This window comes from Erithacus rubecula (genome assembly GCF_903797595.1).
Source record: "Erithacus rubecula genome assembly, chromosome: 3".
NCBI classification, from domain to species: Eukaryota; Metazoa; Chordata; class Aves; order Passeriformes; family Muscicapidae; genus Erithacus; species Erithacus rubecula.
The window spans coordinates 11017246-11161424 of record NC_136689.1 but is presented as its reverse complement, the minus strand read 5'-3'; the positions used below and the strand labels follow the sequence as shown (position 1 = coordinate 11161424).

Below are 144179 nucleotides of genomic sequence, written 5' to 3'. Positions count from 1 at the left end.
ACAGCACAGAGCTGCTGCAGTTTGTGTCACCTCACCCCTCACCCAATCCTCCCCTGGGACAGGGGCTGGATTTTTATGTATAAACATTATTATGTACCTAAGGGAAGGTATTTTAAAGCATCTGTTATTCTCTCTCAGAATGAAAAGTCTCTTTAAGGTATTTTTGCTGAGACTCTAAAATTGGAAACATAAGAACTAGCAGGTACTTTCACACATTATTTTAAATAGAAAACACAAGCAAAGCTCAGAGGACAGACCATCCAACGCTACATACTCCTAAAATGCACTCACTTAGTGTTTTTATTTTTCTTCCTCCTTTTTCCCAAATATCCCAGCTTTGTAGAGAAGCAAAATAAATATTAGATATTGTACAGATGTGATCTCAGTATTTTGGAACTGCTTAAAACAGTGGGAGCCCCAGACTGCAATCCTCATGTAGAAATTACCCAAATAAAGCTCCCACTGAGGCCAAGTGTTTTACTGCCATTTATACAATTGTATAAAATGAGCTACATGCTTTACAGAACAAATAAAGAAAAATCACATGATGTCTTTATCTCCTTCCCTAGTTTGTCTTACTCTCACAATTCATTGCATAAGAGAAACAGAGCATAGGAGCAGGAGAGAAAAGACACACCATAAATGGTGATAGAAAACTCTATAAAAACAACAGCTGGATGGGGCAAAAGTTCCTTTGTTGAAGTCAGATGGCTATTTATTTTTAAACATTTGACAAAATATTTTGCTTTTTGATTGACTAGCTGATAAATCCACAGGAGTTTTACCTAAGTGGACACTAAATGAGGACTCATGAATAAACCTGTTATAAACTATTAGATCACTGCTGTGTATTATGGCCTTATTTTTATCCAAAGACTTTTGCTAAAATAGCACAGCTTTCATCTGAGCTCCCTTGTCAGACAGGGCTGTGAGGAACATTTTGGCACTGCTTGCTGCTCCCCCTGATTCCCCAGCCCAGTGGGCTCTGCAGGGATGTGGGGCAGCAGCAGCAGCACTGCCACTCTCCCTCCCACCCTCTGTGTGCCTCACACCTCTGCTCTGGAGGCTTCTCCTCAGAAACCCAGCTCACTGAAAAACAATTCTTCAGAGTTATTGCTGCTGTTGTTGCTATTATTATTATTATTATTATTATTATTATTATTATTATTATTATTATTCAGCAAAGAAATTCACGGTGATTATTTTTATATCTGAACATTCAGATTCAAAGAGTCCCTCCACAAGGAGTTGCTACAAACAAAAATTTTAAAGGGATCCTGCTTTAAAGAGATTTCTGATCTTTTCCTTTCTCTTGGTGACACTGAGATAAAAACAGCACTTTAGTTGACAGGATTATGTTGCAGTGAAATGGAGCTTTGAGTGGGAGTAAAGTGAGGTCCATTGTATGAAACTCCCATTACTAATCATATAATTGGGAAGTAAAAACATTTTCAGATTAGCTTTGGCTTTCATAAGAAAGGACAGGGATCTCTTTTCAAGCATGGAGCATTGGAGCAGAAGGGATTGAGTGGATTGTGATCAGGACACATGGAAGGGTAGCACAGAACCCTGAGCTGGACAAGTAGAGGGACAGGAGGGAAGGAGGATTGGGCTCATGCTGCAGCTGCAGTAAAACTCTATAGTCATGTGTGTATTTAAGTACATTTATGTATTGCAGAAGACTAGGAAGATTTAAATTTTACATAAATAGTTACCTGAAAGAATATGTTCTTCTATGAATATCTCATCTCAAGCTCTTTACAAATATAATGGAAGATAGTAAAAATATTCATAAAGAAATAAAAAAAAAAATTTGATAAATGAGTAGACAATGGATTATGAAATGTCCATATTGATGTACCTGTTTTATAGACTTTCATTGACTTTGAAATCATTGTGAGATTCTAAATGTTCTGCCTAACCTGGCTGCAGTATTTATTTGATGCTGACACATGGCAAGCAGATATATTACTATATTCTGCACCAGTAAGAGTAGCACTTTTCTCTCCATTATGGCTCAGCAACTTTATGACACTGTGGAAATGAAGAGATCGGTATTTAAATATGCCTTACCAAAAAAGAAGCAAAAACCCCTGAAAACCCAAAAATGCCTCTCTCCTCTACTTCAGGCCAGGAAGTCCCTTCTGAAATGGTGTTCACATGCTAACTAAAATTTTGTAAGCCTGTGATGTGGAGATAGGGAAAGCTCCTCACTACTGTTCTTTGATGAAACAAAAGAATTATAGAATCAGACTGTTTTTGTGTGCAAGCCAGGCCAGACCAAAAATGAGCTTTGGGCTTCAATTAATTTTGTAGAGACATCCCTAAGCCAAAAATATCATTCACCATAATGACAATGAACTAATACAATGACTAATACTACACTCACTGTGCATCTGAAAGGAATAGAAATACATTCAGTATGACCTGCTCAGAATAACTAATTAACAGGTATGGAGTTTGGTGCTGACTGAAACTAAAATAAAAGGGAAAAGAGAAAAAAAAAAAAAAAAAAAAAAAAAAAAAAAAAAAAAAAAAAAAAAAGTGGCAAAGATTCTGGTTAAGATTTGTTTGTTTCCATAAAACATTACCAGCTGATTCTAGCACAAGATCTTTACTCACTACTGCAGGGCTCAAAAACAAACCTCTGGGCAGTGGGCAAAAGACAACACAGTGAAGGTGGAAAGGGCTCCACTGGGTATTAAAGGGGCTCAAACCTAATACTGGCAGCATGACAAGAGATAAAGTGATGGACACTGAGGTGTGGGGTCACTCTGCTGGGCCCTCTAAAGCCCTACATTACTCCATGCCATATCCCACTTGCCTCTCTGAGATGCAGAGGAGGTGGGTATAGTCATGTTCTCATGTTCTCTGCTCATATGAGAGATGGCAGAGGTGCAGTGAGAGAATCAATGAATATACTACAGTGAGAGGCACCATGGGTAAGTCAGCATCTCTTTTCTGAACACCAGACTGCTCTTCCTCTCAGTGGAGGGATAGATATAACAGGGTGTTGCTAAAGCCAACAATATTTGAATGTGTAGTCAAAAAAAAAAGAAAAATAGAGCAAATAGTAGAGAAATAACAAAGACACTCCCAGAGAGACTTAAATTCACATCAAACTTTTATGTTCAAAGTTTTCACACATAGATTAGACAATTGCAAATTATCTCCCTGGCAGGTGCCATATAATGAACTCAAGACTTTCAATGCAAAAATAATAAACAGTATCTCTATAAACAGTTCCTTTTGACACCTTCATAAACCATCTTATCAGAGTCAAAAGCCTGGATAATCCTGAGGACTAAGGCCTGGACCCATAAAGGTATTTTAAGGATCTGTGTGTGTAGTGCCTTCTTATGTTTATCACTGATTCTTGCAGTCTCTGAGAAAACTGTACCTCTGACATTTTCTTATCTCTCTGACCACACTCTCTCTGCTGAGCAGGTCTTTAGCCATCACTTGCCTCTTCGGGTAGAGTCAGAAATTTTCCCATTCTCAGCCTGGACATCCAACACAGCCCACACACAGCAAATAAGAGTTAAAGCAAACATCTGATTTTACTCCAGATCTTTAGTCCCATCAGTTCTGGTTCCTTTTGACAAAAGCTTCCTCATATATAGCATCACTTAGCAAGGACAAAGCTGTTTCTGAGGAAAGATATCTTCAGAGCAATGCAACCAACAATTGATTATCTAACTTTTCTCCCATGCCTTTCCTAATTCTGATACAGCTGCACTCTCTACTGCTTTAGTCCCACTTTTTCTCCTGAAGACACACTGCCCTCAAGGAGAGCTGCACCATCTCAGTCCTAGTCATCTTTCCTGTCTCTAAAAGTGGAGTATAGCAGCTTCTTTATTAGCACCAAATAAAGATAGTCAAGCATGAAGTAATTTTTCCTCTGTCATGCACAGCCTGTCATATGTTGTATCAGACAAGTGTTTTCAGTGACCAGGAAAGGGCTTATCTCTACAAATAGCCCATTTTAACTCCAGATAAATATTTTTTGCCTCTTCCATTATCTTTTCTCTCCCATGTCTATTTTCTTTTTACATTTAAAAAAAAAAAAAAGAGACTCATAATCCACTGAAGATATAAGCAGGATTCCTACAGATTCCCTTGACTCTCTCTTCCTCCTCCATAAAATTAGAGAAATTTCTATTAATCGACTGTGTGGTTTTTTTATGATCACTTTCCCCACAGCCTAATTTAAATTAGTTTACTGTTTTCAGACAGAACAACTCTTAGTTCCCTCTATAAACTACAACTGTCTTGCAACCTTTCCTTGTTGATCACAGAAACAATTATCCACAGATGAAAATACAGGAGCTTCATGCCAACTGCATCACAGAGAAGTTTGTTATTCTGTTGTCTCTAATAGACAAATATTGTCTTCATTCTTCAGTGCTTTCATTCCAGCAGCAATTATAGACAGTATTTTGCCTTGGAAAAAGATAATAAAAAAAAAAAATTGAGAGTTCAGTTTCAGAGGATTAGGTATGATGTTGACATCCTCTAGTCTGGAGTTGGAGCAGCAATGAAAAGAAAACAGAACAGAGATAAAAAGAGAGAAAACCAAACAAAAATTTTCACCTTCAAATGAAGTGATGAAGCCAACTCAGGAGGACACATGAAGGCAGACAGGCAACAGCATTCATCATATTTTCTATTTATAAATACAAGAGAATATAAAAGAATCATCACTAATGTTGTCTGTGAGCAATTGTGTTGCCTTGTGTGTAGTTCCAGGTATTATACACCCTTAAAAATCCAAGCTTGAACATCTGATTGTGGAGACTTTGAAAGGTGCTTCTAGGAAAAAGAATGTGCCCAGTCTATCTTAGAAGACTTTAGTGTCCAGAGCTAGGCTTAGGATAAGCTGATTGCCTGTTCCTTCCAGGGAAACCTTATAAACACTGCTTGTGTCTACAGTGGAAAATATTTGGAAGAAGGAAACTGAAGCACAGTGATGTGCACACTATGTGAGTTGGTGATATCTGCCAGAGTGCAAAGAAAGCATCAAAACAGAGTAAACATTGAGGATATATAACAGAGCATGGCAGTATTCCCATGGGATCACTAATCGCATCCACACACTGCCCAAATCTCATGATAGAAAAGGCAAAGCAGAGCAGGTGTTTGCCTGTGCTGTCTGTTTCTCACCACCTTGAGCTGAGGATATCCTTGCAGGAAACAACTCTTTCAGTGTATGCAGACACACGAGGATATTTTCATGGGTTTGGAAGGCAGTGAGTTTTGTTATGCTTGTTTTTTATAGATAAACTACAGAGGAGGCCTGGGCATTTCTCATCACCCTAAAGATTTGTGTTCTGAACCCCTCCAAAGTTCTGTAGTGTGCACATTTAACTTGCACCTGTTAAGTCTGTGGTGGCTGCAGGATCCAAGCACAAAGCAATTAATAAAATCTTGAAGTCATTCATGGGTATTCACTGTGGTCCAGGTCTCACTTCTACTACACATAAAACTTTTCTAATAGCATTTAAATTATGAAGAAAATACAAGAAAAAGTTCATGAAGATATGAAAAGCTATGTTTCAGGTCTCTTGAGCAGTAGCTATAATTAAAACTATTGAATAGTGATTATAGCCTTGAACTATGAATATACTGAGAGAGAATCAGCCAAAATAAAAGTCTTGATTAAACTGGGACTTGATGGGGAAGAGCTCAGAGACTTCAGTAAGGCATAGCCTGTAATAAAAGTCTGAAAGTCACAGATAGAGATTACAACAGAAGAATTAATTTTTAACATCCAGTTATCACTGATTCTTTACTTATCCAGATTACCTTTGATTTTATTCACAGTATAAACTTAGCAATCATCACAGACTTTTGCCAACAGCAGCTTGCAAAAAATGAGCCAAAGTTTCGACCAGGTGACTGCCCATTTAATAATAAGATCTGAGCCCTGGAAAATGGACTAGAAATGCCAGATGAGAAGCTTTTCAATTTCTGATTGCATTGGTATGAATTACTGTAAAGACGGGCTGAGCTTTGGCTTTTCATTTCTTGGGGCAGGGGTAGAAAATGCTGAGACACACAAAAATATAATAAAATGCCAGTGGTTTCTTTGCTAGCCAACTGCATTCATAAACCTACAGGATTGATACGTATGCAGGCCACATATGGACAAATGATTAGCTGGTTTGCTTCTTAGTTAATGGTCTGAATTAATCGGTGTCATGAAGGAGAATGACTTGAATGAAAGTCTTTCTGTGCCAAAAATCTTTTATGTGGGGACATAGCTAAATATGGAACTAATGCAAGATGAGGATAAAAAAATAAAGTTAATTAATTAATATTTAAAATAATAAAAAGGAAAGAAGCCTAAATGCTTTCAAGCCAAAGATCTGGTTTGTGCTGACCTTGCTTTGAACTTCTGAAGGAATGAATGAATTCTGATGAGCCAAACTAGTTTTAATTTTCATACCTGAAAAATGAATGGTATAAATAATGATACTGATTCCTCTCCAACAAGTGGAGTATGATCAGCAAAAGCAGGAGCTGCTGTGCCATAGCTCATCTTGCAATTCCTTCTGAACCTGGAACCTTCTCCTGCTCAATAGGAACAGATCCTCCCACATATTCAAATACTCAAAATACCACACAAAATGGAGGGAGATATTTGAAAACTGAAAACAATGGAAAAGAATGAAGCTGGTGAAAAAGGCTCTTAGGAACAGCTCTTGCTGTGTTCTCCTCACTGTGCAGCCTCTTACTTGGGTGATTACTGCAGCCCATGTGGCAGAGGCAGTGGGTCTCAGGGGATCAGATTTTTTCCTAGCTGCATCTGTGGCTTGCTGGGTAACTCTGGGTAAATCCCATTCCATAGTCTCTGCTCCAATTTTCCAACAGGTTGGGAAAAAAAAAAAAAAAAAAAAAAAAAAAAGGAAAGAAAAATAGTATTTGTATTCGTGTTTCTGGTTTTATTTGCAAAAGGTGTTGGGAGCTTGAACTCTTTTCTTTTCAGCAGCAGCGAGAATTATTTTCCATATAAAGAAACAACCAAGGACAAGTTCAAGCTAGCTGAGGAGACAGCATCTTGTTCTGCCGACCTAGGGAGTCACTACAGCAGTACAGGTGCCAAGTTTTCTCTTTAAGCCAGCAGAAAAGTTAATGTGGGCATGGGGAAATAAAAGGCCAGAGACAGAGGCTGACTGTCTTCTCTCTACATGCTCAGTTCAGCATGCTGCTTGTAGGATCAGAGAACTTTAGGCTCATAGCTTCCAGTCAAGCCAAAAACTGCTGTGATGTGATCTAAATAAAATGTGAGAAGGGAAAAGCAGAATAGGAATTCATGTGGAAAATTTTAACTCTCTGAAAAAACATCAAGAAGAACATTTCAGTGCAGCTGCCTCTCAAGTAGGGTAATGGCACAAATTTTAGCCCAGCACCTCAGTTTCTAGAGCTCAAACATGAAAATAAAAACTGTGGGGTAAACTGAGCTTTGTCTTCCTAAAATCAAATCTTCAAATCTTTGCAGATGTGACCGTAAAAGACATATATTTTTCCTATTTCCTGCACAACATAAAAATTCAGTGTTTCCAGGTTGGGATAAAGCAGAATTACAGCCTAATGCATGTCAAGGTGAGAAAGAGGACAAAGTGAGCATGATATGGTGACATGATAACAATAGTCATGGAAAACAATGATAATAATATCTTGTGCAGGAGAGCAGTTGTCAGGGAACTTTAAAATGCCATACTTCCACTAATCCCTCACCTTTGATTTTGACCACAATGAAATAATATGCAGACTATGACAGGGATAATCTTGAGCTTCACCAAATACCCAGTTATCAGCTCTATGCTGAAAAGCAGGTATGATATTTGCCTATAAGTATAAGTATGTTAAGACAAGTACCTTTTGAGATAAAGTAATACACTAACAACTAAAGCTGTTAGTAAAATAAAATTATTAATTGGATAAAGCCTGAAAGCATTATATCCTCACTTAGTTCTCTATCTGGACCAAATGTAGTCTCCACATCTTCTTTCTGGGCTCCTCAAATCATTCAAAAAGAAAAAATAAATCAGCAAGATGACTTTTAGCTGACATACTGCTACAGCCCAACAAATTGATCTTTAAGATCAAATGTTATGGGCTTACAAGGCAGGATCAACAATTTCTGGATTCATGGTGAAATGACCACTCCAAACCATACCTACTGCTCAATAAGGGATGATAGAAATTCACAATCAGGGCATAGAATTGCAGCCCTGTTTGATTTATTTGAGTAAATTACTTGACATTATCATGTGTGTGTTTGTGTGTGTATTTCTACTGCATCCTTGTCGCCAAGCCAAGAAAATAAATAAAAACTGTACACATAAAAGACAAGACACAAGGGACAAAGAGGAAGGAAGAAGTTGCATTTGTAAAATTTAGCTGTATCAGTTCATTTACTACTCTCAGAGCTCAGTTCTCTGCCTTTCTGATGCTGTCTGTTCACAAGAGCTGATGAGTCATTGAAAACAAGCCTAATTGCCTGTCATAACAAACTGCAAGGAAAAAAGGCTCAAAAGTTTAATCAAATTATCTCAATATTCAGTCAAAAAATTGTATGTCAATTTGAAGGACTTGAGTAAGAATCTAAGGCCACTGAAATAAGAAGAAATATTGAAGGACAAATCCATTTAAATGTTGGTATCAAGGTGTTGCCCTGTATGTGTCACTTGACGACACTCACGATTCCACAGTCTTCCCCTCATCCTCCTTACAGCCCTTCTTATAGATGGACATCACAAACATCAGCCAGCAGGACCTCCCTGGTTGACCAGAACTGCTGGAAAATGTTGGAATGTGGCTCATGTGCATTTCCACAGCACCTTTAGAGCCCTCATATGGACCCCGTCCAGGCCCATGGATTGTGTGTCTTGGTGGAGCAGCAATTCACAGCAATTCCCCCTTGGATTATGGGCTTTATTTCCCTCCTCAGCCCTGTCTTCCAGCCTTGGGTACTCCAAAAATAGCTGACCTTTATTTAAGACTGAGGCAAAGAAGGCATTAAGTCCTTCAGCCTTTTCCTCATCCATTGTCACTGTGTTTCCCCCATTCCATTCAGTAGATGATAGAGATTCTCCATAGACATCCTTTTGTTGCCAATGTGTTTATAGAAACATTTTTATTTTCTTTTACAGCAGCAGACAGATTAAGTTCTAGTTGGACTTTGATGCTTTTAATTTTCTACCTTCAAAACCCCACAATATTTTTGTACTCTTCCTGAGGTGGCTATCCCTCCTTCCAGGTGGGGATCAGCCTCTTCTCCCAACTAAAAAGACAAGTCGAAATGGCCTCAAGTTGTGCCAGGAGAGGTCTAGATTGGAAATTAGATAAAACAAAAAAATTCCCAAGAGGGTTGTCAAGCACTGGCACAGGGAGCCCAGGGAAGTGGTTGGGTCACCAGTCCTGGAGTTATTTAAAAACATTTAATGCACTGGTTTGGGATGTGGTTTAATGCTGGACTTGGAAGTCCTGGGACAGCAGTTGGATTGATGATGTTAAAGTTCTTTTCTTAAATGGTTCTAAACTTCTTTTCCTAAATGGTTATATGATTCAATGATTTTAAATCAAAAGGAGCTGCTTGTTAAGCTCAGTGTCATTTTAAACTTCAGATTCTTTCACTTGATAACAAGCAAGAGTAAAATTTCTATGTATTTGTGAAGTTACTGGTGTTTAAACAGATGTCAGAAGCTTTTTAGGTATAAATGGAAATTGAGTTACAGATTATGATGGTTAGGGATTTGAGTGGTGTTTAATATCAAAAACTGCATCTGAGAAACATTGTACTGTTGAAAATAATGATCTTCAAATTCCTTTACACATCAACTTTTAAGGTTTCTTTAACTAGATTATTTTACAGATGTAATTAACAATGTAATAGACAAATACAATGAACAAAAAAAGTAAAATATTTGACATTTTCTATTTCATTTACCAGTGTATTTTTTCCCCATGGCCTTCCAGAATTTTGTACTTTTTTTGCATTCCTCTTAATTTAAACCCTCCAGAGTGTCTAATGCAATTCCTATATAAACTCAACCTGATACAACATCATCCACAAACTCAGCAGATGAATCATTAGCACCACCAGCTATAAAATGGAAGTCCTACAATCCACCAAAAGTTAAGTTACCTGCTGGTAACCACTCACTTTTTAAAAAAATGTGGAAATAAATTACCTTGATGAGTTGTTTTGGAGGGTAATGCCTTTGGGCCTTTCACTGTCAGGTGTCTAGGAATTAATTTCTATATCACAACTCCTTCCAGGTAATAGAAGTCAGAAAAAATTGCACATTAGGGCAGGAAAGGGAGCACAGGGGTTATACAGTAGGCTGCCACAAGGACAAGGAATTCATCTGCAAGAACTCTTATAATGAATGCTGTGCCATGGCTGGAAACATGCTTTGAAACTTTAACACAGAACTACCTGTATTTTGAAAAGTATCTCAAGCAAGTAGAAAATATCACAGTTGAATTCTTTCCAGCATGCACCTTTACCCATAAAGTTCACTTCAGAAAATTCTGAATATTGCAATAATTTATGCTACATATCACACATTTTCAACATCAGTGGCAGATGAAATCTGTATATAATTGGCAGAAGTAAGGAACTGCTTTTGCATCTACACCCTAGTTTAACACTCTTCTCTGGTAGTCAGAGGACTCAGTCTGATTGATGTTTGCACCATTTGTTTCTAAAAGCTTCAAACTCAATTTATCATTACATCCAAATTAAATAACTTTTCCATCCTCAGACCTAGTTAAATATAATCCTACCAAATGAATACATAACCAAACTTTTCCTCAAATTACTCTAAGAAGCCTAAAATGCCATTAAGTATTTGAGGTTCTATGGAACCTCTTGTTTATCAAGCTGGCATAGAAACCAAGGCATTCCCTGGAACTGAAAGAGAAGTTATTTATCCAGCCCTTTATCCCTGGTTGTGACTGTTTTCAACAGGTCATCTTCAAGAAGTAATTTTTTTTAATCATTCTGAATTCAAATTATCTGAAAAATTCACATCTAAAGACAAAAGTATCCATTATTACTCTTCATTACTATCTAGATATGGGCTGTATAATCTATCTTTCAGCATTTTGTGAAAATGGAATATTCAGACAACAAACACTGCAGGTTTTCCTGTGAATAAGATTATTCCCCTCACAAAGGTACCTTTGAATCTATTTTTGCTGTTTATCTATTTTTGCCTTGGATTTGATGCATGCCTGGATCCTGGGACTTCACAGAGAAAGCTGCATGAGTGTCTCAGTGGAATGCAGCCTTTTGTTTACTTTTACCACAGGCCATATCATTTCTCCAGAATAAGATCTGCTCCTTCACAGCTCTGACTGAGATTTCTGCCTTTTGAATTGTTTCCAAACACATGCTATTAATCTGACATGACTCAGATAAACCTTCTAAGTAAACAGTCTTCCCTTTTAAATGGAAGATTCTGCTTCCAGCACACAGCTATACATGAGTGGGCACACAAAACGTGCCCTGGTTCCATTTTTCTCTGTTGGTGGTCAGAAGCAGATATCCACACAATCCTGCATCCTAGAGGAAGTGCACACTGCTACCTTCCCTGGAGGGCTCTCCTGGCCACCAGTGAGCACAGACATTGGAACTCTTCAGTTTTGTGTCCAGTAGACCTGGATTACTTTACCCTGTTTGCCTATGGTAACTTTCAGCATTCACATCATTCTGTTATCAGGAATTTCACAGCTTAATTGCATCTGCAGGAGGAACAGTCTTCTTTGTTTTGAACCTCATGCATGCTGGTTTCACTACATGCCACCCAGCCCTTGAAGGAAAGAGTAAACAACCAATCTCTGTTCTGTCCATGCTGTACCACAGTCCTTTATCATGCCCACCTCTGTTTGCAGACTGAAGAATCATAAGCAAATAGCCACATCTCATTGGAAAGCCATTTCCCACCTTCAGTGGTTTGTACACCCTTTCTGATGTCCTCCCAGAGACTTTTTGATACCTGCAGGTTCTGTTCCAGACACAGATGGATTCCCATGGTGGCATGTTTTGCCAGCATGCTGAAGTACCTGTGGTTAGACTAAATGCTGCTTCATTGCATTGCTGGGATGGCTCTGAGCTAACAACCAGAATATGCACCCATAATTGAATATAATACCCTTGCAGACAAAATCTGCCTTGGCATGTGGCCTAGCTCAAATCATGTGCTTTAATGTCACAGGAATTCTGACCCAGCCCAATATACCTGCACAGTTATCCAAACACAGAAATATAGACAGAGGCAATCACATTTTGATAGTTTATCTGCCTGGATTTCACACAGTGCCTGTTGGCCCAGTCCTCCAGCCTGTGCAGGTCCCTCTGGATGGCTGCTCTCTTCTCAGGCATGTGGACTCAGTTTGGTGTCATCTGCCAACACAGAGTTGCCACCTTCAGGTCACAGACAGAGCTGTGATACACGACAAATCTCAGCATAAACCCCTTCAATACCCAACTTGCTATGGGCCAACAGCCACACTATAGCTCACTCAGTCAGCTTTTTACCTATGTGGTGCATATATTATGGCACAGCTACATCCTTCATATGTGGAATGGAAGAAGGAAATGGGTGACTGAAGGGAAAGTATGATGTTGAACAAGAGGTGTGATAATTTGAATAGAATCCTGCCATCCTGCTCTTTAAAGCATCAATCCTTGGGAGTTATAGGAAAAATTCAATAAATTTTCAATAGATTTTCAGTTGTCAGGACGGTATGTGATTGTCTATTTTAAACACAATAGCCTTAGCAATATGAGGATCTACTTTCAGCTATTCAACAAAGAAAACATATTTGAAACAGGATTGTGGTCCCAAATCTGCTTTGGTGACACACATTCAACTCTCTTGACATTATTGTACTCATTACAGAATTTAGTTCAATTAATGCATTTTTTTCCTTTAAGCACTCTTTGTGTTTCCAATAGCAGATGTGATCTTCAAGTTGGTAATTTTATGTCAACTAGTGACAAGCCAAGCAAAGGGCTCTCAGCTACTTCTCAGGCACTAAACAGTCATGAAATGCCAGGAAACGCCTGTTCTATCTGTCATTAATACTGAAATAGCAGTGTCTGTTAATAATAGATGAATATCATCTTTTCAGAAGAGGATTGGTCTTTTTGACACTAATGTACTGGACTGAATGAGACTTTTCCTTAACTTAATGTAATAACTTAAAGTCATAAAGAATAGGATCACTTATGTTGGCAAAGACCTCTGAAGGTCACCTCATCTAAAAGCAGAGGCAACTTAAAAATTAGCCTGGGCTTCTCAAAGCCATGTCCAGTTAGGACACAGCAAACGCTCCAGCCCAGGTCCATTGTGGGGACTCTGCTGAAGTCACTCCTACAGGAACACTCTGTTCCTGAGGGGCTTTTCCAAGACTTGTGTAGAGGAAATAAAACATTTTCCTTCAACCTGCTGGCTGTTCTTTCATCAATACACCCATCATATTGTTAGCCTTCATGGCTGCAAGGACTCTACTAATTCATGTCCAGGTGTTTATTTATGAGGGCTTCCATACCTTTGTGGCAGAGCTGCCACCTGGACAGTCATTGTCCAGGTTATTGGGAAGAATGTTAAACAGTGTTATGTGCTATATTGGGAATATATCACAATTTTCTTGTCCAGACTCTGCCTCACCTCCACTCCTAACTGCCCTCACACAATGTCTCAAATAAAAAAGAAAAAAACATTGGCAGTAGAAATTACAGAAACCCCACGTTTCACCTGTGAGCAGCACTATGTGAACTATTATATGGAAACATATATAAGTAAGATAGCTCAGCCACATAAAGATGACCCAAAGTCAACATTAGGTGGGATTACAGCTTTTCATAGATTGATTTTAATTTCTTACTATATTTTTGTACAGTGTTTCTAACAGCAAAAGATGTAGGTGAAACTGTAAAGCCAGTAACAATAATAGAAGGAGAGGAGCTCAGCCAAAAAAGCAAGTTGTCCTTAAAAGGAGGTTAAATTCATAAATACAGACCATGTGTTAAGTGGTAAAACAAATTTAATGCTTACTGAATAGTGTCACTGGTATAAAAATAGAGTATATTGCCTCATGCTTAATGGGCCATATCAGATCAGAAAAAAGTTCTAGATATTTTTGTTAGTTTAAAATAGCCACATGACACAGAACATTTACACTGCCCCATGTTGGTAAACAATCAGCAAAACCAGGCAGCTTTTAGAGAAAACCTGAGAAGTGCAAAGTGCAATAAATGAGATTTTAATATTGGAATGAACTCAGTCCATTTGATCTTCTCTCAAACCATGTGATATGTTCTATGTGGCACAAAGGAAAGTGGTACTTTCCTAGAAAGAACACAGAATCATAGAGCAATCTGGATTGGAAGGGACCTTCAAGATGCTCTGGTTCCAAACCCATGTGCAGGAACACCTTCTGCTATACCAGGTTACTCAGATCCCTCTCCAACCTGACTCTGAACACTTCCAGGAATGGGGCACACACACCATCTCTGGGCACCTTGTGCCCACCACCCTCACAGTAAAGAATTTCTTCCCTATATCTAACCTAACCCTACTCTTTATTTTGAATAGAATCCCTCCTTGTCCAGTCAGTAAATGCCCTTGTGGTGCCCTTAGGTACTGGAAGGTGCTATAAGGTCTTGCTGGAGCCTTCCCCAGGCTGAACAACCCCAACTGTCCCAGCCTATCTTCACAAGAGAGGTGGTCCAATCATTTTTGTGGCTTCCTCTGGACTTGCTCTAACATGTCCATGACCTTCTTATATTGGGAGCACCAGAACTGTAAAAAGCACTGCAGATAGGAGCTCACCAGAGCAGGAAGGGAAAGAAGTGCCTTCCTCAAACTGTCAGCCACACAGCAATGCCAAACACACATTATCCAAACCCCTCTGCTCCAAGAGAGTGTTTAGTGAAAACCCTATGACTCCCAGAAAATACTGCCCTTACAAAGTCTTGTGTAGGGCAATATAGGAAGGATTATTTAGGTGATGGGCAGCATAATAATCCACTGATAGCCTTTGGAGGCTACAGTAATTTACACAAACACTGAAGTTGTCTAAGACTTGCCCACTGATTATTTCTACTCAAGATTTCTCTAAGAAGTTCTTGGGTAGCTTGAATTTGAAAGCCTTTCAGATTGTGAGTGATCATTCTCTAGGGAAAATCAAGGTCCAACAGAAAATCACAGAATATCCTGAGTTGAAAGGGACCCACAAAGATTATTACAGCACAATCTGCCCTGCCCCTGGGACAGCCCCAAGAATCACCCTGTGCCTGAGAGCATTGTCCAAATGCTTCTTGAACTCTGTCAGGCTCGGTGCTGTGACCACTGCCCTGGGGAGCCTGTTCCAGTATCCAACCATCCTCTGGGTGAAATAAATGAATAAATAAATGATCAGAACCACAGAATGTTCAGAGCTGGAAGGGATCCAGAAGGATGCAAGTCCAAATGTAAATGCAATCAGGTGTGAGAGGTATTGGAGACTCAGACTCTGGTTCAGATTTCTCCAATACTAACATTGCCCTGTGGCTGCTAACACCAATGCCAACAAGAAGCAAAGAAAACTTTTCCTTTGTCCTAGGCTTTGAAGGGGATGGTGGAAGAGCATCTACTTGAGCTGTCACAACATCTCGTGGTGTATTTGATGCAAGGAAGAAGGGCTTGATAAAAGCTTTAATCCTGTTAATTCATTGTCAGCTAAATTTCCTTAATTTCCCTTTTGAAATGGATTGTAAATCCTAGATATGTATTCTCGGGGCTCAAAGCAGCTCTGAATTTTCAGCTGAGATTATTTTTTTTCAAGAAACACTAATATACATTGTAACAATTCATCCTGGTTTAGTGCCAGGTAACTTGGCCAATGCATAGAACCAGGAGGTTCCTTTAATCTAATTTGATGCTTTGCCAAGATGGGTCATTTTTATTATTAACCTTCTGCCATGCCTGCTGTACAACAGTCCAGAAACCTCTTGAGTCTTTGGCAGAGCAGCAAGGGAGACTCTCTGGCAAAGGAATGAGAAGGACTCAAAACCAATGGAATTTAAATTATTATGAAGAACAATAAAAAACTAGGTGACTAGATTGCTTAAAAGTGTCTTGAGGACCTTGCTGCATCCAGCAGTGGGAGTTAGTGCTTGCTAACAAAGTCAGGGTGGCCACCCAGAGGAGAATTTGGTGATCAGTTCATACAAAAAACAGATATCTCTGCTGAAACAACTGTGTTCACAGTTATTTTGCATCCTCTTTCTTGATGTTTCAGTAGATGTCAACAACTGACTGAACATAAAATAAATGTGTTTTCATTTAGATGAGAAAGGTCCCAGTCCTCTGAATCAGGAATTTTCTGGCTATCTAGAAATCATGATCTTGCTTTCAAATACTTCTGCTCTGTTTTCACAACAGGAGGGTTGATATTATTATCTACTCCAATTCCTTTTTCTTTTTATTCTTTATTTATGTCTAGCCCCTTCTGCAGTCAATCTCCTCATCTAAAAGACACATAAATAGTTCACAGCTTCAGTCTAAAATGCTGTGATTAATTTGTGACCCACTGCTTTGTTTGGAGTTACATAACAAATACCCCATTTTTTAACCAAAAAATGTTGATGATCTTTTGGATAAAATACAATTCCTTTGAGGAAATTGAGGCAATCAATCTTTTGTAGCAAAGCTTCATGAGGATGCATGCTAGGAGCTTTCTTCTCAAGCATAGCTCTGCAGAAGTAGACAGCTTCCAGTACAGAATTTGCTTTATAGCCTCAAATATTCTTCATGTTGGCTTCCTATCCTTTAAAACAGGTGGCTCTTTTTGGCCTTTGAAACTTTGAAGTCAATAGAATTATATACATGAGAAGATCAGGCTGCATACAGTGTTTCTGAGGCACGGTAATATAATCTCAATAGCACTTTACCTCTTAATAGTCAGGATTCATGTTTTATTTAAATAGAAAAATCAGCACAGGAAGATCTCCAAACTAAAGAAGTGCCTTGGCCCTTGGGAATTCAAGGTCCAGATATTTTTATTTCACATGAACTCTCTAGTAAGATGTATAAAGGGTGAATATTTTAAGAGGTATTAGTCAACTAATGCCAAGTTAGGTATCTCGTTGATTTTTAAAGTATCTCCCTGTTAACTTTTTATAAAAGTACCTTGTCTACCATATTAGGCTTTGTCTGTATTAGGTTATACTTAAAATAAGGAAAATAAAGTGGGAAATGGCTTACTAACAAATCTGAAAGAGTATCTCAAAGTTTAAAAATTCAAAAAGTTAAGGAGAATTCACACAGGATCCCTCTGGTTTTGGTTTTTTGTGTGTGTGTGTATGTGTGCGTTCATGTAGTCTTCCTAATATTTCTGTCAGAAGTCTTTGTAGGAAGTGGTTCCCTCACACACATTTCTCACTCTCATATTCCCTGCAAGATTCAGTCAACCCTTGTAACACCACTTGGCAAATGCACTGACTGACACGACAGCAGATTAAGACCATTAATAAAATCCCCTGCACAACCAACCTTCCAATGAGGCAACCTTCCACTTGCCCTGTGGTAATGGGGAAACTGTCAGTAGTAACTAAAAAGGAACAGCAAATCCACAAAAGGAAACTCATAACCATCTAACCTAAGTAGCCTGCAGTAATGACCTAACTAAAATGATTTAACTAAATAATACAATGTTTAACTTTCCTCGATGAGAAAAGGAAAGAAGAAGAAAGGCAGACATATTAAGGAATTTAATTTTAGGAAGCTTGCTCAAGGGAACATAAATGTTATTGGTATTTATTTTTTATTCTTAGAAATACCTATGTGATTGGTAATTTGCCCTTTAACACTTTTACCATTTCACACATCAAGCTATTTTATCAGAGGGGATAAGAAATAAATAGGGATAGGAATACAGACCTCCTTATTTTTCTATTTGTTTAATAACAGCATGGTCTTCTCATGCTGTGTATGCAGCCAGAACAGATATTTCACCTTCTATCAGGCAGATGGGAATGGAAAGATGGAACCTTTGTGACATTAGTTTCTGTCAGGGTCATTTAATGGACATCAGGATAAGAAAACTTTTAAGGAGAGATTTATAAGAAGAAAGGAGGTTGAACTAGAGAGGAGGAAGCAGAAAGGCTTCTTTCCCATACAGCCCTTATTACATTAGCACTGGAAAGCCTGGACTACAAAAGCTTTGAGCAACCAAAATAAAATCAATAGGACCATTTGTATAAATTAAACTTACATTATGTGGCACAGCTACTGTACACAGCCGTACATTCTTCATGTAAACAATCTCCTTCCTTGGTTTAAATTAATGTCTGAGGAACAAGGGATACTCAGTCACTAGCAAAATGGAGATAGTGGCTATTATTATGGAAAAGAGAGAATGTGGTAGTAGGAAAGAAAAAAGAAGGAAAAGGATCTGGGAAAAAAAACATTATTTTAGATTTCAATTTTCAGTCACAAGACACAGTCTTTTCCCATTGACCTTAACATCAAATCAGGCTGAAGGATGAGGTGGAACAGGGGAGGGGGAAGTGGGCCTCTTTCTCAGAATAATGTTGATTTCTGCACATGGGGTTTTTGACCATCATTATTGTACCTGACTGGAGCAAAGTGAAAGGACCTGGGTAAAACAAGAATTTATTCACTATGATACTCTGTCTTCCTTTTCCTGTGACAAAGGACAGCTCTGTGACAAGCAGAAAGCTCCCTGCACAGAAGGTGTTAACCTTTTGCAGTGACCCAAAATGGAAAATGACTAAGAAAGGCAACAGATCTTCTCAGAAATTATAAATGTCACTATTTAATGCACATAAAGGATTTCCTACTTTACCTTATTTTGCCTTTCATGATCCATTTTAGCAGTGGGCGATACAGAATTTTTTGGAAAGCAAAGGACTCCAGGGAGAAAGATGTAACAGTAAGAAAAACTGCAGATAAGCCTGTGAGTCACATTTTCTGTTGATCTAAATCACTGTCATTCCAGCTGTCTTCATTAGGGATACACTGATTTATTCAGGTTGAGGGCCTTACACTGTATTTCCAGGAATTAACAAACAGTAGATGATTCAAAAATTTGTATTATAGTTCTTTTTACATTATAGCTCTATTCTATTTGCTTAAGAGAAGTAGGAGGATAGTTTTATGTACAGTATATATGTTGATCCATGGTTATCATTAAATCTTCTTTTGGTACATGATACCTCTCTTATTAATAGATGAACTTCCCAGCTGTAAATGACAAGATAAATTGACTGACCAGCTGGTAGTGTGGAGATGCTGCATTTCTCCAAAGTATCCAAAGCTTGAAGTGGGGGAAGGGATTCATTTTGTTTTAATGAGGATTCAGCATTTCTTCATACAAACAGGACTATCAGAACAAATCTGATTAACACATCTAGGCTATAAAGAAAAAAAAGGCATTTTCCTTAAACTGCATTTTCTGACATGCAAAACATTTCCTGTCTCCTCCCCCCAGCACACAGATAGTAGATGTACCTTTGGTTTACTCTGGCATATTTTATGAAAAATGCATGATGGGGAGCAGCAGCGGGCAGCTGCCATCTGCCGGCAATTCCTCAGCCTGGGAGAGGGGCTGTGTGCTGACAGTGATCCAGGCATTCAGAGATTACTACTGCAAATCAAAGTGCATCTGGGAAAACAGAACAATGAATCAAAATTATCAGAATCTAATCTGGTAACAGTCTTTAGGATAGAACCCTATTCAGACTGCAATTCCCTGTCAGACTGACAGTAATCACAGTGATCCTGATCAAAGAACTTTGTTTTCCGAGCAGAAAAACAGAGAAATGAATCTGACACCATGTGCCCCGAACAGGAATTCTTCTAAAAATTGTTTATTTTATTTATTTTTTTTTTCTTTTTCATTTAGAAGCTGGGAGGAGAAGTGGTGGAGGAAGGAGAGAGGCTGCATTTCTGAAATTCTTTCTTTGTGAATCAGCAGATAGTGCTCCTGGAGCTGGGAATGTTTCCTCTTGGACAGACTCCATCTCCTTTTTTGGTCTGCAAACGCTTGAGGTTAATGGTTGGGGTTGAAGAAGTTGAAGCACATGGTAGTGCTTTGAATATGAAAAGAGGAATTTGCACAATATGGGTGCATTAGTCATTTGCAGTTCACTAATTATCTGTTTTATGTTAATGCTAATGCTCCATGTAAGTAAAGTAAATTAACACGATAACATAAAAGAAGCAATTAATGGAATATATAACATTTGTAGCTTTAATAAAACCGATTTCATTCCACACACAGGGAAAGCGGCTATTTAGGTCTCTGAAATAAATGAGGAGCTTGCTGAAACCTTGCTGCTCTAAGTAACACCAAGGACAGACTCACATGACATAATATTGTTGCCATAGTAACAGGGATGTGCACCAGCGGAATCATGCCCATATATCATTAATTTAGTGCTCTGCTAAACACAAAATAATACCTCTACTAATTATATTGTGTCTTTGATTCTCAAGAATGTAACACTATTATTACCTAGAGTCAACAGCAGGACATTCGAGGCACAATGGCTAATAGAACATATAACTTAACCAGAACATATAGCTTGTTGTGCACCTTTTTGGACCAAAAAAAAAAAAAAAAATTCCAAAGAATCCACATCCACAAGTCTCCCATATCCACAAGTCTCCCCTAATTCTCCTATATGTGCCACAGAGGAAGCTAATTGGATGTGTGCCATTTGGCAACATCCCACTTTACAGTCTTCCTGAGGCTCTGTGATATCAACCACTTCCCAAAGCCTGGAGGCTCAGCTTGATTTAGAACCGCATCTGGTGCTTTTGGGAAGCGTGCTTGATATCAGCAATCACACTGCACACACACAGCTTCCCGAATATCACATCCATACCCAGAATGCTCATAGCAGCAGCCAAAAACGGGGGAGGGGAAAAAATACAGCATGAAAAGCTGTGACTAAATTTGCTGAGAAAATGCTGATGTTGGTGAAGCCACAGGATGACTTGAAATGTTAGTAATGTTATTAAGTCACCTTAGAGGAAATCACCCTGCAGGCTAATGTAAAGAAAGGCTGTTTTATGGAACAAAGTGTTTCATTCAGGTGATGAATAGTTTCCAGAGGATCCATGAGTTTCAGGATCTCACACTCCTCTCAATCTTGTTACCTTACTTCTGTCACTCACTCTAATTCAGTCAGGTAATTCAGTGCATGTAGTGAAAACACACCATGTGGTCTTGCTGAAAGCAAGAGCACAACTCATCTCCACCAACTCGTCAGTGTGAAAATGCCTTCCGGATTTGGAGTCACAGTGTTTTATTTTCCTATACCTTGATCCTCAAGCACATCACACTGCTTCCTCCTAAGTGGGCTTGTATGATCAGCTTGCTCATTTTGATTCTCAGCTTCCTTCTGATTTGCAGAAGGCCAAAGAACCCTGCTGAATGATGAGCTAATTTCACATCTCATTTCTCAGGATGGAAGGGAAATCTCCAAGAACCTGCAACTCCCCAAAACCCTTCTCACATTCCAGTCTGCTGACCCATTTTGCAGGACAGACTCAGGTGCATCTCTCCCGTAGCCATCTTCTGATATTCCCCCACAAAGACATATATACTTTGTTCGATTCTCTGCTTCTTCCACCAGGGGAGATGGAAGGATTTTCCCCATTTTCCTCACGAGCCTTCCCCATTCATCTCAAACATCTCCTACTTCAAAAATGTAAAAAAAAAAAAAAAAAAAAAAAAAAAGGAATTATTGTGGGGTGGCAAGGGGGTGGTGTTTAATATTTTTATACATTAATTTAGTTCACAACCTCAGTTAAATGCTTGGTTTTCTTGAGGTGAGGCATAATAACCATGACGTTACTTGTATGCATAGGAATTCTATTTTTAACACATTTTAAAATCATGGGGGATTTTTTTTTTTTTTTTTCCTGAAAAGACAATGCATTTATATGCAGTTTTCCTAGTGATTATTCTGGGGGACATTTTTCTTCAAAGGGTGATTACAGTCCTAACAGGGTTCAATGCCTGCCATTGTCACTCACGGTGTGGATTCTGAGGACCACACTGTCACCTAGTGGAATGCTCCTGCAGCCAGCCTGGCACCACCAGCAGGGCTGCCCAGGAGCTCAAGGCTCTGCTGCTGTGCTGTGCTGGCCTCCATTTACTTAATAAAACCCTCAATATAAATAAACAATTGTTTAAATAAATAAATAAAGTCACAGACAAGCTGAAGAAAGCCACTAAGCAAAGTCTGGGACTATTTGTTACTGTTGTTATCTCTAAGCAACCAAAAGCATCACTTGTATAGCTCTGTTTGGAAAAAAAATATGTTCTCTTACACAGGGACTCGTGTCATTCACAGCACTGTAAATAAGAGCTATATGCATGAATGGGTAGGAGTCTCTCTCTACATCACTAAATGAAAATCCACTGCAGGAAAATGCTAAATAAAATTTAATGTCATCTACTTTCAGTGCCTGCTTCCATTGTACACAGCATAGAAACAGCATGTGACAGAGCTAAGTAACATGCTTTGCTTTCATTCTATTTTAAAAATTTGATTACTCCAGCTTTTATATTGCTGACGCATAGCAGGCACCTGATTTATAATATGATATTAAAAGGGAAATTACTCCTACAAGTAGTCTTAAGTAGCACTTACTTCTAGCCTCTGCTTCTTCCAGAGAGGAGACTTCTGACAGACCCTGGATTACTAGATGGATTTGCCTAAAATAACCTCTGATTTAATATATCAGCAACAAGAATAATCAGAAGCAAATTTAAGACATTAGGACACTGTACTTTGGACCAGACTGTCCAATACCTGGCTAGATCCACTGCTGCCAATGGGTACATGAGGTTCCTTTGTCTAAGAATCTGGTTGAATATTTCTTTATATTAATCTGTGCAATTTTTGGCAAGGGGAGAGCACAGGAACAGACTGCATCTTCATTACCCAAATGCAGGGACTGTACAAGAATCCTACACCTCTTAGTAGAATAGAGATTTGCTTTCCTTGGTGCCCAAAGGGCACAGAATTGCTTTATTCAGTGTTCAGAATGTTCCCAAAACACCCTAAAATGTCCACTAGTGTTCAGCCAGGCTGTAAGACTGTTTGAGCCCAAGCTCTCTCATAAAGTATCCTCTGGAGACCACTTTTGCCTCCTTTAGAGCCCTTTTATACCTTAAGGATGGCAAAGAGAAGCACTATTATGACAGATTATCTGTCCTTTCTCAGACTGTGCTGAGGCCCTTTGGCTGTGACCTGAACAGAAGAGCACTGGGTCACTGTTTTCTGGAGTCTGGTAGGTACAATTCCTGTACAGCAGAGAACTTCAGGCACTGAGGAAGGACAATATATTGCAATCAAAACAAAGTATAGCTCTATAGACTCTTTTTCATGCTTTAGAAATTATTTATTATGTAGTGATTAATAACTGGGTTTATTGTGATTGTTTAGGCAGATGTGGCAGAACTCTTAGCAGCAGCTCAGCCATAACAAGGAGAAGCAGAACATATTATTTTTCCAGAAGAATGAAACTAGACAAAATGAAGGGATACAAAGGGACAAGTTCCATAAATCTAAAAGTCTTTCAATTATGCCAACTTGCAAAAATTTCAGCTTGGTGTGTGCCACAGCCAAACTTTTCCTCTCATTCTTTCAGTATGCAACAACACCCTAATGGAGGGTCATGGGGCAAAGATGTCTTTTATTCTGACATTTAAAATTGCTTTCTGTGAAGTGCCTGGAAGAGAGATTCACCAAGTGAACCTCAGAGCAGACACTGGAGGACATCATCATCCACTTGCAAATATTTCTGTCAACAGAAAGAAAAGCTCTATTTTTCAAATTGCATACCCTCTACAAATTACTCCCACAACTGTAATTAGGAACATGCCCCCAAGTACAAATAAAACACACTGTAAAAGCAGAATTTCTCTCTGAGATTTGACAGGGACACTTTGTGAGGGACTTACTAGGTTTCTTTGTACTTAAACTAAAAAATTGGATCCACATTAATAAGGACTTGCTGTAGCAAATTAGCAACAGAGACCTGAAGGTTTCCTATCATAACCAGCTGATTTACACTATCATACACATCATTCCATATGAAAATTAACAGTCCATCTCACACAACATAGTACAGGTAATTTTATTTCACTCAACCTTTAACCCACCTACACAAAAAGCCATTTAATTGCCATTAAAAACTGAGTATCACCATCTCAAGACTGGTTGTGCATCTCTGCTCTTTTGTGAAACATGACGGTGCTGCATGAATTTGTCTTTATGGCAGTGGTTCTCAAATATTCTTTTTAGGCCAGTGCCAGCATCCTGGAAAATCAGTGGAAGTCCTTCCTTTGATTTCAGTGGGAGCTGGATGAGATCTGTAATTTATAAATTACTAAAGCAGCTGGAATTTGAGACAAGCCTTCAGATTGAAATCTACAAATGTCTGAGATGACTTACAATTACTGTATCTGAGGAAGGGTAACATGGGATTTTATTGCATAGCATTTTCCCTAGGTACTTACAGTGAATTATTGAAATAAGACATATGGTTTTGAACAGCATTACATTCAGCATTGCATATTCTGAACATTTCTGGGTTTCAAATAAAGCAGTGTGACATTAAACAGACATGATGGCTTTTACCAAAGGGTCTTACAATGCTTTAGAACCAGCAATTAAGCTGGCAAGGTATTTAAGTGGTGCTACAGATGGTCACTAAGGCACAAAGACATTTCCAAGGTCACTCAATAAATCAGTGACAGCAACAGAGCTAAACCCCAGGCATCCCTGTCTCCCCAGTGCAGCCACATGTAGGGCCAGCCTGTGCCTCTGTTCCATGGTTTCACTGTTCCCCACACTTCTCTTTTTTTTAATTTCTTGGAGGTTTGTGTGAATGCTGGATGTTTGGTTATATGAATTGAGCAATATAATCTGCAAATGTAAATTGACTGGATTTGATGACTCCTGAGCAATGTATCATGTGCAATGCAGCATTTGCATTTAGTTATAGAGAGAATGATGTGAAATATGACAGTTTGATGCAGTTGTCTCCTGTCATGCTTGGGTTCTGCAGGTCTGATTTAAAAGATGCTGTCACTGACTTTGTTGGAGCTATGGCAGCTGAAACTAACTGAGGATCTGACCCAGTAATCTTCTAAAACCTTTGAAAAATACAGAAGCAGCTAGAATTTCATTCAAGAATGACTGATATATTAGAAATCATAGTTGGGCACTTTATACATTCAACACTAAAAGATTTGGAATACAAATTACAAAAAAAAATTGATATCTTTAGTTTGATATAAATACATAAATAAACAGAAATTGAGACTTGTTGAACTCAAAAAAGTCAGGGGTAAATGAATATTTGCTATTAATGTTAATTTCTGAACAGTAAAAGAACATAGAAACAATTCTTACAATGCCCTGCAATGAGATAATTTTAATTATCCATAATAAATGTTTAGTTTAGATGAGTAGAGAACATTGTCACAGGGGAAACTGAGACTGAGAGTTGATGACCTTGCCTCTGGACACAGAACAGGTCAGAAGTGGAGTAGAGTTTAGATTTTTACCATTTCTCACAACCCTCTCCCATATCCATTCCTCCAGAGCCCTGGCTCCTAATTTAGGAGGCATGTATTTAGCGACACACTGTCAAAACAAGTAATCATTTTTCAGGAAGAGATAATGTGACTGGAATTTACAAGTGCCAGAACCTTTGCCATGTTGGATCATCAGCATAGAAAACTCTCTCTGCCTCCTACTGCCAGATTTCCTCAAACTTGGAACTTTTCCATAAGCATGACTGCACAGCCCAGTAAGTCACCATTTCCTAGGTCAGCTCTTCTGAGGTTAAACCCTCATCCACCTTCCACTTACAAAGAAGAAAGGGAATGTCTGTGGGTTTTTTTGCTATTATTACTCAGACATACATGTCTACATTTAAGATCAAACCAAATAACATATAAAAATTGCTTTAAAAAGAGAAATACTGTGCAAAGATTATGGCTTTTCACATTAGCTATAAAAATACCTTTTTTTTTCTGACTCAGGACCAGCACAAAATGTGGCCATATTCTGAAGGGCAAGAGAGTGTCTGGATGGTAACCAAATGTTATCTCATTCTCTGACTATTTTAAAATATTCATTAACGTGAACCCAAGCTTGTAAAATTGAGTAATTATTTTAGTACTTTTATCATCATTCATAACATAGCAATTGCATACTAATGAGCAAGAAAGAGTCTTATTGCAAGAAAGAACTCCAGTGCTGTAAAATACCTGAGGAAAACTACAGGAAGTTGGAACTAACTCATTTCGATGAAACTGTTCAAGACAGACTGGAAAAAACCAGAAGGCAAGTGATGGTTATATTAAAAACATTCCCTTGTTAAGATTTGTATTATATTAAAGTCATAGTTATGTTCTTAGCTCCTCAGAGAAGAAAGGGTGAGTTCTTCCACTCCAAAGCCCCTCAACCTCATTATGATAGGAAATTGTTTCACGTTAGAAAAACCATAAATATCATTTAACAAATCTGCTTCTAAGTACATGTGAACTTCTGCCATCTATAGCTGTAAGGAAGTAGACTGCAACTAAATCTAGGAGAACATGCAGAGTTAAAAATAAAAAGGTCATCACTAGAACAGAATTATTCTTATGCTTATTACCATTTTACTTGAAATGCATTTGTAGACATGGTAAATTTTCCCAGATATATCTTCTGAAACCAAACACCCCTTTTAAATTTTTTTTAAATTCAGGTTGTTGATTCTAGATGCTGTGGGAAAAGAATTCTTGCAGCGAATTAAGCAAGCACCCAGCACCCATGTAAACATTTATCCTTCTGCAAAGTGTGATGCTATTTTTTAAACATTTCCTTCTCTTTTATGTTCTTTGGTGCTAGGCTGTTCAGTCCCACATGATTTTTCCCATCTTCTCAGAGGCTGCAGTCACTTTTTATTGCAGTCAGCACTTTTATTTGATTTGTAGGACAAACGCTCTGAGCACTTGGGGTATCATTCTTGGTTTTAAATTTCACAAAATGTACACTGAAATAGGCTTATTTCATTGTCTCTGGTGCAGAATTCCCCATAGTCTTAAAGGACATAATCTATTGGAGCTCCAAAACTCCACACTTGGAAGTCTATCTGGATACTTGATCTACAAGAATTGATTAAACAAGGAGTTAATTTGTTTGAATAATTAAGGGAAATTCTCCACTTAAATACCAGAAACAGATCTGAGAGGCTCAGCAAGGATTCTGCATATGCTGAGCATTCCACATATTAGCATGGGAGAAATGAAATGTTTGAAGACTAATTTTGTTATTTGTGACATATATGTCCTTCTGTAGGATGACTGTCATGCTAAAAGGAAGAAGTCTTTTGCTAAGTTCTCAAGTTGAATGTTTGAATTGTTTCTCTTTGGTAGACATTAACAGCTTTTGAAAATCAAGAAAAGCTGAGAAAAATCATGAGCACAGAGAACTGATGAAATATTTAAAATAATAATTATTCTATGTATCACGTCAGACCTGAATTCATCTGCTTGCAGGGCAGTCACACAAAGGAGTAATAAATGACAACTAATCCATACCTATAAAGTGAACTGTGACCAACTGTGTGTTTGAAGAACCTCACATGTGCAGCTTGATACTGGGAATTTTTCACTATGCCATGATAAATGTGAGGCTTGTTTACAATCACTGCTTCCTTTCACTCTATATTGACTTCACTCCACTGGAAGTAAATTTGCATCTGGCACAAGGATTATAATGAATGGTCATTAAACCTTAATTATCATCTGAATCTTAATTATCATCTGTTTATAATAAACGCTTTGGGACAAGGCAGTGCTTAAAGACCAGGATGTGCTGATATTTCAAGTCTGAAGGCTTGGCTAAGATGAACAAGTGGCAGTAAAATCTGCTTAGGAATTCACTGGAACAAAGTGAGTAAAACATTGTGGAATGGAAGTCTGCAGTTCAGTTTTTAGTAAAGAGAAAGGGACTAAGAAGGAGAGATAAAATTTTGAAGAAGAGGCATACATTGAAGTAATTCCTGAGCTCCTGGAAGTCTCTATCTATTGTTTCAAAAGCTTAAAGAAAATTCAGAGTAACAAGGCAAGAAAACGAATTGAAGTATTTCATTGCTCAGAGCACAAGTTATGAATGACAGGTTTGGGAATGGTGCTTGTTCCTAGAGGAGAATTAGAAGACAATGAGCACTTGCCAAAGCTGTCTGTCAAGAAGGTCAATGAGCACAGGAGCAGACTCTGTGGAGTTATGCCTTGTGTCCTCTCCGTGTCAGTATCCAGACTGTTCATGTCCCAGGTACATGTTTACATCTACCCACATGAATCCCATCCAAGGCTTCTGCTGCACGTGAGCCAGGCATGTGAGGCCCAAGCACAGCAGTCAGTCAAGTGCCCAGAGACAAAGGGAGCACTGCCAGGGCTGGAATAATATAGACTGTCCATTTGAAATGTCATCTAAATTTTAGTGCTCTTGAGAGAGTGAAATAATTCACCTGTTAATTAAAATGAACAGAAGCTGACTAATCTGTCTGTACTTCTTTGTAAATCCAGCCCCTCACTTCCTCCCACTTTTAAATGTTGACAATTTTATAAATCTACAAACTGTGTTCCTTGGATAGCTTTTTTTCCCCCTAATTTATTTTCTTTTCTCTTTTTTTTTTTTTTTTTTTTTTCTTAAACCCACAGAGGCTGGATTTTTAAAATTTAGTCATCTCCTTCAAAAGGCATGATTGGTAATCTGTGTATTTCAGAACATTTCTATGTCTTACCACAATTTACTCTACATTTCAAAGATGCCCAAATAAATCTATGCTTCTGCAGCCCACAAGTCCCCATGATCTCAGCTGCACAACAAGACTCAAGACATGAGTCAGGTATTATAGACTGTGATCACCTCCCTGGGCAGAGGGAAGAGGGAAGGTTCAGCCTTGAAGCTCTGGTTCATTTTCCACCCAGCTCCTCACTGGTGAGGAACAACCCTGGGCATAGAGGTACCTCAGACTGCACCTGCCTGTAGCCTCAGCCAATGAGCTCTTCACAAAACTCTGTATAAAACCTTACATTTTATAGTAAGAGCCTCCAAGGAATGCAAGGAAACTCCTTGAATATCAGTATTATTAAAAATACCATTTATTCATGTAGGAACATCAGTGTCACTTGCAGCCCTTTCCCAGGGAATCACCAGAAGCAGGTGATCACATCACACAAGAAACACAATGCCTGCCAGACAGAACCCAGAGCTATGACAAAGATTGTAACAAACCTGTGGCATGAAGCTTATTAAATCTTTCAGAATTCATATTATCATTCACTATTGTTGATGGGGATATTCCTGGGAACTATATAAACATCGAACTACCTCTTAATCTTACTAAGTCTTCCGCCTTAAAAGCATTCTTTCCAAGAAGCTTTAATATTTACCAGCTCTGTGAAACAATATATTTCTTTTTATCTGTTTTGAATTTACCACCTTTTAATTTCATAAAAGCCCCTATATTCCTGTGTTATGAGACAGGGAGAACAGATGCTCCTGATCTATTTCTTCTATACTTTTTATTATTTTGCATTTTTTTATCACATTCCCTTACTCGTCTTTTTTATCCCAGTGCTTTCAATTTCTGTTATGAGTTTTTCCACTGCTCTATTCATTGAATAAATGAAGATTAAAAATGAAATAATTTAAAATACTTAAATCAGATAAAATGGCTGAAGCATACAATATAATAAAATTATAAACATTTGTGTTTGTGATTTTTGCTTTTCTTTTTTTTTTTTTTAATCTCCAGTGATACCAAGGATGGAAAATATTAGTAATGAAGTATTTTGTTTCAGACAATAGCCTCAATAAGGAAAATGCATCTTGTTGTCATTATATATAAAAATACAGATAAATATACAAACCTACACCTACTTATTCATATACAGAGATCTAAATATATAAATCTACCCATGTCCATACAATATGTTTGATTTAACTCCAGGTGTTAGGAGTCCTATGGCCACAGGTCAATGAAATGGTTCACTTAGAATTATGGGTACAAAGATTTGAGTTCATGATACAATTCAGCATGTTCCAGACACTGAAATTTATTTGCCAGACTGTTTTAATAGAACAGACATTAATATGACAGAATTCTAGTTAAAATACAATATTCTCGGTGTTATAGAGCAAGTAACACGGTGCCTATAAACCTGTTCTGTTAGCAGGAAAATTAAGGATGGTTCTTACACCAGCTGCTGAACCCAATCTTGCAATCATCACAAATAAGTAACTTTACTCAAACACATTTATCTTGGCCATGTTAGCTTTCTCATCTTTAATCTAGGCCCCTGCTTCATTTGATTTATTGCAATCATTACCCTCTTAAATCACAGCCTGAGACACCTTTTCGAGCTCAAATAGATAAATATTCTGCTTTCCTACAAGTAACCCCATATATTTATTTATTTTCTTAGTCTGCAGTTGTCCTTTTATGTTATAAATGACAGCAAATGCACTGTATTTGAACAGTAAAATCATTATTCAGTCTACAATTTCAGCTTCCATGTGAAACATGGATTATAATAAAGTTTACAGCACAATCCGTGGCCACATTAGTGTCTTAAATCACCACCAGATTCCATCTGTCTCTATTTGCTCAACACACACAGAAAATGAGAGCCAAGATGTAACAAGCATTTGCTGAAACTTTTTATGAACACGTCCAGTTTATTTTGCACTTCAGTTGGATGGAAGCAAAACCAGGAGTGAGGAACATAATCTCCTGTGATTTAATCTCCGTCCCCATCACCATTCAGCAGCACACTCCCTGTCAGTCTGTGCAGGTTCATATTTGCTGAAGCAGAAATGAGCTTGGGAACCAGCGTGAGTACACAGCCTGGCATTGATTCTGGTTCTTCCACAGCACCCTGTGAGAGTTCAGGAGGAGGAGAGCTCCCTTAAAGAGGACAAGTGGAGACCATATTTACATTTATTCACCATCCTGTCTAAAGCAAAGGACAGATCAATGGCTTCTGCAGTCCCTGCTCACTTATGAGTCACTAGGCATCTCCACTTTCACTTGGCATCAGTATTTGTGGAATCTACTGAAGTCAGGGTATGATTTCCCTGAGAAGGAAAATATTTTTTCTATTACAGAACAGAAAGCAAAATGTTGGCAATTTTTAAGAGTCAAGCAGTTGCGCAATTTTCATTCTCCAATTAAACAATTGAAGATAGGTTTTTTTTTTCTTTTTGGTTTACAAATATTCCCAGCAGGACACTTTTATTTTTGAACATCTTTTAAAATGGCATATATCCTGAGAATGAGTCCGTTTTAATTTTTTTTAAAAATACTGGAAAAGTCAAGTCCAGTTCTGGAGGTGTGCAGATGGATGTATTCATTACAGACAACAATGGCCATGCTATTGAAATCAAGTTAAATGTTTCAAATATACCTTTGCATCACTTCAACTTTTATGGGTATGAATTCTTGAAATTATAGGTCCAGTGTATATTTATCTCACCCAGAGTTCTTATAAGAACAACTATTTTTTCTTATGTGAGGGAGACAGGTTTGTGTGCAAGGAAACAATGTATGTTTGTACAAAGATCAGTTTTCCCTCCAAGCCACATTCTGTCAATGTACTGCAGGACAGGAAAAGCTGAAGATAGGCAAATGTGTCCCTTGCTTGCAGATTTGGGGATGGCAAATTCAAGTCCTGTTTGGACCCACCGGCAGGAGGCTTGCCAGCAGCAGCAAGCAGAGAGTCTTTCCTTGCATGTATGACATAAGGAAGAAATCTTGACTCTAAAGAGCCATTACTGGTGTAGCCATTGCAGATAATATTTTCTTTCATGTGAACGACCTGCAGTAAAATTCCCTCATAGCAGGAGTTAATTCTAATTTAAGTCACCCACTCCACTTCTCCAGCTGCTCAGCAGAAGGGATATCTGAAAGTCTGCTGGGAGCTCAGGGTCTGAGCCAAAGCCCAACACAGCCAGGAGGTTGCAGCCCCAAACCCGAATGAATCATCCATCCTGCAGCATTTCACACTTCTGGGTTTGCCCAGCTGATATCAGCTGATCAAGTCAGGTAGCCAAATATTTATCACACCCCACTCCACCCAGCCTGGCCGCCTGCATAACGTGTGTGCTGCTCAAAGGAAATGCTAAAGCCTGAGAAGTTATTGCAATTCAGGTTTCCGCTAACTCGGAACGAAAACTGCTGGCAACTGTTTTAATAAAAGCTGACAAGCTGTCACTCTGCCTACAGTGAAGAGAGAAAAGCTGTGGTTTTACACAAGGACCTGTCCAAATGAAAGAAAATAAACACTGAAACCACACATTTAAGAGGTTGCAATGAAAACTGACTTGATAATTAAAAGAAACTTTTCAATTGAACAAATGATACCACTTAGAGCTTGGTTGCCAGCTATTAAAATTCCTCAGAGGGAGATTTTTAACCATGAATTTTAGTGTTTTCTGTAAGTGGCAGCTGGGTACACCAAAGACCAAGGCACGAGGCCAGCACAGGGGATATGGGAGCTGGCTGCCTCTAGTGTCCTGCTCCCTCTTGACCAGGCAGACAGATGACCATTAGAAATGAGTGCCTCCAAGCCTGCCCCATCCTGGTCTCTCTGTCTGCTGACATTGCCAGAGGGTCGTTTTCAGATAGAGACAAGAGTGCATCACAAATTCATAAACATGTCAAAACGAGACTGTTTAAAACTCTGTTTTATTACACTGGAGCTTGCAGCAGTGATCAGGAATGACTGATGAGTCTGGGTTTCGGGTTTGAGGATGGCCAAGTTTTCATTAAGTTACATCATTTTTTGGCCTTGACCATTTGCTTTTATGTTTTTAAACTTTTTTTAAGGCTGGCACAGGCCTTATTGATCCCCATCCAACTAGCCATCTCAAAATAGGTTTACCTCATGCTTTTTGAGAGAGGTTTTATTAGCATTGTCTAGTGGTGAGAGGAAAACTCAAAAAGCCCAGTTTAGCTTTTAGTCAGAAAGTGCCATGCCACTGATATATTAAAAACTGCTGCAGTAAGTTGGAGGAAGAAAAAAGGGAGAAACATAAGAAATAATAGTGATAAAAATAAGAAATTAAAGAGTAGATTCTTCCATAATTAATAGATCACAAAGCTCTTCATTATTAATATAAATTCAATTCAGCTACCTTTGTGTCCTGGCCCTTCTTATTCTGTGCATGTAACAGTTTTTCATTATTAGCAGTTCCATCAAGTCTTTATATAAATGCTTTCTGCCACAAACCCATCTTACTCTTGTCCTCTAGGAAGCATTTGCTCATTCTAGGTGCAGAATGGATAATGAAGTCATCCATTACAGGCTCTGGTCTGCTCTGTCATACTCAGTTTATTCAGCAGAGAAGTGTCTCATGGATGCAGGCACACTCCTGCAGTCCTTCCAGCAGGAGGTACAGTCCTGGCTGACAGCACCTGTGTTGATAAACTCCACAAGCCACATTCCTGCAGGTGCCTTTGCATGCTGCCTGCAGGCCTGCTACCTGCCAGTTCAGAACCAAGAGAATCACACAGGCACTCCAGGAATCAGCTCCCAGGACAGAATCATGTGTATTTCCCCAGGCTGGACAGCACTGCTCCCCAGGGTGAAGGGTTCTACTCTGCCAATCCCCTTGAAAGGTGCTTTTCCAGAGTGCTATGCCCCAAAAGCTTTCCCCTGTTCCTTGACTGGATCCTGTTTAAGCTAATAGCTGGAGATTTGGTTTTGCAACAGAGTAAAGACAGCTACTCTCCAGAGTAATTTAAAATTACATATTCTAGGTTACAAATCAAGACAGTAAGATATGCAGGGAAATAGGAAAAAAAAGATTCCTGAAACCCTATAAATACTCTCCCTTCATTAGAAGATGCAATTCAATGCTTAACATCAAGACAAGACTCAATGGACTTAATTTCACATGAGAATCTCAATAATCTTTAGAGACTTTTTATTCTGTGTATCATTTTAATTATAATAGTGGCAAAAATTTCAGATTTTTCAAAAAGGACTGAGGTGAAGAGGCTTCCCAGAATAAGGAAGATTCAATTTTTATCTTTTTCTAATTCTGATATTCACAATTAAATCCCAAGAGATTTCTATCTGACATAAAAGTCCCCACGAAGTCTTAGTGAAGGATGAGGCATCATTGTTTGTAGCTGCTTACAAGCATTCAAAATAGCTGGCAAATTCAAAAAGCTTCATAACAGAAACAGTTTCTATCACTGTAAGTTGAGAAGATGATTGAAGAGAGCAGGAAAACACATTTGGAATTTCAATTCATGTTCAGAAAAACACTTAAGTACGTGCTTAGCTTTCAGCAGGGCCAAGCTAAAGTTAAGTTAAACATGGTTAATATGCTTTCCTGACCAGAGATAATTTTCTGCATCAGGTTGTTAATGACCAAATGGTAAGTGAGAGCTTTTTTTTCTGCTACACGTACAGATGAATCACAGTAATTTCCAACCAGCAAGTAATAAAACTATATTGTGAGGAATACCTTGCTAAGAAAATCTACTATGAAATGTTATATAAAAATAACAGATTGTTCTGCATTTGATTTCTCCAAATGATCTCATTTAAATGTAAATTTTAACTAAGTTATGCTTCCCTTGGTGGTATTACTGTTTAAACTAATTGCTGGCTGTTAGAACTCAAAATCGTGTGTATGCAGCTGTGAATAATAAATTTCTATCATCTCACTAAAGAGCTCAGGTTTGTCTCTCTTGATATCTCTGTCTTCATGGTATTATTAGAACTAGTTTTCACACCAAATAAAGTTCAAGAAAGGCAGCATAAGAAATCTTAAAAATAGATTTTGTAAGAAATTAGGTAGGTCTCCTCTGAGGGAAACATCTGTAAGTTTGCACAATTTTATCTAAAAGTCACTCAAAGATCATTTACTCCTGTCAGCACAAAAGAAACTCTAGCAAATCTGTGATGCCTTGCCTTCAGTTTCCATATACCTAGTTTTCTTTCTCTCATCAGACCAGTTTGGTTTTTACAGTATATCAACTGGACAGCTAATGGATAAATGCTATTACTATGGTATATTTATTTTTTCCTAACAGATTTCCTCCAATTTGGAGCAGGGAATGCTGCACATTCCCGGTGTGGTTCGGATCCCCAGGTCTGTTTGTGCCTTACAGTGGTGACCATGTGCAGAGACCAAGACCTGCCAGACAAATGCACACCCAAAACCATTCCCTTTTGAGGCTTTGCAGAACTGTGCATGTTCCACCTGTCCCCAGTGCTTAGCTTGCCCTCCAAGAGAGCTACACAGCAGTTCAGTGGCTGCCATTTCTGCAGAAAAGAAAAAAAACCACAATATATAAATGATTTGGCATAGGAATGACATAGGCAGGTGAGATAATCTTTTCCAAATTTATAGTTCTCCAAGGGGAACCTTGGAGAATTTCCATTTTGTATTGTGATAACTTATTTGCAAAATTACTCAAAAAAATCCTAACAGGAGTGCTGTAAGTGTAAAAACCAAATCTTGTGAGATGCTTAGATAGTACAGTCACAAAAAATCCAAACCAAACAATACAAAATCCAAAAAACAAGAAAACACAAATTAAAAAAAAAAATCCACAAAAAATGCAAACAGATAAAACTTCAATGACAGCACAGACAGGAAACAAAGTGTGAATTCCAGCTACTTCTGAGAAAGAGGAGACCTTAAAAAAAGCACCTTTTTCCTTGAAAACCTTGATCTGACTGGAACCCAATGTAGAGTTTACACATATTATGTAAAAGCCAAACTACTCATCTTCCTTTATCCATCTCTTGCCAGCAAAGCTGAAATATTTCACTTTGTCCATTTCCCTTTTTTTCTGCCAATGCTACAAAATAAATTAATTAATTCATCCTGCTGTCACTTTGCTTTAAATGAGGTTTCCAAATATTCATTTAACTTAAAATATGAGCTGAAGATGATAAGTTTTGACCCGAGGTGGGAGTTCTAACGATTTCAGAAACCAGCAACTGGGCAGAACTTTCTACTTTGATTACCAATTAAAACCTAATCAAAGTGTAACCTGTCAGCGACTGGTTATGAAATTCATGGACACCTTGCACCTCATTCTTTGAACAGGAAGCCACTTTGTTACTGGTAGTTATTGAGTGACTTGTTGGCCATCCAAACAGGACAAGTTTTAAGATTTAAGAGATTTCAGAATTGAATCTTTTTCCAAGAGCTGAAGATGTGCAAAATCCCTCTTCTGCTGTAGGTGACAGGGTGTGCTCCCAAGCTAGAATTGCTGGGAGTCCTTCCTTCCCACGTGGGCTGAAATTCACAGGTTAAAGCCCAGCTTTAACTTTTCTTGGCACTTTCCCTGGGCTGTCATCAATGACAGTGTCATTTCTTTATCACTGTAACTCATTTGCTGCTGGTGGGTGTGTTTTTAGGCTCCTGCCCATAGTGCTAGGAAAACATTAACACAATGTAAAGAAACAGATCCTCCCACAAATGCCATAAACTTTATTGTTGCCAAACCTAACACCTATACTTAACACACTCATGGACAGTCAAATTGCACCCCAACAGTTATCAAGTCAACATAGAGCTACAATAAAATGCTGCACCCCTTTTCATTTAAGTTCATGATCCCCCACATTTAGAGAAAAAAAGATAGTGTTCTACAGCAGCATCCAGAAAAGGCTGATTTCTCATGGTTGCTGCTGGAATACAAACTGTGATCATTGCAGTCAGTCAAGTTGCATTTATTTCGACAATGATTTTTTTTTCACAAAATAAATGAGAACACTTCAATAACCATAAATTTTGCTCTGCTGCCTAGTCTCCTAAAACAAATGGAAATTACATGAAAGTGTATCCCAAAGATACAATGATAGTTTGGAAATTAATCAGGGAATACAAAACCATGGTTCTGACAACAGCCATTATATTTTCCACATGGCAAAATGTAGTTGCTGCATAACAAGTTTTACTCCCTTTAAATCAGAGTTAAGGCAGCTTAGATTGAAGTTTTATTAATGTTAACTTAAAAGATGCCCACTGAATCTTCAGTAGCCTGGGACAAACTTAAAAAGATTCTTATATTACTTGTTCTCTTTCTTGTTCTTGGGAAGTGAAATTACAAAATTCTGACAAAAAATATGTGCTTTCTCTGTGTCAAAGGAGATAGCATTTTTCACTTTGTAATACTGTCCTCATTGAATTAAATTTATCCAGGAGAGTCAGCAATTGTTGTATTACAAAATCAGAAAAAACAGTGTAGAAAATCTCTTGAACAGCATAAAGCAGGATCTGTAGCGTGGAAACACTAAAGCTCAACCCTCCTTTTGGAGAGTTGCTTGAACATTCTCCCTAAATTCTACTTGAATATCTTTTTATTTGCTTTTGTGGACTGCCTATGCAGCTATGGAACAGTAGTTGAACTGAACCAATATAGATATATCATTTCATACTATTGAAGGAAATTTTCTTTAATCAGCATAATAAGAAGGAAGTTACATCTCTTAGCCAGGGCCACTTGTGCCATTTCCCTGTGTAGGCAGGTCCAGGTCCTTCCAGCTGATTGTTTTCCATCAACCTGGAAAGCACCAGTGAAGGAAGCTGCTGCAGTGGAGCAGCTTCACTTCACACGTAATCCATTTCACACATGACATTTGCAAACTGGGTTTCTGAGATCCAGACCACATGAAAGGATTTCTTCTGGCTGTTTCAGAAAGTTTGTGGTATATCTGTTCACTTGCAGTCATCACAGAAAGACTGATTCAATCACTGCATATTTTTAGTGGTTTGGATTTTTTCCCTCCCTTTTCCATCTTGTGAGAAAGATGAAAGTAGAACATAATTACTCTAGGATTAAACTTCTTTATATGAAGGACATTTGGCTGTGACTTTGAACATTAATACCACTAGGAAACACAGAGACATTAATTGTCATTTACCATGCAGGTTCAGATGATGCAATGCACTGAATGAAAGGATGTAAAACTATAATTATATATGTACATATACACGCACCTCTATGTCTTGTCAGAAAGTGAAAGGAATGTTATAATAGCTGCTAATTAACTTTTACAGCATGAGTAAAGTTGGTAAAGTATTTTGAATTTTGAGAAGGTGAAAAGCCTTGCTGCTTCTGAACTGTGAAAAAAAGTGATACAAGCACTTTTGCCCCCAGAAAGATCACTTGAAAAACAGATAAACTTGGATTTGAAATTTGGCATGTGAAAAATGGCTAGTGATCCTGTTCTTTGATGCACTGTAAAAGACTTGGTTGTCAAGTAACACAGGGCAACTATCAGCTACAGAGGCAGAGCTCTGAACTTCTAAAAATACGTTGTCATATATGCACATTAAAAGTAAATCTAAGAATCTGTCACTGGAAATGTCTCATAGCAATACTGCTTTCCATTTATTATGGAGATTTTTTCATTTTCAGGACATGGCTTTATTTTCATTGAACACCAGAGAGCCAGCAATTTAAAGATAATAAAATTAATTGTTAAGAGATTCCAGAAATTGAAAAAATGTATTTTTTTGTTGATTTTTTTCAATAGACTATATAATTATTTTTTTCATTTTTTTATAGTTCCTTTGTTTTTGAGTAGATGAATAAGTTACTTTTCTCAAACAAATGCAGTAGGAAAATAAATAAATTTGACACATGCATTTATATATTTTCCATGTAGCCATGAGTCACAAGCTTATAACAGTAGAAAATTAGGACATGCACACCAGGACAAGGAGCTAAACTCTGTCTTTGGCTAAAGGTTCTCATGTAGATAAGTCCTAATTACTCACTTAGAGCTTGCTTGATAATTTTATCTGGAGTGAGCAACACCCACCTTAACCAGAAATTTTATGAAGACACTGGAGGAATGCTGACTGAGAAGAAAAATATGAAAATCTGTCTTGCAATATGAATTCAGTCAAAACTTGTATGTACCACAGCCTGCATTCTTTTTAAGGAATCTAAGTTAGATGAAAACTGGAAAAAATCTTATTGCCCAGTACCTCTGAGTAAATGCTGCATTTTATTTTTAAACGGTCCTTCTGTAAAAAAAAAAAATAAATAAATAAACTCCCCCAACCCAAAGGGCCAACAAAACAAAACATGACAAAAATCACCAATGAAAATTCCATTTACAGAGGATTTTTGCAGTGGAAGTTTTGTTCTACTCAACCCAAATTTTCAAATCTTCCAATTATTTTTTGATTTTTGGAGCCTTCCTCCTGCCTTCACATGAAGAGCATTGCTAATTGACAGTGGGATCATCCAATTTTCCACATTTCAAGTAAATCAATTTTCTTCTTGGCACAAAGCAAGCAGGATTAAGAGAGCTTTGCCTGGTACCAAAGCAGTCCTGCCATAAAGCCCTGTGTCACCCACATTGCTTATTGCCCACAGCCCTGAGGTGTGCTGCTGTGCACCTCACAAGCCTTCAAGCCAAAACTTTCTGTTGTTCATTACCTGGCTTTCCATTCTCCCCAGTATATGTGCAAGACTGTAGCATCTGAGGAAACATGCTATTTTCTTTTTATAATAATCAATATCGACATCCCCTCCAGGTGCATCCTTCTCAAGTAAGAGACCTCCAAAGAACAAATAAATATCACTTTATGCTCCATTAATTAGCATTTATTTTGCAATGGCCAAAGGCAAGGTCACAGAGACTTGGAAAGGAGCTGATTTTATAAACTTGAACAAATTTAGTGCCCATGCTTCTCTAGGCAAATCAAAACCAAGCTGCTTTTTGCCTAGAATTTTAAAATGTGAATTACTCACAAAAAGCTTCTCTGGCTTTGATTCTCCATTCGGATTACCTGCAATTGCTTGCAAGCACTTAGATGCAAATAAGCACCATTTCCTTTCAAGATCAAAGACTTATTGGATGTCAGATTTTATCTCTGACAATCACAACTCTATATGCATAAGCCTAATGCTGCATGTTCATGCAGTCAGAGTTCTGCATTTACTGTGTTAAACAGAAAGTAGGTCATTGCCACATAGTAAGTGAATGAGCATAACAGTATAAGAAATCAATAATTCTCTCTTGAGGCTTCAACAAGAGAAGTAGGGAAAGAGATTGGATTAATTCTACTGAAACAGTGTGGTTGGTCATTATTCTTTATGTGGATCAATATGAATTGAGTCTGAGCTATTCTAAAACGTACTGTTACTTTCCAGAAGGCAGGGAGCTATTTTGGTGATGTGCTCAAACCATAATAGTTACATTTGTCAGATTATCCATTACACCTCACATTGCCATAGAAATTCTCAGTGCTCTGATGTGCTGATGGAATCATCTTGGGTACTTTTACTTGGAGGTTAGCTAATACAGCTGGGGGTATTTTGGGCAATTTTTAAATGATCTTTACTATGTTAACAAGTCTTTAAAAAATATTAAGAACAATTTGGTTGTAATTATCCCTAGCCATTTTGGCTTTTTAAAAAAGTAATTTACTGTCTAATCTGAGTATATCAGAATATGAAAGGATTAGACCTTCTAATATCAGATGCCACCTTAATATTAGTTATAAAGCAGTTACTGCACAGGTTTTTCTGCCTCTTTGAATTGTGCCTACTTTCTCAGCACCAGAATTCTGACAGATACCCAAGATGTATGAAATCCCAGCTGTCCCTTGGGAATATGCTTCATGGTGGTGTTGATGCCTGCTGAAATGATCCTGTAACAAATGAACAGCTTCTGGAACTGTTAAATTCCTTTTTCTAAGGACTAGGATTATTGCTGGAGTAAACTGTTACTGAAACAAGGAGAAAGACTTTAATGGATCCACAAGTATCTAAATCAGCTGATGTTTTGCCACCACTTTCAAGATTTCAGAAGGAGTTGCAGCCTTTCAACACCACATTGCAAGATGAAGCCCGGTGGAATAAAAGTTAAAAATCCCCTTACAACCTCTATCATAGGGACTATGTGCTCAGAATGCATATTCAAGGGAGTGTTTAGAGCTGCATAACACATGCCATGGAAATGTCCTTCCTCCTTTTGACATTGACACAGATTGCCTCAACTCGTTGCAGAATTCTTCCCTCTTATAGCTAGCTTCTTTTTCATTTATTATCTTCTTGTATCTAATGATAGTGGGTGCCCTGTGCAGTCATTTGGACCAAAGCAGTGTTCTTATATTCATACCCAGTAAATGGGAAGGAAACAAGGATGTCCAGAAGCAAAGAAGGACTGCACAAAAGATATGGAGGGCACTGAAAAGTCAGCTTTTTGAAGGGAATGTGTAAGGAGATTATTGTAATCATCTTTATATGAAGATAAAGCACTTGACCTTTATCTTCATCGCAGCATTTAAAGGACGGGTGAAGTGTTTTGGTTTTTAATTCAAAAGACAAGAAATAAAATCTGAAAAAAGCACCTATTTTCAGTGTTAGCTATACAAAAGTAAAACCTATTTTCTCATATAATGTTTAGTTGACAAAGCTGCTCAGTAGATATCACTCAAAATGAATGAAAAGAGTTATGAACAGTGGCTAAAAATCCTTTCTTCTCTCATTTGCACAGATTTCAGTCTCTTTTCTCCTGAGATGTCATAATTTCATTGTATCTTCAGTTACTATAGCATTTTTCACAATGGACAAGAGCCGAAAGCACATTAAAGAATAATAAATGACTAAGCAAATGGAAGAAAACCCTTTTTTTCCTTTTTCAAAATTACTAATAAATGAGACTTTTGTTCCAGAGAAAATAAATACAATGGATTAAATTAAAGCAATGCTGACATTGTGTCTGGAAAATGCAAGGGCATTATTCATTTATCACTTCCCACTGAGTCACAGAATTTTAGAGAATGAGCACTACCTCATAGTATTCTTAAGGTCCTTGATTCTGCTAACATGCACTTAAAACATGGGAGTAATTTCATGTGATTGCAATGGTAAAACTAGTATGTTTAAAATTAAGAAGCTGTATATGTCTTTGTGGGCTGGAAACCCAGATGGGCAGGGCAGCTGATTCAAGTACAAAAACTAATCCAAATTTCTGCATCCTAGACATGGAGAAATAGATCTTAAGTTTACTTCTGCTGAACATTACAGGTTAATTTTGCCTTTTGGATATCACTACACAACAGGGACACATGGACATTAAAACAATACATTAAATTTTTAAACAAAATACTTTAAAGCACAGGCATTCCAGGAATAGCGCTCCCTAAAGGTAACATCACACACTTACTCAACTTATTTGCATTCAGACAACAGGGAGTGCAAACGTGCAAAACTGCTAGGAATCAGGTCAGTGAAGTAAGTGACTGAATGTGCATTTTGGATTTGAATTTTCAAACAAGTCAGATCCCTCCTCTGCAACACTGTCCTCAAACCTAAGTATTTAAATTATTTAAATGCCTGAATCGACTGCCTTTTCCTTTGATCTGCTGAAACTCCTAGTCTAGCATTGAAATCCAGAACCCAAGTCCATAAAAACCCACTTATTTGATTACAATGCTCTGGGATTTCACCTGGCATGCCTAACTTTACCCACCCTAGAAGCTTGTTTACCCAGTAATGACTTAGTTTAGCACTAGAACAAGCCAGAGTAATTATCTTGACTTCAATACAAATTGAGGTGAACAATCTTTAAGGAAAAACTATCACACAGTACCAATGTGCCATGAACAAAATAGCCCCAATAAAAATCACACATTTCTGCAAGGACATGGGGATTTATTATGCTTTCTACAGGCAGAAGGCAGTATTGTTGATCTGTGCTGCCACCCTGTGTCATTCAGCTCTCTGCCGGGTGATTTCAGTTGCTAACATATGGAGTATTCTCTGTGCAGCTCAAAATCCCTTATGATATTGGCTCCTTTTCCATTTCCTTTCTGCTGAACTTCGCCCACAGAAAACAACCCTCACTAGATTCCATCAGTGAGTGGGATGTATATTCCAGTTGGACATATTTGATATCAGCCTAGTTCCAAACACGTGCGTGCATCAACCCTTGAAAAGTAAAAGCTTTCATCATACCAAAGTCAAATTGATATTTTTTTACCACTAGGGACAGGCATCACTGCGTGCTAATTGGCAAATAGGTTATGCTCTGATTTAATTGGAAAACTGCAATTGAAAAGCATGGAGAATGTTTTCATTGCATTTTTTTCAAGGCACTGCTTAATTACAGTTCATAATGTGGAAATATTTCAACGGGATTTTCCTCAGCCAGTCTGGGGACAAAAATTGTCCTTTTATTTTCATGTGAAGTCCTTTAGGCAAGAAGATTGTGATCTTTAATCATGGCCTTTAAACACAACTACAATTAATAAATGCACAGTTTACATACTTATGCATATTTAGTTGAAAATTATAACTTTTAATTCTGTGCAGATGTGCAACAGCTTGAGTGACCATGGGAAAACTGAGCTGGCTGTTTCCTCATGGACAATTAGTGTTTGCCTCTGTTCAAGAGTGCAAAGGGCAGAAACATTCATTCCTTTCAACCACAATCTTCCAGTTCTTTAAGAAAATATTGTATATAGAGAATCCTACAATCTATTTGTTAAAGTTAGCTGCCAGCAAAACCCCATGGTGTCCTCTCCCCTGGCAGACAGGAAGAGTTTTAATTAAAGAATGATGTTTTGCAGAGGGCAGTATCCACCGATCGGTGAGTGCTCAAACTTTGTTTTCTTACATCTGAAGCTGAGAGGCCTCCACTCTTTTCTTTTTTTTGTGGTTCCCTTTGGAGCTGTAACAGCCAGGAAGTTTTACAGAAACTCTGCAGTCTTGGCTTTTACTCTTCAGGTTGTTTCTTCATAATTCAGTTATCTTCCTTCTAGATTATTCCTGCCCAGACTGCTGAGTGGGACATTTCTCATAGGTCCTCTCTCCTTTAGAAAAATACTCATCAGATACCAATATTTGCATTTTATTATACAAAACTAAGTTTAGAGACTTGAACTGGTATGAAAAACCCAGTCCACAGAAAATATAGGACTGAAGATTGCTATCTAATTGTTAGTTAATGAATACTGTGATCATGCACTGTTTTTTCTACAATGTTATTTAGTGCTGATAACTAACACACCATATACTGAATTTCTGGTAACTCTCAGGACTCTCAGCATTGGGATTTTATTTACCATGTGCTGTTTAAAGCCAAATGTGCACATAGGAGGTTCCATCTCTTCATGGCCTTTTCATGCTATATCATAGCTCCATTTTTCACAAGTATTCATTAATTCCAGGTATATGTGCACCAAGCACTGGAGGGATGGACAGGCCAGCCACAAAGCCAAAAGCAGTGTCACATTGCACCTTATCTTGAGGAGATGTTTTTCCATGGAATGAGAATCACACTGTTGCAGTAACTCAGATGAGTATCTCTGCTTGGGAATGTGCTCTGCCCTTCAGCCACACCAAACAGCTTGAAGCTGGCAGAGGGATCTGGAACACGGTGTTGTCTTCTATCACACCAACATGGCCTTATCTTCACTATGCTATGAAAAAGGAGATATTGCTCTCCTTGGTTTAGGAAAAATACTATCAGTTTTTCCTCCTGTTATGGAATACTTTCAGCTTGGTTTTTAAGTGATGACAACAGTTCTATAGCACTTTTAAATACACTTCTTTTTTGCTCCATTTGCAAACCTAGATTTTGCTTTCAGTTTCAAGTTAAAATAATCACATTGCTCGTGGCATGGACAATTTTCTAGAAAGATAAACAATGAAAACACAACCTACACCACATATTAAAAATTTTGTATAATTTCACTGGAAAGGCACATCTCTACTGAGATCTTTTAAGAGATCAAATCATAAACTGAACAGGCAATAACTGCCTTCAATTCTCAGAGAATGTTGTGAATAGCACTGGAAGAGTTTTATCACTTTGCTGCAGTGTCAGATTTTAGCTTTAGAATCTAATCCCACCCACCTAATGAGCTCTAAGTGCTCAGCTTGTCTCACTGCCAACTGTGTCAAACAAAAGCTGCTCCTGGAGGCAGCCCAATCGATAATGCAATTGGAGCAGCAAAAGGAGGGAAGCTAACACCAGCAGGTGACCGACAAGAAAATGGAGGTTAAGCCAAGGTTTTGCCATAAAAAAGGGTGATAGCATCAGGTTTAAATAAGACTGCAGAAGTAATGCTGCAAAACAGGACTCAATCCTATATCCAGGAGGTTTTAAGATATGAGGGCGAGCCCTCATTCTCCAGAGGCTTAGTGACCAACAACCAACCTGGTTCTCTTGGGCTCACAGATCATTCACTGCAGCTCATGTGTGAAAAGGCTCATGTCATGGAAATTCCTGGGCTGCAGGGGTGCTGGCCAGATCCAGGGCTGTGTGCAGTCCTGGGAGCTGTCCATGCTGGTCTTGCCTGGTACAGAGTTAATTTTTTTCCCAATAGCTGGTATGGGGCTGTGCTTTGCATTTGAGCTGGAAACAGTGTTGATAACACATGGATGTTCTAGCTACTGCCGAGCAGTGCTTACAGTCAAAACCTTTTCTGCTTCTCATCCTGCCCCAGTGAGGAGGCTGGGGGGCAGAGACAGGGGACAGCTGGAGACAACAGCTGACCCCAGCTGACCCAAGGGATGTTCCACACCATGTCACACCATGCTCAGTGTACAAGCCTCACTTTTACCCTCCCAATTCTCTCTTTGATCCCACCCCAGGAGGATGTGTGAATAGCTGTGTGGGGCTTAGCTACTCTCTGAGGTTAAACCATGAAACTCACTGCAAAATCTCAACACTAAAGCTATCTGTAAGATGATTCAGGAACTTCTGGAGCTACAAATTTGCAAATTGTGACTTTCCTGGAACAAATCAGGGCAGGTGTCACTTTCTGATACTGTTTCTTGAGCATTTATTTTGCCATCAGTCTCACCTAAAACTGACATTACCCCTTCCCATGGCATAGCCTCAGTTTATCTTTGCTCTCCTTCCCTGCTCTCTGGCCAGCTTTAATTTCCCTATGTGTGGCACAAGTACCCACCAGCATGGTCTTGCATTCTATTAGTTTCCTTCTACCTTCCCCACAGAAGATGGAGGAGTTTTTTACCTTTTCACCAATCCAACACCTACTATCATACCAAACTAAAATTCTCCATTGTCAGTATTGGTTCCTTAAAAATGAATCATTAATATGTGTGAAGAAAGCAGAATGGTATTCCAAGAAACTGATTGTGTATAGCAAAACCAGTTTGGTTTGAAGGACAAAGAATTTTTTGATAGTTCCAAAATCACCAAACTAGAAGAGTATTCCCAAGATAATTTAAGCAATGCTAAACGGATCATTTAGCAGAAAACTCTTAAATATGCATGGCATGTAATAGCACTTCGGAAGCAGTTTGTACTTTTATTTTTGAAAGATGTGTAAATTTGACCAGCGTTCCCTAAGGTGTAAATTTTAAGGCTCTGTTGAATTTTAATTGCTTACTAACAGCATTATGTAATTCGCCAATTAATCTTCTCTCAAAACAAGCTTACCCATGAGATATTATTTCAAAGCCTATTTGTGCAAAACTGTTATTTTTGAAAATGAAAATGTATTTGAATTCCTAGATGGACTTAATATCTTCTATTTTTGAAGAATGTGTTAAGCAGGATCAGAAACAGCAACTATTTAGATTTACAAATAAATGCAGCCCTTCTTGTAATTTAATTACATCAAACCTTCCTCTGGAAACTGTTGATGTACCAGAAGAAGGTTTGGGGCCAACATTGAGAGAGCAAAATCTATAATCTATAATCTATAATCCATAATCTATAATCTATAATTTATAATCTATAATTGGATGTATTCTTGGCATGTTTGCTAATTTATTTAAATAGTTTGCACATGTATGACGTACACATGGGTGCTTGATACATTACATAGCACACAGTTAAATATTTTATTGAGGCCAAACACAGTTATATGAAGGCAAAGTGTGAGTTTGGTGAGCTCTAATTTTAATAGATAAATTACTGAAAGAAGTATATCTGTAAGCAGGCCCGGGCCATGTATTTTCAATGATTTTTCCATGTATGCTGTTTTTTCTAATGGCTGATGTTGTATCTGACATTCAGGATGTAAATTATTCCGTTTGTTGAAATGTCTGTTGGTTCTGTTTCGAATGGCAAACTGTATGTGCTTGAGTTAACCACAATAGAAAAGCTTATCATAATAATGGCACACAAACTGCACGAGGGCAAAAGCTTTGGCCTGAACAGCAGCACTTTGTGAGACATTGCATCATCTGGATGCAATTGCACCCTAAGTTATGTTTAAGAGTTGAATAAGTCAAAGTTATTATCATGGTCACTTTTGTGCTCAGCTGTCACTTAAATGCTGCCTGGCCTTAATGATTTTATTGGATATTCATCTTATAGGAAAAATTAAAATACTTTATTTGATGCCCCAGAAACAGTGTGTTTTTCTGACTTGTTAAGTAGAGAAATGTGAATTATATAGGATGGGGAAAGTAAAAAATATTATGTAAGATTTCGAGGCTCCAACAATTCTACATTTCTAGCTATACATTTTTTAATTAGAGTCTTCCAATCTCTTTTTAGTTCCTTTTTGTCATAGGCTCATAACTTCATGCTGGAGTTTTTCTGTTTGTGACTACACACTCCATTAGTTCAGTTCAGTTTCTCCTGATCAAGGACAAACCCATAACTGAAACCTTGGAGTGCTGACCCTATTTGCAGAGTGGTCCTTGATTTGATCAGCCTTTTCTCACATCCTCTTCATTCTCCATGTGTTTGTGAAAGAAAGGGGAGATGACATTGCAAATGGAGAGAGAGCTGGGTGACATGTACATTCCACATACATATGAATGAAATCCACACTGAAATGTTCATTTGTTTATTTCAACAGTTCAGGAGGCTGTAGCTACAAAGCTGATATCATGAGTTCTCTTAACACTGGTTTTGCTATGATTTTGGTCTAAATGAACAAAAAGCAAGCTCAAGAGAATTTTCTACTCTTGAGAAAGATTCACTATTGAATTACCTTTCATGTTGCTAAGAAAACTAATACCAAAAAACCTTCCAAGTTTTCAAAATGAATAAAATCACCACAGAGGAGACTTAGAAGCCTGTGCTCAAACTAGATGCATTTGCTTAGGAAATCCATTTATGCAAAATAAATATTTCAGAAAATTGCCTTGTTTTGAAAGTCATAATGAAGGATTAAGAACAACATATACATGAATTTCAAATATATACAAATAAAATTGCATTTCTGTAAAAATGTGCTGACTTTCCTGGAACTCCAGAAGTTTCACATATATATGTCAACACATAGGTGTTATATGATTCTGACAACGAAATTAATATTGTTCCTGAATCCTACTGATCAATTAATGTAATCCTAGTACATATAAAAGATAAGAATAAGAATAGCAACCTTTAATCATGATTCCTTTGAGAAATAGTGAGAATGAGAGCTTGATGACTGAAGTAGAGATTACAGTGATGCAGAAGTCACCATTAACTTTAGCAAGGTCAGGGCTTCTTTTTGTAAGTCAGTGGCAAAGTTAAAAGATTCCTGGAGTCATGGCGCACAGTCTTCACTTTTAATAACTACTAAAGCCATCAAAAATACTAACTCAATTTTCATATTATTGTTGCAGGCAGTCATCCAGCACTAAGCTTCTGTAGTAGGCTGCCTTCAATTATTAAGCAGTAAAAGGTGGCAGGTCTTTATCAGGAACAGAGATGAAAGAGAATACTTTGCTTTAATACACGAAGGGAGAGACATGTTGCTGAACATAATGAACTGTATACTATGTGGAGTACATCATAATGGGCTCTTTATTTGGGTTACATGTGGAAGATGAAACAAATATGTTCATGCATTTCAGAGACATCCTTTCAAAACTTCAAAAAATCTCATTTCATTCACTTTGGATAATATTTTATATCTGACAAAGCATGAGATCATTCAGCAGATTAGATCACATTGCCTATTTGAAGACTTTATGGATTATTTAAAGGAGAGAGACTTAACATGTCCTGAAAATTGTAAGTAGAAGTGAAATGTGCATGATAAAAACCCTGCCTCGGCTCTGCAACCCTACCTAGGTGCAGTTCCCAGGAGATTTACAGGAATGCTTGTACCCTGCCTGAAACTCAAGGATTGCAGAAGCTGCAGCTGTCTGTCAGAAGGATGCTTTTCTGGTGGTAGCAGTAGTTGTGCAGCTCTCTTTCCAGTCAGCTGCCACAGTAACTACAGCTATGGAGAAAGCACCATAAAGAGCAAAAGCCATGGGGCAACACTGCACTGGTTTGTGCTTCATTAAATACTATTTATTTCAGTGCATGACTTACTACAGCATATGTAAGCTAGCAGAAATTGTTTGACCCATGAGACTTGAGGGTTAACTGAAAACAAGGGGTTTGAGCAATTTTTTTTAAAAATTATGCACAATCTTCAACATTTCTGAAGTGTTTTGACTCCAAATCTTCAGAACAAAGACCCGCATTTTAAAGTTTAATTTCAATGGTACAAAATGATGACACAAAAAAGACTGTTAACAAGACTTGAAATTGTGTCTCGTGTCTACAATGTGTTTATAAGAGCTGGCCAACTGCAGCACCATGTAGATATTAACAGGAGAAGATACAGATGGTTTCTGCCTAGTATTTGTTTACAATAATAAAGTATAAGTCAAGTTGCATTTTGTGCTGCATTTTAAACAGCTGTTTAAGACCCAGTGCAAAATCTAAAACCAAGTACTACTTAGAATATAACGTGCCTTGCTTTTCAGAAAGAGTCAGTGAACTGGAGAATGTTTTGATTACTTGAACTGGATATCCTTTGTACATCTTGGTTTGCTAAGAAAATTATACTTGCAGCTCATGCTTTTCCTGCTTATCACTGAGTTCCCCTCTCCTCTGCCAACTAACTGCAGTGCAACCTGCTGGGAGCAGAAGTACCAGGGATATCAGGTTCCATGTTTTGTTTAAAGAGACAAGATGAGCAGCAGAAAAGCTGGGTGCTCAGATGAGGGAAAAGCAGGAAGAGCCTATCCCTTATGTGCTCAGTTTGCTGAGCACTCTGCCCATGTATCACCCCAAATCAGCTACAGCATTTGATTGCCCAGTGCCTGCATGGTGCTCAGGTAGCCAAAAGGCATCACGGTTTGTGTTGTGGTTTTACCACACACAACAAACAAGCCCCACACAGCTGCTAGCTCACTGTCCCACCAGTGGGATGAGGGAGCAAATCAAAAGAGTAAAACTTGTGGGTTGAGATAAGGACTCAGGGAAAGAAAAAAAAAAAAAAAGAAAAAAAAAAAAAAAAAAGAAAAACAAGGAATTAATCCAGTGCTTCGCATGGCAGGCAGGTATTCAGGTATCTCCAGGAGAGCAGGGCCCCATCATTGTAATGGTGGCTTGTGAAGACAAACCCCATCACTCCTAATGTCCCTCTTTCCCCCTTCCTCCCCCCAGTTCACACACTGACATGATGTCTGTGGTCTGGAATGTCCCTTTGGCCAGCTGGGGTCACCTGTGCTGGCTGTGTCTCCTCCAGGCACCCCCAGCTCCTGCCCACTGTGGCTGTAAGGAAAGCAGAGAAAGCCTTGGCTCAGTGTGAGCCCTGCTCAACATTGCTAAATTATCAACCCTGTGTTCAGCAAAATCCAAATTACAACCCCATATCTGCCCCTATGAAGAGAATTAATTCTGCCTCAGTGAGACCCAGCACAGTTTGTGCTCCCCTGTACTCCACACTGGTGAGGCCACCCTCAAATCCTGTGCTCAGTTTGGGCCTCTCCTGACCAGAAAGACACTGAGGGGCTGAGCTGTGTCCAGAGAAGGACTATGGAGTTGGGGCAGGTCTGGAGAACAAGTTACACGAGGACAGCAGAGGGAGCAGGGGGTGTTTAGCCTGGAGAAAGGGCGGCTCAGGAGAGAGCTCATTGCTCCCTACAACACCCTGAAAGAAAAATACAGCCAGGTGGGGCTCAGCCTCTTATCCCAGTGATGAGAGATGGGAGGAAATCACCTTAGGTGGCACCAGGGGAAGTTTGGATTGGGTATTAGGAAAAATATCTCAATGGAAATGGTTGTCGATCACTGGAACAGAAAAGTGGTTGAGTCACCAGCCCTGGAGGAATTTAAAAGATGTGTAGATGTGCTGCTTTGGGACATGGTTTGGTGATGGACTTGGCAATGTGAGGGTAATTGTTGGACTTGATAATCTTAAAGGTCTTCTCCAAATTGAAAGAGTCTATGATTTTACATTGCTAGCACGGGAAATAGAAAATCAAAGTAGGGATCAGAGGCTTTGACAACACTGCAATATGGGGACAGATAATGGGGAATGGCTTTACTTTAATGTCATGTATGCAATTTATGTAAGCACCTGTCTCTTCACATAACAAACTTCTGATACCTAAAGTAGTCACAGATGCAAATATGACATTTTTATTGTCACTGCTACTTCAGCATGTCAGAATTCACTCAGCTGAGTACACTATGTGTTCAAACATAAGAAGGAAAACTGAAGATCAGTAAAGAATTGCTCCTCTGGCTATTGGAGAACAGACTCTGGCAGTACCATTCCCTGGTGGTTCAGCTCATATAAACATTAATTCACTCTCAGGCTTTTGAAGTGAATAACCTAGTCCTGAAGTGAAACCTGGTAAAATTATAAGGATAAGTTGGTCAAAAAATCTTTTCTAAAAGGCAACTGGAACAGGATTTTACTGGGTTAGGCTGCTATCACCTTACACAACCCATCAATTTGATGCCTGGGCTTTACACTTCAGATTCCTTCAAGGCCCTTTTTCCACACATATAGAGAGATGAAGCACAATTTCATATTATAAAAACACTGCCCCAGTAAGGTGTATCACAGCTCTTTCACTATTTCAGGTAGTTTAAACAGAAATTCCCTCACCTCAGTTATATTGTAGGGCCCCAGAGACCTGAGGAGAACCAAGGGCCAAGTGTCTTAATTTACACAACCCTCTCTGGCTTTGCAGTTGAAGATGCTTTTCATCATGGGGACACCCTGTAACACTGACATTTAAGTATGCAAACACTGCAAGAAATGGGAGGGTTAATGACTTTTTCTCTACTTTCAGTCCTCCTCCCAAAATTAAAGGTAAGAGATAACATGAAAAAATTATTTCCAGAGTGTGGCAGTTGAAACACAAATGGATGCAGTGCATTTTTCCATCTACTCTGAATAGCATCAGATATGGACTAGATCTCAATATATGTTTCACTTATAGTAAACCCAGGCAAGCATTTCACTTTTTTTTTCCATTACTACATCTCTACAGGATCTAGAATGTAGTTTTGTAGATATAAGCAGTGAGCTTCCTTTGAAAATGTAATTTTAGCATAAACTCCACAACTCCTTTATGCAGACATTGTTATTCACACACAAAGAGTTTGCTTTGGCCTGAAGCTGTGCTATTTGTGTATCTGTACTGTTAAGGACTTAATAAAGGCTCTCTGTCAGCAGAGTGACAGGAGCAAGACTGATGAACCTTGTTAGAGTTATGTGTGAGACTACATCTGCACAGCATTAATCTCTACCCTGGCTTGTCTCACTGTGGTTCAACAAAGAAGTTGAGAAATCAGATATAATCCAAAAAGGTTAGCCAACAATGGTTAAAAGAAAATTCATAAAATCTAGATCACACTGAAATATGGAGAATACATTTATCCTCTTCTTGGTGTTGTGGACTATAGTTTATGAACAGGTCTCTGACAACATCAGTGAAATTTCTCATCAGTGAGGCTTTTGGGTTTTTTTCTATTGAAAAATATGGACTTTGATGTAACTCATGATAATCTATGTTAGAGTTACCTCCCTACAGCAAGTAATATTAATGTTAAGAGGAGATATTCCCAAAACATTTCTAAACAGATAAATTTAAAATCTGGTAAGTAAAGGTAAGACACATAGAATATATTTGGGTATGACAAGCAACCAGCCAAGGAAGGTCCTTCCAAACAGAATAATACCTCTTCAGCTGCCATTGTTAAATACAGAGTTTGAATATTGCTCTAAATTGTAATCTGGAGGCAGCTTTCAAGTTGTGCATAAAGTTCTGTCTAACTCCTGAGAAACTGAAGTGTTGAGCAACTTTCCACTTCTACATTTTTGATATTCTGTAGCAATGTTTTTCCTTCATAATATCCTATCATATCATATCCATATCATATCAGACCACTGATATGGCTAGATATGTCTTCACTTATATTTAGCATAAAATTATAGAACAACGTAATTTTTGTCAACCTTGACCCAAACCCTTATTGCCCCTTTACCTTCCTGTCCCTGAATTGCTCACTGTCACACTATTTGTTAGCACAAGAAGTGATTAAAATGTTAGTGTTTTGAGATTTTTAAAGAGGGCAATAAAATTATTTGAAATGTAAACTATTAAGTAAAGTTTTTGTTTTGACCCTAACCAGATATTCTGGTCTGATTACAATAACCCTAAAACACAGAAGCACTTCTGATGTACCACATCATCCAGGCTTTTAGCAAGGCACATGTGTTTTCTTTTTGCCTTCTTTCAAATCATTGTTTGGGAACAAACCTAGTCTGGCACTGTAGCGATGGCATTACCTTGTTCTTTGCCAGGACAATACAGAGCAGGGTCTGCAGGTGTTGTCAGCTGCAGTCCTGCATGGGGTCACCCAGCCCAGTGCAAAGCTTATTTCCACCTTATGGGATCTCCTGAAATAAATTGTACAAAAATCACCGCCCTAAACATTTGGCTTTGTTTTCATTCTCATTTCTACTGCAAAATCTTTGGGAGGAGCATTCTCATCTTTAACATATATTTATTTCATAATCTCCCAAATGCTATAGAGAGGAGGCTGCTAGCAGGCAGACAATCTTTGGGAAACCCCAAATCCTAAGTTTCTGGCTAAAGAGACACTTGTGAAATTAGGAAGGAAGAAGAAAATAATCGGCAGTGGAAGCCCCATCCCTGTAAGTGTTCAAGGCTGGGTGGATGAGGCTTTGGGCAGAGTAGAAGGTGACCCTGCCCTTGGCAGAGGGTGTTGGAATTAGATGATCATTGAAGTCCCTTCCAGCACTGATCTATGATTCTATGATAAATTCCAGAAAAAAAAAAAAAATATACATAAGCAAAGGGTGCTAGTAGGGTTCTGTCTTGTTTGAGGTGCAGCTGAAGCTGGGATCATGCTCTCATCCTCTCAAAGACCTAATATTAGCAGACACTTTCTCAGGAAGGTGATGGGAGGTGATTGCAGAGAAGGGCTGGCATCTGGGTCATTCTCAACTCAGCAGCTAACACCATTGACATGATCCCCCTTCACTCATGAAGAGAGCCTTTCCTCATGGCCTTCAGAAAAGGGCTGGTAGGCAGAGAATCTCTCTTTTTTTCAGATAATTTAACTTGGCAAGCTTTGGGCCTCATTGTCTATGAATATAACACATTTGTCAAGTGGGAGGGACCAACCTCTGCTGCAGAGGATAAAGAATGGAACTTCTTAGTTAAACACAGCAACATTTTCATTCCTCAACAGATTATGCTGAATTTTTTTGAAAGAAACAGCTTGTGTAGGCATGGGACTTTTTAGACCAAATATCTAATTTAGATAAGCATGTGATTGTAAATAAAATCTTTTGAAGGAAAATAATATTAAGCAAAAGTATCTCTCTATTCAAACACTGAGAATTAAATTATCATCTCATTCTCACCATTGGAAAAGCTCATTTGACGCAATTGCAGTTACACAGAATTTGTCACTAAATAACTGAAAGCAAAATCTGGTCATGGTAATCAAAATAGTTTGATGCCATTTATCAAGAAAAGTCAACAAAACTAACGTTAAATCTGTCTTATTTTCACAGGCTAGTGGTTTTTCTGAATTACTCTTTTCTTAAGATTAAAACTCATGTTGCTTATGTATATGTGTGGGTGTGACTATACTCTTACATTATCACTAGAAATCTTACACAAAGAGAATGGGAGAAAAAAAGTAGTATAACATACCAGTTTCTGTTTTACTTCAGAGAAGAAAAGCTTTGATGTACAAAGCATATCAAAGACAATAGCAGAAGAAAGAAAAAAATACTTTAAAGTTGTCTAAGGGATCATATAAAAGACTTCCATCTTGTGATTAAGTTTAGGAATTATTTTTGATGTATTTTGAAACTCTGCTTGTTCAGACTGGTTAAGTTTGTGAAAGGTTGCCTGTCAAATGCTATGTCAGTGATATGAAAACAGACAGCCAGAAAATCATCCTTCCAAAATAAACATCAACTAAAAGTAAATAAATGTCTGCAGCAGAATGCCAGCCTGATGTTCCATTAAGATGAATGTTATGAGCCATGAAGAAACTAAATATTGATGACAAGAAATCTGTAAAGAGAGACAGTAGCTTATGGTCAGATTAGGAAACTGTTAGTAAAATCAAAGAACTGAACAGTCAACAGAAACAACAGTACAGTCTTGAATACAAAAATTGCTGCAAATTAACCTTGTTGCAACCAGTAATAATCTATAAGCATATGAAAACATTTAGAAATATTTGAAAACTGAACCATGCAGTGCAAACTGATCGTTGTACACAAGGCTCAGAAATACTTTTTTTTAATATGTTCATTCTTTTGAGAACATTTTAATCATGTTTACATCACTGTTTTGTTCTAATTTCAAAAATCTTGAAGTTCCTATCATGACTGGTTCTTCACTGTGTTAGGCATAACATCTGGAAACATATGCTAAAAAAAGCACTGAAGAGAAGAATATACTGAAGGCAAATCCTATGGAAGGAGTATGATTTGAAAGTAATCTGAAACAAATACAGAAAAATAGGACAAAGAGAAGAGGAAAATTGGTAGAAGGCAGGAAAGATATCAGGTATAATGAAAACAGGTAACAAACGAATCACATTTGGTAGTATCCAGGATCTAAGCTTTGCGTGAGCTACTGGTTCTTTTCACTAACTTTTAAAACACATGAAATATAAGTAATTAAGATAGATTACAGTTTATATGGGTTAATGAACAACATCCAGACTTTAACTATGGCAAGTTATCGGCTTTTTTATTTAATTTAAAAATTAATGAAATGGGAAAATTACGTGGAAAATACAAATGAAGCAATCAGAGAAAATGAAGGGTCTTGGAGCAATCAGGAGCCATGTGGCCACTGGGGGCTGGAGGATGTGCCCTAGGGCAGCGTGTGAACAGCAGGATCAGGAGGGCTAAAGTGGCCCCAGAGTCACGAAAGGGAGAAAAAATCCATAGTGACTGACCACAGCAGCAGCTGGAGGCACACAAAAATTCCTGACACACTTTAAATTATTTTTCCATGTATAGATATATATTTTTTTAAAATTTGTTTTTATGGGAGTTTGTGTTTTTTGGGGGGTTTTTTTGGTTTTTATGTTTTACTTTGTTTTGGGGTTTTTTTGGTTTTGTTTTTTTTTTTTGTTTGTTTGTTTGTTTGCTTGTTTTCTTTTTTTTTTAACATCATAGCCAAAGAATTGAGGACAAGTGGCATGAAATGTGCCAAGCACCTGTCCTTTAATACATTTAAAATCCCATGTACACAGTCGGCACCAGTCTTATGTCTAAATCAGGTAATCAGGCTCTTATATCCAGGAACAAGGGATTGGTAATTTGATGGCCATAATTCACAGGTGCTGTTCTTCTGCACACACACAGGGCTCTGCACACACACAGGATTCTGCACACACACACAGGATTCTGCACACACACAGGATTCTGTACACACACACACACACAGGGCTCTGCACACACACACAGGGCTCTACACACACACACAGGATTCTGCACACACACAAACAGGGCTCTGCACAAACACACACACAGGGCTCTGCACACACACACACACACACACACACAGGGATCTGCATACACACACACACACACAGGGCTCTGCACACAAACACAGGGCTCTGCATAAATGCACACAGGGCTCTGCAGACACACACAGGATTCTGCACACACACGCAGAGGATTCTGCACACACACACAGGGCTCTGCACACACACACACAGGACTGCACACACACAGGGCTCTGTACAAACACACACACACACACACAGGGCTCTGTACAAACACACACACACATAGGGCTCTGCACACACACACACAATTCTGCACACACACACACAGGGCTCTGCACACACACACAGGGCTCTGCACACACACAGGGCTCTGCACACACAGGATTCTGTACACACACACAGGGCTCTGCACACAAACACACAGGGCTCTGCACACGCACACACAGGGCTCTGCACACACACACACAGGATTCTGCACACACACACACAGGGCTCTGCACACACACAGGATTCTGTACACACACACAGGGCTCTGCACACACACACACACACACAGGGCTCTGCACACACACACACAGGATTCTGCACACACACACAGGGCTTTGCACACACACACAGGATTCTGCACACACACACACAGGGCTCTGCACACACACACACAGGGCTTTGCACACACACACAGGGCTCTGCACAGACATAGGGCTCTGTACACACACACAGGGCTCTGCACACACACACACAGGGCTCTGTACACACACAGGGCTCTACACACACGCACAGGATTCTGCACACACACACACAGGGCTCTGCACACACACACAGGATTCTGCACACACACACAGGATTCTGCACACACACACACAGGGCTCTGCACACACACACAGGGCTCTGCACACACTCAGGGCTCTGCACACACACACACAGGGCTCTGTACACACACACAGGGCTCTGCACACACACACAGGATTCTGCACACACACACAGGATTCTGCACACACACACACAGGGCTCTGCACACACACACAGGGCTCTGCACACACTCAGGGCTCTGCACACACACACACAGGGCTCTGTACACACACACAGGGCTCTGCACACACACACACAGGGCTCTGCACACACACACACAGGGCTCTGCACACACACACACAGGGCTCTGTACACACACAGGGCTCTACACACACACACAGGATTCTGCACACACACACAGGGCTCTGTACACACACACAGGGCTCTGCACAGACATAGGGCTCTGCACACACACACACAGGGCTCTGCATACACACACAGGGCTCTGCATACACACACAGGGCTCTGCACACACACACAGGGCTCTGTACACCTGGGCACAGTCACAGGCCATTAAAGCAGATTTACTTGCTCACTTTCTGCTCCTGACCTTGTTCCTTTTCCTCACCAAGTCTTTTTATTAGCACATGGATGCACTGGGAAGGCACGGGCGAGCAGGGATGCAGCCCTTGGAACACACTGATCTCGGGTATCATGCTTTGTTTTGCTATTTTGATTTTTGGGTTTGTTTGTTTGTATGTTTGTTTTGTAAAGCAAACACTAAACTCTGCGCCAAGGTAGCTCCTTTCACAACCAGCACAGTTTTCCATTTTCCTGAGAACTTGGTGAACAACGCAAAGGTATTTCCAACAGATTCCCGTGCCAACCATGCGAGAAAGAGAAATGTATCACAGCAGGCACGGCCGCAATGCCAGCCCGGGGCCGGGCTGGTTCGGGTGGTTCGGGCCGGGCCGGGCGGGGCTGCGGCGCCGCCGCCAATGCGGGCGGGGTGGCCGCGCCTGCGCCGCTCCCGCCGCTCCCGCCCCGCCGAGCGGCCCGGCCCGCCTGGCCCGCGCAGCCATGTGGAGCCGCTACCGGGAGCTGCTGGGCCGCGGCCGGTGAGCGGGGGGAGCGGGGGAGCCTGGGCCGAGTGCGGGGCTGCGAGCCGCTGCCCGGCCGGGCACAGGCCCTGCGGCCCGGGAAGCCCTCGCTGGAGCGCCAGGGCCGGGCCGCTGCTGGCTGCGGCACCGCCGGCACGGCGCCGGTTCAGAGCGAATTGTGTCCTTGCAGGTGCCTGGGGCGGAGGGCCTGGCGGTGCAAGAGCGTGGCCGCGAATGAGAGAGCGCTGCAGTACCGGGTGGGCGAGCAGATCCACGGCTTCACCGTGAAGCAGGTGAGCGTCTCCGCCGCTTTCCTCTGTCTGTCAACTTCCCGTGCACCGAAGGCACCTGGGCGTCTGCGCGGTAAATACTTGCTTTGGGTGGTTAGTCATAAAAATGGCACAGGAGTTTCTTATAGGTACTTCTCCGCCAACAGATATTTTAGGTGCCGTTAATACATATTTCTATAGGGGGCTAATTCTAGAGTAAATAATGCACCCCACAAGCTTGTGTGTCTGCTGCAGATGTGACCTCTCCGTGTGGCCTTCTAAATGTCCCGACAGATAACAGAACTTCACTCTGTGAATATGTTTGTTAAAACACATTCAAGTATTATTTCATCCTCTGAACTGCTTTTAATACCTTTATTGAAAACCTGCCATAGAAATATATTGAAAGTTTTAAAACTTTTTTAAAGCAAAAAGCAGGAGTAGAGAGTAAAGATTATTTGTGAGAGCTGATTGCTAGTGGCACTAGACCTGGTGGTAAAACAGAGTACTTGCTTTTTCTTTTGCTGCCTTAGTCACTGACATTTGAATATATGCCTTTTCTTTTTGTGTTTCTGATTGAATGTTTATCTGTACCATAACAGTATGGTTCTTTGATGGTAGTGTACTTTCATTGGGTTATAAATCTCATTGAAATTTTATTTTTCGTTTGCAGTACTGTTTTTCCCCTCAAACCACAGGAGCAAAAATTTATTTAATACTGTAATCCAGCATTATATATAGGACCAACAAACTATAGTTCCTATATCATGCACAATTTATTTGAGCTAGTTGAATACAGATGCAATACAGATGTTCTCTTCAATGCAGGTGACAGCTGTTCCTGAGCTGTTCCTGACTGCAGTGAAGCTTAGCCACGATGGTACAGGAGCCAGGTATTTGCATGTGGCTCGGGAGGACTCCAATAATCTCTTCAGGTAAGACATTAGTGTAGGTATTACACATTCAATCTTCTCATCACCATATGTTTTTTCAGTTGTAATCTAGCATCATGGCTGGATTATTCTGTGCTAACAGGGAGGACAGTACTTCCTTTGTAGGGCTTCTTAGAATTTTTCAGGTTGGAAGAGATATGAACTCTGCTGTTCAGTCTTCTGCTCTAAACAGGGTCTGTGTTTAACTCAGATCCAATTCCTGCCTTGAAAACTTTCAAAGACAGAGATTACGCAACCATAATCTTCCATGAAGATGTTTATTTGAGCCTTTTGGATAAAAATAAATGTGTTTATTTGTGTGCTGAAAACTTCTGTACTAACTCCAGATATAGAAGTTTAGAGGCTGTACACTCTGAAAAAGATGGCTGAGCACTCAGGAGTCTGAAGAACTCAAACTCTGCATCCTGGTGTGTGCCATGTTTGCTACTAGCCAGTGATGCTGCTGCCAGAAATCACAGGTGCAGGTGGGAGGGGTGCACTGCTCCCAGATGACCACATCCCTCTCCATGCTCTCTCTTGCAGTATCCAATTCCGAACCACGCCAATGGACAGCACTGGAGTCCCACATATTCTGGAGCACACAGTGCTATGTGGTTCCCAAAAGTATCCCTGCAGAGATCCCTTCTTTAAAATGTTAAACAGGTCACTGTCCACTTTTATGAATGCATTCACAGGTAAGTCCAAAGGAAATAATATTTACCTTAAATATTGTGTACTTAAAATGCGTGAGGTTTTATTGCAGTAGAGCTGTCTAGTGGCTCTCCTTAATTTGGCTTTGGGACCCATTATTATTGTGTGTGAATGTTGTGAGATACTAAAAAACTAACAAGGCAAGACAACAAAATAAGTCGTGTTCATTTGTCAGTTGCAGAGTTCCAGTAGAGCTGGAGTTTTATAGTCGAAAATACAAGTAATTATTTTTATGGATAGATGTCGAAGGCAAAGTTTTCATGGTAAAATAGTTGCAGTGTTGAATATGTGCATTCCTCAGCAAAAATGCATTTCATTTAGTACATCTCTTCTGGTTATTTATATGGATGAGAAATGAAAACTCAATGCATCTTAGACTTTCTAAAATTCTGATAATTTTTACGTTTATTTATATGCAGCTAGTGATTACACACTCTATCCATTTTCAACACAAAATCCCAAGGACTTTCAGAACCTCCTGTCAGTTTACTTGGATGCAGCATTCTTTCCATGTTTACGTCAGCTAGATTTCTGGTAAGACAATTTGAGATGTATGCAAACTTTAAATTAAAAAAAAAAAAAAAGCCCTCTCCAGTCAATAAAACCTTCAAACTCTCAGCACATTCTGTTACTGATTTTTTTCAGGCAAGAAGGTTGGAGGTTAGAACATGAGAACCCAGCTGATCCTCAGACACCTCTAGTCTTCAAAGGAGTTGTTTTTAATGAAATGAAAGGGGCATTTGTAAGTTTTGTGAATGTTTGGCTTCAGTTCTTAGAGATGGTGAAGTAGCTTCAGCTGTAGGTTATCAATGGCATTATTGCACCAGAGATTCCCATTCCTCCTTTTGAAAATTTAAGTCCTCAGTAAAGTCAACATTGTTGCATAGTTTTTGTTTTTTTATTTTTTTTAAAGTTAATCTGTCACAAGTTTGTATATATGTAGAAAGGCTTTTGTTAATGGATTTTATTGTAAAATATTCTTACATTAGCATGGAAATATAGCTAGTTTTATTAAAGTACATGAGACTACATGCTTATGTGAGGAGGTTATGTAAGTTAAAGCTCTGAGATCTTATTATTGACCACCTTTTGTCTTTAAAATGTGTTTTGATGGCTTTCACTGAAATGTGGTGTTTTCCTATTAAGACAGATAATGAGAGGATATTTGCACAGCACCTGCAGAACAAAATCCTTCCTGATCACACTTATGGTGTAATTTCTGGTGGAGATCCATTATGTATTCCTGACCTTACATGGGAGCAGCTTAAGCAGTTCCATGCCACACATTATCATCCAAGCAATTCCAGGTGTGTAAGATTGGTGACTGACTTCCTAGGGTATTGGGTTAGTGCCTTGTTTGCATTTTTTTAGGAGAAAACCAGAAGCATAGTGTTTTTATCCATGTGGCCAGCAACAAAGGTAACAACCTGTGCCCTACAGCAGCTAGAACAACTTTTTTTAGAAAGACCAGTGAAGAGTAAATTGAAAGCAGGAAAGAAGTCTGTTTGCCTACTCATGAGGATATGTTTTGGGGATTGATTGACCTGAACTCATATAAGCTGGGGGGAAAAGGGAGCATACTAATAAGTATTTAGCAATAATGTTAGGGAGGTAAGATACAAGTACTGTAGATTTATTCTATGAAATAAATTTATTCTAGGAACAGAGGTTCCTGTCCTCTTGGAGTAACACAGATTAAGTTAGAAGTTACAAGAGAATGATTTCATTTCCTTATGCATCACATATTACTGTAATGAGTTCTAAATAATAGTAATTTGATTCAGGTAGTGATTTGATTGGTATTAATAAGGTATTGAAACTGGAAGTCAGTTTGAAAGGAAAATAATTCTTTCTTCTATACTAATTTTGTGGCCAATCTGTTATTCTGACTAATTCACTTGTGGAACATCAGCTTGTGTCACGACAGTGAATTTACAATCCATTGATTTTTTTAATTTTTCTCATTATCTCAAGTATTCAGCTGTACTGGTACTGAGATTTTAATCGGGATGAGATTTATCTGAGGCATAGTTTGTGCTCATATTTGGTCCAGTGGAAGTCTTTTAGGTATAGTAATATGTTTGGTGGAATGACCCATGGAACCCAGCCATGTTTTACAGGCAGAACCTAGGACAGGGGTCATTTTATTTTATATTTCAGGTATGAAGACCATAAGAATTTTGTCCTCTGAAACTTAGGAGCATTGGGTTTCTGGCTTCAGTTACTAATATTTTTTTTTTCTGGAACATTGTATATTCCTGAGACTGAACAAATTTGATCATAATAAAACTGAATGTAATGAAAAGGTGTTTTGTGGCCTATGAGTTGAGAAATGTGTAATTTTATCCAGAGATCTGTGAGTTTTATATCTGTTGCATAGGTTGAGGAACCAATTTCCACTCCAGAATTGCTGGAAAGCACATGATGTTCAGAGTATAATACAAGTGGCTGTTGTAAATTTCACATTAAATCAAATGCTTAATCCAAATATTTTATTTGAAATGCAGATTTTTCACTTATGGTAATTTTCCACTGGAACAACATCTGAAGCAAATACACGAGGAAGCATTAGTAAAATTTGAAAGAATTGAATCAAATACTGACATCCCAAAACAGAAACTCTGGGAAAAGCCTGTAAGTAATGCAAACAAACAAAAGCCACTAAACCCAAAAACCCCCCAGGTTAATATTTTAACCTAACTTGCTGCAGTTACTCTTCTGTTTAGAATTGTGTTTAGAAATGAGCTCAAGTATTTCTATTCTTGGTTTCATGGGGGATAAACTACATTTACTTTTGAGTTTCAGTAATATAATGATTTGCTGCAGTTGTTTTTTTCTCTTATTTCCTATTTTTAAGTCCCTTGTCATTTGAAGCACTGAAGTACATATTAATGGAAAGCATTTAGGGCTAATGAAAGACATACTGATACTTAGTGTCAGGAAATATGGTTTCTAATGGTATCTAATCTCCCAAACTTTGGTGTCAAAAATAATTTCCATTTTCTCTTCCTCCCTGGCTTGTCCAAACGTATAAATATTTCTTTCAGAAACAGCTCAGAATGTTATTTATGGCCAGACTTTCTTCAGCCTCTCCTATATTGTCCACTTTTAAAAATTGAGATGCCCCTCATATTTTTCAAGATAATGTGTGTTTGTGTATTTGCTCATAGATCTTGAATTTATTCATGAGTATCTGTAAAATTATTTTAAATACTTGGAAAGATGATGCTTTTGAACTCCTTCTCTGAGTTTAATGTATAATTTCAGTGTATAATTTGTTCTTTATAGAGAGAACACAGGGTAACATGTGGCTTAGACTCCTTTGCTGCTGATCCTTCCAAGCAGACCACTGTCAGTGTCAGCTACTTGTTGACAGAGTAAGTATACCAAAATGAAATTCTGAATAAGAGGTTCCTTTAGATCTTTAAGCAAGGTGCAGGCATGTTTATTGTCCCCAGTCCCTCTTGATAAATTTCATCTCTAAAGAAAATAATGCCATGGGGAAATAAATCAATCGTGCTTTAGTAAATAAAAAGTTTAATTGCTTTTTCAAGAAAAATCAGGTGTTACTTTACAGAATTATTCAGTGGATGAGACATTTGAAAACATTGTCTTCCTTTTAGTTCCTTGCCATGTGCAAGCACTTGTGTGACCCTGCTACTAACTTGTCTCCCCTTGCAGCCCAATTTAAATTGCTTTCTTGGTAGTTGGAACAAGTGAAAGATGCAGAGCTCTCCTGTTTCCCTAAGGTCTGATGTGGGGTTCACAGCTGACAGTTATTTCTCCCTTGCTCCCTCTGCCTTTGTTTTCTAGTTGTTTTTTAATGGACTCAGTGATACATGATGTCACATACAATTTTCAAGAGCTAATTCTTTTTCTTCAGCATTACAGACACTTTTGAAACATTCACCCTAAGCCTATTGTCTTCACTGTTGGTTGATGGGCCGAATTCTCCTTTTTACAAAGCCTTAATTGAGTCTGGTGTTGGTACTGATTTTTCTCCTGATGTTGGGTAAGTGTTGCATTTCTCATTTCATCACTATAAACAGTGTTAGAAAACCTAAAAAGCACTTTTGAGTTGGAAGAACTCATCTCAATTTACAATCAATTTACATCAGAGTAATCTTACTTTAATATTAAAACATTATAAGATTTTCTCCTGATGAGTTGCAAAGCATTCTCAGATGTAACTTTTGTCTCAGAGTACTTGGATAGAAGCTAAGTTGTATTGTTTACAGCTTATGAACCATAAAAATGGACAGATGGAATAAAATATGGAGTACCTTCAGTGCCTTATTTTACATGGGTGTTTCATCCTGGACATTTAAGTATTACTCAGAAGTGTTTGTGAGCTCTTCTCTGTAACCATGTTGCTTTTATTGCTTTATTTCTGTTGTTTAGTAGTAGGTAGATTTGTCACAATTATGCCTTTGTGCAATCAGGTGCTGTTAACTTGCCATCACCTCAGTACAGAATATTCTACAAAATATTCTTAGTTGGAAGGGACCCACAAGGATCATTGAGTCCAACTCTAAAGTAAGAATGGCCCATACAGGGATTGAGCCCAGTACCTCAGTGATATTAGCACCATGCTCTAACCATCTGAGCTAAGCTCAGGGGCTTTACAAAAGGGTATTTCAGCTGACACTTGCTCCAGTTGGAGCTCCCAGTCCTTGCTTCCAGCTGCAGCTCCCAGCCCATTTCCTGAGTGTGCTGTGTGCTGCAGGCTGAGAGTGGGCACATGGTCTGCATTAAACTTGGGCTCAGCTGCTCATCACATTTTGCTTTTTTTGTCAGCACAAAGAAGGAAGTGCTTTCCAGGCATGATTTATCTGACTGATTTTTAGACTTGGGGATGACAAAAATCATGCTTTTTTCTCCAGTGACTCTCTCTGGTGTTCAAGTGAGAAGCATACCATGCTCACCTGTGATTTTAATGTCTTACTCTGCTTGGCTTGACCTATCTCTACATTAAGTAACTGGCTTTGTGCAAGTCCTGTGTCATGCATGCCAGTGCCATATAGACATATTAATATTCCAGAGCATGGCAGTAGAAATCAGTCTTTAGACACTGAAGTAGGGATTATGTTGTGTTTTTTGTCAGCTGGTCCTTTTCCAGGTTGGCTGGATTGATAGGGAGTTGAACTGTTCAGTGAGCTGGCTTTAATTTGCCTTAGTGACTGTAGTCACTGAATCTGCAAGAATAAGTTTGAGTCCAGAGATTAATATTGCAGAATACAGTGCCTGAGCCTGCCATTGGATTTGTTCTGTGGTTTTCAGACATGTAATAGTGGTTGTTTAGGAGTGCATGAGCACCTATTGGTTTTTGTTTGTTGGCTTTGGTTTGAACTGCTAGGTGTTTGTATTTCTGCAAAAGCCATTTTGTTTCTCTAAAGATGAGCTCTGTGATTAACCCTGCCTGACAGCTTGGACTGTCTTTACTGTTACAATTTTTTTTTCATACAGTTGATAACAGTTGCAGGAAATGTGGAAAACTTCACCTTATCCACTTACTTTACAAATACTGCTTTAGACGTACTGTTCCACTCACCTGCTTAACTAGAATTTATGTGTTTGATGTTACATGCACCTAAAATTTTCACCTTAAAAAGAGAGACTTCTTTACTTGAAAAAAAACCAGATGAATGGGAAATACCAGCTTTACTTCTGTAGTTATTTTTCTTTCTCTAAAACCTTATGCTATGGGTTTTCTCAACAGTGGCTACTACTACTGAAATGGAACAAAAATGCTTTTAAGTTCTGTTTCTTGCCTCTTTGGTAATTATTTTAGCTTTTAATATCTTGTGTGTTTGTATGTGTGGAAACAATGGGTGTTTTTTTTTTTTTATTTTTGTCTTCTCCTGCCTTTGTTGGCAGATTTAATGCTTAGCTCTGGTACTTGTCACTGAGTTGGTTACCTTTTTCTCTAGGTTCAATGGCTCAACAAGAGAAGCTTATTTCAGTGTGGGTCTACAGGGTATTGCTGAAAAAGATATTGTTACTGTGAAACAAATAATTGATAGAACAATCGATGAAGTTATTGAGTGAGTAATGCTAAGTTTTTAAGAATACTCTTAATATAATAATAAAATATTACATGTAGACATGTAATAATACAGACTTGTATATAATAGCATGCCTTAAAAATCTAGTTATATTACAATAAGGGCACCAAAGCAGACGTAATATGTTCAATACTCTTAAAACTTGTGCCTGCTGCTTCCTTTATTGTAGCTTGTTCTTATCAGCATAATCTTAAGAAATTCAATTATGTTTGTTCAATTTCTCTAAGTGACACAACATAATTGTGTCATTTCATATCAGTTTTAATTCAGTGTGAAAGATATTATGTTGTAATGCTTCCTTTATCAATCTAATAATTCATTTTCATAACTTAAAGTGATCAATGTTAATGGATATGATTTCCTTCTCTCATCACTCCTTCCCAAAGGAAAGGATTTGAGGAAGATAGAATTGAAGCTCTACTTCACAAAATTGAAATACAGTTGAAGCATCAGTCTACGAGTTTTGGACTTGCCCTGACATCTGTAAGTCTGTGTGTGGTTTTTTTAAGAACAGTTAAAATCTACATCCTATGTTTTATTAAAATACAGGGTCATTTTATCAGCTCTTCATATGTGAACTTTCCACTTAAAGGCTCTTCCTTTGTCATATTGTGTACATCTTTCTTTTCAGTAGCTGTCAGACTATCTGTGGACTTCCCGCTGTATGAGTTAATCAGGCAGTGAGCCTGTTGTCTTTGCCTGAATAACAGCTTTGATTGTAGTAGCACTGGTTACTTCTGTGAGGGGCATATCATACTGGCTCTGAGAGCTATGTCTTTTGGCTAGATGCCTGTGTATTTTCTAAAAGCCAAATAGAAGGACTGTATTTTTCTGTGCATTTTAGGATTGTACTGCTCTAATTCTGCTCTAGATTCACGAGGGAACATACACACTAATGCAATTCTTAGCCTCAAATTTTAATACTGAGCTGTTACAGAAAATCTATTCCACAGCAGAATGTTGTGTCTTGAAGAAGTCTGCAAGTCATCTTGTATTTGCAGTTTGTGAGGTTCAGTGTCTGCAGTTACATTCACTGTGAAAATCAGGGTCTCCTACAGGCATTCATTCTTTATTCTCCTCTGTTCCTTTCCACTCTGCAGCAGCCTCAGCTCCTCAGTGGCTCTTTTGCTTTCTCTCTCTCAGGTGATGCATATTCTTTGCATGAGCAGGATTTTATTCCTAGATATATAGAGTTAGGCAAAGAAGTAGATGCCTGGATTAACAAGAGATTTGTAAATGGGAGAGCAGAAACAAAGGCTGTTTCAAATCAGATTGTGATGTATCCAAATAGGCAAATTGTGGATGTTTAAGTGCCTGTCGTGTTTCATGGTAAATCTGGCAAAATATGCCTGACTTTAATAGTCAGTACATTTTGGCATGTCTTCAGATGCTGTGAGTAATTGTATCTGATGAAATATTTATGCATATAACTTTATCCCTCAACATTAAATCTTGAAATTGATTCAACTTCTATGCCTTCTTTCTAGCCTATGACTTCTAGAAAAGAAAGTTCTTGAATATTTCTTGCTTTTAAAGGCCAGTCTTGAAGCATTAAGTGTTCACACTCCCATAGAAGAGATTATGTTTCAGTTTGTTTTCATGAGTAATGTTTTAGAAGTTGGCTTTGAAGAAGGCCTAGTTATAGGGACCTAGTTATAACTAAAGTGATCTTACAATGGTTTGGGTTGGAGGGGATTTTTGAAGATCATCCAGTTCCAACCTCCCTGCCATGAGCAGGGCCATCATTCACTAAATCCAGTTACTCAGAGCACTTCTGACAGGTCTTCAGACACTTCCAGGGAATGGGGCACCCACAGCTTCTGTCAGCAACCTGTTCCTCTCACCTGTTCCTGTCTCACCACCCTCATAGTAAAGAATTTCTTCTTTATATCCAATTTAAATCTGCCCTCTTTAAATTTAAGACTATTGCTGCTTGTCCTGTCTGTGCAGGATGTGTAAAAAGTCTACCTTCTTACAAACCCCCTTCATATAAAGGCCACAGTAAGTTCTCTCCAAAGCCTCTTCCTCTTCCAGGCCGAACAGCCTCAAGTCTCTCAGCCTTTGTAGTAGAGGTGTGTTCCAGCACTTAGATCAATTTTGTGATCATCTTGTGATCTACTTTATTAAATCAATGTCTGTCTTGCACTGCAGGCCCCAGAGCTGGGTGTAGTACTTCAGGTGGGATCTAGTGGGAGTGGAGTGGATGGAAGGGGCAGACTCAGCTCCCTTGCCCTGCTGGCCCTGATTCTTTTGGTGCATCCCAGGATACAGTTGGCTCTCTGGGCTGAGAGCCCATTTCCAATTTCTCATCTACAAATATCCCTAAGCTCTTCTCTACAGATCTGCTTTCAAACCTTAAATCACTAAGCTTGTACTCATTATTGGTCGTTGCCCCAGTGCAGGACCCTGCACTTGGCCTTGTTTGAACTTCATGAAGTTCATGTAGGTTCATGCACTCCTCAAGCCTGTCCAGGTCCCTCTGGATGGCATCCCTTCCCTCCAGTGTCCACCACACCTTTCAGCTTGGTGTCATCTGCAAGCCTGCTGCAGTACCCTCAGTGCCACTGTCTGTGTAGTTAATAAAGGTGTTGAATAGTGTAGTACAGACCCCTGAGGGACAGGCAATGCTTGTTACTGATATCTCTGGATTCCATGTCACCATCCAGCCAATGCCTTATCCATCCAATAGTCCATCCATCAAATCTGTATCTTTCCAAGCTAATAGTGAAGGATGTTGTGTGGGACTGTCAAAGGTCCTGTGGAAGTCAAGATGGGTGACATGTTTTGATATTTGGGAAAAGCTGTTCACAGGAGGGTGGTCAGACATTGGAACAAGCTCTCCCAGGTGGCTGGGATAGTTAATTCTCTTCCCAGTGGCTGGAAGGGGGCTGTCTTCTGGGTTTGTACTGATAACACAGGGGTGTTTTCATTATTGCTCAGTGCTGGCACAGTGTCAGGGCCTTCTCTGCTTGTCCCCCCACCCCACCAGCCAGGAGGCTGGCAATGGGCAAGGAGCTGGGAGGGGACACCAGGGGACAGCTGATCCCATATGACCCAAGGGTTGTCCCACACCTAAGAGCTGAGGGCAGAAGAAAGGAGGGGATGTTTGGAGTGATGGTGTTTGTCTTCCCAAGTCACCAGTATGTGTGATGGAGCCCTGCTGTCCTGGGAATGGGGAACATTGCCTGCCCATGGAAAGCAGGGAGTGAATTCCTTGGCTTGCTTTGCTTGCACACAGCTTTTGCTTTATCTGTTAAACTGCATTTATTTCAACACATGAGTTCCTTTACTTTCATCCTTCTGATCCTCCCCCATCCTGCTGTGAGAGTCAGAGTGAGTGACTGTGTGGAGCTGAACTGCCAGCCAGTGGTGACACCAAAAGAAGTGATTGTGGCCCCAGGCCTGTGAGTGTCTAGAAACTGCTTGGACAATGCTCTTAGTACATGGTTAAACTTGTAGGCTGCCTCCTGAGAACCAGGACTGAACTGCTGTAATCACCTCATAGTGGCCTCAAATTAGGAGTGACTACTTTAATTTCAAGAGAATTAGTTCAAGCATGTTCTAAGGGTACTCTGCTTTCTATCATATTAGAAAATTTCAGAATAGAATAGATGAAAATAGTTATTACAGAAAAATGCTGAAGGCTTAGGAGCCTGCTTGTAATTAAAGAAGTAAGAGAAGAAAAGGTGGATTTGGCAGTTACAGTGCATTTGTTCTCTAGATAAAGCATATTAAAGGCTTTTTTTTTTTAATGTATATCTTGGGATTTTTATACTTGGCTTTGTTTTTGTTTTTTACCCCATTTACACAGAGTAAAAATGAAGAAACTTCTGGTATCTTGTACTTGTGTTGTTTTGGAGAACTTTCAATAGCAATTCGAGCAAACTCAAAAAATAAATATCCTGGGGATATTTCTGGTTATTTATTATTTTCTTCAAAGTGTCATCTAATTTGCATACTTAACATGATTGAGTCACCTTCCTACAAGTCATTTAATCTGATGCAAAACTGTGATATATATGTACTACTTTGTCTCTACCACCTGTTTCTGTTTTCCATCTTTCTTGAGATGAAAAATTAATTTTAATGTGAGGGACTAAAGAATATTATGATATATTTCCAGATATGCACAACTATGCAAAAAGAGTAATAATTAAAAAATGATGGTTTTGCTATGGTGAAATTAGAGGCAAGAATGGAGAGAACACAGGGGACAGGTGATGATGGAATAGAACCTTTATCTGAACAATATTTTTCCACCTACAGCCACATTAGGACTACTCATTGTTTGTCTGATATTCAAGTATAGATGTTAAGGTGGTTGTGGAACATGGATGCTGTCAGTTAGAGAAATGCAGATAGATTGTACTGCTTACCTAATTATTCTTTCCTGTTCAGTACATAGCCTCGTGCTGGAATCAAGATGGGGACCCAGTGGAGCTTCTGAAGATTGCAGATAAAGTCTCTCAGTTCAGGCAGTGTCTTAAAGAAAATCCCAGATTTCTTCAGGAAAAAGTTAAAATATACTTCAAGGTAAGCAAACTTAGGGAAAGTTATCTTGAGTTAATTTTTAAATCACAATTTTGTATTCTAAGTTAAACTGAAAGCTAAGTTATTATCACTATATTGCCTGTTTCTAGGTGTAGATTGAACAGGAACATATTCAAATGAAACATGTTAATATTAATGGTTTCCACTTTTCAAAGTGGAAAAAAAAAATTGTCTGGCTGGTCATTTGGAACCACATTTAATAGAACATGGATTAAATGCTTAGGTTTTACCAAACCTAAGTTTTTGTGTAACCTAAGATTTGTATAGAAGGGTGCATCTCTTTCTTGATGAGAAGTTCAAATATGAACAGTGAATTTTGGACCAGTTATGTGTTCCTTAGTACTGACATAGCAAGGTGTATCTCCTTTTCCTTGCAATGGTTTTGGTTACAAGTAAGATTGTCTTGATGTTCCTCATGTTCATTGAACTGCTATCTGAATTTTACTGTCAGTGCCACTTACTTTCTGCTCTTCTCTTCTTTTCCTCTTCTCTTCTTTTCCTTTTCATGTGTTCTTCTGGAGTTTTTGCAAAAAAAAAAAAAAAAAAAAAAAAAAAAAAAGTAAAGGTGTTGTAATGCTGAATAGTTCTGAAACCCTGAATTAATTCCAGAAAAAAAAAAATGCAGTGATAGAAATGCAAAAGTGGTGTGACTTTTTTGTGGGGTTTGTTTTGTTGGGTTTTGTTTGTTTGCTTTTTTGGTAGGTTTTTGTTTGGGCTTTTCTTTTTTCCCTAGTCAGCTTGTTTGTTTTGAGAGGCAGATTTGTTATAAGTAACTGTCATCCTGATTGGAGTAAGTCTTGGTTCTAATGTACTCAAAAGCAACTAGAGACAGTGGTATCAGTTGAAATCAGTTTTCCTGAAGACTTTACTAGAGGTAAAGGAGGTAGTAGGGAGCTGTTAAAGTATTGGCTTCTGTCAAGAAGAAGTACAGGTGCAGTATTTTTGTGAATGTCCTTTACTGTACAGTTCTGTTGAGGGGGCTGAGGCAAAGGAACATCTCAGTTGGAAATGATGAGAATAGTTGGATGTTCTTACATCATAAGATTATGCACTGTTGTACCTTGTGCTGGGAAATTATTATAGCAAGCAGGCAGGGAGCAAGGAAGAGAATGCCATTCTTCTTGTCCATTTTACTATGGCTGGTTAATTGTGCATTTCCCTCTTTAACTCTCTAGTCAGGTTTCTGTAGTCTCTTCACACAGGCATGGGAGAGATAAGTTCATAAAAAAGAATCTGAGTACGTTGTCCCAAATTGTTGATGTCTGTCAGGGCCGGATGTTGCTGTTTGACTCCTACATTGAAATGGGTGTTTCTTGAGGTCACTGTCTTTTGACTGGCCTCCCTTTCCTATTATGGAAAGTGGAAGCTGCTTGAGTAATTTTGATATTAAAATTCCATAGTCTGTTATAAGTAAAGAAGAATGCAACAGCAGTTATGACACTTGCATAATGCCTGGAGTTCTTTACACAAGGCTGATGTGTAAAGCATTTCTGAGCAGGATAAGGCATGCACATTCTACATCATATGGGATCTCTGTGCACTCAAGCTTGGGCAGGTTGAAAGAGGAGTTTAATCAAACCCTCCTGCATTTAACAGAATTGCTCCATCTTAGAACACCCTCCAGATAAAACTTACAGCATGTAGCTCTCTAGTGTTGTGTGCAGTTGTTTAACCTGGATTTAATTAAACTAATGAGCACTGTGTGCTGTTGAGGGATTCTGTCTCTAGACTGACACTTGGCAGAAGGCTGTTGGTGCTTGTTCTTGTGGTGAGCAGCCTCTTCCCCACAGCAGCTTGTTCTGTATGAAACCAAGGGTTCAGTTGTGGTTCTGATGCTTTTGATAACGTGCAAGCAAGATGATGCACAGGCTGTTTATCTCCTGCTGATGGAGCAATAATCTGAGGCAAGAAAGTGGCCCTCAGAATTAATGCTTTGTTTTTGGGATATATTTCTTCAGGATAATCCACACAAATTGACTCTATCGATGAGTCCAGAGGAAGACTACCATGAGAAACAAGCTAAAATGGAAGCAGAAAAGCTGGAAAAGAAGGTCAATGCACTTTCTGAAGAAGAAAAAACACAGATCTTCGAAAAAGGTTAACTTGCTTTTTCACATTTTTATTTGTATAATGGTTTTTTAGCTGTTCTGTAGAATATCTTAAATTCTCAGGCATTCCTCCAGTATTTTCTCTGAAAGGGATGGGATTTGTGTACTGTGCAGTGCTTACACTACAGTGTATGGTTGGTATATTCCATTAGTTTTAACACTGAAAAATAGATTGATCAATGCCTTCATTAGGGCAGAAGAAGGGAAATTGCTTTAAAATACCAATCTGTTCATTCTTTCCCGTGTTAAATTAAACTGATTGGAAAGCAAATTCATGGTATCCCAGAATGGGTCAGGTTGGAAGGGACCACATTGTGCTATCTGGGCAACCTCTCTGTTCAGGCAGGATCTCCTAGAGCAGGTGGCACAGGATTGCATCCAGGGGATTCTGGAATATCCCCAGTGAGGGAGACTCCACAGCCTCTCTGGACAGTCTGTTCCATGCTTTGTCACTGCACAGTAAAATTCTTGCTCGTGCTTGCTTGGGACTTTGTGCATCAGTGTCTGCCCCTTACCTCCTGTCCTTTTGCTCAGCAACACCAGGCAGGGCCTGGCTCCATCCTCTTGGCACCCTCTCTTCAGATACTTGCATGTCATGTACCTTGAAGCTGTGTATTTATGAGCACGAGGTCTGTTCCATGCTCCTGTGAAATACGTATTTTGTAATTATATTTTGTATATTTTCGGGTTAAAAAGCCAACTCTAAAAGTAATGCTGGGTTTAACTTATTCTGGAGAACAAGTAATGCTTGAAAACTGTGGGCAGTCATCTAATTTTGTTAAAGCACTGTCTAGTCAGAGAAATCCTGTAAAAGTGTGGCATTAATCTTCTGAACCTTTGGTGTGTGACAGGAGATAGGGGAGCACGAAATCAGAGGAGGCTTTCTACTTACAGAGATAAATTGGAGAGTACTCAGAGGTGACCAGCTAGTGTCTGAAAGTCTGAAATGTGAAAGTAATCACAACAATTTAGCTGCATCTGTGTTCTGACAGAGCACTTGAGTAAGAACTGGAGTGGATTGGGTTAGAAAGAAGCTGCTTGTCTGCCAGGTCTGGGTTGATGCTTGCAGAACTGAGTGACAGGACAGACTGGCAGGTGTCACTTCAAGATTAAATTACATGTTACTGTAAACAGGATGTGAAGAGGGGATTTGAAAGCGAATCTAGCAACAATGTTCTCTTTGCTGTTGTTACATGATAACCTGCAGAATTTGCCTTGATAAAATATTTGCAAAATTGCCAGTAGAAAACTCCAGGCTTGACTCTTGCGTTTTTCTGGTCTGCATCATCTCAGTAGGTGTTAGGTCTTGACAGCACTTTCACTACAAGATGAAAATGACAATTTGGTGTTCTCTCCTTATTAGGTTTGGAATTAATTGCTCTTCAGAGCAAACCTCAGGATACCTCTTGTCTCCCAGCTTTAAAAGTGTCCGACATCGAGCCCAAAATCCCCTTCACTGTGGTGGAGACAGCACTCACAGGTTGGTGTCACCACTGTCTGGTGTCCCAAAAACCAGCACTGTTGGGTTGTTCCCTGGCTGCTGGCCCAGCTGTGGCCCCTTGCCCAGCACATGGACTGACTTTGTGGCCCATAGTTGTGCTTTTCCCTCCACTGCAGCCCAGCACTGTGGGCAGACATGGCAGTGGGTCCATAGAGCCATTTCCTCTGAGGGACAGTGTGGAGCAGCCTCCTGGCCCTGCCAGGGGTGCAGGAGCTCCTGATGGTACTCCCACCTTGCCCTGCAGTCAGAGGAGTCTCTGTCTGGCACATTTAGTGCTTTTGAGCAATGTCCCCACTTCCCAAGGGCCTACCCAGCTTGCAGAACTCTTGCCAGCTAGGGCAGCAAGCCTTCTACCTCAGTCCCTCCCTACCTGTTTTTTACAGAATATGGCATACAGGAGCCATGAGAAAAAAATGTTGCAGTCTTTCCTCATAACTTCAGTGCAAGTTTTTCCCTGCTTTGCTAGTGGTTTCCTCAGGGACTGATAGGAGATGGTAGATCTATATTTTGTTACAGTTCAGTCAAATTTTTTGCTGGTAAATACTGTTCTGTAGTATATTTCTAACATAAATTTTTCTTTAAAAATTACCAGGAAGTGTCAAGACTGTTTATTTTTGATGCAAAAAATGACCTGGTTTTATGAAAATTCTGTTGTCTACGTTCTAATGGCCTGGCTTAGAAAAGGTGTACAGTAAAAGAAGGTGCCTTCCTCGATTTTTTGAATGGATGAAGGCAAAAATAAGGAAGAAAATCTTCTTGAATTGTTCAGGAACAAGTTACTACTTCTTTTCTTTGAATGTTACCTCTAAAATAGGATCTCAGTTAGAAGAATTCTCAGATTGTCCAGATGTTCATTACCTTATCATGGAGAGAAACAGAAAAACCCTTTTTTGTCCAGCATTCAGTAAAATATGCATAATTTAAACAAGAAGTGGCTCTGAAACACCAACAGAAAATTATTCTTAATGAGATGTTCTTGTAAGAAATCATGTTGCTTTTGTGTGTTTGTAGTAGGAAGCTGCTGATTATTCTTTGCTTCTGTTTTTTTATTCCTAGCTGATGAAATTCCTGTCCAGTACTGTGCTCAGCCAACCAATGGGGTGGTTTATTTCCGGGCTGTTTCCAGCTTGAACACACTTCCTGAGGAGCTCAAGCCATATGTGCCCCTCTTCTGCAATGTCATTACCAAGTGAGAAGTTTGCTTTCTTAGAAGCTAAAGCAACAGGCTGTAAAATACTCTGGCAACAGGCTTGCCAAAATACTAATACTGCCTTTAATAATTCCAGCATCTGTTCTTGCTGTAAAAGGGAAAGACTAAGTTAGTTTGCTGCAGAAAATTGTCTTTGTTTCCCAGTGTTGCTAAATTGTTTCCCCTTCTCCACCTGCCTCTGCATTGCCTTTTTGCCTATTTGGTGTCAATGCAAGCATTCCCTCAACAGATTGGAAAAATTCTATAAATGAGAAGTGGCCTAGCAGAGGCTAGCAGAGAAATTTTTGCTTGAGTACACTTCTGGTGCAGTTTTGCTATGTGGGGACAGGGAGTGTTCCCCATCACTGGGGAAAGAGGAGCACAGAGCAGAGCAAGTGGCCTGGGTTTGGAGGAATAAGTTTTTATTAATGAGAGCAATGTGATGTTGTTAATACAGTTCTTAAGGATGTTGGTAGCAATCCTGCACATAAAGCATGCTTTTTTATACAGCATTTTAATTTAGTAGAAAGGCTTAATTGAAAAGCTTGGTGGGAAGTTTTTAAAGGCATGAAGTATTTTGTTTGCTTGATAATGCCCTAAATTGTTTAGTTGCTAAATTAGTGTTGTCCTAAACAGAGTACTCTACAAATGCTACATGGATTTTAGTTTTGACATTTATTGAAAAGGGAAACAAATCTCTTGTTTTTTCACAGGATGGGATGTGGAGCCCTTGATTACAGGGAACAAGCCCAGAAAATAGAACTAAAAACAGGTGGTATGTCTGTCAGCCCACATATCATTCCAGATGATTCACACCTGGATGTCTATGAACAGGTAAATTAATCATAACCTTGCAGATGTTACCCTTGCAGTAATAGTTCTGTAGTTAAGGGTCAGTCAGGGCTTCCAGGTAGAGGGTCAGGCTAATGTGCATTGAAAACTTTGTGTATGGAAGGACTCCTGCCTCTTTTGTAAGATATAAATTAGATAATTACAGTAACTTAGTATTTTGTGTTAAGGGGAGTGCTTGATGTGGGTGTTCTGTCTAAGGCAGTGCTTCACTAGCATCTGTCACCACCTTTTTGAGTGCTGCAGAATATTTTGGAAGCAGAGGGTAGGGGACAGAATGGTGTGGTTTACACACAGAGATTGCTGTTAACATGTTAACATGTAATGTCACTGTTGGCAGCATCATTAAATCTATGTTGGGCAATATTTCTTGAGACTTTTGCAAAGTTGCTGGAGGTGTGCTCCCTATGGATCCTCGAGTTAAATTAAGGGAATTCCCTTGGAGAAAGGTGCACCCCAGAACAGAACTTGTACTTCATGGGAAAAAATAAGAAATTTTGTGTCTGAACTGCTGTTTACTGTTGAGAAGAAATTGAGGAATTATCAGGCTTGCTTTGTGAGAAGAGTGATCACATTTCCCGTCTGCTCTGATTTCAGTAGCACTGCCTGCATTAGAGTGATTTTGTGATGTGTAGCATTAGGTTGGCATCATTGTATCACTTCCATGAAAAGTTACTGTGCATTTCCTGGGCCATTGCTGTGCTTGTCTTGTGTGAAGGGTTTTTTGTGTTTTATTTTTTTTCCTTCAGGGTGTGCTCTTTTCATCTCTGTGCTTGGATAGAAATCTGCCAGACATGATGAATTTATGGAGTGAAATATTTAACAAGTACAGTACATCGGGTTTTGTTTATTTGTGGGTTTGCATGTGTTTTGGGGCTCTCGTTTTCACTCTTCCCCCAGTCATTCTCCTCTTCTTTAGATATCCTACTTTGGGATTTATTTTCATAATTCTCTGATGTCTTTCTAAACTTATGTATTGCATCAAAAGCATGACTATATAGTGGATTAAATGGACAACCAACAGCTTAAAAGCACTTTGTTGAACTTGGGATGATGAATGATTCAGTAAAATAAATTTCATTGGTGTCCTTTTGCATGAGACCTGCTTGTATTCTTTTTCAGCCCAAGATTTGAGGAGGAAGAACATTTCAGAGTGCTGGTTAAGAAGACTGCCCAGGAGCTGTCAAATGGCATTCCAGATTGTGGGCATTTATATGCCTCTATTAGAGCCAGCAAAAACCTTACACCTTCTGGAGAGCTGCAGGAAATGTTCAGTGGGATGGATCAGGTGAGAATTTAATAATGCCCTTCAGCAAGACCCAGATCCTTGACTGTGGAGTTACAGGCTGGTTTTTAATTCTTCCTGTTCATCTCTGATCTTCCTGCCTTCCCTTCCTGTACAGGTGAAGTTGATGAAGAGAATAGCAGAAATGCCTGATATTAAACCAATACTACGCAAACTGCCACGCATTAAGAAGTATTTATTAAACAGTGACAACATCAGGTGAGCTAAAAAGAAAAAGGGCTTTTGGTTCAAGAGAGGCCATGATCTATGAATATGCTTTTCTCAGTGCACCTCATTGTGTTTTATGAAATGGGATGTCCATGGAAAATGTTAATTTAAATTCCCCTTGCTTACAGAGCCGTAGCTATGGTAGCTCATTTTGTTCAGTTTTTAAATGGTATGAGAAACTTACAGCAAATTTTATAGGTAACAGTTGTGCCCAAAGCTGGTAAGTGACCTGTGCAATTTTACAGAAATAGTCAAAAATCTGGTTTTTACTATTCCCTTCAAGATGCCCATTAGACAAATACTGTTATATTGTTTTGTAAGAGTTGAATATAGTTGGGTTTGGATTTTTGTTTCACTCCTGAAAGGAAAACAGTGACATTCTGAAACTTGCTTTATACATATATTGGAAAAAGTAAAGAGAGCACATTTATTCTCTCTGTTAATAATTACCTGACATCACTGACCTAACATTCTGATGATTTAATAGAAAATGTTTAGAAAGATAAAGTGGTACAAATTATAAAGGACTCTCTGAACACAAAACCATATTTAAAAACTTGTTATGTATTTTTGACAGATGTTCTGTGAATGCAGCACCTCAGCAGATACCAGAAGCATCTAAAGAAGTAGAGAAATTTCTAAAGGGCATAGCCAGAAGTAAAAAAGAGAGAAAACCTGTTCGTCCACATGTGATTGAGGTGAGAAATTGTCACTTGGCATTAGGGCATCAAATACAGTTGACTTGATCATGTCAATACCATTGTGCAATCAGGAAAAGTTTGAACTCAGATGTTGTGTCTATGTAAAGGTGCCTGAAGAAACCTGCCAGACATCTCTGTGATCAGCTGCTCTGTGTTTTGCCATGGAGTGTCTTTACTGCAATGCAGTGGACAGTAGAAATGCAAGATCAGCTGTAAGCCTCACCCTGGGGTTACTGCTTCAGCATGGGACATGGAAAAAAACTGTCTTCCTTTCCCTGTTGCATAAAACTGTAATTCTTTTTTAGCTGAGCTTTACTTGAAATGTTGGCCAAAAGCAAATAGGGCATGATGTGCAGTTCCTCAGATGCATATGAGTTTGTTTTGTTATCAGGGTGTTCAGGACATTTGGCACAAAATATGCTTGATTCAATGGAGTTGACAAAGGATCTGCTCTGTCACTCTGCAGATCTGTCTTAATTTCTGATGAAATTGGAATAAGCTCCCAGTTCTTTACCCATGAGTGAAATGATAGTGTCTAACTTTGTGGGGCTCATTTAATCTGGGTCTCTGTGTCTGTCAGTGCCAGATTACTCTTGGAAGAAAACTAATTTGACATTTGTTTAGGAAATACAAAGAAGCAATTGAGTACTTTGCTTATGTTTGTGAAGGCATGGTTTGAAGATTGCCTTAAACAGGTTTGAGTGGAAGGGGTTGTATTTGCAGTAGTCTTAGTCTAAGTTGTTAAATCATCTTTTAATATGAGGACTGGCTCTCTTGTAGAAATCTTCAGAAGTGAAACCTGTGGGAAGTGAAATGGGTACTGGTTTGCAGATCACGAGGAAATTAGTTAATGTAAGTACATTATTAGTGTGGGATATTAGTGTTACAAGGCTACTACTGATGGTAGTGGTCCATGTTAAGCTGTTACAGAAGCACAGCACTGAAATGTAATTCATGCCCTTCAGTTTCACAACTAACCATCAAACTCAGTCACTTGCAGTTAGTCCCTTCCTTCACTTAGTTTCCTCCCTAAATGATTCTGAATGTGAATGACACCTGACAGAAGATCATTAGTGAAAATTAGGTGAAAATGAATATTTGAATTTGGCTGCAGGAATAAAAAGCATACCCTGAACTCTTGTTTTAGAAGAGAGGGGCAGGGAGAGCTCAGCCTGTTGCTGACCAGAGCTGTAAATACACTGCTCTGCTTGGCCCAGCCAGAGTTGTGTGAGGGTCTGGGCATGGGGTTTCTGAATTTAAGAAAGGAGGGGAGTTCTGAAATAATCAGCACTGGAGGTGTGTAAGGGTCTGTTCGTGCTTAGTGAGCACACAAGCAGATGTATGTGTGAAAGAGGCAAAGGAGTGAGCTCTGCAGAGGCCCAGAGACATGAAGAGGACTGAAAGTTTGGAAATGAGTTATTTTTTTGAGTCTATTGCAGGGGATGCTTGGGGAGGAATTTGTACTAGAGCTGCTGTCAGAAATAGTTTACCTTTTTTGTGGGTACACAGTTCCTGACTCTGTTTTCAATGTCTAGAATGGATGGATTGAGATATGATGTGGGACATGTACACATGACACAAGTGTAAAGTGATGAACATGTGTTTCCATTAAAGTTAAATCCATGGTTAAATCCAGACTCCTTGGTAGTGATTCAAAATCTGCAGAACTGAGAAGCAGGGGTGGCTGGGATGGGTAGCTGATGTGTAGTGTCCCTCTCCTTTAGTTTTCCAAGGCAATTCTTTGTACTGGATTGCTGATACAGACACAAGCAAAATGTCTCTGGTTGCAGATAAGGGTAAGTGGCAGCTTTAGCAGTGGTGTGTCTGTATGTTTGGCAGAGTTTCTTAGTTCTCAAAAACGTGAGAGTTCTCAGATGGATAAGTTGTCTCCATTGCTAACTGTGGCACTAATGTGGTGTTCTCCTAGGATCCTACTTTCAAGCCATGCCAGATGAAGACCCATTTTGTCCTTCCCTTCCCAGTGAACTACATTGGGGAATGCGTTCGAACAGTTCCCTACACGGCTGCAGACTATGCCAGGTGGGAAGCAGAACATCAGGGAGCTTCTCTGTGCACTGCACAGGACAAAATAAATTGGAAAGGGTTGGGCTGACTGCAGAAAATGGAGAGTTGATAGAAAATGGTGTGCTGTGCATTTGTCATAAAATCTTTATGAAGCAACTGTTGCATGGCTGAGCCCAGAGCAGTCCTGTAAATGCTGAGATCAAGTAATGAGGGGCTGCTATGCCCTGCCTCGGAATAAACAGCCCTGCCCTCTTGCAGTGTCCTGAGTTGACAGTTCTGTTGCATGTAACAGTTACATGCAGTACAGTGCTTACATGCTTACAGTGATGTGACTTTATTCAGCTGTTATTAAATAATGAGTATTGCTGTTGTAACTGTCCTAGATTATAAGGAGCAGTGCATTCCAAATGGGGATCTGGGTGAGCTTTGGAGGCAGCTGAGACTATTACTGTTGCCCAATTCACACCTTCACTGCTTCCATTCTCTCATTTCAGCCTTCGAATTCTCGCACGGTTGATGACAGCTAAATTCCTGCATACAGAAATCAGAGAGAAAGGAGGGGCTTATGGTGGAGGTGCTAAGCTTAGCCACAATGGTATATTCACATTCTACTCCTACAGGTAACAGTGCATTTCTTTCCTCTTGATGGCTGAGGGGACCACTGACTGCATTTGACTGTGTCTTATTTTTTACTTCATTGTAGCAGTCTTTCAAGAAGAAGTGAAATAAAAGGGATGGAATTAAGGGAGTGATTCAGTGCTGATGAAGTTAAATTGCCTAATAAAACCATCCTTGCTTTCTCTTGTTTGTGTCTTTGGGAAAGCCTAATTTATCTCTGCTGGTAGCAACCACTGCTGCACCTCTGCACTTTGGTATTTACTGTCTCACTATCAGATTTATGTATAACCAGCTTTCACTTGTTTATTTCTGGGTTCAGGAGGCCCTAAAAAAAGAAATTCAAGACTAATCTAAATTTGAGACCATGAAGTAGAATGGAGATGTCCCCTAAGGTCCTGAGTTTGAAAATATGCAGCTTCCTTCAAGTGACTGGCTGAAATCATTAGAGGTTCAGCAGAAAGCATTGCTGGTGATAAGCTAGAACTACCTGCTCTGTCTCTTCCATTCCTCTTTTTTGCCAGTCCAGAGCAGTCACCTTGTATTTGGCTTACCAAGGCACTTTCAGATGAAATTTGCAGTGGAGGTATTATAGTTGTAATCCCCACTAGAAATGTGGATGGAGTCCTGGCTGTATTTGTTTTCCTAGCCCAAAGGCAGCCTGGCACAGTGCTTGGTCAGGGTTCCTAAGTGAGATTTGAGCAACCTGGTCTTTCTGTGAAGCTTCAACATGGTAGGACTTGTCCTGGCAGTAGTCCTTAACTTGCCAGTAGTAGTTAACCTGTGGCACCTGTTTTACAGAGAGTAAAAACAGGTGTGGCAAGAAAAGCAATTGAGAGCAGATAGAGCATATCATAAATACTCCTGGTGTGGGCAGTAAAGGCAGTGGTGCTTTTGGAGCCCACTGTGAACAGTGCTGGTTTCCTGACCTTGCTTTCATTGCACCACTTCTCTCTACACCATACTTTAAGGCAGCTGAAATTCTGTACCTGTGTATCTAAAATTCTAAATGTGCTTGGTGTGTGACACTACTTTCTTCTGGAAAAGAAACACAAAACCAAACCCCAAAACCTATTTTTGTACAAGAAAAGAAGTTTATAATCTGTTTTTCCCCATGTATGTTTGTGTGATGCATAGTAAATTATGAATTGAGAACAAAGACTTTAACAGTTTTTCATTTTGTAAGACTGAAGTAATTAATTTTTATGTTTTCTTTTTCATCTAAGAGACCCGAATTCATTAGCCACCTTGAAAACATTTGAAAAAGCAGTTGAATGGGCCAGATCTGGAGAATTCACACAGCAAGATATTGATGAAGCTAAACTATCAGTGTTTGCTGCTGTGGATGCACCAATAGCTCCTTCAGACAAAGGTACATCCTCATCCTTCCAGGGCTGCCAGTGTTTATTTGCTTTTTAATTTAGGTTTAAAGGGAAGAAAACAAATTGCTAAACGGTGTCAGATGATAAAATTTGTGTTTGGCAGAGAAGAGAGAATGGCAGTTTCAATGAATCCATTGGTTCACCTCATCCACTCAGGCTCTGCTGAAGTTTGTGTTCATACTGCTCCTCTGTGTCAGATGAAAGTAGATTGAGGAAATTATTTTAGGTTTGGAGATCATTACGTGCAGACCAGTATAAAGAAATACTGTCCTCTGGTTCAAAAAGAGCTGAGGGATTATTTTCCTGACTCAAGCAGGCATGTTGACTGTGACTGTCACTAGCCCTTTGTGCACATGTTCTCTGAAGAAGTTAAAACACAGAAGGCTGTCTGCTGGGGTGGAGGGGGTTTTAGCTTCTTTGCAGATCTGCACACACATGATGCATTGGTAGTAGCTGCTCAGTTTACTGACATGTAGCTTTGCTGTTCTCACTTCTCTCCCTCCCTTGTCCATAGCTGAATTTCAAGCCAAAACTTGCCCAGTTAAAATAGATTTCCTGCCCATACACAAAGAATTGCAAGGTTAAGATGAGCATTATTTTAAAATCTGCTTGTATTAACACTTAACTTTTTTAAACAAGAACACTTCAAATGGACCTTTACCTGCCAGAATCTGGTTTTGGTCTGGACATTGGTGTGAGCCTGCACACTGGGTGTTGGCTCAGCCAGGGATGACGAACACTCTCTGGCATTTGAACACAGATCTGAGCAGAGCACTGAATAGGAGAGCTCTGCTCAGGGGCCTGGGAACTGGTGCAAGGAACGCCTGTCCCTTCATGCTTTTGAGTCACTGGGCCCTGCAGATGCATGTGAAAACCTTACCTGGGAAGTCAGCCCTGCCTTGGGCAGGAGGTTGGACTAGTTCACTCAAATCCTCCCAGCCACCTTTATTTCCCTATGGCTATTTGCCTGACAAAAAGCTTTTCTGTGATTATTTTGGAGTTCTCTGGTTGTTCAAGGAGTGATAATATTTAGTGTTAAAACACTGTGGGCAAGTACTCCCTACAAAAAATGAAGGTATTTGAATGCAGATTTCTGTGTGTAGTACAAAAATGTGAGCAAACCTTCACATTGCAGATACATCACAACTGATGAGAAATTTAAAAAAAAATATTCTAAAAATAGAAGCTTCATGAAATGCAGTTTATTTAAAAAGTTGTTTGAAAGAACCAGCATTCTTCAGAATGCATTATGTCCAAGTTTCATGGGCCACCATTTTATGTTCAGATTCTTGACAAACAATCATATACCAAAACAGATTTTTTTTTTCTGAATGAGAAAGTGAAACTGTTACTACCTCACCCTGGTTTTAACTTAAGATGCTTGATTCAGTTAGATATTCTTCAGAATGATTTGTTGGTAGTCTCTGTTCCTTTTCAGCCCACATTCCTATTGTAGTTTGCTCTCCTTCCTGCATGTGACTGTGACAGATTCCAGTGCACCAGAGCAGTGTGTGGTTTTGTTTTCTTTTCCCTAGGAATGGGTCATTTCTTATATGGGATTTCAGATGAAATGAAGCAGTTGCACAGAGAACAACTTTTTGCTGTCAACAGTGATAACCTGGTTGATGTATCAAACAAGTAAGTCTGTGCTCAGTTGTCATATTTAAGTTACTGAATTTCTTCCCTTTGTCTTTCATACTACTTTCACTATTTTCTTCTGTAACCTAGAAAAGGATATGGTAATTACATCCTGCTTATTGCATGTTTAGCAGATGTAACTTCGTCCTGCACTCTGAGTTTGTGGGAAATTTTGAAAGGCCCAGAAACTGTCTGGGCAGACTGTGTGAGTAGGTATGAGTAGACTGTATGAGCTGGTTCTACTCCATTTGTGTCTGAATTCTGAATTCCACTACAGCCAGATACCGGATTGAGAGATTGTTGTGATGACTGGGAAAAACACAAGTTGCATCTAAAAAGGACATGCTGCCTGAGATGGGAATGTTTTTCACTTTCATATCAGAGCTGTGGTTAACTGGATGTGGCAGTTTCTCACTTGTTTATGGGTTGTTTTCCTTTTTCTTTTTTTAAGGTACCTTGCAGTTGGGAAGAGCACTCGTGGTCAAGCTGTACTTGGCCCAGAAAATGCAGATATCACCAAAGATCCCTCATGGGTCAAACGATGACTTTGCAGCTGAACATCCAGAGAAAACAAGCCAATCTGTGTAACTACAGCATTAGGGGTTTTTTAGTAACTTTCAGCAGTGCTATGGTCCAAGTGAAATATTCATTGCTGTTTTTTAACAGTGATCACCAAACCAGTTAGGAACTCCCCTTCTCAAAGTAACTATGTGAAGAATTTTCTAACCATACAGTATTTGAGAGCAAGAATTACATGCTCTGCATGGCAAAGACCGACCTTAATCTTCTACTGAAGCCTTACACCTCCAATCACATATGAATACTATATAAATGAAATATTTTTGTATATGTAAAACTCTAGTTTTAAATGGTGTTTTGTTTGAAGTCGTGTCTGCTGTTGGATATATAAAGAGCTGTCTCTCACACTGACAGAGTTTATTTTGTGGTGTGCTAATTGCAGCTGCCACCTCCAGGCTGAGCAGTCTGTGACAGTACATTCCACCAAGCTGAGGGTGCAGTGCAGTGGGTGAATCCCTAATCAGTCATGGAAGTCTGTTTTATATAAAGTTCAGTTTAGCTTGACAGTTTGGGCAATATTCAGTCAGATTTCAGTGTGCCATGATTTAGTATTTACCTTGTGGTCAAGCTGCAGTAACATAAACTGGCATGAGAAAATATTTTTAGCTGTCAGCCTTGTTACCCTTTTTGATCAATATTGAGGGTGTTAATAATCTTAAGCTCTGAGAAAAAGGAAACAAGGAAGAAGAGCCAGGTTACACCCTTAGGAATTTCAAGTTGCTAAAGCTGCTCCTCCCCACTCCCAACCCCAAGAACTAGTTGTATCATTCCTGTACAAGGGGAAAGGATTCCAACTCCTAGCCTCATCCTGAAGCAGCAATGAAGAACACTTGCTGTGGTGTGACTGACTACTTCCTGCAGAGTTGAGGAAGGAAGAGGGGTGTTTCTTTTTCCTTCACTGGAATGTATAGAGAATCCTTCAAGTGCTATTCCTCCAGTTGTTTAAAAGCAAGTGACCACACATGTGATGTTTGCAACAGTATTTTATTTCACTTCAGAAACATTAAGCACATCCTGTAACTCAACACAAGAACTAGCCATCTACACTTATTTTTGGGGTGTAAGTACTCTGAAACAAAGTGCAGTAGATGAGTAACTTACGGAGTGCATAGAACGGTGTTGCACTTGCTTGTTAAAGGGCAGTATCAGTAACTGGTGTTTTCCATTAGATGCAAGGGTTGGTTTCAAACATAACACACAAACAGGACAAAATCTGTGTGACAGCTGAACGTCTTGTTTCACATAAAGTGCTGGAACAATAATTTAAATGTTACAAAACAAAGCTTTAACGATTCTAAAGCATTGTTACTCACAATGTGCATCTATGACAACAATCTAAATGTGGTGTGTTCAGATGGCTCCTGTCTCAGCTTCCTTTGGGAGCATGGCCACGTGTTCCAGCTGGCCTGAGTCTGACACATCATAGCTGGTCTTGTACTTGGCCAGGATCTTCATCAGTGGTCGCAGCTTCAGCCACCACTGCTCCTTGGGAATCCTGTGTCTGGGGGGAAAACAGGGAGGTGAAATACATGGGGGGAGAGGCAAACACCTTCCTTATAAATGGGATTAGGCATTGACCATCATGGGGGGCTGTAAAACACTGACCCAAAATGAGGAGAACCGAGGACAGAATCCCAAATAAATGAACAGGTCTACTGGAAGATGCTAAACATAATACCAAATTTGGCACAAAAATTCTGCCCCGCTGAACTGAAACAGAAGTAAAGTAATTCTAGGCATTAAGGCAAAGGCAATCACTTAACAGGACAGCAGAGTCCCAGACTTCACCAAGAGACTCTCAAGTGTAAGGAGGATGAAGTAAAAGCACAAGGGCAACAGAGAAGAAACACCCAAGAGGATCTGGCAGAATTCAGGCCTAAGGCAAATCAGTAAGGCTCTGGGAAATGTTTGTTTGAAGTGGTGCAAGGCAGGCTGTGGTGAGGTGTTTACCAGCAGGCAGTGCATACGTACACAAAGTCTGTTTCACTCTTGAGCTCAGCCACGGGTTGGAAAACAAGGTTGCGTCTCCGCATTCCCAGCAAACAGACTGAGTCATCCGTGTTGGCAAATACTTTTCCTAAAGAGAATGAAGTAATTCAGCATCTTTCCTACACATGTAAGGGCAAATACTATTTTTTGTAATGAAGCTGAACAAAAAACTTACAGTAGCCCAATTTCAGCTACTGATTATTTAATAGAATGATGAAACATCAAATTAGTGCTTTAATAGGGTTAGATCTTCACTTCTTAACTTTGGTGATTAGCAATGAAATAACAGTGCAATTAAACAACAAAAGGATTGAATTTTAGCATCCAGATCAGATTTTAGGAAATAGTGATATACAAAAATTCTTAAAGATGACATATTACCTTCTTCTGTCTCCCATGAAGGCAGCATGAAACAAAAAAAACAGATATAACTGTTGTTCTGTAGTACAAACATCAATTCCTGCATGCATTGAAACCTGCAATCACACTGGCTTATTTTAAGAGGATGATGAAACAACTGATGAAATATCTGAATTATTGACCTCACTTAAGTAGAAATGCTCATACAGCAGAAAGCACAGTAAGGCACTACTAAATAATAAAAACACCAAGATGGGAAGATGTTGACTAACAAACATTCATATGTTTGCAAAGTGGAGGAGTCTTACATACTGACAGACAATCAAAAACAGTAACAAGAGACTGCACCTTTCCGGTAGGTTTCTTTCAGTTTTTTGGAGATCCACTGCATAGCTTTTGCTGAAATTTTTGTCCCAAAATTTCTATCAAATGGTGAAGGTGCTCCACCCTGTGTGAAAATTGAATTCTGGGTTAGCTTATCAAGCCAGGATTGGTGTCTGTTTAGTTATCCCTGTTAATGGCCTGCTCTATCTCTTATTTCCATTTCCCCTACTTAAAAAAACAAACCAAAAGCCCCACCCCATAAATCAGTTGTTCAAAATTCATGTTCAGCAGCTGTGGAACTCTCACAGAATCAATACTACTTCTGACTGACACAGAAGAATGGAGGGGACTGTGCATTTTCCTCCACCTCAGCCTCAGTGAGGAGTGTAGCCGAATCAGGAACTCCCTCTGTCCACCAACCAGCTGCACAGTGAGATAAAGCAATGCAGATAACACAGGCCAAAGGAGTAGATCACTTCTGTCTCTTCCCCAAAAACACCCATCTGCACAGATTTTCTTAATGAAATCCCTGCTCTTCAAGAGGGCTCAAGAGGCAGATACATTACAGATGGGCAGATAATTGTATTATGAAGAAGGTATTACAATCCATTGTAAGGCAAAAAGTGGAATTATTTATTAATATAGACAGGAGAATAAAAATGAAATCTCTAAAGATCTAATGCTTTTTTCCCTAGATTTTTAAAAAGGGTTTGCAATAAAACCTGATGCTAAAAAAACCTTCTGAGTTGCCTGCAAACAAATATCCACTCTTTTTTTCCTTAATCTAGAGTCAGACTTGTTTCAAACACTTGAATAGTGTAGTGTATATACTTTGTGCATACAAAATTATTCCTGTCTTTAACTTTAGGGTTGTATTTACCTGCTGCATATGGCCCAATACATTTTTTCTACAGTCAAACACTCCTTTTCCCTCTTCAGAATACAGCTGGTAAATGAAATCAGTGGTGTAGTTCTCATTGCAGTTCTCATTTCTGTAACAATTAAGATCAGATAGTTAAGCACATTTACTCTAAAGCACTGGATGCTTTTACAGCTACTGAATGACAGTACTGAAAGTTTTCTCCCTTTTCTTGATTGCAGTAATCCTGGCTTGGACATTTTCATCTGATCACATACACTCACTTCCATGTAACAGGCTCATGATTTCTAGGGTTTTTATAGTAAAGGCCATAGTGCATGTGACACACTATCTTTAGTAAGAAAGAATCCAGAATAAAAGACAAACCTGATTAGAAAACAGACTGAAAGTAGGATGAAGTATTAGATTACAGAGCAAATATATTTACATAGAAGTGACTTGAACTTCCAGACAGGTGCTGGAATTGCATTTTGGAGCAGCAGCTTTTCTAGAAGTCTCAAGTTAAAGGAATAATCAAGGAATATAGAGCTGGAGTGTCATTCCAAGCAGCCTACCTGGCTGGGAATGCTCAGTATCACTGATGCCATCTATTACAACTACTTTTACCTACCGCAGCACTAGACCACGCTGGATACTGGTTTTCATTTTTTCAGTCAAGTGTTCCACATTAGCCTAGAAACAAAAATATTTTTAAAGATCCATACAGAACTCTGTATCTGAAACAACTTTAATGAGCCCACATTTCCTGAGAATTTCTGTCAAACAGTCCACATAAAGCATTATGTGTTCAAATTAGCAAGATTTTTGGAGATTCAGGATAACATACTGTGTATGGCTTTCATCTTGGGTTAAAACTAACATCTTTCTCTAGTAACAGATTTTATTAGTTCATAAGTGTTTTTTATATGCTATACTGGTACAGCATCCAACTTGATACACATAAAAAAAGCATAAACTGCACTGATGTTTACAGCCTGCCCTTACTTCCAGTCCTGCCAACAACTGCTTGGGGATAAGTTCAGATTCATTTCACATCTCTGTGCTTCTCAGGTAATTTCTATCCTTTTAGCTTTGTGTCTGTCCATGACTGCAGCTAGCACTAACCATCTCAGAAATGTCAAGTCCTCACAGCAGACAAGTTCACTATGCCATAATCTGTAATCCTTAAAGCCTGAGGGCTTCATTTTAGTAACACTTCCAGACATGCTCTGAATAGCTGTGGTAACAGAGTCAGTATCTAATAAACCTGACATACCAGTCAGTTCCTGTCCTGAACAGCCTGTAAACATAACTCTAGCCTAATGAAAAAATACTGTTCTCTTGTTTTTGGCTTGATTTTAAAACTACCCAGGTGTGACAATTTCATTTGAATTTCAATCAGAAGACTAAAATGAAACAATCTGATAGTGTTTAATGGCCAATACAATTGATTTTCTCATTTTACTGAACACACAACAGTGATTGTGTCTACACTCCTTTATATGTTATGGCACAGGGACTGCCATGACAAGCATAAATTTTAGGTCCAACCGCAACTGTTTTTTCCTTTCATGAGCTATCTACTTCATACAACAGCTTCAGACCTACTGAAGAATGAGTGAAAGGTGAATACCTGGAGCTCTCTGATGTCAAACTGCTCCTCGAAGATGTAGGCAGCATCAGCCCCTGCTGCCAGGGCCCCCATGTTGGCCAGGTATCCGCAGTAGCCGCCCATGGTCTCGATGATGAACACGCGGCGCTTGGTGCCGCTGGCCGACTGCTTGATGCGGTCACACGTCTGCTCAGAGACACCACAGCCTCAGTATGCACTAAAACACGCTCTGGCACCCTTCTGCGTGCCATGCAACTTTGTGTCACCTACTGGTTCAAGCTAAAGCATTTGTAAAATATAAATATTTGAAGAATTTCAAACGGCGTAACCCATGTAACTAGAATAATTATCTAATCATATACTGAACACTAGAAATAAAAGGGGTTTTTTTTTTACTAGCAAATCTTAACATCAATTTGTTTCTTGCAAATACTGAAACAAAAGTTCATTTTGGTTTGTAGTGGCATTAACTAGCTGTGTATCTGTTTTCCAACACAGATACAAGCAGATAAAATGAAGCTTTTTAAGGAATTGTGGTATGAATAAACTTCTCTTCTTTAGCTCTATTCATTACTTAAGCTTATTTCTTCTTAGCATTGATATTAAACTGCATTCCCATCCATACTGAACTTAACTCCTGAGCATGTATTGCCCAACTACTTTCCAGTAAAGATTTCCACATAAATACATTTCTTCCAAGCTCTGCTGGTGCATGTTCTAAAATGATTCTGTTTTTTTAGTAGCAGGTGCAATACTTGTTGTAAGAAGACTGAAATCACCACTTGCACCTTACTCTGACCAGCATAACGAATCTTCTCTAGGAGGAGATCTTGAAAACAATTAACATCAATATTTATCAGAGCTGCTTAAGAGATGTGGAAAGGAACAAAGTCAGAGGCAATCTCCAGTGTGGCAAGACCTAGGAATCTTAGGAAAACATTGTAACTCCGGAAAATGCAGAAACTAGGAACTAGTTTACTATCCATCTTTAGGTTTTAATAGTACTAAAGAATCTATTTGACAAGCTCACCTCTTGGAATGAATTTTTCTACCACTTGAAGTTATTTTAAAGTTGTTGATTAATGTAGCTTCCTTTTAGAAAGAGAAATTAAGAGGTCCTATTTTCTTCTTTGTCTTAGAAACAAACAAATAAATAGGATATACCACACTTTTTGACAGGAAAAATTTTGTGAAACTGATGTAATGCCCCAACAACAGTTCTATTTAACAAAAATGGAAATGAAAGTACCTGGAAAGTTTGCAATCTTACAACCTGAATTATAGTAACATTAAAAAATCCCCATGCCTTACTGATTTTTTTGAATGAGTAACTGTAGGAGCTGTAATATTTGGGATATTTCTGTTTCACAGTTTTTAAAAACTTATAGCTTCATTCAGCTTACTGGAAATACTACTTCAGGTGGAAATTCATATTGTGAACAATATGGTCCTTAAAACCATACCTAACACATCACAGAACAAAACATTAACTGATACATGAGAAAATATAATATACAAACTCTGGAACTTCTAACATTAAATACAGTTTAATCCATTTAAAGACTAAGACCAGTGTATGCATGTATTTAGGTCAAGCTAGCAAAAGATACATATGATTTAATTTATACATATTTTATTTATGTATTTGCATATATGCATATTAGGTGTTTACACAAAAGTGCAGCATTCATGAATTCACATGAATTTATTCAGAATATGGACATTCTGATATCCCAAGCAGAAAAATATCTCCATAACAAGCTACATCACAAAAGTCTATGTTGACTTTCCATCAGTTTTTAAAAATAACATTTAATATCTCTTGGGTTTTACAGTGTTCCCAAGCAATTTATTTTCTCCTTCCAAACACTGTTTCATGAAAAGATTTGCAGAATACTGTAGCACTGGAGCAATTTAACTGATTTTCTAAAAAGCTGCCTGAAACTGGATAGGTACTATGTGTTTAACTTATGTTGTAAAACAATCTTTTGACCATAAATACACATGTGAAGATTTCCACCACTTTTTGAGACTTGAAATATTTGTTAACACCAAGATTTCTAAAAAAATTGATAGGAGAATGAAACTTTCTGCCTTTTGAGAAGCTCCAGGTACTAAATAGGGAGGTAAATCAGTTATTGCTTATGAGACTAATCACTTGACATGCACTTAAAAGGGTTTCTATTCTTGACTGTGCAAGAAATGGAGTAAAAACTTTCTACTATTCTTGCTTTCTCAGAATGATTGTGACAGAAATACCCAAATATTAAATTGGCACAGATGGATTTCAATGAAATATTAACTCATACACTACAGGCTGGAAAAGCCAAACCTCAAAAGCCTGGTCCAGGTTTCAGACATCATAAACAAGGCATGAGGACTCTTTTTGGAATTCCATTGGTAGTTCTGAGCTTTCATATGAACTGACCCAGCTTAATGAGGAATCCTAATGCTCAAAACACCAAATCAAGTGTTCTACTATTAGCATTAACTAAACATCTTAATGACAGTAAAATTCAAATGATACAACCCTATTTTTTTTTTTTACTGAAAGCATTACTGAAATCTATACAAACTGTAATTAAACTGTACAAAAACAACTAAGTAAGAGGAAGCAGCACTATATGCAATCATTTGTTGCCTCATTGTATTTTCAAAGTTAACACTTCTGAAGGTGCATCAGTCACAATTAGCAGACTTAGCTACTTCTGTAAATGTCAGACCAAGGGGGGGGAAAGCTAAAGGAGTGGTGAAATTCCCATGTCTTGCCTATGAAAGTTGCTACATGATGAGCCCACATGACACCTTAGGACATCTCACACCAGGGATGCTGCACTGCAGCTCCCAAAGGCCAGGCCACTCTGTTTTCTGACACAGCTCTTCCAGTTATCTACTGGAGCTTTTTCACTCACTATGTAAGAACACTGTATAAAGCAGGAAAACAAACTTGCTTTTCCCAAGCCCCAGGATCTGTAGTCTTGACTTGACTTCTTTAGCAAATTACTTCATGATCAGTTATATGGCTTGCTAATGATGGGTTTGATAAAACTCAGAGTTGGTAAGATTTACTCATTTGTTTGCATTAGATGTCAGCTCAGTTCCTTTTGTTGTGTCTTAAGCAAAGTAAACAAGATTGAAAGAGCTCATAAAACAGTTGTATCCAAGGGAAAAACTATGGTAGACCAAAACTAGAGCACTGGTTGTTCTGACCCTGCACTGTTGAGCTGAACATCAGTGACAGACTGACCTGCTTATACTATCCATGCATTTATATGCACTTTATGTATGCTAAGCCTAATGGAGTCTATGGGATTATTCATGTGTTTAGTGTTAATCGTGTATTTAAAATGCTCTACTGCACTGAGCTCAGTCAATAGGTCATCCAACAAATGGGGCATTTATTTATAAAGCATGTGCTTTCTTCTTTACTCAAGTAATACGCAAGATAAAAATGAAATTGAAAAAAGCAAAATATTTGATTCTCAGTAAAAGCAAATACCCTAAGCACTAATGCAGCAGTCTTGAAGAACAAAAGAGAGTACCCAAAAATTAAGCATATAACAAAATATTTTTTCTAAGGTTAATCTTTAATTCATCTTGGAAAACTGAACTATTAACCATTATAAACTGCAGTAACTGATTTATTTCAAAAAACCAGACATTTCAAGGTCTTTAGGTATCCTCTTATGCATTTTATCATCTTAATTTTCAAAAGATATGCAGTCTTACCTCCACAATAGCATTCAAGGCAGTGTCAGTACCAAGGCTATAGTCTGTCCCTGGCACATTGTTGCTAATAGTAGCAGGCACCACACAAATAGGAACTCTAAACTCCTCAAAGCTGGTACGCGCCTCCTGGAGCTGCAGACAACTTTCAAAGGCCTGAAGCAGTGGTACAAGTGTGAGTGAAACATTCCTTGTCTTTGCACTGCTCTGCTAATGACTCCTGGCATGTGATGGTAAATGTGGCTGTCCATCGGCCCAAGGACACACAATTGGTGAGATTATTTTGGGGGTGGAAATATCCTGTACAAACCACAACAGTGCACTGGGGTTGCATTGGCACAATGCTCTTTGAAGAAATGCAGAGGATTAGTACAAGTTAATACAGATTACAGGTGAAGTGTGCACAGCAGAGAGGTCTGAAGCAGCTATGCAGGAAAGGATGGCAAAAAGCTGGACAGGAAACCATTCCACAAGAAAGGACTTAAATAACAGTTCGATACATGCTAAGGAGCTCAGAAAGTTAACTAGTAAAACCCTTGCAACTTGAAGAAAATGCTTAAAGAAAGATACTTTTTAAAAACTATGTTATCCTAGAAAGTCAAGACATATCTACTTCCACCAAGAGAAAAGAAAGAAAAAGGTTCACCCATGCCTTCAAAGTTTCTATCAACATCACACATCTGCCTCTGTGCACATAGACTGGATGGAGGCCTAAAAAATCCACGAACATGTGCACATTAATGAGTTAATAAAGTCTGCAAGTATAGTTCAAGGATTCTTTGAAAAGCAGTTTTAGGTTCTTGGAAAGACTCCAAACTCTACAAAATATATAATCATGTTGAAAGGATTAGGTGTTCCTAGTGGATGTCAAAATAAATGCTAAGATTTTGCATCTTAAGCTGTTTTAAGTAAACATACATTACATTATTCCAATTATTTTTAATCTAAACTAACCAGCCTCTCTCATGAAGTGTGGCAATTTTTCAAACTGCCTATGTAATGGCTCTCCACCAGAAAGCCTAATTACATAGTACAGTACTTTTTCATCTCTTTCTCCCAGAAACTGATGTTCACAGAAGTCTCATTTTCTTGATGTCTCAAATTGGTTCAGAGAAGCAAACTACTGCAGATCAAAATTAGACATCTATTGAGGTTATCTCCAGGCATATCTGCACAGGGACTGATTAAGGAACAATTTAGATGAAAATTATGGGAAAACTCCCTACCTGTGAGAGTTCTCCTTCTGGGCTTTTTGTCCTAGACAGAGCAGATCCCGTTTAGTGAGAAGACAGGATATTTATGGCTGTAGGTGCATAAATGCAAAATGACTTTCTAAAAATTGATCTCTTCTCACATGTTTTGTATATACAATGGCTCAGTGCTACACTTTCAGCTTGAGGTTGAAACACAACCTAAAAATGGCACTTTCAAACCCCAGGAACTGAGCAGCAATACAGCCAGGAGCAACAAATAGGAGTGATTATTGTGGGATTTGCCTTTTGAGTGGCTGAGACTTCACTTAGGAAATTTCAGCAATTGCCTGGCCCTCAGTCAGGCTGCTTTGAACTTTTATTTCTACTAAAAGAATAAAGACATACAAAGTAACAGTGGTTTGGTAAAACCACACAGCTTCCTGGAGATCTGCAGAACCTGGGTTTCTCTAAAAGGTTTTATATTAAGACTTCTGGAAAACCAAGTCAAAGGGAGATGTAGAGCAATAACTAACATAACTGGTTAGTTTGCATTTATGGTATGTTAAGATGCAGTTAAGATATGTTTTACTTGCATTAAATATTACCATTTTATTTGATGCAAGTGATTTCAGCCAACATATCAATGACTGTACCTTCACCAAGCATGAGCATTAGATGATTATATGCAACATCTTTGCATTACTGTGGCAAAATACGAAAATGTGTTTAAAATATGGTCACTTAAACATAAAGGGTAAATAAGTGATCCATGTTTTAATAACTGCTATGGTAGTATTTTTTTAATTACTACAGTAAGGTCATAGAGGGATACTGCACTGTGTTAATAAAATGGTTTAATTATTTCCTATCCTTTTATTGGATTTGTGTTACTAAAAAGGTTATTGCCATAATCAGCATAACCAAGGATGCTTTATAAAAATTCATGCAGTCAAGCAAAGACTACTGTTTGTTGACTTTAAGTTGATCTAAATACAAATGGCCACTGAAGGGGATGGAGTTACTGCCCTTACTCCACATCAGCTGTTACTAGGACTAAAGGAGATGAAAAATTAACAGGTTAGCTAGTGGCCAAGGCCAATTTTCAGCTTCCTAGTTCAGAGTAATGTGGAGCCACATATGCTCCTAGGAGGGTACAGGCATGTTTTCCATGGAAAATGTGTGGAGATTGCCTTAAGGCATCTGACTGTAGCTTTTTTTGCTCCTCAGGGGATGCCCAATTTTTTTTTTTCCCACAAAACCAAATCATCAGTCTGTACCCCCTTTTCCTTTGGTGAAAGCAAAGTCAGATTGTCAAAGAAACACAACAGAAAGTTCTAGCCTCTCTTTTTTCCAGGTTCCATTATTCTAATCTAGCTGATAACTTTTCCATTAATTTCATGGTTATCACATTCTTGAGGTCTGATATCCAAAATAACATCCCATTAATTTCACTGAATTAGCAACATACTTGAGAATACAGATATTTATATTATGATAGTTATTTTAGTGATGCTTCATTTAATAGAAAATTCAAAGTTTATGTTCTTATCCTGAAATCCTAAAAGGTTTACTTTGTATGCCTACATATATTAGCCTTAAGCATATCCTCCTCAGGTAGAAACATCCAGCTTTCCCCAGGTATTCTATATTTATGTTGTTATTAGCAGTTAATCTAATATTCTGAAAAATGAAGTGAAAAATACAGTTTATCATAAATTTAAAACACTCTTCAAAAGATAGCTAAAATTTGAAGCAAAGATTTTATAACAGAAGTGGAAAAAATTATTACAAAATCTAAATTAGTTATTGAGAAATGTATCCACTGTTTATGCCTTTGTGAGGAGCACACTCTTTATCAATCTCTATTTCAGAAGTTATGTATCTGTTAAGTCTGGTTATAATAGTTTTTCTTTTTAGATGCAGAATTTTAACATATTTTATCAGCAAGTGTTTCAGGGTACTATTTACACAGCTTGACAAGTTTAAACAACTGATGAGTGTCTAATGATGCCAAACAGCAACAATCCCTCATTACAGCACAACTGTACTTACCTTACTAGAGGCAGGCAAGATCATGCAAGTAACAACAGTACCACAGAAAAACTAACTGTGATGACACTTGGTGTTCAGAAGAGGTTCTACTGCTCTGAGAGCACTGAAAACTATGATGCATTTATTGACTTAACTGTGGTAACAGGAACAAAAACTATATATAAACTAGATAAAATGGATATTCACCTTCCACTAATGTTTAACACAGTCAATTTTGTGAATGCATTGAGTTTATTTGGTCACATTTAACAGGGGGCACAGTTGCTACTGCACCTCATCTGGGCATGGCACAAGAATGAGAGGATGTATTTTTCACTGGGGGTTTTGGTGAATCATGTTCAAACAATCAGAGCAGCAACTGAAAAGACACCAATCAAAAATATTTTCCAAATGCAAAAGTCTGCTCTTTCCAAAGAAAAAGTCAACTCAAATTTAATTTTCCACTCAACTGAACATAAATCTTGCTTGCAAAGCCATATCAATCCAGAGAAAATCTAGGCAAAATTAAATACAAAACAACCAGACGAAAGCCACTTGTAAAAAAACCAAAAAGTAAAAAAAAAAAAAAAAAATACCCAAAAGCAGCTTTTGAAAAGTTGTCAAATACCACATTGAAAATATGGAAATATAAACATTTTACCTAATGAAGGCAAATGATACCTAGAAACCCGAACAGAAAGCAAATGAAAGCAACACAGACTGACTATGATATATTTCCCCTTTGCACAAAATAACCTATAAAAAGAAGTCAGTTTGGTTAACAAAGTTTATGAAGACAAGAGAAGAAGGAAAGCAGATGCACAATCATTTTACTCACCTTAGTTTGTAATCAGTTTTTTTGGAGGGATATTTTCATTTACCAGAACTGGAAACAACATCAACATTTATAACCTAAGTTGTCTATAAATAATTCATTCAGTTAGTTAGCTTCCAGTCTTAGTCAAGGCATTGCTTCAGGAAACTGACATTTTCTAACTGAAGGGTTTCTTTTGATGAAGTTAAAATTATTTATATTGGAATGGTAAAAAAAAAAAAAAAAAAAGGAAAAAAGAAAGAAAATTATAGTAGTGCATTCAAAGTTTTGGTGGCATCTGATGAAAAAGGTATCATGATTAAAATTTTCAAATACATTAAAGTAGGAAGAGAATTGTCATTTAATTTTGAAAAGCATCTTGAAACTTTTTGTCCAACTGACTATGCTTGCTGTTTAACTTTAGAGAAAGTGAAGAAAGGCTGGGGTTGGAAGGACCTCTGGAGATCATGTAGTCCAACCCCCTGCCAAGGCAGCATCACCTGAGAAGTGACACAGGAACAATCCAGGTGGGTTTGGATTATCTTCACTGGAGACTACAAAACCTCCCTGGGCAGCCTTCTCCAGTGCTCTATCACACTCAAAGCAGAGAAGTTTCTTTCTCATAAGAGATTGAACATTCACTTTTTACTTTATGTTGAATTACTGTGTTTGATTTTTTAAAAAATACTTCTTATCATGTCTTAACTCATTTTATTAAATCTGCTACTAGCAGAATACATTTAATGCCTATTATTAGAGAAATATGGATTTTACATATTCTCTTACAGGAGTAAAGATATTACATAACTAAGACTCTCCTCAATAGAACAATTTTCCTACAGTATTTGTTGCAGCTGGATGTACTACAATTCAACATATTATCAACAGGGATGTTTTTCCCCCCTACAGTGCAAACAATCATCCAAGTCTCAGCTTTAGGTTTCTTTCTTATGCAACAACAGATGTCACCTTATCTTGCACTTAAAAAATTTGGAGGTCGTTGTAGTTTAAGCAGAAATTAAATGGAAGTATTTTGGGATCCTAGACTTTCTCTGTTCTAAAATAGAGTCATGACTGTGGCTATATCAAGTAATTTCAATTTCCAAAGTTCTGGTCTACAAAAATATCCAGTTGTAGCCAATTGAGTAAGTTTAAACAACTGCTTTGTTAGTATGTGCACACACCAGAGCAGACTTACATCAGTTATAGTGTTCAGAGCAGTATCTGCACCAATGCTGAAATCTGAACCCGGTACATTATTGGATACAGTTGCAGGAACCATAACCATTGGAACACAGAATTCGTCATATTTCTCCCGGGCAGCTGACAATTCCAGAAGTCCAAGGTAAGCCTGTTGGGCACAGGCATCAGGTGAAAAATTAGGATGAATAAAGTAAGGGCAGAGTTGGGAGTGATAAAATGAGAAGGGCCACAGGGGGAGCCATTTCTACCACAGCACACTTCAGCAAGTCAGAGCACTAAGGAACCACTAAAATCTAACACAGACAAAAAAGAAAGCATTAGAAACAGGCATACATTTGAAAACAATAAATAGAACAGATATTCTCTTGAAAATTAATAATTTAGACATAAAAAGTTGTTTTTCAACAAAACAAACTAGTTCCCCAATCTTCAGGTAGTTATTCCTGATTTAAAAATCTTAATTCCTGAATTAGGGTCACGGGTAACAGTTTGTACTAAAAAGGAAGATGCATTCTTTATCAAGAAGAAATGAGCACATTCTTCTCTGCTAAGAGTAGGCAAAATACTTCCCTGAATCAAAATTTCAAAATTTGCTTTTTTAAAACAAAGCAAACTTGAAATTCAGGGGGAAAAAAAAACTCCTCTAGATCCATTACAGATTTTGAGATTTTGACATGCAATATGTGAGAAGAGTGGCTTAAATAAGGAACCATAGTGCAGTTTCTACTAAGGGTCAAAAACAGTATGGACTGAAACTTGCACTATAAAAATTACTAATTTATTTTAATATAAAAACCTATCTTATCTCATTTATCCATTTAGCACATCTGGTTAGCAGATCAGTCACTGTTCTGAATGTCAGCTTTCCAGAGAACCACTGTTTGACAACACTTCTGATTCTAAACACTGTCATGTATCACATACAGATAGAGCCAAATGCACCTTACATGAAGATTGGGTAAAAAAATCAATTCAGACTATTAATTTTGTTAGGAATTCTACTCTACTTAGACAAAATTAGATATTTCAGTGTACCTCAAATCCACCAATAACCATAAGGGCGTTAATGTTGTTAGTGCGCATCTGGTCAGCAATCTTCTCCAAATACTTTGCAGGAAGAGTACTAAAAATCATTAAACCAAAAGAAAAATAAAAACAATTTACAGACTCTGAAGCACTAAGATCTCATTACTAAGCTGAAACCACAAAGTGAGCAGGCAACACAATGGTTTTTGGTTTACATATTTATCCATACAAGTAGCTCTTCCACACAAACAATAAGGAATCATGTCAAGTGCAAAGAAACTGCAGGCTGGCAATCTTTTGGAAATATAAGGACCCCAGGAACATTTTAAGTTAAGGTCCCAACTTCCACTCTTCAGAGCTGGTTCAGTACTATAAAGATAGCCAAGCTGGAACACCAGGATTTGAACCAATAACAAACTCAAAAACCCCCAATGTAGAGAAATTGAGGACTTAAAAACACTCTGTGGAAAGAAAAGAGCATGGAATCATACAGTGGTTATAAAAAGCACTACAGTTCATCTTATCAATTGATAAAAATATTGATGTTACCGTTTTGTACCAAGAATTGATCCTCCTTGACCAGTCCAGCCTCCAACATCTCCCCAGGAAATTTCCTTAATCTTTGAATAAAAGTAAAAAAGAAGATTTTTTTTTTAAGTTTTTGTTAAGATTTTGTTAAGATTATCCAATTACTTCTCTCGAGTTGCATCAAACACCAGGTACTATTTCATGAAAAGCTGTTGGAACAAGTTGTTGAGCACTCACATCACTAAAACTAAATGAGGCCCAGAAAGAAAACAGCATCAAGAGTTTAACTCCATTTCTCATTAATTACTACAATTCTTTTCTGTTCTTTCTTCTTCCAGACCAAGATGAACCCTGTTTCATATCTCAATCCTATTTTCACATCCATTTCTACTGAATGTGAAGCATAAAAATCTAAATCTAGGTCTTTGATGCAAGTCTGGGGATCTGTGGCTCCAGACAGGAGTAGAAATCATTAGTCTTGCATTCAGTTTGTCTCCAGTACACCAACCAATGAATAACATTTAAAAACAGGGGAATAGAAGAATCTAACCTACATAAGGAAAAAAAGCTTCCTGCCTCAATAAGCACTATTACAAAAATTTCTTACAGCACAGGAATACATGTGCAACAACTCATACTTCAGAATCAGAGATAATTCTGCTTCTCTGTGAAAAAACTACAACATGCTAAACATTGACCAAAATTCAAAGATAGGATTCATCTGAATTGATTTTGTACCTCTACAGCGTGTGATTAGTAACACTCAGCAGAAATTACTCTACAGACCTGAATTGTTGAGAAATATAGTTGCAATCTAGGTTTTATATCTAAATTTCTGAAATAAAAGCAGAGAAGCAGTTCCCTCAGCAGTTATGACACAACACAGGTTCCAAGCACATGAACAGAGGTGTTGGTGTGGGATGGGGTGCACAGCACTTGGTAATGCACACATGACACTGACCTTCCCTCTAGCAAACCCTTCAAAGCCATCGATGACAGCAAAGATTTTGTGACCTTCAGTCATGCCAACTCTCACTGCAGCCCTCACTGCAGCGTTCATCCCAGCTGCAGGAGCACCAACATTTAAAACTGCCACGTTAAAATTAGTCTGCAAGATAAAAATAGTATTTAGTAAGGACTTCAATTTCTACACCATGGTTAATTTGTACATCATATGCAGCTGCTAAATACTGGAATGCAGGTAAGGAAATTTAAAAGCTCTTGAATATGTTGAAAATTTGAAGCTAACTGGCAGGTGCAGACACATTTCCCCACTTGCAGAATATCAAAAGGACAATTCAAAAGGAAAAACAAAAGAATGCTTGCTCTTAAAATGTATTTACTCATAATTCCATTGGGTTTACAAGTTAAATTATTCAGGTTTTTATATTCTAGCCCAGAACATAATCACAGAATGCTTTGGGCTGGAAGGACCATAAAGATCATCTCATTCCAAACATCCCTAACATGGCCAAGGATACCTTTGACTAGAGCAGGCTGCTCAGAGCTCCACCCAGCCTGGCCACTGTTATTCAGCCAGCTTCATGTCACTAAAGAAGGAATTTTTTTTTTTTTTTTGCAAACACATCAACAATAGCAAAAGGAAAAAAAAAGGAACTGATTCTAGGACCTGATTCTGATCACAGCATTTATGTGTCTATGATCAGTACAATGCTGAGTGGAACAAACAAATTTTAGAATTAAGCTACTGGCCAAGTTTTTCAAGCAGTTGACAATATGTTAGCAAATAGGAACACTCAGCATCTTTCCCAACACCACACATTTTTGGATTATGGAAGTTTTTAAAACATTTCTGAATGACAATTGTAATAATTTGGTCCTGCAGAAGAGGTACAAGTTATTTAGCTTTATTCTGGAAGATGAGAACAAAAAACCCCCCAAAAATAGAACTGTTGCTAAATAACAATCATAGAAACTCATCTGATTAAGCAACAAAACAAGCAAACAAAAGCCAACAATAAATCCCAAACCAACAACAACACCCCAAAAAACCACAATAAAAGAGACACAAACCGGAGTATATATAGGCGGATTTTTTGGGATTTTTTTTGGCTCCAGTACAATAAAATGATTGTAGAAAAATGCAATGTAATCACGAACAGCAAAATACGATACGTGCAGAAGTACTGCTGAAGCAGAGCATTCAGCTGGCTGACCTGATCTGATCAGCTTAGCTCTTTCCTCAATTCCTGTGACATGCACATTTCATCTACTTTTTAATTCCTATTCAACCTCTTTTACTGAAGGCACACAGATTTTGTCAGTATGGTCAAATCCCAGCAGTTAGTAATTGCACGTGGCCTACATTTCCTTCTAATGCCATTTATCACAGAAGGTATGACAAAAATATTTTAAAAGAAATACAAAAGCCCAGTGCTAACAGTCCTGGATTTGGTTGCTGTATTAAAAAAAAAATCAAAAACACCACCCAAAGAGCTGATCTGTCAAAGAAAATGTTAAATATCCACATAAAAAATCCTGAATTCCTTGATATCTTGAAGGTCACTCTTAGGTCCTTACTGTATTATCAATGCAATTTTGCTCACTAATAATATTAAGAAGTTATCACCAGTAATCATTACTCAAATTTTTTTATCTGGGAAAAAGATTTCTAGAAAGTGTAACAGCAACATCACCATGGAAATAAGGTAACAAATGGTCACAAACCACAATTAAAAGAGGAATTAACAAGTGAGACTACTTAGTCACCAACTATGATCAAACACAAAACTAGTCAGTAAACTTCTAACAAAAACAAAAAACATCCTGTCTAAGAGTTGTTTCGTGTTTTTTTTTGTTTTCACAAAATTTCACGTCTGCTTCCTAAATAAATTCAATTTCCTCTTATACAAATCTTAGAAACTACAAAGAAACTAAATGTCTATTATGCACAGTGACTTATTATTTCAGAAAAAGGTGATGCATCTGTCCTCAGTATTGCTTCCCATGAATTCCTGGATTTGCCCTTGCTCTTGAGTGGTTTTACCCTTCAAAAGGAAGGCTTAGAATTCTTTCAGCAAAGAACCTTCCTTAATCTCAAGATTTTCAGAGTCTTTATCCTGATCTTAAACATCACCCTTCCTTCTCTCTGTGGTAAGAAACAGAGGGCAAAACAGTAACTATCAGGACCAGACATTATAACAATTGGGACCAGATGTACATCCAAGACAGAAAGAAACTGTCTCCAGCAGTTTTCTAGTTACAATGGCATTTCACTTTAAAAAATGTTAATTATAAACTAGTGTAGACTAGACTAAACTAGTGTGCTTCAAGCATCTTTATAATATTTAATTTATAAACTATGCTATAACAGAAGTTTGAAGGCAGTTATTAATAGAGCCCAAAAGCAGCCATGCACTGCACATTTAGCAAACCCCCTTACCTTTGGAAGCTCAGCATCTGGCCTTTTGTGCGACAGTAATTTGTATGTGTTAAGGTTGTTTTCAAAGCTCCTAAACAAATGAGTAAGATAAGCAAATAAAATAGTAAAATTTTAAACTCATAGTTATTTTAAAGGAACATTTGAATTTTTCAGAAAGTTTAAAAAACTGGCATGAAATATTAACACTATTGCTATTGCAAACGCAAAACATGGCAAATACTGGAAATGAGAGAACAACGAAAAATATTAAATTCTTTAAGATACGAGGCAGAAAACATAAAACAAAAATGCAGCTAAAAAATTAGTTTTACTATCAAATGACCTGAAATAGAAACCACTCTCTTGACTAAAGAATACCTCCTCCAACATTACTGTTGGAAAACTACCAACTCCTTACAAACAAGCTCACAGGACTGGCCCCAAATTCATGAATAAACAAACTTATGGCTGTTACCAGTCAGGTCATAGAACATTGAAGCTCTTTGCTTTGTGGCCAGTTACTCTAGGAACAGTCACTAGTCTGACACAGCAGTGAATTACAGTTTGCTTTTTCTGCATGCTTTGGTGCAGGTAAGAATTTCAATTATTCTGTTTAGGCAACTCTTCTGTCTCCTCTCATTCTCAAAAGCATAAAACCATACAGTTAGTAAAATATTTAAAATAAAATGTCACCTGCCAGCTAACAGCAAAGCAACAGCACTTTTCTACAGCAAATAAACTGATATAAGCTATTGGCCATACCTTCCACGAAGCCTCACAGCCTCAAGAAATCTTCCCTCATCCATGGCTTTCTGGACTGCTTGAGTCTTGAAAAAACAAGTTGATTACTCAGTATGTTTAAAAACACAGGAGTGGATTACTTAATATATTCCACATATTAATGGAAAAAATAAATACTGAAAATTCCTCAATTTATGAGCTACCTCATCTCACATCATAATTTACAGGGAGGAGAAGAAGAAAGTAGAAACAAATACCTAAAGTCTTCATGGGACAAAATAACCAACATATGTATTGTGCATTTTCTTTTTACCGTTTAAACTGAGCAGTTTTAATGCATAAACTTAACTTGTGTATGACATGCAAATGGATGCAAGCATCTGAAAAAATTGTTGTAACAATAAAAAAAGAAGATCTGAGACGAAATTTTAGAACAAATTAAGAAGATACGTATTTCTTAATCCTTAATAGTTTGCAAACAAATAGCAACACACAGAGAACATACATGAACTTCATTATTCATTCCCAAATATGGAAAAGTGATGTACACATTCCATCAATGTCCTAATGAGAACAGGCAATAATTGTACATAGTAGTCTGCTGTAGTAAATAAATAACATAAACTGGCTTTTTGCCAGAACCTCACCATCTGCACACACTCCATCAGAGGCAGACGGACAGCCTGGTTTCCAGACAGGGACACAACACAGGCAGGGGTATCTGGAGTAGCTTCTAAAAGGGCAAGCACAGCTTCCACACCCATACGACTGGCCTGCAAGAGAATCAGTGAGTGTTCAAGCAAGCACTGAAATGCACAAGGCTTCCAATCACAGAAATGGTCGTGATTTCTCTCTAACTCAAGCTGACCCACATCACTCCTTGGTAAGGTGAAAAAGTTGTGGGCTGTTTATACCCATAAGTATGGACAATTAAGCTTCACATTTTGATCCTAAACATAGAGTCCTCCACACAAAGTGCTTCACTACTCTGAATTTGAACTATTCAGACAGTTAATGTGAGATAACAGTTCGATCTGTCAAGTTAATCAGGCAGAGAACCATCCCACCCCCCCAAAAAAAAAATAATCAAAATGCAGTTGTCCTTTGTGGTGCCACAAGCAGTTATTTTGGGAATACTCACAAGAATTCTGTCAAAAGCTGAAGGGGTTCCACCTCTTTGCACATGACCCAGGATGGTCACTCGGGTGTCAAAACCAAGCCGCTGAACCACAAGCTGCACAGAATTTCAAAACACGGTGGGTTTATCACTATCATTATTTTATATATATGCTAGCATCATGTACACTTAACACTACTTAGTGCTACATGTTACTTCATAAAACTGTAATTCTAAATGAAGTCAAAGGTTTCTCCAAAACTGAAAGCTATGGAAAACAGAACTTCATAATCAAAGGACAGATAAACCCCAAGTAAAGCCAAAGCATTATAGCTCCTTTCTATCAATGACTGTTTCTCAATTAGTTTTCATAATGACCCATTAAAAACAAAATGGAAAAACTCAGCTTAAAAGTTTTCTTAATTTTAGACACCAATAAAATTTTTATCAAATCAACCATCTGGATAAGACTTTGTCCAAAGTACACTGTATTACTCACAGACCAGTGTTAGACAGACCAGTATTAAAAATTTTGTAAGGCATACAAAGTAAAATAGGATTATAAATACAAATTTGAGCTGATTTCAAACTATTAATTAAGACACCCGTGAAGCAAATGCTTTTGGCTGTGTTGTATTGCAAGGAGATACAGTTCTAATTAATTGCACTGAAAACATTGCCTTTTGACTATGGAATTTTAGGTAATAAAGCACAAGCATAAAATACAACTGTGTGATAAGCTACCTTACAGAAACAGATTTACTCTACAGAAATGTTACTGTTAACAATAAGTCCCATCTTATGAACCAAAATCTTGTATTATAGGGATGTTGACACTTACATCCTTAACTTTCTCTGATGTTATAGGTTTGTTGTGACAATCAATAGCTCCTTCAGCTACAATAATAATATTCAGCCTTTTCTTTCGTGCACGGTTCTGTAATAAAAATAAAAGTACATTTGTGCAGATAAAAAAACAAGAGGAATTTACAGCATAATTTTATAATCAAATGCTCTACATTAAGCTGCTAGGATTGAGGAAATATTTCTTTTATTTGATCACTCATATGTGACATATTCTCACACCTTTTATTTTCATACATGACGATGTAAAAATCAAATTACAGAGGAAATGTACACATGTTGCTTATATAGGTATAAATTCATGCAATTCCTAGAGTGGGTCATATCACAGAGTGCAAGAAAAGAAATGTTCAAGATCACAGAGAAAATGTGACCCTAAAACCAAAGACTTGCTTAAAGTCCTGATCCCACTTTTTAATCATTGCTTTCAAATAAACATCTGCAAAGACATCAGGAAATTTCAAACATATTAACAAATTACCTCTGAAAGCTTAACACACATTGTATCTTCCCAGCCTTCTTCTGGTGGGTATTCAGGAATAAACACCCAATCTGCACCACAGGCTAAGGCACTAACCAGAGCTAGATACCTAATAAATAGAACAAATTATTGTTAACTTTTATGGTCCAGATTTCTTTCATAATTGTACCTGAACAAGACACAAAATGCTGGAGACAATACCTACCCACAGTGTCGCCCCATAACCTCCAGAACAAACGTCCTCTGATGGCTGTAAAAATAAAAAACAAATCAACTGTACCTAGTATCATGAAACAGCTTGTGTTTACCATGGTTACTAAACTCAGAATTCCTTAGCAAAACAGGAAAAACATTAAGAAAACAAAATTATTGCCACATTAAACAATATATTTAAAATTAAATATCTCCCAATGTGTAATTAATTTTCACTACTTTCTTGCAAAACATGTATGGGCAGCTATGAGAGAAGATGTGAACCTTTACTGGAAATGTAAATGATGCAGCCACATAGTTAAGAACTGTAATGATATAGCAATATTTAAAAAAAAATCATTTAATTGCTTAATTCTTACTGAAATAAAACTTATATAAGACATGCTATTTTTGTATTATTCACAATGTGTCTGGATCTTCTCTAACAGAATATGTCTGAAAAACACTAAAATTATTAAAAACAAAGTCTGCCCCTAAGGCTGATGCAGTCTCTATGTTCACATACTTGAAGTGCTGCCATGACAGAAATGACGAAAAAGCAGTTACTAAGAAAAAAAGAGACCAGACACTTGAACTATGCTGTCAAAAAGAACTTTTATTTCCCCACCTACCTAAATCTATTTAAAATGAACTTAAACAAAACCATAAACATCTGTGTATTTGTTATCAGCCTCTGTAATATGCTCAATTTACCTCTGAGCAGTGGTCATGATGGCATCCACAACTTCAATTATTCTGTGCAGAGCTGAGTCAGTACCAATGGTCATATCAGTGCCACAGAAGTCATTGTCTATGGATCCAACCATGCCCACAATGTTAAGGTAAGCATACTTCTTAACAGCCTCTGCATCAATCTTTCCTGTAAAGAAGTATTCAGAGAAAAAACTGTAAGATTATTTAAAAAAATATAGATGTATTGCTTGGGCTCTCTACTTTTATAAATTAAACATATCCAAACATTAAATTATGTTTAGATATTTTAGGTAACGAGGTTAGTCAAAAACTACAAACAAAAGCCAATCAAACATCCAAACAAAAGAATCCTGCACAGAACTCCTTTCAGTAAGGAAGGAAATAAGAGCTTTTCAGTCCATCTTAAAAGGTCAAATAATTATCAAGCTTTGTAACCAACCTTAAAATTGAGGACTTCAAATTAAAACAACATCATTCATATTGTAGTCTCAGTGTATAACGTGCTATGAAGAAGCAAAAGGATGCAAACTGGGTGTAATTATGGGCATATGGAAAGTTAGAAACCAGCATCCAAATTTGAAGACTTCTGTTTTGCAACGCTGAAAGGCTCTGATTTCATGATTAATAAGCAAACAGAACAGAAAAGCTCCTATTCTACATCTTTGCAGAGGCTCCCAAGACAGCAATGAAAATGCTGCATCATCCAAGAGGTCTAAATGATCTCAAGGATGAAATACCTTAGCTGCTTAAGCACTTAAGACTACCATAGTATATGTGGATGGGATGATTATAAATATAATGTCAAATTTTTAATATGAGATTGAAGAACTATGTATCAGTGTGTTTAATGTCTATATTACAGAAAAAACAGCGGAAACCATAATGAAAAATATAACTAATGTCCATGAAGATAAATATAACATTGTGACAAAGAATCAAAATGTTTTCTATTAATGTATACCATGCATTACAAACCACTTCTAGAGTTCCAAATGTGACTCAATATCTGGCTGACATATTCTACTTAGGTTTCTAAAAAGCCATTGACAAAGTCTTTTGCCAAAGGATTTTGAGGAAACTAAGCAGTCACTGTATAAGACAGAAGGCTTTTCATAGAGTAAATAATGTGAAACAGAGGATAAAAAATACGAGGCAGAGGGCAGTGGTAAACAGAAATGCTTGTGTCTTAGGAAGGTAACCAATGGAGTTCTACAGAGATCTGCACTGTCCAACACACTCAGCAATAACCTAGAAAAGGGAATGAGCAGCAAAGTGCCAAAGTCTACTGATCAAACGGAATTATTTGAGATCTAAACATATGGAGTGTCTGAGAAGAAATGAAGAAGACTAGCAAGACACAGTGAGCAGTAAAGTATCAGATGGAATTCATAGCAGATAAATGCAAACTAAGACACATGAAAAAAATGCACCCTGACATCACAAACAAAATAACACAATTTCCAGCATAATATAATAATGCTGTTTTCATTAATAAATCAGCTTCAATGCTCAATAGCAGTAAAAAAAAATCAAAATATTAGAAAATATTAGAAAAAGAATAGAGAACAAAACAAAGATCATTATACTACTGTGTAGATCCATGGTTTGCCCTCATCTTGAATACTGGGTGCAGTTGTGGTCCTCCCCACCTCAAAACAGGGTAGAACTGGAAAAGGTTCAGAGAAGGGCAACAAAGATGATCAAAGATACAGAACTTACATATAAGGAACAACTAAGCAAACTAGGACTCTTCCATCTAGAAAAAGAGATGATGAAGGGAAAATAAGACAGCTATAAAATCTCAAGTGGCATGCAGAGAGGAAGCAGGATTCATGATTCATGGTTTATTCTAACACAGAAACCACGGACATCAAATGGTCTAGAAGCCAGCAGGACCAAAATATACAGAAGAGGATTCTTCACAATCTTCATTATTCAGTGGAGCTGCAGAAATCCTTGCTACACAATGTTTTCAGCAAAACTCTGTATGCTTTCAAGTATACTGTATACATTCATGGAAGAGAAATTCATTAAGGACTGCTAACAGCATCTGGTTCAGGAAGCCCCGAAGACAGAAATGGATGGAACCTATCAGAGTATTTATGTATTATGAGTAACAAACAGCATCAACACAGCATTATTTTATACTTTACTCTTCCCTGTACATTCTCCTGGATGCTATCAAAGACAACTACTGGGCTGGCTGTGCTTCCATCAACAGCCATGTAATGTTCTGATCTATAACAAATAGTGACACACAGGCAGGAAAGCATCACAATTTAATAACGTACAAATGTGTAGCTTGTTGTAGGAAAGGAATTACCACCTCAGACAGGATATGAGGGCATAGAGCTTTTCAAGCAAAAGGTAAGAAGTTCAGATCCTAAGAATTATTCATAATAGAGGAGAAAAGCCACACAGACTGTTGCCCAGTAAACTCTTTGGACCTTTACGATTCGCATGAGCAGATGTACAGAAACCAAAAGCTGTTATTTTACGGAGAACCACGCGATTTCCTAGAATGAAGGCACTTGATTTTCTTTTCTAGAGACACGCTCGGGCAGAGCCTGCACTCGGGGTGCACCCTTCCCTGCAGACGGGCAGGCCAGGGGCGGGGGCGCGCTCACCTTTCTGCGCCAGCTCCTCCAGCAGCCCGCTCCACTCCTCGCGGAAGAGGTTGGCGCCGGTGAGGCTGCCGTCGCCGCCGATCACGCACAGGTTGGTGATGCCTCTCTGCACCAGGTTGAGGGCGGCCTGCAGGCGGCCCTCGCGCGTGCGGAAGGGCTTGCAGCGCGCGCTGCCGATCACCGTGCCGCCCTGGCAGGGAGCAGCACCCCAGTTAGCGGGCTGGAATGTCACCGTGCACTTCCAAAATGGATTCATGGCAAATTCGCTAACGTGACCTCTGTCTTTTAATTTTATAATGCGGTACAATAACGATAAACGAATATTATCAAACCTGTGGGAATGCATGTTCAAGAGCAGATACCCGCACAAGGGAAAACAAAAAGAAAACCACTCAAAAGTGACTGATAAAGAGCAACATTGGAAGGAAAATGTTAAAACTACATGGGATTAATTTTAGCATTACTACAATAAACAAGTTGCCATTATATTTAATGGCAAAAGTGATATACAAACTAGTTAAGTATTTAGATTAATTTGCCTCAGTGTGGTATTCTTCACTTTAATATCACAAGATACATAAACAATAGAAGAAAACATGTATCCCTGAAATTCAAAGTTAGCATTGTCATTCCACGGAATAATGGAAACAACTGTCTTTAACTCCTTATAGATCAGTCTAATGCTACATCTTCTGTTTTATTAGATTATCTGCATTTATTAATATGAATCTAAAAGCTTATTTTGGAAATTTTTTTAAAAATAACTGAACTGCCCTATCACTGAAAACTGTTGGGTGTCGTGCTAGTCACACATTATTTACATGTCTTCTGTGTTTATGTTTTTCAGTCACTCAAGAAGTTTAATTTTTGCCTTATTGACTGTCACAGTAAAAATCAGTATGAATTAAGACCAAAAAAAATTTTTTTCCCTGCAAACAAATCTGGAGATGATTACATCATTTTTGCATAAACATTCCCTTCGCTTTAACTTGTAGCACATCTGTCACATCCATCTAATTTTGAACTTCAAATCTGCAGTGGTTGTACTGGCACAATTTACTCTATCAATAGATGTTTCAGCTCTCAGACCAGTTTGTCATCTGTGTTGCATAGCTGCTACTGGAAAAAAAAAGAAAGCGGAACAGAATTCAGCTGAAAAAAAGGTAAATGTGCACACACAGAGATGTTAAAAAAAATCAGGACTGAAAAACATCTCTAAAACTAGGTATTTTCATGCTTAGGAAAAACAGCTGTAAGAGGAAAGGAAATTGCACTTGAAATAAAGTGCTATCTGTTCTGCATAAACAGAAATATAGAATGGGCTGAAAAAGCTTTGTCATCAATACAACTAAACACATTCTGTGAGATACATGCTGAGGTTCATTGTTGGTCTGTTGAATTACCAGCAATAAAGCTCAGAAAGATGTTTTTTCTTTTACACTGCACACGTATAGGAGCCTACATCCTGCTCCTGTCTATGCTCTTGGGTGGCTTGGCCAAGAGAACCCAATTTTCTCGTCATCATAAGATGCATCTGGATGATGCTCTTAGCCATATTGCCTAGTTTTACGATCCTTATGGGTCTCTGTCAACTTGATATGATTTTACAAGATAGACACGGGGGAAATAAAGAATAAAAGAAAAACAACCAAACACAGAGGACAAAATATCTTACAGTACTCCAGGCCATTGGTTTAAAAAAAAAAAAAAAAAATTTCCTCTTCTAACTGCTTTATGTTCATTAACTTTACAAAAAAACTCCAAAGAAACCCACGCTTCACCTGGAGGTAGTTTTCAGAAAGCTTGGCAAGCAGTAAGGCCTCTTCGCCAAACATAGCACCTGCTCTGGAAGAGGCAACAACATTACCATGCTGAGCAAAAGCTGAGGAGATCCAAATGGCCACACTGCAGAATGTTGTAATGAAAATGTACAAAGTCATTGCAGTATGTGAGCTCTGCAGAGCTGCACTGTAATTACATCCGTTACTATAATTCCAAATCCACTTACACAGAAAGACAACAGGGTTTCGTAAGAAAAGATGTGCCTTACAAAACACAGCTGTTTCATGTTTTGGCCCTATAATGTCTTTTTTATTAAATATAGACTTGTTAATATGGCTTTAGGAGGCTAATGACATGTGATGTTGCAAATCTAGAACAAAGGTTTTCAAGATTTTTTTCTGGGCTCCAAATTCAAGACCACACCAAGATCTTTAGCAAGTGTCAGCCATCCACACTGCAGAAATCAGGCTCTGCTGAAGTGGCACATGCTGGTCACTCAGTCATCCCACAGTTCAAATACATAATTAAAACAGTTGCCTGGATCTAGAATTTTGGTTGTTTTGTTCGTATAAAGAGGTTTTGGGTCCCATTCTCACCCCTCTAGCACTTACCACTTGCAGGATACTTGAAACACTTTCCCATGAAACTTCTACAATATTATCACCTCCATCAACCATTCCCTGGTAACCCTGTAAAAAGGAAAGTATTTAATAAGTCTGATTTTAAAAACTGCATCAAATTTCCACTACAGTAATAGTCACTTTGTGTATTTTAATATAATTAAAAACAGTGAATAAAAAACAATATTCAAGCAGGTATCACTGTTTCTTTTAAGGGGGGAAAAAGCAAAGCAAACCCTCTTCCTAAAGGATCAGTTCCAAAAACAGCTTCAAGATAAGGTAATACTTTATTCAGATTACACAGCTATTAAACTAGAATGGTAATGGTGCTCCTTCTTTAAGAATAAATATTCAAGATTAAAAAAAAAAAAAACCTACTAAGAACTTTGAAATGCATGATAAAATATGTCCTTTAAAAACATAACCTCAGCCTGAGGCCATGAACTTAGGAAGTCTTTGCAATACATTTCTCCCCCCAGTCCTAATAATAAGCAAAACATGATAAAGAGCAATAAATCAAATTTTTTCATGAAAGAACGAGAAATCAGGTAACACAACCTTTTAATCTTTTTTTTGGTTTTTTTTGGTTTTTTTTTTTGAGGCAGTCACACAAGAAATAAAAGACATATATTAGGAAAAAATACAGTTTTTAGTTATGCATTTAAGAAATTCCTAATACCTTAACTTAAATGGTCTTCTAACTATTGCATGCTGTAATATGAGAAGAGTTACACTTACCTGAAAGAAGGAAAACTATCCTGCAAGCAGTTAAAGGGTTTTGCCTGGCTTTGCTTTATTACCTCTCTACAAAAATACTATCAGAATGGCAATTAAAGATTCTTTTCCATTAGGTGAAACATTGATTTAAATAAATAAATAAATAAATAAATAAAACAAAAAAAAAGAAAAAAGAAAAATCAGTCAAGTCTTAAGTCTAGAAAATCCTAACTGACAGTCGCTAGAACAAAACTGGAATTGTCATTGAACTTTTTTGACATTTATTTAAATCCACAGAAAAAAATCATGTTAAAAAACAAACAAAAAAACTACTAAAGAAAAATAACCATGACAATGTTTATGCCTCCATTTTTAGACTATGTGGACATATTTCTCACACCAAGGAACAACCAAGTTCACATTTTTTCTCTATGCAATTTTTTCAATAATAAGTCAGGAACTAGAAAAAGAAGGGAGTTCAGAAAACAGCAAACCTGACATTATAACCTGGAAAAATTCAATTCAGCAAGATTCAGTTCTGCAAGAGTATATGCAGAATTTACTCAATGAGCAGTAACTTGGAAACATATTAAGCCTAAAGTGGCTTACTATTCATATAATATATTTGGTTTTTTATGTCAAACTTTGAGTCCTTACCAACACAAGAAATAAGAATGTAAAGATAACCTGGACACAACAAAAGTACAAATTACTCAATTAGGCATTTTAGGATTCCAGTATAGATTCCAAGGGGAAAGCATGAAAGTTTCTACTCAGTGAGACTTGACTGATTAATTTAGAGTTAATATAATCAAGCAATAGCAAAAATCATCCAGATGGAAAACTACTTATGTCTCTAATTTCTGCATCCAACAGACCTTTTGAATATTTTGTACACTCTCCAGACAACTTTGACATGTATCTAATGCACACACATAGAATGGTGTGGGTTGAATGGGACCTTAAAAGATCATCAACTTTCAGCAGTGACATCTCCCACGAGACCAGGTTGCTCAATGCCCCATCCAACCTGTCCTGGAACACTGCCAGGGCTGGGACATTCACATCTCTGGAAACCTGTTCCAGTGACTCAGCACTCTCACAGTAAAGAATATCCTCCATATATCTAACCTGCACTGCCACTCTTTCATTTTGACTCCATTACTCCTTGTCCCATCACTACAGCTCCCAGTGAGTATCTTCCCAGTTCCCTTGTGGGCCCCTAAATATATGACACACTATTTGTATGCTAATATATACACACAATGACTTAGAGAACTAAATTATCATTTAGACAATTTGTTTACATTTAGAACAAAGTGGAAAAGGAATAATGCTTAATCTACATATCAACTTAAAAAATTTTCTCCCTCAGATAAAGTACAAAGATCATCAGAAAGAAGCATTACAGTGGATACAACTAAGCTTGATGATGGCTAATAAATTATTAAGTTCATTCATCACCAGAGCTTTGCTGGTTTGCTTTTTTTAAAACATAGAATTCTATGTGCCTTATATCATTCAGTAACAGAATGCCAGTTTTTCCTAAAAGTATTTCTGTTGACAACTACAATAACCCAAGAGATCCACTGGCAATAAGTCCTGGAAGTGTAGTGTAATGTTGCACCTTAATTCAGTTTCTAGCACTGACTCAGGCAAGCTGCAATGAGAGTTGACAAAAATATATACAGACAAAAAAATATGTATCTGTGCCCAAGTCATTCATCTTCCATTTTAACTTGAGAGGGAAAACAAAAGTGCATCCAAAACAGTATTACATATAGGAAATATATACATAAATAAGACTGATGGAATAAAATTCCCAATTTTCAGCTTAACAAATCTAAAACACAGAAAAAAGCAAAGAGATAAAATAGTAGATTGAACTGTCTGTAAAACAAACACCTCACAGCTAGGCTGAGGATGAGCTATGACCCATTCCGGCACCATGTTTCTTTGAAGTAGAAAGAATTTGGGCATTTTGGTCAGGAGTCCATATCTGTGCAGAAAGTGAGAATTGGGGATGTATCAGCAATTCCTCCCACTACAAAGTAAGGGCAGGGAACTTTTGGAATCATGATCTGTTTGAACTGTTATATTAACTTTTCCTAATTCAGTTGTCTGCCAAGTCTGTGGATGCTACTTCTGAATAAGGTAGATAGAATTGTCACATTGTTTTCCACACCACTAAAAGATACAAACTATAAAATTGTAGCAGCTTTCTAGAAAAGCTATTGGGGAAAGAATTAATTGCTAATTACAACTGAAGTATTAATGATGAAGATTTCCATTTATTGTTTTGGTTGTGTAAACACTGATGAGGACTGGACAATGTATGTTTGAAGGTTCACCACAGTTCCAGTTGTATGGCTATGGAAAATCACTGAATGTAACTACAGACCTTAATATGAGGGTGGGAATCTATCAATTTACATTAAAAAAGTAAATTCTTACTTAGATCCTAAAAATACAGGAGCTTGTCTACTGAGATACTAAAACTGTGGGGCAATAATGGAAAAGAATAACTGTCAAAAATACAGCAAGCACAGTTTGTGAAGATCAGCTCCATTTTATGCTTAGTCCTTCATGTACCCAAAACTTAAATATTCAACAAACAAGAGGAAACCTCAGAGGGTCCAATGCTCACAGGATATATTCACAGACACTGCAACTCCAGGAGAATGTGGCAGGAGCAAACACAGCTTCCAGCCTGAACTCTGAAGACAAAAACTTTTGAAAAAGAACAAGCCCTCTTCTGATATGTTACATGTTGACATTTGGGGCTTTAACAGTTATGTGAGTTTACTTACTGAGTGAGAATTCTCAGCCATTGCTCAACAACACAAAATGGGATTCTCACTGAGTGCATAAACCACCCCAGAAAAACATGAAGTTTTGCTCACAGTAATCCATGACTGCTGTACCACTGCATTCCCCATGCTGGCTTCTTGAGAAAAAGACTCTTAACCAAGGTGAAGAATCTAAAAGCTCCATAGCTTAGTAGCAAGAGCACACATCTATGTGCTTCAATCCTGGGAAAAAGGCAGGTTATCTGTACAAATATTTAAGACCTCAAGTTCCTGAAATGAGTTGCCATAAATTACAGGCATCGTTTTTTCTTCCTATTCTCAATTAAAAAGGAAAAACAAGACAAAACAAAAATCAAACAGACTTTTATAGCTTCTGATTAAAGAAAAAAAAATTAAATTCACCCCCTAGACAGCCTGATACTCTACAGGTACTTCCAGCTCCTAGATTTTCATATGACTAAAATTTTTGGGAATTCATGCATATTAAAATTTTAATTCACACGAGTAGATTTAGGGAATAATGAGATGGTAGTAAAGAAGGGTAACTACAGACTAAAATAAAATACTATAAAATATGAAACTGTGAAGCTAGAGCAACTGTACAGATTGGCAACAGCAAAATTTTGCAATGTACTAACTTCAGTGACACAAAAGGAGTTTTTTAATGTTATAGCTATAAATTCACGTGAGTTTCCTTTTTTCCTTTTGGGACTTATATTAGCCCAAGAATTCCAGTACGTACCTGTTTCTTTCTTGGGGCTCTCATAAACCCATTTTAAAAAGACTAGAAAATTACTGAGATCTAATTCATTATCAATTTGGGTTCATTTACCTTAGTAATCTCTCAAAACAGGATGAAGAAAAATTGAGTTAGGAAGACAGAGTTACTTTTTTACTTAGAATGTGGAACCAGTGCTGGCCACAGCTGTAGAAGACAGATGGTTTTGCAGTGCAAAAAAAGTTCATATGACAGACATAGCTACAGGAGAAATAGAGCATATGATGACTACAGCAAAGTAAGCTTGAAAAGGCTGAGACCTTTAACTCAATTTTTGGATCCAAATAAGAATACTTTCTTCTTTTGGATATGGTCACTTCAGGCTTTTCTTTCATTTTTTCAGAGTGCTTCAATACAAAATACCACTTTACCCTGACCTAAGTGTTAAAATGCTCAAAAGGTAGGCTACCACTATTCTCTTTGTTTAACACACTCAAGTCATATTCAATAAACTGCAACTCAGAAGAACACCATATTAAAAACATTAAATAACTCAAACTGTACCCAAAAATACATCTTTATACATCACACAAAGGCTTATAACAGGGAACATTAGTGACAAGTGTCAGAAGATTTTTACCTTCATTACACTTCTCACCTTCGTTGCTTCCCATTTCAAAGGGGCAAAATTAAATAGCTGTTTCATTTCAAAGCTTGCAGTCTTGTTTTTCTGAAGCACTTGTAGGTATTGTGAAAGAAAACTGACTTCATATTTCAATTATGACCAGGCAGAGAAGAGCCAAGCTTTGCATTTGGTACTTTACGAAACACAGAACTGAATGGACTAATCTAGAAACAAGAACTTTTTCAGAGCCCCTACTTGGAAATGTGCATTTCCTCCCACACTTTACTGTTACTCTGAAGACAGGAGGACAATATATATGGGAGACTCAAAATCTCCAACATTGACTTATTTTTTACAATCACTTTTTATTCAGAAATATCTGTGACTTCACACTGGCCAACTCTACCAAACACAGGAACATGAAAACCTAAAATAGTACTATTTTGTAAGTTCAGAAAAAACAAATATTCAAATTTCTCTTGAAATTTATCACTCTGTGATACCAAATATGTTTAAAAGGTGAAAAAATATGCTAATTCTTTACTTAAGTTAAATTAAAAAACAAATTCAAATCCAAGTTTTGGCGTTAAAGATGTCCAAAACCCTGTCCTTACTTCCAGAAAAGTATCTGACCCATTTCAGTCAGCCTGCAAAAGAGATGAACAGGGAAGGAATTCCAGAGATTGGCCATGTAATTAGCACACACTAAGTATTCAGAGCAACTTGCTGTAGAGCACAGTAGTAGGAAAGAATTTTGGAGCACAGTCCTCTGCTTATTTGCATTTCAATACTTTGCATCTCATTAGTAAATGAGCTATAGGAACAAACAGAAGGAAAAAAAATGGATAAACAGCTACTTTTAAAGATAAATTCTGTGCTTGCCCTGCACAAAATTAAAACTAAAGTACTTTCTGAGCACTTCTATGAATTCTAGTACTTCATATTTTTATATTAAAGTTAGACTTTACTGGGGACCTAGCAAGCTGTCTCTCATATCAATTTTTTATTACAATTTGTAATAATCTCAAACTACTACTGAGCTGTACAGGAATTCCAGTGGGAACAGAATCAATATATTTACTGTATTGTTTAATCTACAAAAATTGTATAAAAACTGAAAGTGCCTTTTATAAGGAAATCTAACTGCAACAGTCTCCCAGGAAACCAAATATATGGAGCATCACCTTGGCACTGACATTAAACTTGTCCCATCTTTTTTTCTTATTGCATAATTGCCACAGAAATTTACAATCTTTCTGCATTTACAGTTAAAAATTTCAACCACAGCATTCTGATGTCAGGACAGACCAATGATGGTCAAGTTTTTGATATGGCTTTTTCTTTGGTTTGCTGGTTGAGTTTCTTCAGTTGCAACTTTCTACCTATAAGCCAGGTAAGATGGCACCAGTGCCACAGTACTCTTGATCAAAACCAAGCTGTGCAATCTCTGAAATGAGGGTGAGGATACATCCTTATCATACTCTAGGAAAATGGAGTCAAGGGATTAAGAATCAGTAGTTTAAGCATGTTTAGGAAAATATTTATGAAGTATAATAGTGGGGGCAAACATCCAAAAAACTGCACAGATATGTAGCTCACTGCAGGGTGACAACAACCTCTGGTTTTCTCTGCTTTCAAGTCTTTGGTGGCACATAAATAATGCCATATATTTAAGAAATTATTTTTAAATTACATAGTTTTAAAATATACCTTGTGAGACATAAATTTCCATACAAATATAAAGTACTAAATAAAACACACAATGAAAAGGAATGAAACCTACAACACTTTTTAATTTATACTATTTACTCTCCGTGGTGTTTCTGCAAAAACTCGAGTTTAGTTAGAAGACAAAATAGAGAACGAAGGAAATAAAAACTAACCTCATAAATAAAATAGACTTTGGCATTTACATAGATTCCCATGCGTACTACTGCGCGCACAGCAGCATTCATACCTGGGGAGAAAAAGCAAAATCACATCGTTATACTTATCCAGCATTTCTTGTATACCAAAAATATTCAGTGTCTTGAAAATAAAGGGAACATTAATTCATTCCTAAAGAAAGACAATGACCAGCATCCATTAAAAGAGAAATTTGCTTAATGACAGTGCAAGCAGCCCATGAGCATGAAAGGTTCAGAACTATTCTTTGTTACAATAATTATGTGAATGCCAGTGTGTGTGTTAATCAGAGATTAAATTGCTGCTGACTGCAACATAGCATTGTAAAAGTTACAGCTACTGAACAACGAAGTAAATTAATATTGAAATGATGGCTCGTTTTCAGTCTGAAATACAAAACATTCAACAAGTTAAAATTTAGCTTCTTCAAATGAGAAATTATATTTGAACAGCTCTTCTGGGATTTCCAAACTAATACAGGTGTATTTACAGCATTTTGTGGGGAGCAGACCCGAAGTTGACCTGGACAGATGCTCATTTAAAAAGATAAAAGTAGCAGTAAACTAACATAAATAATGTTACATTGACTCATTTGACAGAAAAGCGTCTAAATACCACTTTGGTCCCAAGAATGCAAGCTCTGATTGGAATTCCCTGCTCCCAGACATCTGACAAATTATACTCCTGTAAAACCTTCCATTTAAGTCTCATGGTAGAACACTTAACCTCCTGAGCAACATTGGAATTTCCACTGGTTCCTCTACACAGGCCAAATGCATTTGTATTAAAACTCATCTCTTCACATACTGCATTACCTTACTCACTATTCAGGAACTTTCCAAAACTAATCAACTAATTGCTTCCATACCACTAAAACAGGCATAAGAGATCACACAAAGCATGAAGAGAGAAGTAGTTAGGTTACACTGACAGTCAGTAAAAAACTGATGCAAGAAGGATGACAACCCAAAGTACTGGGAATCAGTTCTCCAAATCTGGTGCATCTAATATCATCATAGCCAAGCAGCAGGTAAGCTCTGCTGCTCCACGTAGGTTTTAAGTGTTCACCTCTCTGCAGGTATAAAAAACTGGTAACTAGAATATATAAACAACACTGCAAGTAACAAAGATCTAATCTTGTAGTATCAACCTTCACTGCAAAAAATACTGAGCTGTAGAAGTCATCCTGTCCAAAGAATCAGGCTGAGGCTTTCTCAAAGATTCATTACTTATGAACACACCAGGAAGTCCCTGAAGTGGCTCAACGTGAAACAAAAAACTAAACTTGCCAAAATAAAAAAGTTGCTTTTGCTGTTTGTGTAGATGTCACTCACACAACAAAAATCAAAAGTAACAGTGTTTTCATATAAGTTCTGTTTTAGGAAATTGTAGCAAGAATTCTTTCAGTCAGAGATGGCCTTGTGGCATAGCTGCAAAAAGTTTTCAAATGCCAAGACAGCTAAAAGCACAGCTTTAGACAAAGAACTGATGATGCCAAAGAAAAACAGAGAATCTCATCTGACAGCCTGCAATGAAAAGAAAGTCAGCATGATAAATCTCAGATTAAACAAAGCGAAGTTATCTCCCCAGTGAAACAGTTTTCATAACAAAATTAACACCCCTCCGAGACAAAGACTTTAATTTTCCCCAAGTGACAGCTCATCCCAGCACTGCCATTTTCCACAAACAGGAACACTCAGCACAAGGTACTCCTTTCACCAAAGCCCACAGCTTGCTTCTATTAAAGCACACGTTGTGTGGGAGGCTTTTTTGTTGGTGTTGCTTGGTACAGAGGTATTTTGGCAGTTCTGTTTTGGCTTTTGGGGTTTTTTTTTGGAGGAGGTTGCTGTTGTTTGGTTTGTCTGTGGAAAGTCTGCATATAAATTCTTAACGCAGCCACATAGTTTCTTAGTGAATACCTTCCAGTTTCCATCTTTCTTGCATGAAAAGTAGGTAAAATTCATAATTTGCCTGCTCCATGAGAAAGAAAAAAAGTCCCACAGATTACAGATGGATAGCCTCTTCCCAGTACTACCACTGCAACTTTGTAAGTTTATGTAACTTACATTTTATTGTTATTTTGTGTTGCATATTTTATCTCCTAATACAGAAAAAGGACTTAGTTGTCCACTGGCAGGCTCCTGACTCACATTTCAGAAGGGCTGAGGACTAAAGGATGTTAGAATTTGATACCTAAAAAATACAGTTAACACATTGCAGCTTTAGACTTCTACAATTTGGCTGTCTAAATTGCAATAATTCAAGAAAAAAACATAAAAATTTCATGAAGCCTCTGTAGGATTGTCTAATAAAATTTCATTATTTGTGGAGTCGTACAAAAGTATTTGTGAATTACTGTAATAACCATGAAATGTTATTACTCATGCTTATTACTTTAAAAGCGATTTACCAGGTTAACTGTGGATTTAGTCCCGAATAATAAATGCACTTTGATAAACATACAGGATTAGAACAGCAGCTTCAAAAGAAAGCCACAAGTAAAACCAGTTTGTTTTTTTTTTAATAATATAAGAATTAAAGTTTCTGAATTACCACTTGCTTTTGCATTAAAGCCTTGAAAAGAGGGAAATATTTATTTTGCTCTTTTGGATTCAGGAAAGATTAAGTGAAATGCGACTGCTTTCAAGGCCTTACATAACATCTGAATTAATTTAAAAGTTGATAATTTATTGTCCTTCTTGATCTTGTTTATTCAATCGTCCTTAAAAGGAGCACTCAGGTTTCATAACAGGGTTACAAACAGTACTGCAGAAATATTTAAATTATTTCAGAGACTCTCTCTGCCTCCAAGAGTATCCCTATCTTGTGCCTACATCCTGGTCCACATACATATGTACCACTACAACAGAGGAGGTTCTACATGAGTTTGTGTTTAAGCCAAGTTTGCCTTGCTTTAGTCAGCTAGACATGCCTTTAAATAAATAACTGTAACATAAACCATTCAAAAGCAAAATCAAAGCTATGCATCTTGGACAAGCATCAAGAAATACTTAAGTACCACCAATTTTAAAGATAAACATTGGCTTTAACACAGGCTTAATGACTTAGCACATATGCTTCATTGCTACCCTGAATAAAGATTCACACTTAAGACTAGATAAGAAAAATGACTAAGGAAAATGTCTAAACATTACCAAACAGGAAGATTTAATTTAAATATGTAAATGGCTATGTCAGTAAGAGCCTATAATCATCGAAAGAGAAGCAGTCAAATACAAGAACTGAAAAATCTTTAAAAATACAACTTGAGTTTGTTGAGTTTTACTTTTAATTACAATTTTATTGCATATAATAATAAGTTATTCTAGATATCTGAAGAAAGTATTACACCAATTTTCTGAACACTAACAGTGTATTAGATCAGAACATTCTACTGCACAAATATATACAACAGCAGAATGTCTAGATGGCAAACGTACCTCATTCTTAAAAATAAAAATAAAAACCTCAGACCAGTTTCAATTATTGAATCCACTAATTATAGAAGCAGCTCCTCAAAAATATTAAATGCATCAAAAGAGTTACAGTCATCCATTAATAACTACATTCCTCAATTTTACGTACAAATAGCATTTTTAATATTTTATCTATAGACACATATTTCATATACATGTCTATTTGCATTTACTATTCCTAGCTGGAAAAGGTGCATTTTGTGGGGATCTACAATTCAAAAATTCGTTGTGACTATGCTCAAATTATGTAAGTATTAACAAATAAACTCTAATTTGGATGACATAAGAAGAGAGTGGGTTGTTTTAGTTTGTTTGTGATTAAAAAAAAAAAAAAAAATTCATTTTACTGCAACAGTGGAGAAGCTTACAGTGGAAAAAGAAATTTTGCCACCAGGACAATCTCAATACATTTGTGCTATTATATTGAATACACCTTATGATGTTCCTCAGCCTATAATGCTTCAAGAGCAGAATTATGTAAATCTTTGCTTCCACAGTCATGATCTGTGGTGTTCCAAAACTCTGGAATCCAAAAGGCTTCTTTAGGGTTCTTTTTAAGCTGTGTTTAAATCCAGTATTTGCTGAAGGAGTTGAGCTTTTTCATTTGTTCAGTGCTGAGATTTCTTCTTCCAATCTATGTCACCAAGACAAGAGTCGTGTATCTACACTACTAAGCCTTGGAACTTTGGGAAGCCTGGAATGCTTTGAATGTAGACACATGTATCTCCTTCCTTCAGCAGGATGGACTATGATATTCCAGACCATTACACCCCTTACTTATGCTCAGCTTACTTATTCTCAGCACCGAATCTTTGAGTTTATCTGAAAAACATGGTCCTATTCCAAGACAATCACCTTGAGTCAGCTGGCTGGGCAGTGGCTCCATAGCCACAGACCCATCCTTCCCCAGCAGTGCACAGTCCTTGCCCAGGAGAGCACAATCACCTCCTGTCAGCAGCTCCCAAAGGCTCTTCCTGCCACAGAGCTGCACCTACCACTGTCCTGGGATGGGCTGTTTGGAGGCTGAGTGAACGCCAGGGACCTGTGGTGGCCAAAACTGTCTGTGGCACACACTGCCAACCCACAGAAAATTCAACCAGTGTACTTCATGACCTGAAGCAGAATGGCCAGAATGGCCACAAAGTGAGAACTGTGACTTATTAAACCATCTTCCTGAGCTGCAACCAGTACAATTTAGAAATAGTCCAGAAACTGAACCAACCCATAAACATTGAGAATTGATTGTCAGAACCTCTTTTACCTCTCAAGGTACTTGTGATCACGGTGGAAAGTACATTTTTAGTTCATAATTTAACAGCTGGGTAGCTGAAGTGATAGACTGTCAAGTTAGGACTTATACATAGTAAGTGCACTAAATAGAGATTTTTTTTCCTATTAAACAGATCACTGATGAATTCTGTAACTCAACCCCCCAAAAAAAAAAATCCCAGGATTACACATACACACTCTGTAGTCTTTAAAATTCTACAGATAGAAAAACAAAAAAGAAAAATGAAACTTTCAAGGAAGTAGCATCAATGCAGGGAAGAAACTGAAAACTTAACATGACTTATAAAAAGCCTTGTGCAATTTACATAATGCTACTTTTAAATTATTAGAAGTACAAGTAACAGCAAAGGGAGTAATTTCACCTTACAATAATTTCATGTATATTTTATTCTATGCTCAGACTTACAGTCCAATGTAAATACTGGCACCTATTGAGACTTTATGTTTAACAGGTTTTTTTTCTACTCAGTTGTTTGTGAATTTAGTTTGGATTACAGACACTTTGAAGACTTTTAGTGTCGGACAAACCTAAAACAAAACAAAATGGAAGACTTAAACTTTTTTCCTAATACTAGAAATTTTTTTGCCTACTTCTAAGTCAGTAGCATTGCCTCACCTACAGTTTGCTTGAACAGATTATTTTCAAATAGCAGTAACAGCAGCATATCTCCTTCTGCATGTACTTCAGGACTTCCCTTCTCTCACACATTTGTACTCTGTCCTCCAAAGGGCAAATGACCTTGACAGGGCATGACTCATTCTGTCCCTTGTTTAACTCTTAACCTTCAAAGTGACTTGTGGTTGCTTATTTTACACATCTCTGCTGTTACCAAGATAGTACGGGGTTGTGGTCACACACTGTGTGTGTGATTCAGGTGAAATAATCAAGTCCTAAAATGCTGGGGGTTTTATATCTTTGTACTTCAGTTAGGACAACCATTCTGCCAATGAAACAGCTTGGAAGGCATCCAGTTTACTTTTTTTGGTCTTTGCAACAACCCCAGTCCTTAGACAGCAACTTTCACAGGCTGTTACTCTGGAGCCTTCCATGCTTCTGTAAAGTCTAGATGTTACTCGTGATTCTGCAAGTCATACAAATACTTTAATTCACACAGTGGCAAGTGCAGATTAATACTTTATAAAAGGAGATGTATCTGCTGCTGCATTATATAATCTCCAGCCACACGGAAGCAAGTTGCAGGGCTCAGCCTCTTGCTTGAGTATGTTACTGCTGCTTCAGGCAGTGCCCTGCCACACTTTTAAATTAAAATGGTTATTTTGCCACCAGACCATTAAGACAGAGATGCTTCGATTCTCAGTTCCTCCTAGAACTATTCAGCAGTGGAATTTATGTCACTGAGGGCAAACTGGATAAAACTTGAAGAAGTGCAGCCCCACCGAGGGGGTAAAAGAGAAGCCATTTAAACGCATCGTTTTGTTTTTTCCTCTCGAACTGCAACATTTTCCTCCTCGATGGCAACAAATCCCTTTCATCCCGATTAGAGTTTCGGATAATCCTAGGTAAACCCGGGGGCTCCCCGTTATTCCTGCGGGCAGGGGGAGGGAGGATGCTTCTCCCAGCCCAGATGACGCAAAGAGGCGGAATCTGCAGCGACTCGCAGCGGATCACGTACACACCGGCGGAGGGAGGGAGGAGCGGAGACACCGGTCCATGCAAGCCAGCACAGCGTGGACGCGCCGGGAAGCCCGGGAGAGAGCAGAGGGGAGGCTGCCCCGGCCCAGGGCTGGTCCTGGCACCTCCACGCTAAAATCTGGGGAGAGACTGGTCCCTGAACCACCGAGCGCACGCAGAAAAGGAGAGGCTCCCACCCCCCATTCTCTTCACAAACGCGAATGAATGCCGCTTCTTCTTTCAGTGAAAGTACTTTCGAGACTTCCAGAGGGAAAAAAAGTAAAATAACAGTTAATTAAGAGAAAGTGCTAAAAAGCAAATATCATTGAACAACTCTCCTGGTATAAGCAGAGTAAAAGTCCTCTCGAACTGCACGGAGCATTGCGCGTTTGAAATCTTAATTAACTGAAACTTCCAACTATTACCATAGAATCGCAGAATATGCTGAGTTGGAAAGGACTCATCATGATTTGTAGTAGGAAAGGGGAAACTAAAGTGTAGAAAAAAATGGATTCTTGACTAGGTACACTGGGATCAAGCCTCTTTTCTTTCCCATCCCTCAATGTCTGCAGGTCTTTTGTTCACCCCGTCCTGTAGTAGCTACGACTTCCTCTACACTGAAGAGATTTAAGAAGGCGAGACACGTTTCTAACATATTCCTACGGGGAGAGAGTAAACCACCATCTGAGCGTTCTAAAACACGGGTAGGAGCATAAACGTGCTGCTGGTGCCAAAACGAAGTGAAAAGCAGATGAGGCGAGGGCTGGCATAGCCCCAGCAGCGCAGCCAAGCCTCCCACCCGCCGTGCAGGACGGCACGACCTCCTCCTCCCGCTCGCATCAGCCATCCCTGCTCACCCTCCTCTGCCACCATCCCTCCAGGGAAACAGACATCTTGGGAGTAAAAGTTACTGCGGCGTTTCTACCCTCTCCCTTGCCTAGCCTGGGGGCAGAGGAAACGTGGCGAGAAACGGAGAAGGGAAGATGGGGTGAGGGGATGTCTGAACCTCAAGCGCCCAGGCCGTGCAGAAATCATTTATCTTTTAAATGCGCTTAGTAGGAAAGCCGGGTCGAAGGCCAGCACGGAAAGAGGAACCCGAGCACCACTGCAATCCCCTGTGAATCGCTCCCAGAGCCCTCTCTCCGCTCGCTCCATGTGCCGCACCGTGGCTTCCCGATACCAGCCCCGAAGCAGCCCACGCTGCTCGCCCGGCCTCCGGCATGGGCGCCCTGCCAGCGGGGAGGCCCTTCCTTCCTGCCCCTCACCGCCCTCCAGGGGCTCCTCGCCCTCTCCTGCTGCTGCCCCACTCCCCATCGCGCTCCTTCCCCCTCGGCTCCTTCCCCTCGTCCTCCCCGTGCTCCAGGAGCAAACGGCGTGAGCCGCTACCTTGGGCATCGCCGCCGCTGGTCAGCACCGCGATGGCTTTCCCGGCGCCCGAGAGGTTCTCGAAGAACTTGGGCTGGTGATCCATGGCGCTGCGGGAGCGGCACCGGCGGGCGAGGCGGAGCGCGGTCGCTGAGGGAGCCCCTGGCCGCCGGGGTCTGCCCCCGCTCCACTGGACCGAGCGTTCGGCCTCTGCGGGAAAAGAGCCCGAGCAGCCCGGTGTAGGTGTGTGGTTACCGACAGGAAAGCCTCCGCAGAAAACCTGAAGGAAGGGGGCGACTGTGTGCAAAAGCCCGGGAAAACCCGCGGAGCGAGCGGAGCAGCAGCGCGGAAGCTCCTCTCAGCCCGCCGCCCCCCGCTCTGCTCTGCCCCGCCGCCGCGCCCTCCCCGCGCGCCGCTGACAGCGCGGCCCCGCCCCCTCACCCCGCGGGAGCGGCGCTGACGGGCGGGCGGCGCGGCCAATCAGCGGCCGAGCCGGCGCCGCGAGCCCGGCGGGAGGGGCGGGGCGCGGGCAGTGGGAGGGGGCGGCGGCGCGGCCCCGGCGGGGCGGGATCCCGGCGCCGCCTCCCCGCCTTCCTTCCCCTTCCCCCGCTCCTTCCGCGGCGCCTGAGGTGGGGGCGATGCGGGAGCATGGCTGGCGCCTTGGCACGTTGGCAGCGCGGGGGAGGGAGTTGTGTCGGCTAGAGCTGGCTCATCCTCCCCGCAGTAGCGGCTGAGGAACGCCGCGTGTCTCCGTCGCGCCTGCGGCTCCCCTGTGCAGCCCGTTCAGCTCGGGCTCTGCCGGCGCCCTCACGGCTCCGCCGGAGGCTCGAGGGGGGAATTGGCCTGCAGCGTGTGGGCTCCCCGCAGCGCGATGGCCCCGGGGCGGCTCGGGCTCGGAAGAACGGACGGACAGGCGGCTCCTGCCGGCCCCGGGCACGGACACCCAGAGGCCTCAGCTCTGTTCTTTCTCTTCTTGCCTCTCGCCCTCCCTCAGGTGTCTTCCCGCTGAGGCTTCTCAGCAGCGCCGGCAGGAAAATGGGTTGTTCTGTGAGTATTAGCGGCTGAGAGACAGAGTTTGAGGCAAACAGAGGCAAAGTTGGGAAGAATTGCTCTGGGTAGGAGCCGCAATCTTTCTGCCTTCATCTTCGTTCTCCTGTTAAGCACTGATGCTTTTGCTTGGGGAGTGGTTAGTATTAAATACTACCACTTAAATGCGCACTTAAACTCCCTGTATTGTAACACCACGCTGGCAGAATAATTCTGTTGATCGTAGCAGCGTAGTCACAGAAACAGTAAAAGCACCAGGTTTTGGCAATTTAAGCAAATAAAGCTGGATTACCCTGTATACAGTCGTTTGTGGTACTTTGCATAAGTAAAAGTATTTGCGGAATCGCGCCAACTTCCTTTCACAAAATAACAAAGCAAGTCAGGGAGAGAGTCAGGAACAGCATCAAAATGCTGACTCGAGTTTTATATTTTAATTGCTGTTATTAATTACTGGTTTCATTCAACGTCTTCATCACATCACAGGCAACTCACATCGTAAAAGTACACGTGCTCATCAGCTTTCACACACACACATGTGGAAGTACAGTCATTTGAGTAGTTCAGTCAAAATTACTCACAGATAAGTGTTTGAGGCCATACCTGAAAATGGATATTTACACCTACTGTGTGGGCAGCTAACATTTGCAAATCTACACTGAGACTAAAATGAGTATCATTTGACAACAGAAACGATCCATTGACAAACAGATTGCGTACCGTGAACATTAATGACTCTGTAGGGAATTTACTATATTCTTTCCTGAATCTGAAGAGAAGTCTTAAGTCACAGATTGTAAAGGTGAAGTTTTGTTACAGAAGTAGCTAAAACATTCACACCTTGTCTGGAAGTAGACTTGTCCCTCTTGTTTCCCAATACAACCTCAAAGCTAAGGAGCTCCTTTTTCTGAAAATATTTTTTTCATCAGTTGCTCTATTGTACACATAAACTAGTAAGTGATTAATGCCCTGTCATGTAACTAGCAATCTGCCAATGATTTCACTGTTTTCATCATTATAGCTGCTCCTTGTTCTACAGCAGACCTGTTGGGGAAGAATTGTGTTTTGGCTGTGTCAGGTTTTTAGAGGTGGGAGGAGAGGAAAGGATGTGGAACTGTTTGTTCCTGAGACTGTCTTGATATACTCAAATATCTTTCGGCAATACAGTTGCCTATAATCTCAAAAGGAGTGAGTGAGTGACTGCCTGACTTAAGTGTTGAAGATTGTTGGGGAAAACAGTGTTAGCCCTGTGGGCTATTGTTAATGCAGCTAGGTACACAAGTATAAATCACACTGACACTGGGAGAATAGGCTCTTGAGATATGCAAACTGATAAACAGAAACTGCATGCCTGAATAAAGCCTCAGCAGGTCATTTGCACACTACATTAGGTGCTGTAATTGTCCTGCTACTGTAATAGTAAATGGAACCATTTTACATGGAATAGGAAGAGGACAGGTGGGTTTGACTGCTCACTGATACTGACCATTGCAGGTGGTCTGGTGCATCCCTTTCATATGGCCTCTTTGTTCCCTATGCCTTATAGGTCAAGCATATCTGCCCATCTTTGAATCTTATCACTACCTAAAAAATCCTTTAACGTGCTTTGGATTGGTACTCACCTCTCCTTACTGCACCAGCACCATTGCAGGTGCTGCTTTAAACTATTCAACAGTTCATCTTTTGGTTGTAATGCCACAGGTGCATGCTGTACTGCATTTGGCACAGCATTTTCCATTGAAATCAAGTTCAACTGGGAAGAACAAGTTATGCCCAAAGAGAATGAGATTACAGCATGAATACCAGAACTGAATGAATGGATTTCCAGCCAACTGAAGCCATTTTCTACAGCAAGACCTTCCTTGGGTGTGGATTCTCTGGCATCTGTGATACATGATCCCATACTTCCAAGTTTATCTGAGGCATTTGGAGTTGTCTCTTCTGCTCAGCTGTCTTTTTTTATGAGACTTGTGAATCATAAAGACAAATAAATTCTGCATATTCAAATTTTTAGTATTATTAAAAACCAGGCAGAGAACAGAAAATTAGATGGAAGGATTTACAGAAATTCTGGCATTTTAAAATTATGCAGGCTAGTCATGGAACGCACAGATAAGCTGAAAAGAAGGAACTAATAAATCATTTAGGTATCATTTCTGAGCAGATGGTGACAGTGATTTCAAGAGAACTGACTGTTTTTTCACAATACTTCCCTGCTTCCCATACTACAATATTTCCTGGTGATACATGTCTACTACAGAAGATTTTTTTGTTGTTTTTGCTGAGGAACAGTAAAACATCACCATATATTCATCATGAAGGAAAATCATGTATCGAACTTGAGATACAACCTTGAATGTCAAATGGCTGTTGCTTGAATTTGCTGAAGTGATTCTTCAGTTGAAACATTAGGTACAAATTTAAGGCATTGAGTAAATTTCCAGTGAAATAAAAATACAAGAGTTTTTATGGTACTTGAATCTGGCATTCTGTAAATGAAAAGGACAATTTTAATTCCTACGTTTACTTAATTATAACTGTTCTTAATTAAAATAAAAAAGACAATGATTGAACAGTATTTTGTAGAAGTCATTTCTTCCACTGTGTTTTTATCTTGGAATCTAAATGCAAAACTTTATAAATCAGTAGCAAATTAATTCCTAGCCAAAACATTTTGAATTGGAATGTTGCTACATAGCTTTAAAACCAAAAACTATTGTTCATCTTATAGTAGTTTTGGGGCCTCCAGGGTTTTATGGAAAATGTTCTATAAGTAGTTATATGGAAAATATGTCAGTCTGGTCTTTAGGCTTGATATTATTTCTTCTCTGGTAAATTCATGCATGATTTCTTAAATGACACATGCAAATTCTTAATTCGCACTCAACAGGTTCATTATGTGTCACTGTTTTTCTTTCCTCCTGCTGCCAGCTCCTAAATTTGCTGCTTAGTGCTACCATCAAACAACATGCTATGTATGTCTAGGTGATATAACTTTCAAACTTTGATTATTGAAAAAAAAAAAAAACCCAGTCATGTTCTCAACCCCTAAAAACTCATCTTTCTGCGGTTTGATGTGAGCTGGAGTCCACTTTTTAATTGAAAAGTGCATTCTTCTTTGTGTCTGATTGGATAGGAAAATTCAGAACTGAGCTAAATACAACTCAAAATTATTGCAGACCAAAGAGGATCTGTGTTACTGTGAAAGATACATCATGTAAAATATACTCTTTTTGGAAAAATTGAGCCATGCTAGTCATACATGTATCATTATTGCTCAGAGTTTAAAAAATCTTCAGAAACAGGGAAAAAGCCTACCTAACACTTCAATAAAAGAAAGCATTTTGCTAATTAGACAATTAATCAATCATACAATTGATTAAACTATTTCTTCAGGTTTGGGGAAGAAGAATATGAAAGCCTTTCTCACCTAGAAAACTTCCACAGTGAGCCATCATTTGGCACCAGAGGATAATTAGTGACCTTGCTGTACTTTGAGCCACAAAGCTGTATGTCTCATTGGGAAATGGGTAGGGCTGTGTGTGCATGTTCATAGTCTGCATTAAAGGGATAGAGATTACTCATGTATTCTCAGAATGTGGTAGTTCTGCAGCTTTCTATTAAGTAGCACAAAAGAATTTGACATATTAGGGAGAATTATTACTATTTGTGGGATAGTTCTCAAATTATATTTGTTTACTTTGATGCTCAGTGTAAAAATGTGAACAATAGAACATTGTCTAAGATGCAGAACTTTCTTTTAGATGAATGCCCTAATTGATTATAGGTGGTATTATTCTTTTGTACAGTACTTCTGAATTAGTGAATCCTTGGAAGGACTTCACCAGTAGTATTGGAGTGTCCCCATCCAGAAAATGTCCTCGAGCAAGACTTATCTCATTGAGCATCACTTGCTAGTCATGTACTGAATTGTTAGGCTATATATATATATATATATATATATACACACACACACACACACATATATATATACACACACATATATATATATGTATGTATATTCATTGAAGATTTGTTGTATGCCTTGACAGAGTTTGGTTAGAATAATGTTTAGCCACTTGTTTCCGGAAAGACACGAACACAGAATAAATCAGCTGAGTGTTTATGTGGATTGGGGCCAAATTGACAATTTGGCTTGAAGCTTTCTCTGCTTCTTCCCTTAGCAGAATTGATGGAAATAACTGCAAGGGGAAAAGTCGGAACAAACTAGGAGAGATAAAGTATATAGATGATTTGTGTTACTTAGGGCTGCTCAAGGAGACAATAGTCTCTTCCCCTTTTTTATGACCTTGAGGATCGTTTTTAAGCAAAAATCACGGGAATGTTTTTCTACTTAAAATTATGTACTCATAACTATATTTCAAAAAATGCTACCATTGGTAGTGATATAATTAATTTGGTTAGCTGGTGTAATTTCATACCTAACTGTAAGCTCTGATGCTTTACAAAGATCACAATGGTTGTTCCCTTCCCCAAAGAATAGAATTTTATGAGTTAATGTGGTAGTATAATTGAAGTAACATAAATGTAGTTACAAGATTACTGATATGATGAACTAAGAATGCAGTCCTCCCAAATACCTGTGCAGCAGTTCCCCCAAATATTCAGCATTTCTCGTGATACTGGAGAATTTTAGTTTATTTAAAGTTAAACTGATTGTGGTTTACAATTTGCAATCTTTATGCTTTGTAATACATGAGAGTTAAATAGATGACTTTGTTATCCATTGCAGTGTAAATACTCAACTTCCTACTTACCAAATAGTTTTGCTGAAATTTAAGAATTTATATTGCTTTAATTCGTGACGGATTTTATATATATTTCTCATTGGATTATTTTATCTTTGAGGATAAATTTCACTCTGTAATAGAAGTTGTGCATGTTTTCTTTATGGTTTTGCACCTTGCCTGAAAATGGCAGCTCCAGCAATGCTTGGAATAACTTAGGTGGTTGTGCAGACCTCAGGTGCCACTAGTGATAGACTGCCCAGATGGACAGAATGATACATAACTGCAGATTTTAATGTAAGTGTTGTGACCCTAGTCCTTCAAAGGCTCTTGTTCAGTGTGGTGTCTTTGGATTGAAAGAGAATTAAAAATTGCCTAAGCCTAATGGAGACATTGATTTGGGGGGCAGTGAGGTGGAGGGAGAACATAACTGCCCTAAATAGAATGTGTTCCAGAGTGTGCAGGATATTTTTGTCTCTTTCAAAAACTGTTTGGGGAGTACAGTGCCACAGAGTTGTGCTTGCAGGACTGAGGAGACTAGAAAAGCAATTTTGGTACCAGAGCTGAGCAGGATCATCATTACCTATGGGTTAGCAGCCAGTAGGTTCTGAGAGAGATTACAAATACCTAGAGATGGCAATCAGGAGGTCTTCCATCCAAATAATTAGCATTTCAAGGGCAATCTTTGCATTCCTTTCCTTCCTTTTATGTGTTTTCTTATCACCCATTTTCCTCTTCTGTTTGCTTTCACTACTTTCAACTTTCTTCCCACCTCTTTCCTCCTTTCTTCTTAAAAGAAAGACAAGAATGACAGCTTTTTACACTCCCATTGTTAGTTTTAGTATAGTAGTTAACTGCTACAATTTTCATACTCTTGCTCCTAAATATTTTTATTACCTTGATTCAATATTATAGCAGATGATTAAAAATATGTAATGTTTCCCTTACAGAATTAAAAAAATATTTTTTAATAACTGGTGGGACTATTTTGATTTGCAAGAAGCCAGTCTAGATTCCTTATGCAATGTTTTCTTCCTGTGAGGGGAATTAATAACATCTCATTTTCCCTTGTCTGTGAAATTTAATGAGTTAGTAAAGATGTGTTTAATATTGAATTCCTTGGAAAATGCATTTGTATGCATCCATTGCACAGAGCAATACCAGAAAAAGTCTAATCTCACATTCTATAGCACAACCCCCATCCTTCCCCCTGAAAAAAAGGTCAAGGGAGAAAAGAACAAAGCAACAACCCAAACATATAGCTTATGCCAGAACCTACAGTTCAGAAATAGTTTGACAGGCATAACTGAGAATTTAAGTGAGATATTTAAAATATGGAGCAGAGCTGAATAAAAGCCAAAACCAGACTGATTTGCTTTTATTTACAGAATTGATAATATTGTAAACTTCTGTGGAGTGTAGAGTTGAAGAATTTAAGAGTTTGAGCCAGTGCTCAAACATTAAATATCCATATATAAACATATGAAATATCTGGTTTCTTCTTGCCTTTTTGGTTTTCTTTTTTCTTTACTTCCATAATAGTTCCTTGAATGCCCTTAGAATTTTAATGAAGAAAAATGACCTTATTTGATTGTTTTTGCGAGTGACCAAAGTCCTTTTAAAATACATTTGAGTAGTACCATTGGGATCATTATGTGAAAGTAGACAGCATATTGTGAGTGAATTGAATGGTGATTGTTTGGATCAGGCATATGGAGCACATTTAATGTTTACAGTCAATACAGATCATTTCCCTTCCAGGAAGGCAATGTTTCTTTGACATTGAGTGTCTCTATTTGCTGCTGAGGCCAAACGTCTCACAGCATCTTGTCTTTAAAATCTTGGTGGTGTAGGAAGCTTGGCACAGGTTTCCCATTGCATTCACAAAGAGTTATGGTTTAATTTTCTTCAACTTTTTTCATCCAAGGAATCAGAAGGTCCATGTGGCTTATCTCCTCCCCTGTGTCCTAGTGTTCAATGTACTTTGGAGTATGGTATAGCATCTTCCATGGAAGGGAACAATATCAGTTACAGGCTGAAAACATCAGGTGAGGCTTGCACACATGGTTCCACTGCCAAGTGAGTTGCAGTTGGCTTGAAAATAGTTTTGTTTTAAGAAAGAACCAGTGTAGTTTTAGAAACTTGGGCTCCTGTGGGGAAATTCTTACTGTGCAGCTGTCTGGGTGAACAGTGTGAATCAGTGCAGGATTGTGATTAATGACAAAAGAGGAAGCGTTTATTAGCTGGCAGATTCAGAGCAAGGGGTACCTCCTTGTCCAGAGAAAAGAATTGTTAGGAGCATGAAGAGGCCAAAATTACTGAAATTACTGCCATTTTCTTTGCAGGTGTTAGGGCCACAATGTCCCAAAAGCTATGCCCCCTGACAAGAGGCCACAGTGGTGCTGCTCTGCAGGATGTCATTGAAGGATGGGATTTTGCTACAGTTAGGCCAGCCCTGAAAATGAAAGTGAATATAACTTGTGGAGTAGGTCTGGCAGCATGTAGCCACATCTGGAGGAGCAATCCCTTCCATGGCACCCTGGAGCAATGTCAGTCAGCAAACACTTGGACAAAGAGCAATAACCATCCTTAAGAGGAAAGGTGTGGTGTGGATGCTGGAGGGAGAGGCTGCTGGGCATGGGGCCAACACACAGATGTCATGAGGAGGGCAAATGGGAGATTTGTACTCTGTTCCTTTAGTGTGGAGCTAATTCTCTTTTACAACCTTTTCAGCCCTGTAGTGAGGTCACATCATCAGGTTTGCAGCACAATTTCTGCTCTGCTCTGGGTTAAGCTTTCTAAGTTAAAACCTCATGAGATAGTGAGATAACAATCTTGAAGTAGTTTCCAAGTTGAATAATATTGCCACCTAGGTATTGTACTTAAAAGTTAAGACTGCATCTAGTTATATCTTTCAGAACATTAGAGTTTAATAAGAAAATTTCTTTGGCCAGAAATAAAGAATTCAGATGTAAGAGAGTACCATATGACAATTAGTATTTTCATTATTTTATCTGTAATGTTCAATATTCAATAGAAATTTTACCCAGATTATCTATATTTCTTAAGAGGCAGTAGTTATCCACAAAACAAAAAGATGGAGAGTGGTTAAATAGCAGGAGCCAAATGTTCATTCTCATCAAGAGGAGCAATAGTTTATCCAACGACATCAACAGTTCTTTGACAAAAGAGAGAGGAAAGTCACAGATCACAGAATGAGTAAGGCTGGAAGGTTATCTGGTCCAACCTCTTTGCTCAAGCAGGGCCATGCTAGAAAATATTGCACAGAATTTTGGATCTAGACAGTTTTTGAAGTTTTCCCCATACAAGTTTATCAGTGGAGACATTGGGAGCCATGTGTCCATCGAAGTTTCAAGCCTGAGTCTAGAAGGAACTGTGAGTCTGCTGAGCTGGAAAAAGGCTAGACATGTTCTTCTAGGCTAGACCTACCCTTATAGACAGGAAGCTGGGCTTCCAGGTAAATTCTGTATTTCTGATGAAACTGCCTTATGAACTCACATTGTTGATGATAGACTCCATCAGTACTCCATGCTGCAAGAAAAACCTTACTTGAAAAACAACTTGGTGTCTCAGCTAGTCTTTGCTATGTTTTTCTGATGTGCAGTTGTGGTATCTTCAGGGAAGATGCAAGGGAAGCAGGAAAAAGGGTGGGGTGAGAATATAAACACATGGAAAGAGCTTTAGCTATAAAGTACACCTTCTTTATTGCAGAACTCCTGTTCCATTTGTCAGAAAGAGCATTGTCTGTGAACAGTTTCCATTAGGAAAAAAAAAAATAAATTTGGCATTCCAAGCTAGCTAGCTAGCTAGACAATGGGACTATTGACTTGTACTGGACTTGAGTGGTTTCAAGAACTGAAAATTAGTAATGCAGTATCACAGCAGATGAAGTAGTAAAAGTAAATTGAAAAGAGCAACATGGTGGTTATAAAATCCTTAACATCTTTTTCTATAATTATTTCAGAATTATCTAAAGCAAATTAGACTTAGGATGATTACAGCAATAAGGTTATCACGTGAAGAGTGTGTTGTTAACAAAGTCCAATAAAACGATATAAAAATATCTCTTCATCAAAGCACCATAAATTATTAGTATTTTACTAAGCAGTGTGGACTCTGACTCATATGAGCTTAAGCTGAATGTGAGCTCTCTGTTATGATCAGGGACGAAGGAGATATCTCTGGAGTCTAATTCAGAGCAGCTATTTTTTTTTTTTTTAATTAGCTACAGATAGCTTCCCAGCCTGTGGCAGGCCTTGCTGTAGCAAGGTTTTTTCCTCTGGTATGTCTGAGTGAAGATCACATACAAAGGCAATGTGGGGCTGCTTTCTTCAGATGTTGTGGTTAGCTCAGATTAAACTGAAAGCCTTGTAGTCCCATTAAAGTCTAGAAGCTGGTTTATGGCACTCATTTCTTCTTGTTTTTAGTCATGAGTTCATGTTAAAAAGCTGATACACCACTGTTGTTGCCTAAACAGCTCAGTTGCTATAGCTGAGTAAAATCATCAGTAAGCAGAATTTTCCTATTTGTGACTTTGCCTTATGCTGCTCTTCCCTGTCTCTCTTGAGATGCCTCTGTGCAAATGGAGCGGATTAAAATGTCAAACATCAAATAACTAGTTTACACTTGGGTTATCATATGATAATAGCACAAATATGTCCATTTTCACTTGTTCTTGCAATTCTTGCTATTCCTGTTCAGGTTCATTTCTCCTGAGCCATGGCTGGGTCAAGGACAGCTGCAGGCTCTTACCATATCAGGTACACTAAAATATTCACACTGAATCTGAGTGACAAACCAAACTGTGTTATGTGCTTCATTAAATTAATTAGTTCAGACTATAAGGAGGGTACCATTAGACTTTTAATGATGTTGGTTACCCAATACAGACCAGGGAAGAGTTTAAAATCAAATTACATTGCATTATATTGGAAAAAGTCTATGAAAATAAGAATGCAGGTGTGAAAAACCATCATGGATCTACACATGTGCTGGAAAGAGTGACTACTCATCTTTCTCACAAGTTGGAATTAGAGATTCATTAATCTGGTCTCAGTAAAATTGGTGTTTAATATAATATAGTATTGCTGGTCAATTTCCAGTATTGTATCTTAAAATATGTTCTTTACTTAAAAGATTGTGCTTGCTATACCTGCTACACCTTGCTACACACTTCTTGCAATGGTCAAACTGCTACTGAGGAATAAGGCTTTACAAAGATGCTTTTAAGATGAAATTTTAAGTCTGAATACCATGATATAACTGGTAAAATAAACTGTGTTTAAATTTTGATATTAGAAATTCCTCTAGGCAGATAAAATCATATTTGCTGGACATAAGTGGTTATGATAGAAAAGAATACTTTTAAATTTGTGCATGCTAGTGACTTCAAATGGAAGGAAAAATAAATCTAGTCTACTCCAAAGTTGTTGTTTCATAGTGTGGAGTCTCCCTGCTTTATTTATATTTTGAAATACTTTCATGTTGAAATACTTTGTAAACATATGCTAAGTAAGATAACATATATTTAATCCTGTATCTACAGCTTTCCAAGAAAAAGTGTAGGCTGTTTAACATGATAATTCTTTCATGTTTTTATTTCTCTTCCTTTTTAAAAATCTTTTTCCTCCAGCCTTCCCTTTTCTGTCTCACTACAGAATTAGTGCTTTAGAAGACATTAAATAGCTTCTGTCTTTTTTTCCCCAAAGCATAAAAACCTTTAGCAATTCTAATGCTGTTTTACAGGAAAAATAAAGATTTAAATAAACCACTCATGAATAGTGAGTTATGCATTGGTATTTTTTGAGTTGTGTTAAATTTTTGTTGTATAAAACAGAGATTGCTGTTATTCTGCTCTTTACATCTTGAGTGAAGTAGTGGTGCAATGATCTCTAGCAGTGTTTTGATCATGCTCTGGCCAAGTGTTTTACAGTTAGCTCAGGTATTTTGGGGCTGCCCTGTGCTGTAGAGAGTTTTCCTCAGAATGTCCCTAATTATACCTGCTGGTCCAAACTTTCTGTCTGGTTGGCACACAGAGTGAGTTGTGGCCATGGCTTGTGACTGATGGCCCCAGACAGAAGATAACAGATGTCTTAGTTTCATACATTGCTTTAACTTGCCTGCAAATCTTCAAATACACAGACAAACGTGTTCCTATGAAGAGAGCATGAGCTGGTTTATTCATTGAAGACCAAAGATCATTAGAAAGAGCCAACTTTTCCATCCGAGACTAAAGCATCTGTCCTTGGCTATTTGAAATGCACAGTGCCACTGCAAGATGCCTAAAAATTTCCTAGTACTAATCACTCTTCCTCTATGGCAGAAGATTGAGATAGATGCTGTCAAAATAATGCATTCATCAAATTATTTATTAGCTTAAACTGAAAGCCCAGTGCATCTCTTCACTCCTTTATTTTTCCAAAGTTGTTTTTGTCTTCTCCTACATTCTGCAGTAAATATTTAAAATACTTATTGTGCTTTCCAATCTGATTAAAGTAGGTTGTGACCACTATTAAAATAAATATTCAGACAGAATAAAAATCTTCCCCAAACTCAGTTTACTAATGTCTACATGTCAAGGAATAAATATGTGTATGTTTTAAATTGAACTATAATTGAGGGAACACATTGGAACACTTTCTTCTTCTTCTTATTATTATTACTACTATAATTTCTTTTTAAGTATTTAATTCTACCAGTATACATAATATGTTCACACTGGCATTGCACCATTTATGATGGAAAGGCCATATTCATATCAAAACAACACTAGTATGTATCAGTATCTGCCCTAGAAGGTAAAGAATGTAGAACATTCCCTCAGTTCAAAGATGTGGATAGTCTGTTCATTATTTTAATGTATTATTTGGCTTAGTGGAATTTATTCATTGAAGAATTTTGATTCTTGTGCTGATTTCTGTGTGACTTCAGGGAGTATTTTTTTCAGCTGGAACAGTGCCTGCACACTGATCAAGTCTCAGCTGAGTGAACACTTTCCAATTCAGATGATGCATGGACAGGGCAGTATAATGAATGTGTCATAAAAGAACACAACTGTGTTTGTCATTAAACTTGGTGACAAAGTGATGGTCCAAAAGGGTTAATATTGATTTACTGGTTACTCTTACGTTTCTTTGTAAAAGAAACTTCTCTTTTCTGAAGCCATTTTTTGAAAGGAGAGATGAAGGTATGATGTGAATTTGGGAAAGTTACACTGAAGTGAGGTGCTAAGCTGCCTGTAAAGACTAAAACCAGATTTAAAACCAGCCAACCAAACAAAAAACCAGTGTCCAAAAATGGTAAGAAAATCACACACATAGGCTATTACGAAGATTTTTACTCTTTTCATCTTTGTGCAATCTAAGTTAAGTGTACATATTACAATCTTTGGCGGTCTGCTGATCTGTTTTAGCATCTTTGTCTGAAGAGACAGCTTAAAAATCAGTGCCTAGACATGAGGAACCACAGGAAAAAGTCATATCTCACTGCTAAAAGATGTTATGAAACACTGTGCTCTCACTGTACCCCTCCTTTCTCTCCTTCAAAACTGTCAGTTTCATAGATGTTATCTTCTTCTACAGGCTCTCAAATAATCAGTGAGCTGTTTGGAAAAATGTGCCAGTATGCAGTGCTGCCAGTGCCTATTAGATACCATGAGAGCATTTAAAGGTGTTCTGCTGTTGAGAGACCCAGTCTTTACAACAGAACACAGAGATTATTTGTTTGTCTATTTTGTTTTGTTTTGTTTATTTTGTTTTGTTTTAAAAATAGCTATACATACAAAAATTTTATATCTGGATGATCAAACTGCAATCTCAGAATTCCTGAATGGCTGTGGAAGCCTGGCAGCACAGTGTTGTGGAAAGAGGCTGATTTTTTCACACATGAATGGTTAGGAAACCTTGTGACTGCAGTGGTAAAAGTGCAAGAGTGCAAATGTGAGATGTACATTGGAAAAACATTAGGCTGCCAGAGATTTGTATTTTCAGAGCTTGGTGGAGGTACTGTGAAATCAAATATTGTAATTGATATGCTCACTTTTTAGCTTGAAAGCATATTTTTGAGCATTTTATCTATGATACTTATTTTATGAAAAATGTCACCTTTGTTTTTTTTAAACAAATAAATACAAATATATTTCCATAGGGGTTTTTGCATTCTTTTATTAGGCTTAAACTTTTATAGTAGTTTATAAAAATATCTTGACAAAAATAAGTTAATCTGTTTATAATCCTAAATGAAAAAAGTGTTTTTTTCTTCCTTTAATTTTTGCATCTTGCTTGATTGTAGAACCTTGAAGTATTTGATGGCAACTGGCTTTGCTAATGTGTTGCTCTTCTCTTGAAAGAGTAGTTTTCAATTCTTTGGAGTATCTCTCTGGAATGTGCATGGATCTCTTGCCAAATGCAGTGGTCATTTGACTGTGAAAAAAAGGTTATTAAGAATTGTCTATTAACTGGTTTGTAAACATTATGTTCAATATTGTGGCAAGCAAAATGTGAGTTGAGAACAAGCATATAATTACTTAAAAGAAATTTAACAAAAATTTAATACTAATTTTTAAGAAGTTTGTCTAATGTACGAATATTCTTTGGTGTATATGATAACCATTTCTTTTCTACCAACAGACACATGGGTAATCCTGACCCATGTGATGTAAAGTTTTTTTCTAAAAGCGCACAGACTGTCATGGGTTTTGGTGCTGAATTAAAACTAAGTGTTTTTTAAGTCTGTCATGATACATTGGCCTTGACATGAGTGTGGACCAGAAGATTTTCAGTGAGTGAAAATCCATAATGCATGGAAGTGGGGCACAATTTCACAGGTATGTGCAGCTTTGATCAGCAGTGGGACTTCTTGCATAAGAATCTGCTTTTTATCTTTAGACTTCCTTAAATTAAGCTGGAAAGAAACAGCCTACTTACCTTGGCCACAAATTCATCCATTTTTTTGAAGCAGTCTTTCACTATAGACTCATGGCTGATGTTACGCCTGGACTTCAGCTGTTATTTTAAGGAAAAAGAAAAGAAACTGTTAGCTTGAACAATGACTAGTAAATAAAAGTTCAAACAGTGCCCTCTGATGGACATGGTCATTGACTGAGAGCACTAAGTGCAGCACACTCTGTGTCTGCAGTGAGATCAGGAAATGAATATATCAGTGTTCAGGGCAAGGCAAGGGTCTATGGATTTTTTGTTTTGTCACAATACTGGTCTTGTCAGTGTGTGCTGTCTGAAGGAAGCAGATTTCAGATTTGGTGATCATTGACATTCAGTGTTACAGATGTACAGTTGTGATTATGTTCTATCAGTAACACCAAATAATTATTGATGTGTATGAGTGTATATATTCGTATTAGGCAGTAGTTATTGTCCATAGCTGTACACACCTAGTCCTGGCCAGGAGCAGCAGTGTGGGCTGGAGGTCAGTGCTGCTGTGCTCCTGCTCAGGCCAGTGTCCAGCCATGGGCAGCTCTCTGCCCTGTGGAGAGTGCACAGATGGGCAGGCTCTATGCCCAGTGTGCTTTGTATGCCCAGTTTTGCTCTCCTGCAGGTTTGTTGGCAAATCTGGTGCCTGGAACAGGCATTAAATGTGAGGGAAGCTGCAAGTAAATCTGAGGCTTTGTCCTCTGTAAATAGTTCTTAAGCTGACCCCAACTGAGTTAACTATTTGTGCATATATGTTTAAGTAGTTTGCTCAGCTGAAATAGGCTGAATACTGACCCAAAATTTTTTGCCTACAACTTGAATGTAATACTTTGTTAGCTTGTCTTGACAGAAGTCATAAGTACTTGAAGAAAAACATATGAAACTGATATTTAGTCAAAATAGTAAGTACTTCTGTTTAGAACTAGTGCAGTCTTTAAGGAGAAGAAAGTCACATTTAGGCATCATGTCTTTAAACAAGACCATAAATAAAATGTGTGAATTTAAAATTGCCTGTATCATCCAGCTCAGTAAACAAGTTGAAAGATGCCTGACTTTACTTTCAAACATATGATTTAGGTATCCTTGTTTGAAAATGTAGTCTTTTAAGTTTTCTATTACATTTTCAGCATATGCATTATCAGTTTTATTCACCATGACTTGAATATCATGCAATATAAATTAATAAATAGTACTTACACATGTCTTGAGCTGAGCATGAGCCTCATACATTCCTCTCAGAAAAATGTTCTTGACTTGAAAAGGAGTGTCTGCTCTCTTGAAAAACTCAGCAATTTCATGAACTATATGAACAATGGCTGCATTATCATATTTAACCTGTGATGAAAAAAAAAATTGG

At 38.4% G+C, this 144179-nt stretch overlaps 3 protein-coding genes across 8 annotated transcripts in view; 1 reads left to right on the top strand and 2 right to left on the bottom strand.

Annotated features, from left to right (window-relative positions):
* Positions 1–58602: 58602 nt before the first annotated feature.
* On the top strand, positions 58603–85711 carry PITRM1 (pitrilysin metallopeptidase 1). Its single transcript, XM_079301748.1, has 27 exons — positions 58603–58748; positions 58921–59023; positions 59828–59934; positions 60475–60626; positions 61062–61176; positions 61288–61384; positions 61789–61949; positions 63150–63276; positions 63931–64019; positions 64526–64654; positions 66573–66686; positions 67094–67190; positions 71106–71240; positions 73217–73355; positions 74730–74846; positions 75924–76056; positions 76770–76890; positions 77655–77731; positions 78028–78193; positions 78309–78409; positions 78996–79116; positions 79900–79971; positions 81047–81159; positions 81639–81764; positions 82986–83131; positions 84677–84779; positions 85231–85711. The coding sequence occupies exons 1-27, from the start codon at positions 58711–58713 to the stop codon at positions 85322–85324; spliced, it is 3093 nt and encodes a 1030-aa protein (XP_079157874.1). The 5' UTR covers positions 58603–58710; the 3' UTR covers positions 85325–85711.
* Positions 85712–86323: 612 nt separating this feature from the next.
* On the bottom strand, positions 86324–128483 carry PFKP (phosphofructokinase, platelet). Of its 6 annotated transcripts, none has more exons than XM_079301750.1 (23): positions 128104–128483; positions 120297–120370; positions 113535–113612; positions 111142–111331; positions 108515–108680; positions 107814–107858; positions 107609–107717; positions 107105–107200; positions 106288–106380; positions 105794–105919; positions 105168–105232; positions 104427–104496; positions 101985–102131; positions 101045–101115; positions 100505–100592; positions 99465–99617; positions 94232–94384; positions 90524–90688; positions 89522–89583; positions 88912–89023; positions 88056–88155; positions 87330–87435; positions 86324–86859 (listed from the first exon to the last, which is right to left on the bottom strand). In XM_079301750.1, exons 1-23 carry the CDS (start codon positions 128186–128188, stop codon positions 86709–86711), a joined length of 2505 nt encoding a protein of 834 aa, XP_079157876.1. In that variant the 5' UTR covers positions 128189–128483; the 3' UTR covers positions 86324–86708. The 6 variants fall into 6 exon arrangements, with proteins under 6 accessions (XP_079157876.1, XP_079157879.1, XP_079157880.1 ...); XM_079301749.1 differs by having other exon boundaries at positions 86484–86859; positions 87330–87429; positions 88044–88155; XM_079301753.1 differs by lacking the exon at positions 94232–94384.
* A 13665-nt stretch (positions 128484–142148) lies between these two features.
* LOC306800458 (uncharacterized protein) overlaps positions 142149–144179 on the bottom strand; it is a 3136-nt gene continuing 1105 nt past the window's right edge. The window contains exons 2-4 of the mRNA XM_079302557.1: positions 144020–144157; positions 142820–142897; positions 142149–142315 (exon numbers count right to left, since the gene is read on the bottom strand). Of these exons, the coding sequence (XP_079158683.1) occupies positions 142217–142315; positions 142820–142897; positions 144020–144157 (315 nt within the window). The 3' untranslated portion in view covers positions 142149–142216. The remainder of the gene's footprint in view (positions 142316–142819; positions 142898–144019; positions 144158–144179) is intronic.

Excerpts from the sequence above, each read along its gene's own strand:
- PFKP (XM_079301749.1), bottom strand. The coding sequence starts at position 128,188 with ATGGATCACCAGCCCAAGTTCTTCGAGAACCTCTCGGGCGCCGGGAAA. Across the intron at positions 107,718-107,813 it reads GTTATGGGGCGACACTGTGG|GTATCTAGCTCTGGTTAGTG; the intron begins GTAGGTATTGTC and ends TCTATTTATTAG. Across the intron at positions 99,618-100,504 it reads TGGTTATTGGTGGATTTGAG|GCTTACCTTGGACTTCTGGA; the intron begins GTACACTGAAAT and ends TGTGCCCAACAG.
- PITRM1 (XM_079301748.1), top strand. The coding sequence starts at position 58,711 with ATGTGGAGCCGCTACCGGGAGCTGCTGGGCCGCGGCCG. Across the intron at positions 73,356-74,729 it reads AACACAGATCTTCGAAAAAG|GTTTGGAATTAATTGCTCTT; the intron begins GTTAACTTGCTT and ends TCTCCTTATTAG. Across the intron at positions 78,410-78,995 it reads TTAAACAGTGACAACATCAG|ATGTTCTGTGAATGCAGCAC; the intron begins GTGAGCTAAAAA and ends TATTTTTGACAG.